This window comes from Panthera pardus, unplaced genomic scaffold (genome assembly GCF_024362965.1).
Source record: "Panthera pardus isolate Hobbes unplaced genomic scaffold, ASM2436296v1 HiC_scaffold_16, whole genome shotgun sequence".
Lineage (NCBI taxonomy): Eukaryota > Metazoa > Chordata > Mammalia > Carnivora > Felidae > Panthera > Panthera pardus.
In genome coordinates, this window is record NW_026526721.1 from 12,488,364 (window position 1) to 12,629,983 (window position 141,620).

Below are 141,620 nucleotides of genomic sequence, written 5' to 3' on the forward strand. Positions count from 1 at the left end.
CGAATCCTGCCGGGCGGGGGGGGGGCGCTGGACGGCGGCCGTCTCGGACCGAGTGGATCGTTGCCCGGCAGCACCTGCTTCCGGGAGCTTCGGCCCCGCCCCCGCGCGCTGCGGCTTCTCCACCCTCGGCTTCTGACTGGCGCTGGCGGCCCCAGTGTTTCCTTGTTGCTCCTGGCAACAGGCACTTCCGGGAGTGAGGGCCTTCCCCCTCCCGGCCCCACGGGCACTCGAGCCCCGAGTTCCGGACTCCAAGCAGCGGTTAGGCGGCGATCGCTCCTCGGCCTCGGGTTACGGCGGGCCGCGCATCCCGGGCCTCCTCGCCGCCTCGGTGGGGTCTCCGGGGCCGCCATGGTTCTGCTGCACGTGAAGCGGGGCGACGAGAGCCAGTTCCTGCTGCAGGCGCCGGGGAGCACGGAGCTGGAGGAGCTCACGGTGCAGGTGACCCGGGTCTACAACGCGCGGCTCAAGGTGCAGCGCGTCTGCTCAGGTGCGGCCCAGCGGCGCGGCGAGTCTGCGGCCGGGACCGTGGAGCCCGCGCCGGGGCGGGGAGAAACGGGCCATCCGGGATGGGGAAGTGGGGCGGCAGCCGCAAGACTTTCTCGGGCCGGCTGGGCGGGGAGGGTCAGGTTTGCGAAGATTTGCAAAGACGTGCGGCCGGCGGGCTCGAGAGGGGACAGTCCGCCGGGGTCCCGCGGAGAGCGGAGTGACTTCGGCACCCCGCGTGCGGGCAAGGCCAAGTGCGCGCCGAAGCGCCGCGGGGCAGGGTGTGAAGTAGCCGGGGAGACGGGCTAACCCGGGGGAGCCCAAACACCCGGTCCGAGAGCAGGTGTAGTGGAAGGAAATCACTCTGTCGAGACGCCTGGAGTGGAGCGCCTCCCGGTGGGGGAGCACCTGACTTTGGGACGCCCCCACCTCCCGAGGGTGGAAAGAGCAACCTTGGCGTCCCTTGCCCTTCTCCAGTAAACACAACCCTGTTTCTCATATTACAACGTTTGGTCACTCCTCTCGAACGCTCTAGAGCAGCGCTGTCTGGCGACTTTCCGCCTCGAGCGAGGTGCTCCCTACTTGTGCTCCCATGGTGATACTCCAGACGTGGTCTAGTGTTTCTGTAATACGTGATTTTTGTGCCATGGAGAACTCCTTAAGGGTTATGGTTTCCAGTCTTTACGGCGCATACATATAGTTTCTTAGAAAATTTACTGATTCCAAAACCAGCTCAGTATTAAATGTTTTCCTTTTTTATTTAAAACATTTGGGGAGAAGAGTGACTCCAACTTCTTTTTCTAGAAAATTATCAATTGAAAATGTGCTGCTAAATATTACGAGCCGTGCTAGTGGCTCACTCATTTATTCTGTAGCTCCCATTGTCCACTGTGATTCAGGCAGGCCCCAGGGCTCTCTGCCTGCCAGAGACCAGGGTGAAGGAGACCAGCCCCTGGCCCCCAGATGCTTAGTGTCTGGTAGGGAGAGAGACAATAAAGACCCCATTAAGTTACACCATTTGTTTTGTAGTGTTGTATTATTACAAGCCACCTGGTGTCTTCCTACAGTGCTATGGAAACTCGGAGGGAGGGAGGGAGGAAGGAAGGAAGGGCAAGCAATTTTGCAAGGTTGAAGTGTGGGTTAGTTTTGGGGTGAATATATACGGGATTGGAAAAATACAAAGCCACGCTTTTGCATAATGAACATGATACCAGAACACCAAAGTCTAGTCCCATCTCTGCCGCTTTGGAAGGGTGTGAATTGCCTGAAATCCTCTCCACTGACCAGATCTACACAAATTATTTAGAAAGTATGTCTCTAAAGTTGCAAGCCTCAGGTGACAGGGCTGTAAATGAGGGAAGACCAGGATGTGGAGCATTCTCTTGCCTGCCTCACAAGGCGAAATGCAATAATCTACGTGAACACGCTCGGAAATTGTAACGCCCTTGGTGGATATGTATTCAGACCGTCAGTGAATTTTAACTTGTGCCCCCTGAGTCCCAGAAGGTACAGCCCAGCAGAAGATTCGCGCACAGAGCCTGCAGCCCCTGCTGCCCGCGACCACGGTGAGCTCCTAAACTCGGTGCCGCTGCTGACCTAGGACAAATGGGCGACCGTGTGTCAAAGGTCAAGGACAGGCCTGGCCCAAACCAAGTGGTATCTAAGCATTTGCTAAATAAAATAGGGAGCCGCTGGGCAAGACCCCTGACCCCCAGGGAGCCTACATTTCACTGAGGTGTAAGGTGTTGTGATGATAATTGTGATGCGTATTGTGTAACTTTCTCTTATTTTTAAGAAATGGAAGAATTGGCAGAACATGGCATATTTCTCCCTCCTAATATGCAAGGACTGACTGATGACCAGATCGAAGAATTGAAATTAAGGGATGAATGGGGTGAAAAGTGTGTACCCAGTGGGGGCTCGGTATTTAAAAAGGATGACATCGGCCGAAGGAATGGGCAAGGTAATCCAGCCTGTGTCTCCTGTGTGCACGCGCGAGCACAGCAGGAAGTATGCAGGTGGCAATTTCACGGGAAAACACGGACCTCAGGGGGCACCTGGGTGGCTCAGTTGGTTAAGCGTCCAACTTCGGCTCAGGTCATGATCTCATGGTTCATGGGTTCGAGCCCCGCGTCGGCTTTGTGCTGACAGCTCAGAGCCTGGAGCCTGCTTCAGAATCTGTGTCTCCCTCTCTCTCTGCCCCGCCCCTGCTCATGCTCTGTCTGTCTCTCTCTAATAAAATAAACATTAAAAAAAAAATTTAAAAAAAAAAAGCAAAAAACACAGACCTCAGTTTTCTGTACAAACATATGAAATACTGCACCGTGTAACCGACTCCCGTGGTACCGTGCAAATCCAGAATGAATCGGGTAGGTCGAGGAAGCATCTGTCTTCTTGCTCTTTCTTTACTAAGGTGCTGCTAGCTTTTACATCAGATGAACCACCTGAAGCTGCCATTTTTGTAGGTAACAAATGGTGAAAATTGAATATGGTTCGACCGAATAGTTTTGGGGGGCAGTCATTGACAATGTATTGAGGGTTCTGTTCTGTTACGGTTTGCAGCTACTAGGGTTTGGCTAGAGATTCTGTGTGAGTAGAGGCAATGAGTGTCGGCACATCGTCTCCCCTTGAATCGAGGGCACGGCCCTCTGTGGTGTAAAACGTCTTGGTCCATATCAGCATTTTGAAATCATTCCCCCTTTAGTGTGTGGTTGATCGTGTGGAATTTCAAGGAAAAAAGACGGGAGTCCATTTTGATGGCTTATCCCTTTTAACCTGATTAAAAGGCCCCGTTTAAAAGACCGTAATCGATCGTTTAACAGACACCTAAGCACCTACGTATCTACTGTGCTAGAACACTGAGGAGCAAAAGAAATACAAAAGTGTCCCTACAAGGACTTGACAGGCTCAAAAAATATTTTTGTAAAAAAAATAGTGAAGATGATAGGAATTTTTAGTGTTATTTCGGGTGGGTTTTAGCCTGGAAAATGGTTGGCTGTCTTCCACAGCTTTTCATAATGTAAACTCATTGTCAATTTGGAGAGATGTTTTTGCTTTTTTTTTTTTTTTTTTTAATGTTTATTTACTTTGAGAGAGAAAGCATTAAGCAGGGGGAGGAGCAGAGAGAAGGAGAGAGAGAGAATCCCGAGCAGGATCCTTGCTGTCAGCACAGAGCCTGATTTGGGGCTCGATCCCACGACCCTGGGATCATGACCTGAGCCGAAATCAAGAGTCAGACGCTTAACCGACTGAGCCACCCATACGTCCCAAGATATTTGTGCTTTTTAGAAGGAATTGCATCACTGAAAAAAAATAATAGTTATGTCCTGAGAACCAGTTAATGGTTCATTATTCACCTTTAAACCAATATTATCTTAAATTAACCATTTCTATTCTAACACAACTTTATGTTTCTAGCGTTTTCAGTGTCTTAATTCATACTTTTATTTATTAAGAAGTTGAAGCTCTGTGGGGCTCCTGGGTGGCTCAATCGGCTAAGCCTCCGACTTCGGCTCAGGTCATGATCTTATGGGTCGTGAGTTCCAGCCCCACGTTAGCCCCTCTGCTAACAGCGCAGAGCCCGCTTCCGATCCTGTCTCCCTCTCTCTCTGCCTCTCCCGTCGCTTGCGCACAATCTTTCTCTCTCTCACTCAAAAATAAAGAAACTTAAAAAAAATAAATAAAGCAACGCTTTGAGAGCCTTCCCAGCTTCTCGCCGCCAGCTTCCCTGTGTCCCTCACCTGAATTCCACGAGTGTCCTCCTCTCAGCTCCTTGCTCCCTGACTTGGCCAGGAGGGATTGGGACATCTAAGGGTTTTTGGGGTTTGTTTGTTTTGGTTTTGTTCGTTAGTTTTTCCCTCTCCCCTCCCCAAGAAGACCTTTAAAGACAGCTGTTTCTCTCCCTCTTCCCGGTTCTATTTCCACAGCTCCAAATGAAAAGATGAAGGAAGTGTTAAAGAAGACTATAGAAGAGGCCAGAGCAATCATATCGAAGGTTAGCTTTTTTTAAATGAAGCCCTAAGGCCTGTCATTTGAAATACACACTCCACTTACTCCAGAGTGGAGTTATCTGCGGCCCCGCCTGTTCTTTTTCTAGCCTTCCCGGGGCAAGGCAAGGACCAGCCTGTTTGGGTATGGGTGGTCGCTTTTCCTTTTCATATTGGTGACAGCTGTCCTGAATCCTCCTGGTCTCCCGGGTCAGGCAGAAAGGGTGCCTGGTCCGCGCGAGTGCAACGTGGACGTGTGGGACACCGTGTAGTGCGTGTGGCACAACCACGAGCTGATGGGGGGAGATGTGGGGAGAACTTGAGAAAGTGAAACGTAAACATCGTGACCCTGTAAGAGCTCCGTGGATACTTGATTGCTGGAGTTCGTGCCGCTATGAATTACTTTTTTGCGATGGTCACCAGTACTTAGGCAGAAGCTGTTTCATAGAAGGAGAAGCAGAGGTCATACCTGACAGTGCAGGTAATGTGACCCTGGAGGAAAAGAATATTAGGATGTTTGAATAATTGTTTCGTCTGTCAGTTGCTTTATTTATGTGTTGGCCCTGGGCGTTGCTACCCCCCGCCCCCCATTCCAGCCTTCTCAGTGGATAACTTTTTTTTTTCTTTTCCTACTGATCACTGGGCAAAATCACTTTTTTTTTTTTTAATTTCTTTTTCAATGTTTATTGATTTTTTAGAGAGAGAGAGAGGGAGACACAGAATCTGCAGTAGGCTCCAGGCTCTGAGCTGTCAGCACAGGGCCTGATGCAGGGCTCAAACTCACGGACTGCGATATCATGACCTGAGCCGGAAGTTAGAAGCTTAACTGACTTTAGGGGCGCCTGGGTGGCTCCTGGTTGAGCGTCTGACTTCGGCTCAGGTCATGATCTCACGGTTCGTGAGTTTGAGCCCCACATCGGGCTCTGTGCTGGAGCCTGCTTCAAATTCTGTGTCTCCCTCTCTGTCTGCCCCTCCCCTGCTCATGCTCTGTCTCTCTCTGTCTCAAAAATAAAGAAAGAAAGAAAAAAAAACGAAAAAAAAGCTTAACCGACTGAGCCACCCAGGCATCCCTGGGCAAAATTACTTCTTTTTACATTTTTTTTTTTTAAGTTTATTCATTTTTCAGAGACAGAGCGTGAGTGGGGAAGGGGCAGAGAGAGAGGGAGACACAGAATGCGAAACAGGCTCCAGGCTCCGAGCTGTCAGCGCAGAGCCCGACACGGGGCTTGAACCCACGGATGGGGAGATCATGACCTGACCTGACCTGATCATGACCGACTGAGCCACCCAGGCGCCCCATGGGCAAAATTACTTCTAAACCAACGTGTCCTTAATTCTTCAAGCTCTTAACTAATCCTTTAAATGCTTCAGGAATGACTGCTCTTCAGTGCCTATTAATTTAGCAAAAGCTCTCTCAAGTCCGACAAGGAAGGCTTTGGTTCAGCCCAGTGTTTGCAAAATGCCTTTGATCCTAGAACCTTTTTTTTTTTTTTTTTTTTTTACAGTATTGATCGTAACTGTTAACACCTGATCAAACTAGCACGTGTCAGGGCGTGTGAGGAAAATCGTGGCCTGGACACTGCTCTGCACCCTTCACTCCCCTCACTGTCTGCTGTGGAAATCCTTTCTGGTCTCTTTGCTTGTGGATCTTCTTACGTGGTTGTCTCCAAATTTACAGAGAGGCTTCTCGGGCTCCAGTCCTTTGCTGCAGTGATTTGCCCAAAGTTGCAGGGCTCCCGAGTGACCGGCCTGACTTCTCGCCCGGGGCCCTTTCCACGCTGCCTCCAGAAATGCAGTGCACATCACCGTCCCCTCTCCAGAGCTGGCCATGGTGGGGACAGTTAGCACTGTGGGGCAAGCAGGAGAAGGTTCGAGTCCTGTGGCCGGAGGTTCACCATGGGGAGAGTGAGAGATGGTGGGCCATCCAGACGCGGTGGCTCCTCGGGAACGAGACCACTGTCTCTGTGGCCCCTTTTCCTGAGCTGTCCCTCTGCTGAGAGCAGGAGACCAGGTCATTGGGGTGTCTGCTGCCCTGAAGCCTCACCGGCTTTCCTCTGTCACCCTGCCGTGTTACCTGGCCAGGGATCACTGCCCTTGGCATTTCGTGGAGCTTGTACAGAAAATGACTCACCCGCGCTGAGTTAATGTTGGTGGCGGTGGGTGACGTTTTCTGAGCAGAAAGGCTTGCCTCACGTGACCCCGTATCTGGGAGCTCTGCACACCCATCCTCTGGCATAAGCCTCTGATGGGAAGACCTGATTTGTTTTCTGGGGATTTGTGACTCCCGAAACAATCTCGTGAGCCACCTGCGAGCAAGCAAGGCAGGAACATCCCCTCTGTTTCACAGATGAGAACAGAGCTTTAGAGAGTTCGGGTCTGGGCCCCCAGGGCACAGTCCACCTTCCTCCCTCAGGCCACACATCCGCCCTGCCCCCCTCAACCCCCTCTGGGACCTGGGCGTCCCTGCCACAGAACTCCTGCGGTCACTCCTCCTCCTGTCTTACTAGTCCGCCACTCGGTCGGATTAGAGCACCGTCACCCAGAATGGCCCCCTTTAGCGCAGGACCTCCTGTCCCGCTTCCCCATCCCTGAGCCCCTGCCCGGCCATGCCGCCCCACTAACGCTGCTTCCCTAACCCATCCTCGCCCAGCTGGGCCCCAGTCGGCTGGCCGTGGGCAGCAGGCCCCGGGCTCTGAGGCTCCGAATGGCCTGCGTCCTGCCCTGCCTGCCTCCTTCCTTCCTGTGTGGCACAGCGGTCAAGGCTGTCTTGGCAGGAGCCCTCAGTTCTCTGTCCCTCCTGCAAGGTCCTCTTCTCATCCCTCCCTGGAGACTCTGATCTGTGTCTAATTCCCCCCCCCCCCCCCCGCCCCGCCCCAGGCTCTCCCATTTCTGCTGCTGCCCCCACTGTTGCTTGCCCGGAAACCCAGGATGGGGGCGATGTTTTCAGTGCCTCCTGTTCTGCGGGCTACATCTACGCTGTTAATGCACTCAGGCCTCTTTCCTTCTCCAGAAATCAGTTCTCTGCGGCTTCGCCCTCACACCGCCCTGTCCCTCCCAGCGAGCTTCCCGGAGCAGACGTACCGCCACATGCGTGGCCCGGAACCTCCTGGGTGTCTCAGGACCCGGCCTCTGTTTCCTTCCCCCACAGAGACGGCCATCTCAGGGCCACCCCTTCGCTTCGCAGGTCGGAGGCTTTTCTGTCTGACACTGTCCTCTGAGTACGTTGAGGACCCTCCTGTCCTCCTGTCCCCTCCCAGCTCCCTGAGTGCCCTTTCTCTTGCCTCTCACCACGTTGCGTGTTTATCAAAGCACTTTCTCCTGGGTCCTCTTCTCTCTCCTTGCCCTTCCCCCCAGTGTTTTACCTCCTCCTCCAAATGCATGGTCTGCCTCCGCAGGGAACTCCAATCTGTCTCCTCCCCCTGATGCCTTCCTTCGCCTGCACCTGGTTCCTAGACGCTTCTTCCCAAAAGCCCTCGAGGAAGCTCAGGTTTCCTACAGCTGAGAGTTCAATTCCTCGCTCCTCCCTGTGCTCTGGACCCAAGAAGAAGCACTTCCTGCAGACTTGCCACTTGGTTTTGGCAGAGCCACAGGTGCCTCGATGACACAGGCTGTTGTCCCCCCCCTCCCCCCGTGAGCCTTACCTCGGGTCCTATACCGTCTGTCCCACGATGGCGACAACCCAGCGCCTTCCGTTGCCACAGCCACCACTTTATTGAAGGCGCCCTGGTAGCCTTTTGGTGCCTTGCAGATACCGACCGGGAGGCCTGGGTTCAGGTTTCACACTACGCAGTGTTGCTGCAGACCCCGCAAGTGAAAGGGCAAGGTCCCTGGCAAGAGCCCACACCTTCAGACGCCAGGCAACCCCCGGCGCTTCTGTCCCGGCTGTAAATCTGGAGGTTCCCACAACCCCCCGCCTGGTTCACCAGTTCACAGAACACCCTGCGAGCGCTGTACTTACGACTTATGGCTTTGTTGTAAAGGACACAACTCAGCACCGAGTGGAAGAGATGTAGGGTGAGGTCTGGGGTGCGGGGTGCACAGCCTGTGGGCGCTTCTGGGATTCCCGGCACCTGCCTTTGAATAGCAGTGTGTTCTCTGCCCCAGAAGCTCCTCCGGGCTCCGATGCCCAGGATTTTTATCAGGGTTTCATTACGTGGGCGTGAGTAATAAAATCCTGGGCCTCGGGACTCCTCTCCAGCTCCCCTCCCTTTTCCCCCCCCCCCCCCCCACGCCAGGATGGTGATAGGGGTTGGGTCTGAAAGTTTCAACCCTCTAATCTCTGCTCCCTCTCCCTGAAATGAGGTCCCACATGGGTCACCTCATTAGCATAAACTCTGGTGTGGTCCAAAGGGGCTCCTTACGAGTAACAGACATTCCTGCCACTCAGGAAATTCCTGGGCATTTCCCTGCTCTCCCCCAGCCGGGAGCCTTCTTCACCCACCACAAGGTTAGGCTCCTGCACCGTCCCTCCTGCCCGGGAGAGACGTCGCCGCCTGTCCTCAGCGCAGATTCCTCAGCCTGGCCTCCCCAGCACGAGCCCCAATGTCCCCAACCCCCTTGGGCACTGGTGCACTGGCTGCACTTATGCTGCTCTTTGCTTCTCCTGGTCCTGTCGCTCACCTGCCTGCTCCACCTTCCCCCCACCGTGGCGTGGCATGGCCCGATCCCCTCGGTCTGCGCTGCTGAGCGTCCTCCGCACTTGACTGCCCTCGTCGGCCCCGCTCGTAGTCTGCTTGGTGGCCTAGGCCGTGGCGGGCGCAGCAGAAGCCCCGCGAGGACGTTGGTGGCTTCGGTAGCAAGCCCCATTGGAGTCCTTTGTGTCCTGTGGCAGTCGTCTCTGCAGGAGGCCGGTACAAGAACCTGATCAGTACTTACTGAATCGGTCAGTCCCAGTGTACAGAACGATTCCTGTCCCTGTCCCTTCAGAAACAAGTGGAAGCCGGAGTGTGTGTTACCATGGAGATGGTGAAAGACGCCTTGGACCAGCTGCGAGGTGCAGTGATGATTGTCTATCCCATGGGGCTGCCGCCATACGATCCCATCCGGATGGAATTCGAAAATAAAGAAGACTTGTCTGGGACTCAGGTATGTGGCTCTCGGGCGTCCTGTGGGGTGGGTCACTGCAGAGTTGGGCCTCCTCTCCTGGACGTCGTGTTTCGCTTCCTACGCAGCCTTCCATCCTGCCGTGCTGTGCTTCCGAGCAGAGCCCTGGGTTTAGGGGAGACCCCGAAGGTAGTGCTCGCGGTTGAGGGCACACAGAGGAGCAGGAGTAACTGAAAACCTGCCCGTTCTCTTTGGCCACTGGGAAGCCAGAAACCTAACTCGTGCCTGTTTCTACCCAAAGGGCATTCATTGGTCCCTTTGCCTGGAATTTTGTGTTCTAGCCTCACCTTTTGCTTCATGTTATTTTTCTGCATTTACGTTCCATTTTCCTTTGTTTTTCTCATTTATCCTTTACCCCATTGGACAGTGCCTGTGGCTCTGAGCCATCTTAAATAGGCGGGCTGTGCAGAAGCAGACAAACAGCCCCATTGTGCCTAGATGTAAAAACCCGGCTGGATTCCAGTGTTCTTTCCTGGCAGTATCCTCAAAATCCATCCGAGAAGGACCTCGTATTGTAGATGAGGGTACACATGAGATAGGGCGCTCCCCACCTCCCAGAGCAGGAGGGTGACGAAGTCAGGGCAAGAGCTGGAGCTACCAGGAAAGGCATGAAAATGAGCAAGGGCTTCGATTCGGTGGGGGTGGTGGTGCCGCCCGTGGGGAGAGGGGACGTGGGGCGGGGCTGAGATGCCAGACCCTGCCCCACACTGGTGGAGGGGGGCCCAGCCAGGCTCCGTGCACCTGGGGGAGGATCACACGCGTGGGCCAGTGTCCGGATGCACCTTAAAGCCGCTTCTGACCACGGCCCCAGGCAGGACTGAATGTTATTGAAGAATCCAAGGCCCAGCTGTGGTGGGCGGCCAAGGAGCTCAGAAGAACAAAGAAGCTTTCAGACTATGTGGGCAAAAATGAGAAAACCAAAATTATCGCCAAGATTCAGCAAGTGAGTACTTTTGCTTTCACACGACAGCACTTCTTGTTAACTGTTTTCCAACCACTAAAAAATTAGAGTAAATCTCACTTAGTCTCTTTGTTACACATACTTTAATCCCGTTAGTGCAGGCTTAACGTAAAACAGCGAAAACTGGAAGACAGTATGGATTGCTTGACGATATCTGCAGTTTGTTTTAATGGGGGAGGGGGGGGTACATAAGCCATGCTAATTTCAACCTTAGAAATAGGGCTGCAAGTAACTAAAAGTGGTTCTCGAAACGGAAACTACAGCCTAGAGCACTGATTTCAAGTTTTCAAAGTACTGATACTCTGTAAACAAGGAGGATGTGCCAGAAGTCGTTACAGATGTAGATCGCGTAGAGACGTATCCGTGCGAGGCTGCTTTGTCCTAAATCATTTCTCCACGATTATCTCCATCCCTTCTCCACTGGACCCGCGGCGGCCGGTGGCATTGCCTGGCCTCTGGTCTCTGTCCGCCATGAGGGCCCAGGGTTGAGGGGCTGCTGGAGACCAAGCCTCTCCTGATGATCAGAACGGATCCCCAGTTTATGTGTAGCAGTCGGCAAAGACGGTTATAAAACATTCACTGTGACTTCCCAGGTGGCCCCTGTAAGAGTGCTGTAATCCACAGTCTGCTCTGCCCTCGTCTTTGCAGAGGGGACAAGGGGCCCCAGCCCGAGAACCGATCATCAGCAGTGCGGAGCAGAAGCAGCTGATGCTGTATTATCACAGAAGACAGGAGGAGCTCAAGGTACAGGGCTGATAGGTTTTCAGCAGAGCTGGCGCCACGGGCATTCACCCCCTTCCTGACCCAAGTGCGCGGGGGGCCGCTGGGGGGCCGTGAGTTCTGCAGGATGTAGGGAGGGGCGTTTCTAGAGCTCCCGCCTCTCCAGGGCCCCCGGGACCCTGCCAGGCATCCCACCTGCATTAGAGTCTGGGAGCATCCTTTTGGGGAGATGGGACTGGGAGTTTGGACGTGGGTTCTTTCTTCAGTCTGTTCATGTTGCAAAACACTTTCCTGAAATGCCTTCCTGTGTAAAACATAATTTATTTCCAGAAATTGGAAGAAAATGACGATGACTCCTGTTTAAATTCCCCATGGGCAGATAACACTGCTTTGAAAAGACATTTCCACGGGGTAAAAGACATCAAGTGGAGGCCAAGATGAAGTTCACCAGTTGGTGATGCCATCATTAATATGGCTCACCTTTCCTGTAGGCAAAATAAAAACACATTTAAATAATAATAGGGCGCCCACAACCCTCTGAAAAATGTTGAATTTCTAGTTGTCCTAGTTTTTCTTTCCGTTTGAATGTATCTGATAAAAATTATTTAAGGTTTTAGAATGTAATAAATATATCCTCAAAAGGATCAGCCTCAGTTATTTGTATTTCAAAACAACTATTTAGTGTCTTTGACTAAATACTAAATGTAATTACATTTTTTGCTTCTGGATCTGTTTTATATTCTCACGACCGCTGCTGTCTTGGAAGAAATGGAAGAAGTGTCTTTTCTCCCTGCGAGTCAGGTGTCCGCTGAGCAGCGTGACCGGCAGTGGCCGCTAGAGGCCGCCCGACACTCACCGCCCCGCTGGGCTCAGCCCTGGATCCTTCCAGGGCCTTCTTTAATCCCGCCCGACACGGTCACTTTCCTGGCATCGCCCAGCTGCCAAGGTAAAGTTTGCCTCCTGGCTGACGCCCGACTGGCCTCGCTGTCTAGGTGTAAAGGCTACACCGTGATGAAAGCCGGGGAGCAAGCTTGTCTGACCTGGAGACCGAACTGGTTCTTCTGTAACTTCTGGGCTGTTCCTGCAAACGAACACAGCCCCTGTAGCAGACGGTTCTCCCAGGTGGGCTCGGCCTCCAGCTCCCCGTGCGCTAGGCTTCCACGGAGGCTGATGACGGGGTCTGGCTCATTGACCACCCACCATCCTGGCCGGTTTTTAAACCCCATCCCATCATGCCCCACGGACCCTGGCACTGGAGCTCAAGTTCATCTCCCAAACTGCCTGAGCAGCCAGAGCGGCCTAGAAATCCTGTCCTGCTTGGCTTTTGGCGTGGAGAGTTCTGTTCCCGTCATTGGAGGAAATGCAGCGTGCTCGCCCTGAGGAAGAGCAGTGACAGGGACGGCCCCTGCCCCTGCCCTGGCCCCGCCGTGCCCACCGCTCCTCTCCCTGCCCCACGGCCACAAAGAAGGAGCTGTGGAGGCAGGGGCGGGGTGGGCATGCCTTCTGCCTGCGGAGGGGCAGGATTTCCTGGGGGGAGGGGGCGGCCCGGCCACTTGCCCTCTGCCCGTGCCCGCGGGTCAGACCAGTATAAATGGGAACATGGCAGCAAGATCCACCAAGACTCTGCCCCCACCTGGAAGGGAGGACTTGGGCCCTCGGCAGAGACTAGCCTCTCAGGAGCAGGAAGGACCTCGAGCACTGCACATGTCCATCTCCCAGAACCTTCTGCCTCCTCTCCTCCCCTCCCCACCATCTCCAGCTTCCTTATAGCGGCTGCCCCCAAGCTGGCTACTGGAGTCCTGCTGTTCCTTAAGCAGCGTTTCCTGAAGTGGGTTGGAGCCAACCACACGTCTCCTTGCAACTGACTCGTGTTGTGGCTGATGGTCAAAGTTTGTAAAGTCAAATCTGCATCTATTTTCTTTTCGACTTGGGTTATAACTTTGTTTCCACGAAAAGTTTTTATACTTGCACATGTGAAGTTTGCAGTAAGATCCTATGATTTTATTTGAGGAGCTTCCCGCCTTCGACAGTGTATAGTTTATGCGCGTTACATCCACGCCAGACTTGTAAAAAGCGTCAGCAAGTCACATGATCACAGTAGCTCTTTTTAAGAACTTTCTACATCATTAGGAATTCTTACTGACTCACTGGGATATAAATGCTTTATGTGGCCATGATAGTTACTCTTTTGCTTCACATAAGCTGAAGTTATTAGCCAAAGGGTCACTCACTTTGGGGTATAGAATCACTAGATCGGGGCACCTGGGTGGCTCAGTTGGTTATGCATCCGACTCTTGCTTTGGGCTCAGGTCATGGTCTGGTGAGATCAAGCCCCGCACTGGGCTTTGCACCGACAGTGTGGAACCTGCTTGGGATTCACTCTCTTCCTCTCTCTCTGTCCCTCCCCCGAATGCAGGCGTGCTCTCTCCCTCTCTCTCGCAAAACAAAAAGAAATTACTAAAGTACTACCTCACAATATGCTTCCATATTGAATACGCTGGTAAAAAGTACGGTCCCCTCCGGCTGCCCTTCTCCCCCGCAAAACCCCCAGGCCCCCTCTGTTGGGACAGAGCGGCCCCTTTGCAGCCATCTGTAAGGAAAGGGGGGGGCTGGCGGTCGCTGGTGCCCGCCATGTGCCCACCGAGCGGACGTGGGTTAATTCACTGCACATCACCCACTGAGGAGGCCGGTGGCGATCTGAAAGGGTGACCTGAGTCATCCCTGGTCACGTGGCTAGTGAAGGTGGGGCCAACCTTGGTCACGTGGCTAGCGAGGGTGGGGCCAAGAGGCCACGCGGCTGACTTGCTGAGGAGCCAGTTTATGGGCAGGTCACCTGACCAGATGGGAGGTTACAGACCAGCCTAAAGGTACGTGATCTTGTGTCTTTTTTTTTTTTTTTTTTTTAACCCATCTTTGGATCAGTATCAGAAGGAAACGAAGTGCCTGTTTTCTGTGCGGCGCTAATCGGGGCCCGTAGATGCGTCCTTTGACACAACTTGTGTTCCCCCGTGGTTATTTCATGGAGACCAGGAATGCTAGTAATAAAATCTGACACCGCCTAAAGCCCTCCGGGCCAGCAAACCGAAAGCCCCGGGCGGTATTTCTGTCACAGGATTACCTCGTTCCTTGGCAACCGCTCTGCAAAGAATGTGCCATCCAGCTTGAAATTAACGGCCACAGGCTCAGAGCACAGTGGCCTTGAGCCTCGTGGAATTGTCTTGCAAAGCCTCAGAAACCGCCCCACCACGCTCTCCCCCTGCCGCCAGATCCCCGCAGTCGTGACCCCCTGTTGCAGAAAAGCCCTTCCGGCCCAAGTTCAAGGAGAGAGACGGTGGGATTCCCTGGAAAAGTTCAGGGTGAGACGTCCTGGCAACGGCAGCCAGCATTTGTACCTTCCTGTCTCCCAGGTGGTTGCATGCAATGCTTTACGCACATTTTCTCCCGGATCCCTCACAACAGCCGAGTTCGGAAGAAACTAGGACTGTTGTCATCTCACAAACAAGGAAACTACAGCCCAGAGGGGTTCATGTGCCCAAGATGAGGCCCCTTAAAAAACCCACCTGCTGGCCCCAGAGTCTGTGTTAACTCTCCTGGTGAGTTTCCACCTACGCCTAATTGTAGACACTGACCCGACGGCTGGCGAGCAGCGGCCGGTGAACGTCCACGGAACACCCGCTTCCACGGTGGGCAGGTGGCAACCTGAGATGATCTTAGGGTCTCAGGCCAACAGCCGTGGGACTTCGGGTCCCGAGACGGCTCTGGCTTACCAGCCTCTGAAGGCGAATGATGCCCAAGCCCACCCTTGACGGGCTTGAAGCAAAACAGAAGCTTGACTCGGCTCTGAAAACCGCTGCCCCAAACGACGAAAGGAAGAGTCTGGGTCGTGTCCCGCCCAGAGGACCCTGGGGCACGCCAGCATGGACTCAGAGATCAGCCGTCGCACGAATTCCCACACGCTAGGTCCTGGGCTACCGTTGGTCTGGATTATACATTCAGACCAGGAGAACCACAGCCACGTCTGTCTTGCTGCTTGGGCCACGAGGCAGGGGCAAAAGCACCAAATCACCCGTATGATCCCTGATCCCGCCGTTGGCTGTTGGGCGGCCGCATACCCACAGCTGTGTCACTGTTTTCACCCTAAACCTCTCCCGGGTGCCCCTGGCACAGCAGCCCATGGTACCCAACACCTTTTATTATTTTTCCGTGGCCCATCGAGAGGTCATCGTACTCTGGGTGGCCCGGCGGCCACCAGCGCGTGGCCGACGAACAGGACAACACGCCGGAGCCCTTCACTCTGCCCCTTCGTCTGCAGCATCATCTTGAAATAAGGTGGAGCCATGTGCGCGTGACGTGGATTTCAGGACCGCGGTGCAGTAAATGTCCACGGGCCTCCCCCCGCCGCCTACTGCCCTTCCCCCTTCCCACCCACCACCCCCCAGCCCTCAAACAAAGTAGGCAGACACAATAGCAGCATTATTCTAGTGGGTTCTCATTTCTTGTTATCCCATTTGCATCGTGCCCGGATGGATCCCATAGGCTCAGCAACTGTGGGTTTTAGCGATAAATTTGCAAAATACAAGATGCACTCAAAATACAAAACTGCACTCCAGTCTTTGGGTCAGAATCCTCTGGTAGGACTAAATCGCTTACGTTGTAAAGTGAAAGAGATGAAGATAAGACAATCAAGGGCATTGATATGCAAAGCGAAACCCCAAAACTGAGAGCTGCTTTGAGTTTAACTAGTAGACCTTCACAAAATGAACTCAGCTCACAGGAACAGATGTCCACCTTCTCTGGCAACAGTTTCCGGGGCCGGAAAACTCTTGGCATTTCTCGAGGTAATTTACATTTAACTGATGAAAGAGTTTTTGAGCCGGATAGCTCTTGATTTTGCCTGGGGATGTAAGTATGATTTACCTTATTGAATATGGGATTTTAATAGCTTTGTGCCATAGGAACCCCCAAATCGGTGAACGCAGGTAGAGGAGTGATGGCACCGTTAGCAAAAATGGTCCGCCTTATGAATGCCTGATTGAAGCTGTGAAACTGTGAATTTCAAAATGTGTCTCATACGTTCAAATGTACGAGAGCCAAAATTCAAATGTGTCTCACACTAGAGTTACAAGAGCAGTATATAAATCGATTTCTTCATTATACACTTAAATATTCATAGTATTTTTCTCAGCTGAGGCATCGCGTACCTAACGCAACTGAGATTTTCGCCTAACTTCCCTCCCCAGCCCCGGGAAGGCTGCGAAGTGGCTTCTGTCTCCACTCCCGGATGGCCCCGCGTTTCAGCACTTTCCCAGCCCCACTGGGGCTGCTGTCTGTTTATATGTCGTCTCCCTGAATGCACTGGGAGCTCTGGAGGCGGGGCACTGTTCTAGATTTTCATTCTTCCCCTCCAGAAGCAAGGACTTCGACATTTTCTGAAGCAGGCGAGGCTGATGTCGATGGGGGGCGGGGGGGCGGGGCGGTGAAGGGACAGGGTCTTCTCTTCATTCAAGGGCTGCTGTGCCTTGGCCCTTCTGGATAAAGGGAGGGGTGGGGCTAGAGTCAGGGGTGGGGGTGCTAATTCTTCACAAGGCCACGCCTCACGGGTCAGTGACAAAGTTCGGGCACCTGCTAGGGTCTGGTTTTGCCTGAGGGAGGCTCCTGTTTCCACAGGCTTTGGCTGCACGCGGGACCTCCTGGGGCCGGGCGGGGTTTGGGGTCACTCTGGGCCTAACGGAGCACAGCGTGCGTGCTTTTGTCACAACCCGATTGGGGGCCTGCAGAATTCCTCAGCGGACGTGAGCCTCGAGGCTTTCTCGACTGGGGAAGCCGTCACCTGATCAGAATTTCATTTTAGGAGCAGAATCGTTAGCGGAATCCAGGACATTTTGTCATCACACAGAACACACCCTGAAAGATCATCTACCGTGTTTTTGAAGCGTATTAATTTATTTTGAGGGAGCGAGAAAGCAGGGGAGGGACAGAGAGAGGGACAGAGAGAATCCCTAGCAGGCTCCACGCTGTCAGCACAGAGCCCGACGCGGGACTCCGTCCACGAACTGTGAGTTCGTGACCTGAGCCAAAATTGAGCGTTGGATGCTTAACCGACTAAGTCACCCAGGCGCGCCCCCCCCCCCCCCGCCCGCGATCATCCAACAGTTTTCAAAGGACAAACAGCCTCAGACTGAATCAGTGCCACACAGCACGGCTCCACGTGGGGGTGCAGGTTTTCCTGCTCTTGGAGGCTTCCGTCCAGTCTTGGGTGTCTCCAAAGGGCCACAGACAGAAGTCCTACCAAATAGAAAAGCGACAAAACCTGTGTCCAAAAATGGCAAGGAGGAAGAGAAGTGTCTCTGGGAAGCTTCTGGTGGAACGTATGGAGCTGGGCATGTAGACGTCCACACTACCCCCATCCCAGGAATGAGAGTCGGGGGTCCCAGAGCCCCCCTTTGACCCCACAGTGTCTGCCTCTCCTCACTCCAGCTGCGTTCCGGTCCTGTCTTCCTCAGGCCATCTCAGCGACCGCACATCTCTGCAGGGCCCCTCCCTGAGGCCACTTCCTCAGTCACCTGTTAGACCCCACAGCCCCCCACTCTGGGGGAGGGGGAGGCCCTACCAGTCAGCACCCAGGGAACCCCGGGCCGGTTTTTGATCAGAACTCAATGAGACATCTTAAAATGCCTAAAGAGAGAGAGGCTTTCAAACTATACAAATACTATGGGTTCAAATTAGAAAATGTAAGCGGGGGGGGGGGGGGAAGAAAAGAAAAATAATTCAAATATCATCTTCCAGAGAGAGGTGTTCACTTTTTTTATCATGAAAATTGAAATTTATGGTGAAAGCACAAAAACAACTCATGGGGATCTCCCAAGTGCCCATCACTCAACTTGCAAAACTCTCAGCGCTTTGCGAATCCGTGCTTCGCAATGTCCTCCCGATGTCCCCTACTGAAGTCTTTAAATGTTTTTGTTTTGTTTTGTTTTTTGTTTCTGAGACAGACAGGGAGAGGGGGACAGAGGATCCGAAGCAGGCTCCACACTGACAGCAGAGAGCCCGATGTGGGGCTCGAACCCACGACCTCGAGATCATGACCTGAGCCAAAGTCGGACGCTCAACTGACTGAGCCACCCAGGTGCCCCTCTACTGAGGTCTTTTAAAGAAATTCCCAGACATTATTTCACTTCATCTGTAAATTTTTTGTTTTTTTTTTTTAAAAGGTTTTACAGATTTGCACATAGAAGAGGCACAAAGAAACAATAAAGAATCCCCAAAGTATAAACAATACAAACAGCATTCTCTGATCATAGAGCAAACAAACTAGAAATTCGCACTAACATCCAACCCACAGAAAGGCCCTTCCTCCTGGAAATCAGACATATGTATCTTTTTTTTAATGTTTATTTATTCATTTTGAGAGGGGGGAGGGGCAGAGAGAGAGGGAGAGAGAGAGAACCCCAAGCAGGCTCTGCACCATCAGCACAGAGCCCGACGCAGGGCTCCATCCCACTAACCATGAGATCATGACCTGAGCTGAAATCAAGAGTCAGATGCTTAACCGACTGAGCCACCCAGGCATCCTTCAAACACATATATTGAGATACACGCTTGCAAGATGGGAGCTATTCCAAAGCTGTACAATTTCTAGAAAGTGATGATATGAACAGAACAGCAAGTATATGATTCTGCTCCAACAATATCTACAAAAATATCTGGTAGTAAATATCAGAAACTATAAATCATTAAACACCTAAATAAAGAACTAGCAAAGGACCAACAAAGTAAACAAAAGAAAGCAGAAGGAAGGAATTAATGGAGGTCAAAGCAGAAATGTAACAAGTTGAAAAAGAGTGTTTCACTAATACGTCAAAACCGGTGGATCGAAAAATCAACCAAATTGGAAAACTACTAGTTGGCGTAATTAAAAAGAGAAAGAAAGAAAGAAAGAAAGAAAGAAAGAAAGAAAGAAAGAACCAGAAATACACAAAGTAAATGACAAGAGAAAAATAATTAGAAGGATTTTTAAAAATAAGATGACCGGTGACTCCCATTGGCTCCGTCTATAGCCTCCGCTCACAGCTCGTTCAATGCTTGGGTGTGGATGCTTGTTCTGTTCGAACTTGATCCCACTAGAAATCTCCTTTTCTCCCTACATCCCCCGCCCCTGGGTCCCAGGCCTCTCCCCTAGTTGCAACGATCGAGGCTCAGCCTTTGAACTGTGTACCGAAGCCTTGTGAGCGGCTGACTCAGAGCTTGAGACCAGGAGTCATCAGGTGTGCGATTCTATGTGGTGTGTGCTTAGGTTTTCTCGAGCGCTGTCACGGAAGAAAAGGAGAAAACTCAAACACAAAACTCACCAAGGGACCCTATGAAAACCTTAAAGACCAGTTGATCACAAAGCTGCCTGAACCATCACAAAGCACAGAAAAAGAACGTAAGCTTCCATGTTACTTCCATGAAGCTAATAGAACATCGCTAGCAGACCTGAGAAAGACAGTCTATCACTAACAAATACCGACGCGAACATTTTTGCATAAAGCCAGAAGCAGAGAGAATCCCCAAACACGTTTAATATGTCACGAGCAAGTGGGATTTTTTTCCAGAAATGCAGGGCGGTTTAATATCAGGAAATCTATCCTCTTCACAGAGCTGGGAGAAGAACCACGTGATCGCGTCCACACACGCCAACAAGGCATTTGACAAAATTCAGCTCCCGGTTGATGCTGGCTATAAACCGCAAACCACAGGGTACGGATGTTCTGCCTCCTGCCACATTTCTCTCGCTCTTAGTCTTCCAAAACACGACTGGGGTGGGGTTCCAAGGTGGGTCTCTGGAGCCCCCCATCCGTGGTAAGGCTGGGTATGGAGGATGAGGTTGAGGGGCTAAGTTCAGACGCGGAAGCCGGGGTCGACGTCAAATGCTTGAGCAGCTGAAGAGGAAGCGGAAGCCCACAGGTCTCCGTAGGGGAAGACCAAGGTGGTTTCCAGCCCGGCCAAGGGTCCCAGGAGGGCAGCTCCCCTCCCACCACCAGCCTCCAGAACTGTGGATCGGGAGGTCCAAGAGCAAGGTGTCGGGAGATGGGTTTCTCCCAAGGCCGCTGTCCTTGGCTTGCACCCGGCCACCTTCCCGCCGTGTCCTCACGTGGCCTTGCCTCAGTGCACCCCTGATGTCTCTTCCCCTTCCTGGAAGGACACCTGTCCCCTGGGGTTAGAGCGCCACCCTCCTGACCACAGTGATAAGGTCTTCTCTTGTTTGCAGTGCTCGTGCCTGGCTCCAGCTTTGATGGTGGAGGCATCTACTCCAAAAACGGCTCTCTCCGCTAAACACACGGCCGGCCACGGGACTGGGTAAAGAGCCGGCTCCCCACCTGCTGGTCTCCTAGTTTCAGCCATCTTGGTTGATTCAGATAACAGACCATTTGGGCCTCTTGCTTTTTTTTTTCTTCTCTTCCCACCCTTCGAATTCCTAGGCCTATATTTTAAGTTCACCAGTAGAGTATGAACCCTCAAAACCCTAGCCCCCACCTTCAACCCCAATAAAAGTAGAATTCCAGGACTGGGCACTCACACACTAACTCTGTCTCTCTCTCTCTCTCTCTCTCTCTCTGGGACCTTGCTGTGTGGCCCCGGGTGTGCTGTGTAACTTCCGGGTCCTGTAAGTAAGAAACCTTTATTTCAAAGTTCCCTGACGGTTGTCACTGAAGGACATCTGCCACCAGAGCGAGAACCAGGGGGGCCCGTCCAACCACAGCACTGGTTACTGCTCGGCTGAGACCAGCGCACAACAATGACCCCATCTGACCTTATCTCCAAACGCCGTCACAATCTAAGGTAATAGAAAGGTGAGGGCTTCTGTGTTTGAGTTTGGGGAGCACACAGTTCAGTCCGCAGCAGGCTCTGTCGCTTAAAAAGCTGCAAGATCTTGGGTAATTTATTCACCTTCTGAGCTGCAGTTTTGTGCTCCGTGCGCTGGAAATAGCAGCATCGCCCCACCTCGTAGGACCGCGCAAGCCATCGAGCCCCCCAGGCTTCCTGCCCTCTCGCCACCATCACCGGCGCGAAGCTGTCTTCTTCGTGTTGCAAGAAGGCTGTCGCGCCGCCTCCGGGTACCGCGCCTGTGCATCCGGCAGAAGGACGGGGGAGGGGCAGAGCGCAAGAGGCCACCGTGGGGCCCACGCCTGCCTGCCCCGCCTCGCCCGTTGCTCCCCGTTAAACCACGCAGAGGCTCTTGCCCACATTTCCCCCTCGCTCCCCCCCTGCCCCCTGACCGGCCCTGGTGCTTCCCCGTGTGGCCCCTCCTCCAGGGAACTGTGAATAACAACCTTTTCAGTGGTAGTTGTCTCCCGACCTGATGGCCTCACTGCCCTGCATAATAATAGAGCCTTCCTTTTAAAACATGAGGATAGAACAAAACCAGTGGTGTTCGGCGGGGGGGGGGGGGGGGGGTGTCCCCGAGATCACGGCCTGCAATTTGTTCTCAGATCTGCTACCTGCCTCTGCTCAGTGCTGAAAGGCACGGCTTCCCCCTCAAGACAGGATGCGTGGGGAGCGCCCGGACAGCTGTCACTCCTCCAGGGCGTGGCCCTTCGTGGCTGCTGTTCCCCCGAGTGGGCTCCTGAGCCCTACCCCGCGGCCCGGCCGCCCTGCCCGCCCACCATCCTGGTCACACCGGTCCAATGGCTGGGTGCAGCAACTAGAGGTTTCCCCTCCCGGAGTGCAGGCTCTGTCTGAACCCATATTTGGGGACCCGGGAGGGGTCAAAGAGCTGCTAAGTTTAGAATCTCAAAGCAACGTTCGCCAGCCTGTGAACGCAGATGCGTGCTGGGCTGTTTTAATGAAAGGAAGTTTATATAAAAAGCTGTGGGAAATGTAGCACTTCCTTGGATACAAACACGGCCCAGTTACACATTTGCTCAAGATTTTGTCACTGTGACAAAGAGTTTCAGGAGCTGGAGGCCAAGTGGGCTGTCAAGAAGAACAGCGGTGGCCTAGTGAAATCGGGGTGGGGGGGGGGCAGAAACCCGTCCTCGGCAGGCCCCTGGGTCCTCAGATTCGGAGAACCACATACTCAGGAAGAGTTAACTGCTTTGCTCTATCATCTCCAGCTTTGCAGGCCGGAGGGAAAGCCGTATATCAACGGGGCAGGATTGAAAAGTATTCCTTATATTTGGGAAACAACCAGTCATGGTTGTTTGGGTGATCAGGAAACATGATGCCAGCCCCTAGTCTGTATCCTCATGATCAGGGCTGCCGTGCACCGCCGTTCAGGTTGTGCACCGTGCAAGTGCTCCTGGCCGAGAGGCACGGCGGGCTGAGATCGAGAACGGAGCCGCGTCTACCCAGAGAGAGTGACGTTTTCTAATTTTTCAAACCAAGCCATGTGTCCAGGAGGTACATCCATCTAGAGGAAGAGTGCCGTCTGTGATTGTCACAGAGGCAAGGTCTGGGGGCCCTGAGGTTGACCCAGCTGAGTCTCCTCCTACGTGGGCGGCTTACCGAGCCTGAGGAAGCCGGGCTGAGCACTTCAGATAACTGGTCTCACCTGATGAGAGGTGGGCCGGGACTCTGATGTTGTCCAGGCTCCTCCGCGGTTGGCAGGATTAGCTGGATTTCAGGGAAACGGGGACCGGGAGGGACTCCGTCGTACCAGGCCCTCATCCCTGACGTGACGAAACACCGTGGATGCCTCTGGAGTTGGCCAGGAGACAGACGCAGTCTGATTTTTTTGTTTTCCTTTAAATAGCCCCCTTCGTGGCTCCAAACCCAGGCTTCTCTGAGGGAGGCAGAAACCACCTCTGGGCGCTTTGCTTGTGTATGTTTCCCCCGCAGAGAGTGTCCAGATGCCAGCACCAGCCACATGCGTGGCTCCTAGTTGCTCCTGGGCCCGTGGCCTTGCCCTTCGTGCTTCCAGGGCAGCAGAAAGACCACGACCAAGGCTGTGACTTGTCTCCAAACAGCGATTCTTTCCTTTCTTTCAGTAAAAGAGCAGTAGTTAATTCCGGAAGCTGGACTCCGTGCTGAGACTAAATCGCCACATTCCCCACCCTTCGTTGTAGTTGGGGGGTAGTAGCCACGTGATCAAGCCCCGGACAAAGAAATGAAAAAGAAAGGATGGGAGTAACATGGGGACACACGTCTTTTAAAGTGGCTTCTTCCCAGACACCTGGGTGGCTCGGCCAGTGAAGCGTCCAACTCCAGCTCAGGTCATGATCTCAAGGTCTGTGAATTTGAGCCCCTCATCGGACTCTCTGCTGACAGTGCAGAGTTCGTTTCTGAGTCACTGTCTCCCTCTCTCTCTGCCCCTCCCCCACTCATTCTCCCCCCCCCCCACCGCCCCTCAAATAAAAAATAAACATAAAAATAAGGTGACTTCTTCCTCTTCTCCTTTCTCCTTTCCGACACCTGGAACACAGACGTAATGGCTGGACTCCAGCAGTCATGTTGGACTATGAGATGACCCTGGGAAAGAAAGCCACATGTGGCAGAGCAACAGGATAGAAGGAGCCTGGGTCTGTGCCATCATGGGCCACCGTCCCACTCGGGACGGTCTGTGTGTGTTCTTCTGTGCTGGGCTCAGTCACTATTTTCAGGACTTGGTCACTTGCAGGTGAACCCAGGCTAACCGGTGTAGCAATACAACCCATCTCACGCTCCTGTCACTGCACTTATGCCCATTTCCCAATGCTTCTCAACGTAACGAAGCGAAACCCAAATTACCAGTGATAAGGTTGCCTCGTGCTGCGGGCGATCAAGACGGACTGAGCCGACACATTGTGCCAGGATGTTGGCGGACTGAAGAGAGCCCTCCTGGCAGAGGAACACGGGGAATGCTCCCAAATGTCTTCCTGAGTTCCACTCTTAGAGGAAGTGAGCCAGATGCTATGGCACTAGACTGTCACATTGACAAATGTGGGAATCACTTACTGTTCCTGAATCAACATCTCTCCATCCAGATAACAACCCAGCTCATACACTGTCCCTCTCTCTCTCAAAAATAAATTAAAAATTTTTTTAATTAAAAAAAAAAAGACAGACAAATTTCCTTTGAACTCCGTGTGCACGAACCACCTGCTGGTGAACAGAAAGAGTGAGCAGAGAAAGGAAAACATTCCATCTTTTCCACCAAAGAAGCCAGACTTTTCAACAAGCAGGGAGGGGGGCGGGCAGGGGTGTACCTGTCGGGGCTGAAACGGCCCTCGGGTAACGCTGGGGCTGGCTACCGTTTGCTGAACACTATGACATCTGGGCCCGTGAGCTCAGATGAGCACCTCTGCCTTCCCAACCTCATTCACTTCTTGCCACGGCCCTTCTGCAGGGCTCCCACGGTGATGGCCACCTTCTGGAAGCCCAGAGGTGACACCCAACGTTCATACAGCTACCAAGCGGCAGAGACGGGATTTGCACCCCGGGGTCACCCGAAGCCAGCGCTCACCCCCGCCCTGCTGAGCGAGAAGAGCCACGAGGGATCAGATGGAACCCCAGTTTGGCTGCCCAGCCTGTGACATCCTCAACAGACCCCGAGCAGCCCCCTGGCTCTAGGACCACCACCTTCTTCTTTTTTCCGGGGTCACATTCCTGGGAGCACTGAATACGTCAAGCTGACATTTGGTGGTTCAGCCATCCAAGAGGAGAAAAGGGCATTATCTGAGACTCAAAAGGTGCATTTTATACTCACACGCTTGACTTTCAAGACCCTGAATGAATTTTGCTGAAATAAATAGTCACCTTTGGGCGTAAGCCAAGTATGTGAAGTTCTAGGCCCCAGAGCCTTTTTCTCTTTCTTTCTTTTAAAAAGAATATTAAAAGTGACTGAAAAGAGGGATTTAGAAATGAATGGCTGTTTTTCAACATGTCTTATAAAATGAAAAGGAGCAAATGCTATAATATGTCTCGGGGACGTGGATTTAGGGAGAGCGAGATCTAGAGCCCGGTGGGTGTTTAGTGCAACGTGGGATTTCCACCCTCGCCGGCCTCGGTGTTCAATGCTGCACAGTCAGAAGAGGTGGAAACGCAGGTGACCCCCCCCATCCCGGTTGCCAGCCTGCACCCCGATTCTAGCACCGAGGGTCCTGCCCGGCGGAAAACCCCTCGGTCCTTAGCAAGGAAGTGGGGTGGTAGGTCTCCCTCACATCTGCAGTAAAGAGATAGGAGAGGTGCTCCTACAACCCGGCCCAGGTGACCCGATGTCCCTGTCAATTTGATGTCACAGTGCATAGGCATCCAGGACGGTACGTAACACCGGTCGCAGGGATTTTAGAAGGCTCCGGAAATAACGCCTTATGTCCCGGTCTGGTTCTAGCTAACTGAGAATCACCTGTCACCTTCAGGACTGATGGAGCAGAGAGTGGGGACCGGGACAGAGCTGCGTGACAACAAAGGTTTAGATCAGCCCCAGAGCTAGACACAGGTGGCCGTGGACAGCCACAGGCCTCTCACTAGACTGTAGACTGCTGGAAGGCAGGGACTCTGCCTTCGTCATGTCAATATGCCTAGTGCTGGCCTGCTTCCTGATACAACGAGCCCCTAACTGGGGACAACTGTCATGGGGACAGTTGTACTGGGGACAACTGTCATGGTGGAGGTGCAAAGAGACGTGTGCGTGTGCACGCGTGGGGGGAGAAAGAGAGAGAGATGTCAGGAGGCGAGGCCCGGGCTCGACACAATCAGCCTTCACTGTACTCCCCGCCCCCCCAACCCCTCCCCCCCAACCCCAGTCTGCAATGACAACAAACGCCTTCGTGGAATCCTTCCCCAGGGGACAGCTACCTTGGAGACCGCCCAGCCCCCACCTTCCCCCGCCCCCCTGTGCCAGCTCCAGGGACCCGTGGATCATTGGGGCCCCGAGAGCTCACAGACACAAGCTGATGTGGCTGGGTAGCTACCAGAACATTCTTCACTGACTCTGCTGCCCTGGTCTAGTTGAGAGCTGAATTCCGAGGTCCCTCTGTGGACCTCACTTCCTCCGGGCGGCTCCGCAGCCATCGGAGGTGGAGGTCCTCCCGGGAAATCTTCCCAAGAGTCCACTGGAGCCAGATCACCACGTGACAAGCCCCACGAGGTGGTGGCTGCGTTCATGGAGCCTGTCTCCTCCGCTGCCGGACTCCCTCCAGACAGCTCCGTGCCAGCTTAAACATTCAGGGATTTTGTAAACCGGTTGTTAAACACGGCCGCTGCGAAACATCAAATCATAGGAGCTAACTATTAGATAGATTATCTTAGACACAAAGGTAGTGACTTCTCAAAACTTATCACTTCCTGATTATCTCACTTCCTGTTACTATTACCCATGAAGTCATTTACACCTGCTGAGCCTGGGAGGCCGGGCACCATAACGGGGTGTTATGGGGTGTCTCTTCCCAGCTCCGAGGCACTGATATCACGCTGGCCGCTTGCGTTGGCCATAGAAGGAGTATTCACACCACAGAAATCGACAAATACTATGTTTATTTTTGAGAGAGAGACAAGAGCGTGAGCAGGGGAGGGGCAGAGAGAGAGGGAGACACAGAATCCGAAGCAGGCTCCAGGCTCCGAGCTCTCAGCACCGACCCCGACGCGGGGCTCGAACTCACAAACCGCGAGATCATGACCTGAGCCGAAGTCGGATGCTTCACCGACGGAGCCACCCAGGCGCCCCCACGAATACTATAAACCAGGACTTTTTCTCCCCCGATTACTGGTAGTTCATATTTACCAACACCACCGTCCCCCCCCCGCCACACCCCCACCACCAGCCCAGCGTGGTGGCTGACACAGAACAGGGCTCAACTGTTCACCCGTGGTGAGTAAACTGCCTGGAATGATCCCACGTGGCACGTGCCACCTGCTTCCTGCCGGGACTCTTGGGACTGGTCGATGCCTCGGCTGCTTCGGTTCCCGGGAGCTGCTGTGCGATCGATCTGTATCAGCCTCCTGCGCTGCTATAACAAATGAACACAACCTGGATGGCTTAACACAGCATAAATTCATTCTGCCACTGTCCTAGGGGCCAGAAGTCCGAAATCAGGTGCTGGCAGGGCCATGCTCCCTCCGAAGTCTGACGGGGTGGATCCTTCCTTGCCTCTTGGCTGTTTCCTGGCTCGTAACTGCAGCGTTCAATGTCTGCCTCTGTCTTCATGTGGCCTTTGTCCCTCTGAGTGCTTCTGTGTGCCTTCTCCTCTTCTTATACGGACGCCAATCCCTGGAGTTAGAGCCCACCCTCATCCAGTACGACCGCACCTCAACTGATTGTATCCGCAAGGCCCCCATCTCCAAATGAGGTCACGTCCTGAGGTTCCGGGTGGCCTTTTCTCCCACCCCCACCCAGGCACACTCTCTCTTCCAGTAAGCATTCTCTGAGCACACTCACACCTTCTAGGGATGGCCTGTTCCGTGTGGCCTCCCAGGAGCTAGAGTTCAGCCTTGTCCCAACAGCTACAGCCACCGCCCAGTGCTCACTTACGTGCCGGACCAGCCTCAGGGCTCGCTCTAAGAGGCGTTCCACAAACACCGTGGACACGGAAAGACACACGTTAACTTCTCCCAACCTGCTGCGATCACAACATCTCATCGCTGTGGCGCGCTTAGCACGTGTCACGGCCGTTGTCTGTGCCAAAAGATGCCATTTCTATGCTCTCCTTCGGTCCTTATTTCAAGCTGACGAGAAAGTCAGAAAGATGCACACTCTCATATCCACTAACTTTTGCTTGGAGTTTCAGTGGTTTGTGGACTTCTAGAAGAGCATCACTCGTCTCCTAAGAGTTCATAAACCCCAGGATAAGAAGTTCAGGAAAGGAACACATCCCATTAAGCTGGTGGCACCAACACGCAGCCACAGATGGCTGGAGACACGGATGCTCGGGACGGGGCCTCGAGAGATCCGGGCATCACATAGATGAGCCTGTCAGTCTGCAGGAACTGGGGGGAGGGCCCCGGGCAGGCAGGACAGGGAGGGAAAACAAGGCTAAGCCAGGGTAAGACCCAGGGTGCAGAATTTAAGGAGCTGTTCACTCCCTCTGAGGGTAACCCCCCTCCTGGCCTTGAAGGAGGATCCCAGCAAAACCCTAGTAGTGCAAAGTGGGCACCGGGCAGGGATGAGTCCCCAAGCACTGTGACAGTGGGGCCCCCACAGGAAGCTGATGGCATAGTCGCTTTGGGACACTTCAGAAGGGCTTATTTACAAAGGAGTGAATAGCAGAGAGGGGACCTCGGGGCACAGCGCACTGCCTGGGCTTCACCAACGGGAGCCGGTACCGGGCCTGACAGATGAACATGACTGACGGGCCCAGAAGGAAAGTGAGGCTCAGAGGCGGCTGCCTTGACAGGGGCAGGGACCCGTGGTTGGGGGCCACGGTCAGTCAAGGTGACCTGGTGGGGAGAATTAACACCTGACCTCCCTCTCCTTCCCCTCCCCCATCTCCTGTTGGGGGCCCCCATTCCCTGAGCCCAACAGGAAGTCAGAGGGCAGGGGAGACGGCTGATGATGGCCTGGGTACACGGCAGGGAGAGGAGCCTGGAGGAGAACAGAGAACAATGGGTTGGGGCAAAACCAAGGGATCCCGTACAGAGCAAACCCAAACCAGATGTGGGAGTTGGGTTCTGAGAGATGAGCAGGTAGTTGATGGGGGCCAGGAAGCCCAGGCCGAGCGAGCCCCAGGCCCTCAGCCACCTGCCAGAGGAAGCTCTTGTAAAGAATGCAGATTCCTCGGGGTGCCTGGGTGGCTCAGTCGGTTAAGCGTCCGACTTTAGCTCAGGTGGTGATCTCACCGTTCATGAGTTCGAGCCCCGCGTCGGGCTCTGTGCTGATGGCTCGGAGCCTGGAGCCTGTTTCGGATTCTGTCTCCCTCTCTCTGTCCCACCCCTGCTCGCGCTTTCTCTCTTTCTCTCTCAAAAGTAAATAAACATTAAAAAAAAAATTTTTTTTTTTAAAGAATGTGAATTCCTGGGCCCTGAACCCTGATTCGGATTCAGTGACTCATGGAGTGAATGATGGAATCTGTCCTGCTAGACCCCTTGAGCCGGCATCGTTGAGCCTTGAGCAGGGGCTACAGATGGCCTCTGCCGAGGGCCAGGCCTGGTCCCTGGGCTCTGGGGGTCCTTGGCCTGGGAAAGGCAGGGGGTGGGAAGCCAAAGAGATACTGGTGGCTCAGCCTCACACCTCCGGAGACCCCAGACCCTCCCCCAAGCCTTTATCTCCTTCCCCTCTTCTCTGTCACCCTCGAGGGGTTGTGCCTGCAAGGTGACCTACAGTGGGTGGCCTCGGGGCCTGCACACCGGACTGGGGAGAAGCTGTGGTGGGGTATGGGTGGAGGGTGCCGCGGATGGGGAGGGGCAAACTGGGGAGCCACTTCCGAGTGGCTGTGCACAGGAGTATTTGGGGGACACAAGGACCCTGCCTGTCTCCATTCCCGGGCTGGCATCTGGTCCACTGCCCAGGGCTGGCCCGCCTGGCCCACGACAGCCTTCCACAGTCCTATCCCCTGGCTCTGCTATGACCTTCGCAGCCCGTGGGGGACCCGAGGCCACTCCTTCCCTTCTGAGTGTGTCTCTGCAGGACAGCTTATGGGGAGTGAGCCCCCAGATAGGCCAACGGGGTCTGGGACCAGCTGACCCTGGGCCAGCTCTCTTCTGGAAGAAGGGCATGGCTTTGAGGTCTCAGCCACTCCTGGCTTGAACCCGCAACAGAGCCCAACTCAGGGCTGGCCACGGAAGTGCCAGGCTGCCCTCGAATGCACCAGGGGCAGACGGCCAACCCGCAACCCTTCCTAAGTTGACCTGACGCAAAACAAAAGCCAAGTGCTGCGAGTGAGGGGACCACCTTCCCGGATGACATCCCGAGGCCCCAGTGTGAAAAGACCCTGGGCCACTCGGCTTGCTGGGCTGCTGGCAGATTCGGGGTCCCACCTCCACTCCCCAGGCCGCCTCCCCTGGCTGCGGGCGAATCTCCAGCTCTAATCCCACTGTACTGCCGGCCCCGTCCCCGTCCTGCCAGGATCGGGAGTAATTAGTGCTGTCGTGCTGGGCTTGTAGAAGGGCGGGCTGTCCCCAGGGGCACCTGCAGCAAGAGTGGGGACTCCGTGACACGACAGCCACCTTCTTCGGGAGGAAATCCACCCCCCGGACCAGAACCTCAGGACTCTGACCTCTGTACGAGCCGGGCCTTCCCTCCTGCGGAAGGGTGGAGGGTCAGAGCGGGTGGTGGGCCAGGCTCCCTTAACCAATGCCCAGGGCTTTCCACAGTGCCCCGCACAAAGTGCCACTCCCTGGAGATTTGTAGAATGAATTGACAGAAGGCTGGACGGACACAGCCTCAAAGGAAGAAGGAAAGAAAGAGGCCACCCCTGTCCCGGGTCTGGGAGAGCAGAGGGAACAAACAACACCTGCTGTGGAGCGGGGAGGTGGTCACGGAATCTGGGAAGGCAGGTGCTTCCTGATCCAAGGTTGGTCATGACGAAACCTCTTGTTGGCATAAACTGACGCGAAGCGCCCTTTGATCCCAAGGCCGAGAGGTGAGAGGTGGTCATGGAGGGGATACAGAGGTAGGGTGCAGGGGGATGATTTATCCACACCAGTCAGGGGCACACCACTTCTTTACCACCGAGACCCTTCCTATTACTTTCCCCTCATGTCCGCCGACCCCCATGTCTTGAAGGTGTTGGTTTGTCAAACAGGGTTAGGAATGATCTATTTATTTGCAATTTTCTTTTTTTATTCATTGAAGACATCTGTAACTCTTTGATCGCCTTTCTTACCAATATGAGATAATGAAGATACTTCTTGCCCAAAGCCAAGTCACATGATATCTTCATTAACCGTTGTGGCCGGATGGTGGGTCCATGTATGGTTTCCATGACACTATCTGGAAATGGTTCCAGATCATCCACGGACAACTCCCTTCCGAGCAAGCAGCCGTATTCTTGGTCTTTTCCGTCTCTCTCTTTGCTAGGCTCCTCAGGACTCACTATGTGAGAAACACTGTAAATGCTTCGTCATCTTACTGTTGGCAAGAACTCCCCGTTTAAAAACTTCCCATTCACCTTCTATCCCTTTTGTCTTTGACCATGGCCTTTGCTTCTTTGAAGACCCACTTTCCTTCCCTGACTTCTGCTGAATTTCACCAGCTCCCCACTGACAGCTACTTCCCGATCACCCTAAGAGGCACGCGTATGCAATGTCTCCACTTTACAGATGGGGAAACTGAGGGCCAGTGAGGTCAATAAATTGCCCAAGGTCCATAGCTGCTGAGTGGCGGTGGTGGAATTTGAACTCCGGGTTCTGCTTCCCGACCGGCAGACTTTGAGGAGCTTCGGCGGTGATACAACCGACCTCTGCCCTGGATTTTCCTTCTGGTTCGATTTACTCCCCCTCTTTGGGGAAAGAATAAGCCAAGTGTGAGACAATTTAGGATTATTACAAGTTGGTTTGATTGTGTAAAAGGAAGACGATGAACCACCTTTCCTGGACACAACACCGCTTCCAAGGCCGGCACGGCTATCTCACAAGGTCTGTCCTTGAGGCTGGTGCGTGCATCCCTGGTCCCATGCCACGTCAAGGAGGTGGTGGCTGTTTGGGGGGATCGTCGGGATGGAGCACGGATACATGAACTGTGTCGTCCACTGTAAGTATGTGAGGCCCCTCACAGAGAAGGACAGAGGCGGGGTCTGAAGAGAAAGGTGGGCCAGGGGCTGTGCCCTCCCCCCACGTCACCCCACACCATGCAGCCACATGTCTGCACCCACAGAAAAAGTTTTATTTTGAGTCTTTTTCTTTCACCTGAATGGAATCACGACGACGTATTATTTTACGATTCGCACTTCTCCCTTAATAACAGGACTTCCAGAATTTTTCAGGTCAGTACATGGAGATCTATCGACTTCACTTGAAAACACGATACAAAGCGTCTCTATTATTATTATTATTTTTCCAGAACAGCTGGAATTCTTCCCAAGACATCTTCGATAAGAACAGAAGTTTTCCTCGTGCGCGAACGGAGGGGTGTAGGCAAGACGGATGTCACCGGAGCCTCCGTGGAGACAAGCCTGGCCTGTTCCTGAGACGCCCCCCTCCACTGACAGCACATGCCTTGCTCTCCCAGGGTCCGGAGGCTTTCCAGCCAGAGGTCAGGTTCTAAGGAAGGAAGTTCGGGAGCTCAGAGCTGGGAGGCAGCTCACTGGGTCTGCACATTCTTCACAGATTAGTAACACATTCCCCTCCAGTTCATTGTTAGCCAATTGGGAGCGCTTTCCTTTTGCTCCCTTAGTGAGGTAATGTCACGATTTTACACTTGCCTTTAATTGCAGCTCCCTCCCTTCCTCAGAAACTAATCGAGCATTTTCCAGGTCAGATTGCTGTTTAGTCATCTGGACACGAGGCCCTTTCCTCTTGCCTTAATCTTTCCCAGGCTGGAGTCTGTCTTTGAAACAATAGGAAATGACAAGGTCTATTTTTCTTTTCTTGAAAGGACTCAATCCATGGAGTCATGAGTTGGAACGGAGAAAGTAGGGGGAATGAATATGTACCCCCCAATCGGAAGTGACCAGCTTTCCTCTCTTTGTTCTGCCTGGTGCCGCGGGCTCAGCTCACGATATCCCAGAGAGTTTGCTTAAAAGCAGGAAGGCGGCATTTTCACCTCAAGATAAATTCCCAGTTGGATTTTCTGTTGGCCCAGTCTGAAATGCAATCAGGCTGTGAGCAAATCTCGAAGCAAAGGCTGGGAACCTTTCAAAGACAGGCTTTGCCAGAATAACTTGTTGGGCCCTTGATGAGATCGATTACAGCTTAAAGCACCCACGTGAGTCAGTCACTAGACTAGCTTCCTAAGCGTGATGATTTTAATTTCTCCAACAGAATTAAGCTGTAATCTGGTACTTTCCAAGATACTAAGTAATTGGATAGTGAGCGGTAAAATCGGGAGCGATTACTATTCCAAGAGTCGGAAGGCCACGGTTTGAGGCCAGGCCCTGCTGGCCGAGGGTAGAAGAGGTGAGTCCCTTACCTGCTCTGGGGGGTGGAAGGATGTTGCCCAGAGAGGGTGATTCCATCCTTCTGCCAGGTGTCAGGCAAGTCCCATGGCCCGGAGCACTGACCCGCCTCCTGGTGTCCTGCACCATTGTCCTGTTTTCCCATGGTGCACCCCACCCCGCCTCTGGCTCTTCCCCATCCCTAAACATGCCCTTCCCACTCCCACCTCCTGGTGTATCACTGCTACTCGTTTCTGCACGTCAGGTTTCCACACCTTGACTCACCTTTTAAAATTCTGCTCATTCTGGGGCGCCTGGGTGGCTCAGTCGGTTGAGTGTCTGACTTCAGCTCGGGTCATGATCTCAGCGTTCATGAGTTCGAGTCCCACGTGGGGCTGGCTGCTGTCAGCACAAAGCCTGCTTCGGATCCTCTGTCTCCCTCTCTGCGGGCCCCTGCCCTGCTCTCTCTCTCTCTCTAAAATAAACATTAAAAAAAAAAAAATACTGTCAGGGGCGCCTGGGTGGCTCAGTCGGTTGAGCATCGACTTCAGCTCAGGTCATGATCTCGAGCTTTGGGGTTTGGGCCCCGCATCGGGCTCTGTGCTGACAGCTGGGAGCCTGGAGCCTGCTTCGCGTTCTGTGTCTCCTTCTCTCTCTGTCTCTCTCTCTCTTCCCCTGCTCTCTCTCTCTCTCTCTCTCAAAAATAAACATTGAAAACCAAACTTTAAAAATTAAAATAAAATTTTATTAAATAAATAAATAAATAAATACAGTTCTGCTCATTCCTTGAGGACCAGGCTGAGCGCCTCCCCCATTCTTTCTGTGCTCCGGGCCACCTGGTTTGACCATATACTGTCATTCTCACAGCCTGCCTTGTGAAACCAGAACATCCGAAGGATAAAAGGGAAGGGCCGGCTCTGCACCCGGGTTCAGGGGCCATGTGAGATACTGCAGGAGAAGAGGGGGGAGGAGGGAGGGAAGGGGGCTCGGTCGTGGTGACCCAGCAGAGCGGCCTGGGGACGGGGGACAGGCTCCTGGGGTGCGAAAGGCCTGGCCCGAGGTTCTCTGGACTGTTCCCGGGGGTGTCGACTGTCTCTGGATCAGGAGGAAGGACAGGAGGTGGCCAGGGCAGGGCAGGTGGATAGGGCTCCCATGGCTCTGCAGCGGGTCGGAGCCCACGAAAGTTGGGCTGCAGCTGTGGCTGTGGGCCCTTGCACTCACCGAGGCGCACCAGGGCGACAGAGGCCTCGGGACTGGAGAGCAGGGACACTTGGGGGCATCCCCTTGAGCCGAGGTGGGGTACGTGGTACCTGGGTCCCACATTTCTGTGCCTGGGATTTCACCTGATCACACCCCTGGTTGGCGAGGCCCCGGGGGGGATACCCGCTCCATTCACTGCAGTGAGTTGGGCTCACGCCTGTGCGTCTAAAATTTTTTTAATTTAGTGTTTATTTTGAGAGAGAGACAGACCACGAGCAGGGGAGGAGCCGAGAGAGAGGGAGACGCAGAATCCGAAGCAGGCTCCAGGCCCTGAGCGGTCAGTACCTCATGAGCCGTGAGACCATGACCTGAGCCGAAGTCGGACACTCGACCGACGGAGCCACGCAGGTGCCCCTACGTGTCTGATTTAACCCGCTAGCCCAGCGTCGCTCAGCAGAACCGTCCACACTAGGACAGTAGCCACCGGCCACGTGGCTGGTGAACCCTTGGCATGTGACCGGTGTGACCGAAATCTGACGTTGAAATCGCGTCAACTGATTTAAATTTAGTTTTAGATAACCACGTGTGGCACCGGACAGCACAGCCTTGGGTTGTCCACGTCGGCGATGAGACGTCGTCTCATTCATTCCCCGGGGAGCCCGCACAGCGCCCCACAGAGGGGGTGCCCGTGGATTTGAAATTCCTAAAAAGGAGGTAGTGACCTCGGGTTATTAGCCAGCTTCCTGAGTTCTCCCTTATGTGGTTGGTGTTATCATGGCCCTTTCTTGCCTTATTTCCAACTATAGGCCAGCATGGCTCCCAGTTGACAAGGCATTTGGAATGAGTATTTGTTTAGGATTTAATCTCCTGGGCTCCCGTCCAGTCTTGGGATGGACTTTGGCCAGTTCTGGTCAGGCTTACAATGGGCTTCTTAAAAAAAAAAAAAAAAAAAGACCACAGTTCTGGGTTCGTAACTACCCCCCCCCCCCCAGAACTGGGCATAGCCTTTTAAGTCCTTGCGGGGGAGACTCCACAATGGACTCGGCTGAAGAATCCAAGGAAAGTCTGACCTTGACACTTTCCCCGGAGCCCTGCAGACAGTTGCCCGTCCTCTACGAAGTCTTCTGGGCAGCAGGGCAGAAACGGGGCTGCCTCGTCCCCTCCCTCAGCTTGTTCTTGCTTTGCCCTTGAATTCTGTCAGATCTCCTGTAGAAGGGACACGGCCTTGGCCATGCTGGATGCTGCCCCTCAGGGGGGAGGAATAACCGATGATAAAAACTTGCCTTCCCTGTTGTTCGTACTGGGTGCGAAGCACCACGACCCTCAACACCGCCAGGAAGGACGTATTGTTATTATGCCCATTTTACAGATGGGGAAACGGAGACGCAGGGAGATCAACCCGAGATCAAACTGGGACCGAGTCAGAGTAGAAGCTGGGAGGCAACAGGGCAGTGAAGGGAGCCTGAGTCGGGGACAGAGCCACGTTCACTGTGGCTGGCCTCCGTGTTTCAGCGTCTGGGGTGGGGGCAGGGAGCAGGGTGAAAGGAGGGCTCCCTTCCAAGACTTACCAGACACGAGGCTGACTCTTTCCTGGCACCACTCGGTGGGAGGGGTACCTGATGATCCTTTGGGTCTGGCCTCCACTGAGGTTTCGAGCGACGTTGTGCCAGCAGTGTGGGCCGACAGGGACCGGCACACGACCCCCCAGGTCCACAGCCCCTCACCCTGGGGGGCAGGTCAGTTTCCTGAGATGGGGACCCTTGCATGAGTGATTTCCTGAAGGAGCGCTCTCAGGAGGAATTCGTGTAAGAAAATGGCTCCGTTCAGAATGATCGTGTACCCCCCCGAAGATTCACGTGCGGAAATCCTAACCCTCAGATACCCTGGTATTAGGAGGTGAGGCATCTGGGTGGTGATCGGGCCATGAGGACAGAGCTCCCGTGAGTGGGACTAGCGCCCTTATGAAAGAGGCTGCATAGAGCCCTGCCCCGTCCCTTCTACCACATGAGAAGGTGCGGGCAGGGAACCGGGACGGGGGCCCTCCCCCGACCGTGCTGACTCCCAGAGCCTGGGCCGCAGCCTCTAGAACTTCGAGAAATAGGTTCGTGTGGTTTACAAGCTGCCCAGTCTGGGGCCCGTTGTGGTAGCAGTCTGGGAGGACCAAGACAAAGAGGATGGGAGCCGGTTCTCTGCAGAAAAGGGCAGCCGGGGGCCGTCGGGGGGCACCCCCTCCCCTCCCCCGGTCCGGGGATCCGGGCATCACCCGCTCCACATCTGTGGAAGCTTCTGGGTCCCCGGGGGTGTGCCGCTCCTCCCCGAGGCGGCCCCGGACGCTCGGCGTCTACGAGGCCCCAGCGGCCCCCGCCAACGTCCAGCCCCGGGACTGCAGACGGGCGACTTTTCCAGCGGGCAGCTCGCGTCTGGCGAGGCGGTGTTTGCAGCAGGGGCCTGAGGTGCTGACCGGGGCAAACCTCCCACCGAGGGCTGGCTTCTTCTCGCAGGACTTCCGGGACCCCACCGCTCGGAAACAGAGGGGTGTCTGTTGCCCAGAGACGCACAAAGCGGAGGAGCAGCCGCGTGGGCCCCGCGCTCCCCCGGGAGACTTCCACCCGGGAGCTTCCTCCAGCCGCCGCGCTCCAGCGGCAGCCCTTCATCCGAATCTGGTTCGGTCCTCTCCCTCCTGGGCTTCGTGCCCGTGCAAACACATTCTCAGCAGGACCCCTCGGGCTCTGGGCATGAGAAGAACGTGGCATTCTTCTTTGAGGCTCAGAAAATGCAAATAAACAGCTCACTACGTTCGCGGGGGCCAAACAAGGGCCCTCGCCGGTGGCGGGCCTGTCCTCCGTGTGGCCTCCTCGGGGGTCCTGGGAGGGGTGTGCAAGTGCGTGGGGCTTGGGGGTTGGGGACGGCTCAGAGAAGGGAAGACCCGTTGGGACACTCCACAAAAGCTTTACGACGGAGGTCCATGTGGGCCAGACTCTTTCTCCAACTGGTAAAGGGAAGACCTCCAGCTGCCATGTTCCCTTCAGCCCCAGGAAGACAACAGAGGGACAGTATTTATGCTCATGGATGTGCCGCTTGGGAGCTAGATATGGAGACAATGGGGACAGGCGGCTCCAGGAGCCGGGACAATACCCAAGTGCTCCTTGCTGGGCTCCCAGAAATGAAAGGACAAGCCTTCTCTTTGATTAGAACGGAATCCTCAGGAAAAAGTTAGACAATGGAGCCGTGTGTTCATGTCACTGTCTGCCATGTCCCAGAAGAAATTTATCTCTCATGACAGGTTTAAAACATGGCATCTCCAGCCCCGCCAACCTCTCCCCGGACCCTGCATTACGGAGGACTCAGTTACCTGGAGGTCCTGAGGCATTTCAGCCTCTGCCCAAACCACCCCAACCAAGCTTGTCCGTATAGACACCTCTCTCGACCAATCCCTACCCTCCCACCTTCTCAGGGGTCAGAGTAAGGGAAGTTCATTCTGAAATTGGCAGGAGGATGGGGTGAAAGAGGAGATGTCACTCTGACTCATCTTCAGCCCCCCCCCCCCCGCCACCTTCCCTCTGTTGAGTGGAAAACATAGAATTTCTCAACAAACCTGCAGTCGCCATTTTGGGCGACGGCACTGTTGTGACAACACCACACACGAATGTTTACAGCAGCATAACTCACAGTAGCCAAAGGTGGAAACAACCCGGGTGTCCACCAACAGAGGAATGAGTGAGCAGAATGTGTTCTACCCATGCAATGGGATAGTATTCTTCCACAAAAAGGAACGAAGTCCTAACACGTGTTACGACACGGTGGAACCAGAAGACGTTACGCTAAGCGAAAGAAGCCAGGCACGAGAAGACTACCCACGGTGTGATTCCATTTATAGGAACTGTCCAGATGGCACCTTGATCTTGGACTCCAACCCTCCCAAGCTGTGAGAAATAAACTTCGACCGTTCCTAAGCCACTGAGTCTGTGGCATTTTTGTTGTAGCAGCTCAAATGAACTAAGACAAATTGAATGACACAAAAACAAACAAACAGGACTGCAGACCCCTTCTCAAGGCAGGATGCTGGGCCGGTTGATGAGAGACTCCACACCCACCCTTTCCTGCATGCCTCAGATGGGCCCTTCACTCTTAGGTCCTGGGTGGGGGGGGGGGGGGGGGACTGAGAGAAAAATGCCTTCTCCAGCATTGTTTGAGTCCCTGAGGGAACAGCTAGTTATTCCCGATCACCTCACAACTAAGTCCCCTCCATCCCGTTCTGCCATGTGAATTGGGCCCCCATACTTAACCTGTCAGCCTTCCGCTTCCTCAGCTACGTATGCCTGCTTGCCGGGTTGGTGGCAGAAAGCTTGTCCATCCACAGCAGACATACGAGACGGATATAACACCATCATTTTTGTACTCTAAGTACCACTGGAACAAAAAAGAAAAAAAAATGGGGGGCGCCCGGGTGGTTCAGTCAGTGGAGCATCCTCTTCTTGATTTTGGCTCGGGTCATGACCCTAGGGGAGGTGGGATCGAACCCTGCCTCGGGCTCCATGCTGGGTGTGGAGCCTGCTTGGGATCCTTGCTCTCTCTCCTTCTGCTCCTCTCCCCCGTTCACACACACACACACTCTCTCTCTCAAATAAGTAATAAATAAATAAATAAATAAATAATAAAATCTTATTCTACTCCATAGCTATAAGCCTCCTGTCCAGCAGGGGGAGCTGTCTAAAGGAACCTCTCACCAGTTCTCCCATTAGGAATCGGTTTCCTTACCTTTTTTTTTTTTTTCTTCTGCTCCCCTGCAATGATTTGAAAGGTAACTCCCCGCCTTGATCCTTGCCCAAAGGACTGTTGGGTAATCTGGATGATCCCTTTGACCACTAGAAGCTGTGCAGTCTTACATTCTGAATCAGGAGTGGGCAAACTTTTTCTCTAAAGGGCAAGAGAGCAGGGGCGCCTGGGTGTCTCCGTCGGTTAAGCGTCAGACTTTGGCTCAGGTCATGATCTGGAGGTCCATGGGTTCTGAGCCCCGCGTGGGGACTCTGTGCTGACAGCTCAGAGCCTGGAGCCTGCCTGGGATTCTGTTGTTTTCCTCTCTCTCTGTGTCCCTCCACCGTTCATTCTCTCTCTCTCTCTCTCTCTTTCTCCCCGCGTCTCTCAAAAATAAATAAACATCAAAACAAAATAAAGGGCAAGAGAGTAAATATTTTAGGTCTTGTGGCCCACACATTATTTACAAAATCAGGTAAATGCTACCTGTTTTTGTACACCTGTGAGCTAAGAAAGGTTTTTACATTTTAAAGTGATTAAAAAAAAAAAGAATAATATGTGACATGTGAAAATGAAATCAAATTCAAAGTTTCAGCATCTGTAAATAAAGTTTTATTGGGACACAGCTACATTCACTCATTATGTACTAGCTATGTATAGCTACCTGTGAGCTACAATGGCAGAGTTGAGCAGTCAGGGCATGACCCACATGCCTAAAATGTTATCTTGCCCTTTAAGAAAAATTTTGCTGAGGGGCACCTGGGTGGCTCAGTCGGTTGAGTGTCTGACTTCCGCTCAGGTCACGATCTCGCGGTCCATGGGTTCGAGCCCCATGCCGGGTTCTGGGCTGACAGCTCGGAGCCTGGAACCTGCTTCGGATTCTGTGTCTCCCCCTCTCTCTGCCCCTCCCCTGCTTGCACTCTCAGAAATAAGTAAACATTTAAAATTTAAAGAAAAGAAAAGAAAAAAAATGTTGCTGATCTCTGTTCTAAACAAATAATTTTAGTGATTAAAATCCACCACATAGTGGATGGATTCAAGCTTGCTGTCCTGTATATCAGTACAATTTTTTTTTTTTTTGATACAAGGAATCTCCTGTTTACTCATTTGTAAAAGGGATGATAGCACTACCTCGTGAGGTTGTTGTGGGGAATTAATGACTTAACATATGAAAAGCAGCTACAACAGAGCCTGGAATTATAAGCACGCAATAAATGTGCATTCTATGTTAATGTATAAAAATGAATTTAAGGGGCACTTGGGTGGCTCAGTCAGTTAGCGTCCCACTTCAGCTCAGGTCATGATCTCACGGTTCGTGAGTTCGAGCCCCGCCTCGGGCTCTGTGCTGACAGCTCAGAGCCTGGAGCCTCCTTTGGATCCTGTGTCTCCCGCCCTCTCTGCCCCTCCCCTGCTCATGCTCTCTCCCTGTGTCTCAAAAATAAATAAACATTAAAAAAAATTTTTTTTTTAAAGAATTTAAATAAATAAAGAAAACAAAGACTTCCCTCCTGATTTATTTTGAATGTGCTGTAAACAGTTTGAAAGGTCCCTTTAACAGCTTCTCGCTTCACCGGTATTGGATGACATAACAAATACTCCTTCATGGAAGGTACGAGTGAAATAGAACCAGAGGGGCATTTTGGATCCTTCCCTCTTCAGAAAGTGTGATCGCATAAGATGTGTCTCTTTTTCAGTAGAACTGGCTCATATTTCTCGGGAGTGAGGTGTCCAAACCACTGTTCATCCATATTTCCTGGATGATTTGCTCCCTGCGCTCAATCCTTTCGGCCAGCTCTGCAGCTTCTATGGAACTGTAGACAGGATACGCAGTCCTACAAAACCCAGACGGTTCCCCTGGGAAATCAGAGTCTGAAGAGTCCTCCTCCCCCTCTTCATCCTCACTGTCTTCCTCAGCCTTGTCACTTCCTGGCACGAGGTGCTCCTTCACCAGCTGCAGCTCCCTGAAGTCCTTGGTGCAGGACACCCTGATGACCAGGGCGCACAATGTGAGTGCAAGACCGATGCAGACACTGGACACGAACAGCAGGGCTGCTCTCTCTGGGTGGGCTGTGGGGGGGGGAAAGGACAAGTCAGGAGCTGCCCGGGACTGTCAGCCTTCACCAATCCACAGAAACAGACGTCTGCCCAAACCGACAGCTCATGCAGGACGCCAATGCTGAACAGCATCTTTTCCTTTAAATATTTTTTTTAATGTTTATTTATGTTTGAGAGGGGGAGAAACAGAGCACGAGTGGGGTAAGGGCAGAGAGAGAGAGGCAGGCACAGAATCCGAAGCAGGCTCCAGGCTCCGAGCTGTCATCAAAGAGCCCGACGTGGGGCTCGAACTCCCGAACCACGAGGTCACGACCTGAGCCGAAGTCAGAGGCTTAAGCGACTGAGCCACCCAGGTGCCCCTTGAACAGCATCTTTGAAACCAGCCTCACCTAACTGGTCGTACACTCCCGTTGGTTTAAAACAAGAAAAGGTTTTGAGCCTGCGTGGTCAATCCATATAGGTACATGAGAGGACACATAGCAGAGCGACTCAAGCTGGACCCCCCCCACCCCGAGTGCAAACTACGATCTGCCACTTATTAGCTGCGTGACTGTTGGCTGGTTACATAACCCTTCTGTGCCTCAGTTTCCTCATATGTAAGATGGGGCTAATAGCACCTTCCTGCCAAAGAGTGCATTTCTGTAACACTCTCGGAACATTCACTGACACGTAGTAAGCGCTCGATAAACTGTTCACTAGTATTAGTGGTAATTATGAAAAATTAATTTATATATAAAGTATACGTACATGAATGTACCACGAATACAGTAGATGCTAGCAAAGCTTGATGTCTTTTAGATTAAAAAATAAATGTACGCAGAAGTTTCTAGTAGTTCTTCCCACATCCAAATGATTGTGTAAGAATAACAGAAACAATGCTAATTTGCACCACGTATTCTGGCCTAAGTCCCGACATAAGGTGAATCCTTACCTTACCCCTGCGCGGAAAGGGCCATTATTGTCCCCATTTTGTAGTTATGTATCCCTTGAGGTGCTAGCACTCCCGCTTTGGGAAATAACGATGCAGCAAACTCCCTCAAAACAGAAATCAGGCGCTGGCAGACTTTCTCCTTCAAGGGCAGATAGTGAGGATCTCAGCCCTTGTGGGCCGTGAGTCTGTGCTGCCTTTGTGCACAAAGGCAGCCCCAGACCTACAGGGGTGGCTACTAAAACTGGATTTACAAAACCGGCCCGAGGGCCACAGTTTGCTGACCCCTGAAACAAAGGCCCAAGCTGAGCCAGCAAAGGGAAGCCACCGCCTGTGGACGACTGGCCTCTGTAGGCTTAGCCAGACCTGGATTCGGGATCTCGGGCTGTGAGCTCCTTGTGGGGTGGGCACTTGGAACCCCTGGCATTTGCTCAGTGCATCTCAGTGATCCTTCTCTAGGCACAGCACCCCCCCCCCCCCGCCGCCGCCCCCCATTTACCACGCGGAAGTATGAATAATGACTATTGTCTTTGCTGCCTCTGTCCCTCCCCAGAGGTCCAGGCTGGTGTCAAAACTCCAGGGTTGTTAAGTTTCCTATATCATCAAGGGATCTAGCCCACTGTGGTCTGATGGGAAGAGATCTAACTAAGTAGGACGCATCCCCTGGAAACTCGAAACCTCTCCGTTCGGCTTCCTTCACTTGCAGCTCAAGTTGTGGATGCAGCTCCTGGACCCAGATATGTTGTTCTTTGTTGCCATCACCCCTACTAGTAAAATCTGATCACTCTCTTTATGACACGGAAGTCAACGCCAATCGATCCAGCTCAGGGAAGGACAGCTGGGTGTGTTCTTAAGTGCTAGTAATAGTAATATATTTTTCCTGAGGGTCAAGGCATTGTGAAGATTTGGTCAAACACAGCCATGCATCCTTTGAGAGAAAAGAAAAGGCTATTTTCATTTCTGGGAGCGGAGGTAGAATGGGGATTGGGCTGCCATTTGGGACAAAGTCATTAAACAACAACACACAGAATGACGGAAAGACCAGAGACTCTAAGGCAACAGGGTGGATGTTTCTTTCTCCCTCCCGCACATCGCAGCCTCTGCTGGGAGCCGACTCCTCACCCCTGACTCCTCTCCCCTCCTGTCCCTTTGAATGTCCCTTTCCTCTCCCTGCTGCCCCCACCCCACCCCACCCGCCCCAAACCTCCCAGCCAATGTCCCCTCCAACCCCCCCCCCCCCATTCTCGGGGCACCCCGATGTGGGCTTTGGATGCAGCCACTACCCATCTCCTCCTTCCCTCAGCATAAACCGTGAGTCCCGCTGGCGGCCACGCCTGCCGCCATCACCTCTGTGGCACCTGTAAGGACTGTGGGTGGGGCAACGGAGTCCCGCCTGTTCCTTTTCCAGCCACCCACAGGTCAGGACAGGGCCACTTCCAGGGAGAAAGAGTCCCGTGATGGTCGAGCTTCCAGGAAACCACGATCACCGGTTTCTCTCCTCTCCTCTGAGAGGTCAGTCATTCCCAGCAGTGGTGTGGTGGGCGAACCTGGGCCTCACCCTCCCTGGACAGAGTTTGAGATCTGGCTCTGCCCCAGGCAGGCAGGTTAACTCTGGGCTAGTTACCATACCTTCTTCTCCCCCCTCCCTCCCTTCTTCCCCTCCTTCCTTTTTAAGGAGCCCAGGTGGACAGAATTAAATTAGGAATTAAATTAGGCTAGGACACATCCTCTTTGCTGGTCAGGGCACGGCCCTCCTTGATGTTTATTCATTTCATTACTTTTATTTTTTTAAGTTTATTTATTTGAGAGAGACAGAAAGAGAGAGCATGAGCAAGGGAGGAGCAGAGAGAGAGAGAGAGAGAGAGAGAGAGAGAGGGAGAATCCCAGGCAGGCTCCACACTGTCAGCACAGATACCCATGTGGGGCTCAAACTCACGAACCGCGAGATCATGACCTGAGCAGAAATCAAGAGTCAAACGCTTATAACCGACTGAGCCACCCTGGGAGTTTTTAACTGAATATTTCGCTGCCTCCTACTACTCCGTTATCTTGACTACACGGTGGCTTATTCACGCTCTCTCCTGCTGGTCACTGTCTCCGTCAGGCTCTTGCCACGTGGGCGCCGTAGCCTCAAACAGTCCTGTAAATGTCCCTGATGTCCACGTGCAAGTGTTCCTCTTGGGGACGGACCTACGAGGGAGCTGATACATGTATGCAGTTTCCATATATTCTTGGTAATAACCATTTGACAGTGTATGTTGTGACTATCTCTTGGTGAGTGGCTGGGACTTCCACTTTCATTAAGGCGTCTTTTGATCTAGTGAATTTATCTGAAAACCAGGAACACCACCGCCCTTCTCCGTCTTCCTCTCTCCTCTCTCGCCCTGTCACCCACCTTCCCACTGTGGCCACTGCAAGCTTTTTAAAATTGCACACGGGATCACATCACTGCCCTACTTAGCACCGTTAAACAGTTTCCCTCTTCTCACTAAGTTGGAAATCAAATCCTGACTGTAGCCTGCGAAGCCTTGGCCTTGCTAGGCCTTGGCCCCAGCGACCCCCACCCAAGTTCAGCTCCAAGGACTCATTCATGCCTCAGTTTCTGTTTTCCTGCCGCATTGGCCTCCTTCCATTCCCCACGGGGCTGGGGCGAGGGGCAGATGGCTTCATACCTTGGTGCTTTTGCACGGAATGTTCTTTCTTCCTCCTTCATCTAGACCTTTCTGCCCCCCCCCCCCCCCGTCATTAGGTTCCATAGCATCTTGAATGTCACTAAATCACTGAAGGTGTTTTATCCTGTCTCACCCCAGAGAACGCAAGCTCCATGAAGGCAGGGGCCGAACTCTCTTGTTCTTCACGAGTCCCCAGTGCCCAGGGCAGAGCAGGGATTACGCAAACACCTGCTGAGTCTGTGAGAAGAGGGGTGTCCTGTGGGTGGGGCTCCATTACGTAGCTGCCTCTCTTCCTCTCTCCCTCTGCTTCTGGGAGGTGATGGTCAACTGCAAGGAGAGCTTCTCACTTATCAGGCCCTACGTGCCTCCTGCCCAGTGGTCGCTCTTTAGGCTGTGTCTACACCAAGTCTGCTGAGATCCCGTGATCGAAGTTGGTGAACACGGCAAAGCCTCATGGGAGCCAGGCTTCCTCATCTACGCTGACTGGTTTGAGGTCACAGAATCACCAGGTGTTAGTTAGAGGGTACCTGGAGGTGGGCCAGCCCAAGTCCTCCTGAGGCCACTGCGTGGCTGGGACCCCGAGCTCCGGGGGGGCTCTCTCTCCACAGCCACTGCCCCCTGGGCTTTACACTGAGGGCACATCATCAGTTTTCAACTGGACCACTCGCAGCTTTTACGACCCCTTTCCTATTATGTGTTCCAGAAAGATAAAGGCATTAGTCTCCCTGCAGTTAAAGAGAATCTTCACATCGTGTTATTGTTCTCAGTTCAGCCTCAGTTCGTCACAGGCTTAAGGACTTTTAATGTCATCGGCTGTGGTAAGCCTGCAGGAATCTCACAAGGGTGGCCTGTGGCCTTTAAGGCCCCCTGACCCTTAGATCTCTGGTCTGGAGCCAACACGAGCTCCAGTTCCAACCTATTGTGTCCCAGTAAGACGCCGAGAAGCCGGGGCCAGGGTCCCGCCTCCTGGGCCCTGCTACTGATGGGTGAAAGCACAGAGCTTCCTGAGCTCTTGGTCTGACAGCACTTACGGACGCGATAATAACCTTGTCACAGAACCGAAGATTAGAGACCGTGGGAACACATCGGAAGCCACACCTCAGTGGCAAGGTGGCGCTGATCCCCAATCGTCCTCCCTCTCATGTAACTCTGACTTTGGAATGTGTTATCATACTTCTATTTCAATGCGGGGCCGTCTGGTAGCCTAGAATTCCTTTCATATAAAACACGATGCCTCCGCATCTCAGGACAAGCTCTGCTTTCTGACCGTGACCCCCAGCTACCCTAGTTACCCCAGGGACCCCGGGCGGCCGGACCGTCCACAGCATGCTCTGCCAGAGGGCTGGAGGCCCAAGCAGAGGCAAGTGACAGAAATATTAGGACACGAGAGGCATGCCTGCGGGTATATGTGGGGGAAACACACCAAGCTGCTGTCACGAAACTTACATAGGTGGAGCGGGTGGTGCGTCTGGGTGGCTCAGTTGGTTAAACGTCCGGCTTTGACTCAGGTCACGATCTCACAGGTCACGAGTTCAAGCCCCACATCAGGCTCTCTGCTGTCATGCAGATCCTCTGTCTCCCTCTCTCTCTGCCCCCCCCCCCACCGACGTACATGCACGCGCACGCACCCTCTCTCTCTTTCTCTCTCTCAAAAATAAAATAAACATTAACAAAAAATAAGTGGAGGGGGAGAGTCAGGTTCTGAGCAAGACTGTCCAAATAAGGCTCCTTGGGTACAATCTGCTGGGGTCTGATGGCTGAGCCAGCAAATAAACCGCTTTCCAAAAACCACACACACACACACACACCTCTCCATTCCTCTGATTTCAGAATTTTTCCACAGGCTTCTTCAAACTGATGATCTGGTTCTAGAATGAATTAGGTGTGCACAGTTAATGGTACGTTTGAACGTACTAAATGTACTAAACGTACTAAAATGATGCCTCACTGTTGGGGAAAGCTTCACAGGTCACTTAAATGGCCCAAAGAGAAACTGTTCATCGGGGACCCCTGGACATTCTCACGTCCGTTCTGCCGACCCCTGTGTCCCAGTATCCCAGGACATGCCCCTCAGTTTTGGCTTCCAGTCGACTTGTCCCCTGTGTGTATGTGACTGCACCCATGTGGTCAAAACCACGTGCAGCCTGACCTGGGGAAACGTCCTTTGGGATCCACCCAATCTCCGGAGCATGCGAAGCTGATTTTTCCAGAAGCTGACCCGGCTCACTCTCGTGAGCACCCGGCTGGTGCTTCCCCCACCCTCTCAGACAGGCCTCCTCCCCACGGCTTTCAGGGACGGAGGCGCCCAAGCAACCCTCAATAAAACCAAGTCACCGGGCATGAAGTCCTTACATTTCTTCAAAACGGACTACCTATAAATAGCAAGTACATGGTGACAAGAAGGTGCAGGACAGCTCATGACGCCAGATGAAGATTCATCATCTGCTCATTGGTTAACCACTTACCGAGCATCTGTCCCATGCCAGCCTGTCCTGGTCCCTGGGCCGTGACAACAACTAAGACAGCAAGCACTGGGCCTCAAGTCAGGCAATGTGTAGCAGTGAAATGGGTGCTAATGAGAAAATCTCTCATTTGATTTCTGGGAGGCACGTGTGTGTAAAAGGACAGACACGGAGGGAGGGAGTAATTCGGGTACATCCACCCCTCAAACTTCTGAAGGGCACCCTTGTTGCTCAGAGGAAACCAGAGCACAGGTTTTCTATCTACTGAGTCTGAATCGTGGCCCTGGTGATGTCCCTGCTGTGGCCTCAGGCAAATGGCTCAACTCCTCTGACCCTGAGCTTCCTTATGTGCAGAATGGGGGATCAGAATCCTCTCTCTCGGGGTCTTTGCTATGGACTAAATTGTGCCCCTCCCCAAATTCATGCGTTGAAGGGTCAATCCCCAATGCGGCTGTATTTGAAGACAGGACCTATAAGGAGGTAATTAAGGTTAAATGAAGTCATTAAGGGTGGGCCCCAAATCCAAGAGGATCAGGGTCCTTATAAGAAGAGATGCCAGAGAGCATTCTCTCTCTCTCTTTCTCTCTCTCTCTGCCTTCCTCCTTCTCTCTCTCTTCCTTCCTCCTCCTCCTCTCTCTCTTTCTCTCTCCCCATCTCCTGTGAGAGCGCAGTGAGAAGGCATCCATCTACAAGCCAGGAAGGGAACTCTCACTCGAAACGGACTCTGTGGGCGCCTTGATCTTGGACTTCCAGCTTCCAGAACGTGAATTTCTGCCGTGGAAACCGCCAGCCTACAGTGTCTTGTCACGGTGGCCCAAGCCGACCAACACAGTTGTCGAGAGGCACTGACAAGGCTCAGCACGGCCACAGCTCCGTGAGCAGAGTCATCGCTGCTCCTGGTTACTCGTTATTCCCTGAGAGATTTTTCATGACGCCTTTCCTCCAGGGGGCTCTCCACGGACTCTGAAAACGTGGGGATATTTCTGACAAAAATCCTTGTGGCGCTTAACTTTGACAAGGGTGACACAGGGCTCTGGGGCCTCCCCTGCTGGGGGATCGGGATATTCATGGGAGCCCTGTTAGAAAGAACAGCAGGGCTGGGAGATGCAAAGCCTGGCAGAGACCTGGCCGTGGGGGGTGGGGGGGGGTGTGGGGGGGGGGTGGGGGGGGGTGGGAACCAGAAGAACACAGAACGTTAACACTAGTTCTCTCCAAGCTTTGAGAGTAGGGGCAAGTTCTAGTTCTTGGTGGGCTCCCGTGTTTGCCACATCAAACATCCTCTACTTTTATGCAGAAGGGGAGCAAAGGCCTCATAAATGTTATCAGAAACAGCAAGAAATGGAAGTCGGAGGGTCGTCTGAAGAGAGAAGATTCTCAGAAGAAACCAACAACCGCACAGCACACACTCAGGAGGAATACGGACGCCGGAAGACGATGGAACAGTAGAAGATCCCAAGACCATCCTTTGCACCTCCCGTGTGGAGCTGTTTCCTTAACACTTTTCTTTTCCTCTGAGGAAGGCTTCCCCTCAAAGAGCCTCAGCCCCGGCCGGCCTTGAGCGGCAATGCCACAACGCTCTGCGGTCACACGAACTGTACAGAAGGCCTCAGAGGCTTTGGCCTCCCTGAACAGAGTCAGGCAGACATCGCCGAAACCTGCCGAGCTCACATGACAAAATACGGTCTACCCTGAGGTGAGCGGACACGGTGGTGACGAACGAAGGCAAGGCACGCACCGTCCCCTCACTGATGCCGACGAGCGGCTTTGGCTCCGCCGGGTAGGGAGGGCTGAGTCTGATGGATCCTTGAGGGGAAGATCATCAAGGGGACCCTTGGCAACCGTGACAGGTGACACTGGTGAGTCAGGAAGAGACTCAGCCTTCCCAGGGCGTGGCCTGTTCTGTTCACTAAGGGGACCTTTTAGCCCCATTGCCTCCCAGCCAAGGGTGGGATTTAAGAACCCCGTGCCCTTCCCAAATTTGAGACCTGGGAAATGTACTGCTCGGGTTCCTACTTCTCTGAGAGGAAACTACTCATGGAACCCAACTCCTAAGCAGTGTGACTTGATCTGTTTGCCTCCTCCCCATGTGGCTCTCTGGTGGGTGTTAACCCAGCTGGAGTGGCCCCTGAATTTAGGCCCCTGTGTTTCCAGATCTTAGGAGACAGCACGTGCTGAGTCATACTTCCAGTCGTTTTTCGTTAGCCGAGTGTTGTAATTAAACATCGCAGCTGGCAGTAAGGGTGCGGTAAAGCATTCTGGGAAGCTTCGATTCAGTGACCTACCTCTGATGTAGGCAAAGGCAGCCAGAGAGTTGCTAACAATAACTCCGTCTTTTTTTCTCGGAACGCTCGTTTCGCTTGGGTCAAAGTTTATACCTGTTTCATAAAAAAGAAATGCAAGGGCGATTAATCACGGCCGTTCACGGGATGCCTTCTGTTCCCAACCCAGGACTGCCATAATAAATAAAAAGTCACAGAAATCCAATAAATGGGCCTCTGACCGAATTACAGAAGACCACAAGCCAGCAAGAGCACTGAGTAAATAGTCTCTGAAAATATTAAGCCACAAGAGGGATTTAGAAACCCTAAAATGGGTGGGTTCCAACTTTAGATGCCACTCACCCACCCCACTGCGGCAGGGAACGAGGGATTTTCCCGTCCTACAGGAATGGCATTCATCATGCCTCTGGGAGGCTTAGTCATGGCATACGTACCTAACCACAGAGCTGCTGTCTGCACAGAGAAGAAGGGAGGGAGATTATGGAGGGAGATTGTGCGGGGCCACTTTTTTGGAAATGATAGCAAAATGCAGGGCAGGTCTGATTGCAAACGCCTGGTTACACTTCTGTGATAGAGCTCAGTGAGCTCGCGATGGGCAGCCTGAGAGATCTGGGGCCCCTGGGGATGACAGACAGGGCAGAAGCCTCCGGGGGAGGGGGGGGGGGGATCGGGATATTCATGGGCTCAGGGTAGGAACCGTGTCAGAAGCAGCAGTGGGGCTGGGAGATGCAAAGCCCGGCGGAGAGCTGGCGCGGGGGTGGAACTCGAACACGGAACGTTAACATTAGTTCTCTCTAAGCTCTGAGAGTAGGGGCGAGTTCTAGTCCTTGGTGCTTTCCCGTTTTCCGCGTCAAGCATACTTCACTTTTCGATTTAGGGACAGAAGACCTCATAAATGTAATAAGAGTAATATAAAACTTTCAACACACAACGTGCAACATCTTCGATGCTCTACAGAAACTTTGTGGTTCCTATCAGGAGTCCCAAAGGGCTGAATTCCATTCTCGATGGGATAAGAAAACTAAAATGTTCACCCCCACCCTCCTATTTACAAGAGCCCAGTGAAAACCGGAGGGAGGAGGGGGGGCTTCTGGAAGTCCTCAGGCCCAGCCTCGGTCTGGCCCACCTGCATTCCCGATGGGTCCTCTTTCCAGGAGGCCCATCATCCAGGGACCCCAAATTTGTTTCCGAGCAGATCTCTTTTGCCAGGTGGTACTTTGTTTGGGAAATAAGCAGGGAAGGGAAAGAGGTTTTATCCCCCTTATAATTTGAAAAACAAAACAAAACGCCGGCCACCGTTTGCAACCGATGGCCACAGCACTGCCATCACCAGAGCTGGTAACTCCAATGACCTCCTGACATCCCCTGTCCAACCAATGTCACCCGACTGCAGTCACATGGGGCTGTTTACCTTCACTTAAAGAAAAATGCTGGTAGTAAGCCAGAAAAATTACCATATTCACCGTCTTTCTGCTTCAAAGAAGGTTTCAGATTAGCAACGGCTGGATCAATCGCGGTGAGTATGTTCTTGGGAACTAAAAACCAAAAAGAAATATCTTAATTCGGGGATGCTTGGGTCGTCAGTTGGTTAAGCATCCGACTTCAGCTCGGGTCATGATCTCACAGTTTATGAGTTCCAGCCCCGCGTCGGGCTCTGTGCTAACAGCTCAGAGCCTGGAGCCTGCTTCCGATTCTGTGTCTCCCTCTCTCTCTGCCTCTCCCCTGCTCGTGCTCTCTCTCTCTCTCAAAAATAAACGAAACATTTTTTTAAAAAGTTAAAAAAAACTGCAGTTTGGTGCTGGTTGTGCATTTCTGTAAATTTCCTAGAACGCACTGAACTGTTTTTACTTAAAACAGGTGAATCTTAAGGTATGTAAATGACACCTCAATAACGCTGTTAACTCTGAACGCGAACTTCTCGGAGATTCAGTGAAACAAGATGACTGTAATCAGCCCGGAATCCACCACAGAGCTCTCCCAGCTCCTCCTCTGCTTTTCATCCACAGCTCTCAGTCCTCACTTCCTTAATAAGCCTGAAAGAGAATTCTAAGACCGCATGCTAGAATGATCCTCTAAGTACTATAAGGACAATAGACAAATGAGAGGGGGCAGCAAAACAGACTGTTTTGGAAGTGGATTAAAGATTCTGCAGAACTGACCCAAAGAATAAACCATCTGATCTCAAGATGCCCTGGGGCAAAGCAGACAGGACTGTAGCGTGAGCGAAAGCAGAGGGCAGAGCAAGACTTCTGAAGGCGAAGTGCACCACAGCCAGCTAGGAGAAGGGAGAGGAAACCAAATATTTTTCCTGCAGAAAATTGCTTATTTTTGTTTGTTCGTTAGCCCAGCTGGTATCTGGGAGAAGTGGCAACAGGAAACAAGAGTGAGCCAACGTAAACCGTCCAAGTTCAACTGCACTGATTTTTAAAAAAGAGCTGGGAAGACATCTTCAGCAGCAAGAAAAGCTCATTTCCTTTCTCAAAGTGCTTAACTAAATTCTTTTAGGGATGTCCCAGGACCAACAACCAGAGAACATTCCTAAACTGTGGATTTTCCGTGCGCAGGAGACCCTGGCGCCTTCGCGCCCATCGACAGTGACGGTCACATCTAGGTGACGATGACAGGAGGCGGCGGAAGCTGTCCAGGGCCCCCCAGGAATGCCCTTCGGCTGGCCACGGCCATACCGCTGACCCAGGGACCAGGGCAGCGCCCCAGAGGACTGAACCGTGTTGCCACAAAATGCTTTCTGACAAAATAGCCTCTGCAGCCTGAGAAGGACGCCCCTGATTCCCTGGCAGGATTAAGTCCTCCCTGCCAAGAATGACACTTCTTTCACATCTCTCAACTTGTTCTCAAGATACGGCCTGAGCAGGGCTGGGCTCACTGCAAATGCCAGAGTCTTTACAGTTGGAGACAGATGAAGAGCTCAGGGAGGAAGGACAGTCCAGATGAGCTTTGCAGAATAACCCAGCCCTCCAGACATTAAACTGCTGTGCGTGATACAGGCTCATGTCAGGAAACTTGCCCACTTACTACATGACGATGGCCCCGCGAGTGGGTTAGGAACCTGAAAATAACAACAGGAGCTGGGATGCGATTTACTACCACCCCGCAAGCCTGACTCTCTCCATTTTAGATACATTTGTAAAACCACGAGCAAACTATTATTCGTGGAGCTGGACCCCGGGCTCAGTGATCCAACGGTGCATCTCGGGCAGTCTTCACGGAGTGAAGACGTGTCTCATCCCCTTTCCCGCAGATGGGACAACTAAGGCTCAGAGATGCACCGTTCGCCTGGGGAGAGGTAGGGCCTCTGCTCCTGGTCTTGGGCACACATGCCCTCGATCCTTCCGTGATGCTGTGCTGTCCGTGGCATGCTCAGCCTTTGGCAACTGGATAAAGGATTATAAAGACAGCAAGGTGATTCCCATAGTCCCTGTGAGTCTGTCTAGGTGAAACCAGAGAAGACGATTCGCTAAATTTGGGCAGGGCAACCACCTTGAGTTCTTTTTCCCCCTGAATAAATCTTCTGTGTCAAGCTTCGGTCCGTGCAGACCTTAAGAAAGAAGCCTCTCCCCCCCGCCCCCCCAAAAAAAGAAGAAAAGAAGTCTCTCCAGGTTGAACTTAGGGTGCGAAAGGATTCTTCATGTTGGAGAAAAAAATGGTATCTCTGCTTAACTTCTCCTTCTAGGTAGGAGCCCAGACTACATGAGCACCTACAAATCCTTGCACTGAATCCTTCCTGTTCCCCAATCCTGGTAACCCCCCTTCCTGCTGCCCTTAAATCCTAACACTCATTCCTCTTGCCCCCAAATTCTGGTACCAGTATCCCTCTTGTCCCCAAATCCTGGCCCCTGTTTCCCTTGCCCCCAAATCCTGGTACCACCAATCCCTCCTGTCCCCAAATCCGAGCACCCTCAGCTCCCACACCTGCTCACCGCAATTTCCCTACCCAACCCCCAACCATGAAGTGCAATCGTGGTCGCTGTGGGTGAGGCACCTCGTCCCCTGCCTGAGTCACCGCAGTGATGAGTGGCATGTGTTTCTATAGAAATGAGGGCCCTCAGCTTGACATTCAGTACTTGTCCCTAAAGCACCCCCCCACAGGGTGGGGTGCCCTGTCCCCTGTGTGGGCACAGCAAGACTGCTGGGTAGAATCCCAAATCTGGATCAGACGCTGCAGTTAGAAGCAGGGTATCGGTGGGTCTTCTCTGATCCTCTTATGTAAGAGCATCTTTTTTTTTTTTAATGTTTATTTTTGAGAGAGCAAGAGTGGGGGAGGGGCAGAGAGAGAAGGAGACACAGAATCCGAAGCAGGCTCCAGCCACAGAGCCTGATGCAGGGCTCGAACTCATGAACTGTGAGATCATGACCCAAGCTGAAGTCAGACGCTCAACCGACTGAGCCACCCAGGCGCCCCAGGAGCATCTTGACTTGGGTAGAGTTTGGCTGGGCCCCCTCTCTCCAGGCAGCCATGTTTATAATCACATCACATGGCCTCTGGTCAGGGCTGATCAAAGGAGGGAGGCTACCTGACCCCAGCCCAGCCAATTACATATCTTTCTGTTAGAAATTTGGGGGGCACCTGGGTGGCTCAGTCGGTTAAGTGCCCAACTCTTGGTTTCAGCTCAGGTCACGATCTCATGGTTCGTGAGTCTGAGCCCCGCATCCGGCTCTGTGCTGATGGGGTGGAGCCTCCTTGAGATTCTATCTCTCCCTCTTTCTCTGCCCCGCCTGTGTGTCTCTCTCTCCCTCAAAATAAATAAATAAACTTAAAAAAAAAAATTTGGAATTACTCCATATTGCTAGAAATGGGACATGAAAACGATTCAGGCGGTGGCGGTGGCCATATACGATCCAGCTCAGCTCACAGGCAGGCTGTGTGTGTGCGAGAGAGAGAGAGAGAGAGAGAGAGAGAGAGAGAACAAGGAAGCAGAAGTGCCGTGAGAAGCAGAGAAGAGAGATGCCAGAGATGTTTGCCATGACCTTGGAGCTTCAGCCCCTCCTGAGGCCTTGCTTCCCAGCCCTGTCTTCTGAAGATGGGCTTCTAGGCACATGATGCCCACCTGCCTCAACCCTCTTCTTGGCTTAAACCCGCTCACGTTCGTTCCTTCACTCACACCCGAAGGGTCCTAACGAAGACAGATTCAATTAGAAATCAATGATTGACAATCCTCGGTCTTTGTATCCACGTCCACATCAATTGGGAGAAATTTTTTAAAAATGGAAACCCTTTCATTCCCATTCGGTGACCTCTAAAATATTCAGACATTGCAAATCATTTTTTAATGATTCTGGTTGCACAGAGAAGAGCCATCTGGCCGAGGGTGGAGAGGGGGATATTTTTTATTTTTTTTATTTTTATTTTTTTTTATTTTTTTTTTTAATTTATTTTTGGCACAGAGAGAGACAGAGCATGAATGGGGGAGGGGCAGAGAGAGAGGGAGACACAGAATCGGAAACAGGCTCCAGGCTCTGAGCCATCAGCCCAGAGCCTGACGCGGGGCTCGAACTCACGGACCGCGAGATCGTGACCTGGCTGAAGTCGGACGCCTAGCCGACTGCGCCACCCAGGCGCCCCGGGGGGGGGGGGATATTTTTTAAATGCCAGCCACTTAGAAGGTGATGAGGAGGTGTCTTAGGAAGGGTCTGCTTGGTGGGGGATGGGCATTAGCTTGCCTCCCAGCGAGGCACCCCTTCCCTTTGGAATACGTCCTGGGACCGCACTGGCGGACAAGGGGGCATGTCCTAGGGAGACGGGAAGGACACGGTCCACATCCCATTACCTCCACTGCCCCAGATCGAACACCAAGCTGCAAACCCCGTCTCTGACCTCAGCCTCCGTCCCTCAAGTGGCTCCCTCTGTAGCTCTCAACCTCGTCCAGACCCCTCCACTGACCCTACCTTCCCTTCTTCCTGAAGCCCCCTCCTGTCTGCAGCTGGGATCCCACTACCCACCGCTGTGATCACTCACTTGGGATCACCCCAACTCTCTCCTTCCTTTGTCTTTGACCAGTGAGCCTGGTCTCACGTCTGGTCTCAAGCAACTGGTCCCACTGGAAGGAACCACGCCCCGGGGCAGACCAGTGTCCTCCCCCAAGAAGTCTGACACGAGCCTCACTTTATACCTTCCCCCATCTTTTCAAACCGTCTTCCCTCCCCTGTCCTCACAGCCGATGACCTTATCTCATACTCAGAGAAGACGGAGGCCGTGCGACAGAACAGCAAGCCCCCCCTCTGCTCCCTGAGACCTCCTGTCCCGTTGTGACATTGACGCCCGTGTAAGGCCACACCCCATCCCTCTGCCTTCTCCAGGCGCCAATCCTTCCACCAGGCAGGCGTCCTCAGCGTCTCTCTCGCCTTCGCACTTTCCAAACCCTTCTCAAATCCACCTGATTTTTTATTTTTGCCATGGCGACCAGGCCTGCTCAGCCCGAGTGGCTCCTGTTCTAGCTGGTCGCCCGCCCTCAGCCCGTTCCCTGGAGCTGCCTGATGCCACCTTGACCTCTGTAGCTCCTTGCCTCCCTCCTACTTGGTGCTTCGCATGAGCCTGGCAGATTCACCTGCTTGTTTGCTTAGTTAAGTGCCCATCTCTCTCCCTCAACCGATAATCCCCAGCACAAGGACCGTGCCTTTTTTTTTTTTTTTAAACTACGGAATCCTGGCACCAAAACCACCTTGACCCAGGGAACGTGCCCACGATGCGCTGAATGAACGAACGAGGGACAAGAAGCTCGAGCTGAAGCATGATGTCCAGGCCCTGAAAGCCCACCTTCTCTCAGCTAAGAGCCCCAGCCCGAGGAACTGCGCTCACCTCCTTCTCGAAGGCACACCGGGAGATCCCCCACATCCGCAGGCTAACGTCCCGCAACACTCGGCTGCAGAGGTCTGACGTTGCTAGAACCTCAGAGTGATCTGTGTGGCTTCTTGGGGAACCCCAGCCAGAGGGGGTTCGACGCTACAGCATGGGAGCAGGAGTAAAGCTTGAGGGGGGAAGTAAAACCACGCTTTCCGCAGCGCAAGCGTGGGTGCTGTTATTTTGGGAATGCGCTGATGCAGTCACTTCGTTGGACCCATGACGGCTTTGGCGCGGCAGAGGCCAACGTTTTGAGCTCAGGATACAAGAGGCAGGGGATGCATGAGAATAGCACGAGGCCACAAAAAGGAAGGGTGTACTTTCACGTGCTACCACACGGATGAACCTTGGCGACGCGCTACGCAAAGGAGCCGACACAAAGGAAGAACCGCACGTTGCGTGATTCCATTTATACGGGCCGTCGAAGAGGCAAGTCCATAAAGACAGAAAGTAGATGGGTGGTTGTCTGGGGCGGGGCGGTGGGGGCGTATCGGAGGTCGCGGCTAAAGGTGCAGGGTTTCCTTCGGGGACGACGAGAAGGTTCTTAATTGTGCTAAGGGTTGCGCAATTCCGTGCCTAGACCAAAACCAACTGCTTCGTGTGCCTTAACAGGTGACCTGGGTGATCTGTGAGTCACCCCTGAATATGCTACAAAGAGAAAAAGGGAGGACTGGCTAGCAGGAGAAGGGGTGGCCACGAGCCCAGGGACTGGGCTCCTCAGATGCAGGACTCTGTGCTCTCCCTTTGCTCCTATGAATCATTTCGGGATGAACAGTCCACACGTCAGGATTACAAACCAGAAACCCGCCGCTCCCGCAGAGAGTTAATTAGTGCCGGTAGCTTTATAAAGTTGGAATCTAATGAACCAAGCATTTCATTTTCTTGCTCGAAGACACTGGGAAAACCGAGACATGCTGCCTTGTAACATTTTTAATGGCTTTAGGGTGAGGATTTGCTCTGTTGACTCACCGCTGTGGGTTTGCAGATAGAATGGCAGCAGAGAGAGTTAGAGCCGAACACCGAGACAGGGAGGTTAACCAGGACCCAAACAATACTTCTGGGAGCCCGCATGACGTATCCATACATTTTAGAGCCTCCTAAGCACTCAGATTAAAATCACTATTCTCAACGACATCAGTTTTACCCCATTCATTTGTTCTTTTCCTATTCTCCCCGTTTGCGGCCAATCTGATTGCTGAAAAGGCTTTTAAAATTGTTTTTTTTAATGTTTATTTCTTTGAGAGAGAGAGAGAGAGAGAGAGAGAGAGAGTTAACGGGGGAGGGGCAGGGAGCGAGAAGGAGACACAGGATCCGAAGCAGGCTCCAGGCTCCGAGCTGTCAGCACAGAGCCCGATGCGGGGCTCGAACTCACGAACCGCGAGATCGTGACCTGAGCCGAAGCCCGACGCTTAACCAACTGAACCACCCAGGCTCACCCTGAAAGTACTCTTAAGACAAATTCTGACCCAAGAACTTGGACGGCTCTTCTAACATGAACAGCATATACAAGAATAAAGGATAGAAAAAGAGACTCTTGAATATTGGGGAAGATAACACACTTCCAGGCGTAGCCTCAGTTTGGCGTGCTGCTGGAAAATGCCTTTCGTTCCCATGATCACCTCCTCCCAAAGAGGCAGGGTCTTCCGTGGAGAAGTTTGTTGAGGGTGCGTTCTTACCACAGGCATAGGTGACGGAGAGGTATTTTTGCACTCCTGGCAGACACGGGCTCCCGAAATGGTGATTGTTGGCGATGATTTTGCATCTCTGCTTCCCGTAGCACCTCCTGGATAACACTTGCAAAGCTGAGTAAGACAGACAGTCTGAAAGGCAGGGAACAACGGGAACGTTATGGTACATTCCGTATCTGGCCACCACGTGGCTCTTGTTATTTTCTGTAAGGAAATACACGGAGCTGACTTTCAAATCTCACGGAGATGGTCTCTCTGATTATTTTCCGTGTCATCAAAGCACCCAAGGTGCTTTACCCTATAATCGTACGGGCTAAGTACCTTATAGGCAGAGCTGGCCTCCTGACATGTGCTAGAAGGGTCCGGTGCTTACTGTAACGCCCTGCAGTCACCACCTTGAAATTCTTACGTGGTTTTTGAACAAGGGGTCACATATCCTCCTTTTTGCGTCAAGCCCCGCAAATTATGTAACGGGCCCTGCATACAGAACAGGCAAAATATGTAGAAAGTTGAACGAAGGTCCTTATTTCTCTTATGCCCTTTGCCACTCCTTAAAACATTTTATTTGCCTATGAGAAACTTAACAGAAGACCATGGGGGAAGGGAAGGGGGAAAAATAGTTGCAACCAGAGAGGGGGGCAAACCCGTGAGAGACTCTTAAATACAGAGACCAAACCGAGGATTGATGGGGGGGTTGGGGGATGGGGAAAATGGGGGATGGGCACGGAGGAGGGCACTTGTTGGGATGAGCACCGGGTGTTGTATGTAAGCGACGAACCACGGGAATCTACCCCCGAAACCAAGAGCACACTGTATACGTTGCATGTTAGTCAACTTGACGATAAATTATATTTAAAAAAAATTAAAATGAAATGTGTAACCCCAAAATATATATTTTATTTGTCTAGTTTGAGAATCCATCTCCCCTACGTGAACATAAGCTCCACGAGGACAGGGACTCTTCCTGTCTTGCTCGTCCTTGAACTCCAACACGCGGATGAATGAACGAAACGTACTAATAAACGTGAGGCCATGTTTCTCAGCACCTGGCACAACACCATCGCAATCAGTAAATATTAATTTAACACGCACACAGGATGAGGTGCAGCGACGCCATGTGCCATCAGGAAGACAAGTCGGGAGACATCTACTTTTCACTCACAGGATGGGCTGCAGCTGGAGAGACAACCCCCCGCCCCCTGCCCGCCACCCCATGAGACCTGATGTCTTAACAATGGAAAACAGAGAGTGAGCGTCAGCAGTGAGTGACCAGGACAAGAGGTGCTGGGGTCAGAGATGGGAGAGATCAGTGTGAACCAGAGTGTGGTCATGACAGGCTGTGTGGAGTAGAGGGGCTTGGTCACGGGAGAAAGAGCATGAATTAGGCAGAGGCAAGTAAGAAAGAAAGGCATAAATGCCCAGGCAAATGGGCTAGCATCACTCTGGGAGGCTAGGGGGCTCCCTGGGAGCTGGAACAGTGGACGTGGGCAGGGAGGCCATACAGAATGATCAGGAAAAGGAAACTGGCCAGAGACAGACGTTACTCTCTAAGCAACATGGAGCCTGAAGAAGTGGACGGCCTGATGTTATTGTCCTTTAGCGACAGTGCACGGGAGCCCCCGGGAGAGAAAGAGAACCAAGCTCGGGGAGACCAGTTCGGAAGCGATTTTAATAACACACACTGGGAGGAATTAAGAGCTTGAAGAGGAGAGAACAGAGGCGAGAATTTTAGAGACCTTACAAAGTTCGGTCCACTTATAACAACAGCTAACATTACGACAAACTCTAAAAATCGCGAAGACTGACAATCCCAAAGGTTGAACAAGACACGGATCCGTGGAAACTCCTGAGCATGGCCTGTGGGGGTGTAGACCGTTCCTGGACCATACACCGCCATCTTTTACATTGGCACATTTCACATCCTCAGACTCTATGGATTTACTCTCAAGAGGTCCCATCCGCTGTCCCCAAACCCTGCAGGATTTGCAGTCAAGACGTCTGAGAATGGGATGTACGGTCTCTGCTTTGGGAAGAAGTCGCTAGCTGTCTGAATTACGAAATGCCTAGAAGTCTGATGTAACTGTTGTTGTTTTTTTCTGTCACAAAGGAAATGCCTGTTTGTAGTCGAAAACTAGAAGAGCCCAGAGAAGCCCAAACTAGGAAACCAGAAATTCCCAGCAAATCCAACCATCGAGGAAAAGAACTAGTAACCTTTAAGGAACCTCCTTCTGGTCTCTTCTATGTGTGACTGTCCTTCCCCCTCAATGGTGGCATATACCTGTTACTCTTGCATGTTCCTTCTTCCTCATTTGTTAATGTGTCTGTGAAAATTTTAACATGAACATCACCGCGAAGAATTGCATGGTTTTTCATCTTACGGACGCGCCAGCTCTATGTTCAATACTCAATACAATCATCATTCCGATGGTTTCTGGCGTGGAACCTTAGAAGCAGTTGCGTGTGGGGCGCCTGGGTGGCTCAGTCGGCTGAGCGTCTGACTCTTGATTTCTGCTCAGGTCGTGACCTCGTGGTGTGGGACGGAGCTCTGAGTTGGGCTCCGCACTGACAGCGTGGAGCCTGCTTGGGGTTCTCTCTCTCCCTCTCTCTGCCCCTCCTCCTCCTCCCTCAAAATACATAAATAAACTTAAAAAAAAAAAAAAAAGCAGCAGTCCTGTGTGGGACATCCGTTGAACTAAATATTTGCACACGAGCACGACGCTTGCCGTGGGAATTCTTGGAAGTAGATTGTTTTGTCAAAGGCTATTCAAAATATTAAGGCTTTTGATATTTACCGCCGAACTGTCATCCAGAAAAGTTCTACCCATCCGTGCTCCCGCCAGAATGGAACGAGGACCCTAGAAACCTTATATTTTCTTAGGACTTGTGACAAGCGTGATTTACAGAGGCAGGCGTCTGCACCCTTAAATTACCCTGGGAATAAAAGAATTTATCTTGGTCAGAGTGAAACCCACAGTGTGTTTTCAGGAAGCGGCCCAAGGTAATTCAGGTCTGACTCAGGTCTCACCATATCCTTGTTGACACTGAGCTCTGAACTGTTTGCGGGATTTTTTTTTCCAGCGATTATCTCCCTCTCAGGCTGATTTTGTTTGCGCCCTCTCTTCCTGGCAGACTATCCTCCACCCCCAATGCATCTGATAACACGATGTTCAACCATTTAATTCAATTTTTTTCTCGCGATTGTTTAGCTCTGAAACTGAAGGCAATTAATCCTCACAACGTGTGTTTATTTTGATAATTAGGCCGCTCTCAAGTGACTCTGTCTTGGCGGTGGGGGCCCCTGGCACCTTCATCTTTGGCTGGGAAGTTCGAGGCCCACCCACACTTGGCCTTGGGATGGCCTTAGCCCAGCCTCTGAGGCCCACTGGGTGGTTTTTCTCGTTCTCTTATTAAGGAAACAGCAGGATCCCTGGAGCCCACCCAGAAAATGTAACTGCAGCAGGAAATGACATGTCACAGTGGACGCCCAGCCAAGGGAACTTTCTGAAGTTCATGCCCAGGTCTGTGGGAAGGCTCACTCCCTTCTGTGATGAGATGCAGTTTCACTGGTGTTCACTTGGGGCCGGCGGTGGTCAAACACTTCCACACCTTCCCTTCCCTTCTCCTCAGTAAGACCTACAGGTCCTGATGGATCGGACTTGCCCGAAGACCTTTCAGAAGTGACTTCCAAGGGTCAACACCCTCAAGATAAGACACCGGATTAGCTTTGGTTGAACCAGTACGCAGCGGGATCTTACTTTTGGAAGACGGTCTCACAGCTGGCTTAGTCACCAGCCTTCTGTGTCTTCCCTTTTGTTTCACAGTTTACTTTCATTTCAAAGTATTACTTTGTTAGGGCTGCTATAACAAGTACCACAGCTGGGACCTTGCACAACAGAAATCTATCTCCTCTCAGTTCTGGAGGCTGGGAGTCCAAGATGGCGGCTGGGAGTCCAAGATAGAGAGTCGATTCCTTCCAAGGCCTCTCTCGTTGGCTTGCAGATGGCCGTCTTCTTTTGTCCACACACACGGTCTTCCTCGGTGTGTGTCTGTGTCCTAACTCCCTCATCTTATAAGGACACAAGTTATATTGGGTTAGCACCCACATGACCTTAATTTAACTTCAACATTTCTTTAAAAACCCTCTCTTCGGGGTGACTCGGTCGGTTAAGCTTCTGATTCTTGATTTTGGATCCGGTCATGGTCTCATGGTTCCTGGGAGCCCCTTGTCAGGTTCTGCACCGACAATGCGGAGCCTGTTTGGGGATTGTGTCTCTCCCTCTCTTTGCCTCCCTCTGTCTCTCTCTCTCAAAAATAAATAAAGTTAAAAAAAAAAAAAAAAAAGACCCTCTCTTCAAATCTGGTTGCATTCTGAGGTACTGAGGGTTAGGACTCCAGCATACGAATTTTAGGGGCACACAGTTCAGCCCACGACAGCCTTCACGATGGCCTCTAGTCATCTTCACCTCCTGGAACTCAGACCCCTTTGTGTTCTCTCCTCTCGCAATGAATCAGAGGTGGTTTGTGGGGCCCATGTGGTACGGCAGAGGTGACAGTGTGTGGCTTCCATTTGTTTCTCTGTATCACTTGCTCTGGGAGAAGCCACCTGACACATCACAGGACACTCAAGAGACCCACGGGAAGAGAATGAAGGCCTACCCACCTACAACCGCACCAACCCACCCGCCATACAAGCGATCCACGTTGGAAGCCCAGCCTTCAGGTGACCGCAGCCCCAGCCGGCCACCCATCTGCCACCTCACCAGAACCCAGGAGACCCTAAGCAACAGCCACCCAACCAAACTACCCCAGAATTCCTGCCCCACAGAAACTGTGAGGCAATAAGTGTTTGTTTTTATTTCAAGCCATTAAATTTGGGGGGTATTCTGCTACACTGAAACAGAAAACTACCACATGTTTTGATACTTAAAAGGGGGTTGCTGGGGTAATAAGAAATTCCTAAAAACGTGGGAATGGCTTTGGAACTGGACTTTGGGCATAAATTGGGAAGACATCGAGGAAAGTGTTGATGAAGGTCTAAGGCCTTGAAGAGCCTTCCAGCATCTGTAACCTCTGCACCCTGAGGCCAAGTGCATCTCAGAGTAGAATTTCCCAACTTCAGAAGTGAATGGGCACAGGTGTGCTGGATATTTCCCTTGGGACCCCGGGCTGCCCCCCAGCCATTGATTTTGGTATTGGGTACTGCCTCCCTTCACCCTACTGTGCCATACAAATAGAATTTTCTATGTCACTGTAGAGAAAAGGCTGGGGAGCCCTGTTCAAGGCCAGGGTGTAGTGTGTGACCAAGGACTCTCCATGGCCTCGCCTGCCTGATACATTCCAGATGGGACCAGCTTAGGACACTGAACACAGAACAGAGGCTTTGTTTGACTTCCCCCAGGCATGGGCTCAGAGGCTTTGCTGAGCCCAGGCGTGAGCATCTTTATGTCCTTGGGAACGTCCAGTACGAGCTCCGGTCCCACTAGAGCATCCCCTGAGGATGCTCACGGGAGCGTGATGGCGTCACGACATGGGGTCGGAGGTCATGTGCAGACGCCCTGACTTCCACCAGGGGTATCCTCCTCCCTGCCACCATGAAGCCCCTTCCTTCTGAACCTATCTGACGGGTAACGTTCACAGAATCGAAAAAGCAACCAGTTGCGCATAACAAACCCAAACTCAAGTCCAGAAAAAAATATACCGTGGGGTGGGACAGCAGAAAAGCATGTAAAGGATCCACATCTCTACTCTGTTACGTAAAAGTTTACGAAAAAAAATGAAGGGTCCCACCACCAAAAAGAAAAAAAGAAAGAAGAAAAGAATAAAGGCGAGAGTGACAGTGGGCAAAGTGCAAATACAAGAATCACAAAAACATGGGAAACTTTCAAGGTCATTAATATTCAGAGAAAGGCAGACCCAAAGGACCATTTTATAGCCATTAAATTGGAACCACGAAGAACTATCACACACATCTCTGCCAGAGTCCTAAGGAAACCCGGAGTTACACATTGCTGTTTAGGCATTTAAATTGATACAAAAAGGTTTTGGAAAAGACTTCTGGTGATACATATAAAGCACTGTCAACATACCCACGCCCTCTTTTAGTATAAAACTTCTGGGAATTCATCCCAAGGAAACAATCCAGAGGAAAGAGAAAGCTACAAGCCCAAGGTTGTTATACATCACTCACAATATTTGAAAATCAGAAGTGGTAAAATAAGCCAGCCCCTAGGGAATGGCTAATCAATGATCTGTATCCCTTTTAGAAGATATGAGGAAGGGACTGGCATTGTTAGGATTTTGGTGGCCGCATGGAAGAACACCCATGATGTGAAGTGAAATTTCAGAGCAGAATCAAATGCGTCTGTTCTAGAATCGCCAATACGTAAAAACTGTTCTGCGCTCCCACACCAGGACTTGGAAGAGACCCTGCAAAGGAAAAAGCTGCTCATTTGATGGGTAACATCTGTGGCTGAACTGTTTTCTTATTTCTCTCTCCCTCTCTCTCCCTCTCTCTCTCTCTAAGAGACGGGAGTCCCCTCCCCCAGACCTGGTCAAGAGCAGCTAGATGCCAGCTCTGCCCCTTCAAAAGACCCTCTGCCGTCCTCAACAGAAGGGCCTTCCTTCCCAGAACACCGGACTGGGGGGCTCTGGTGGCCCGTGTCCCTCCTGAACGGCTTCTTTGCTCTCTCTTCTCTCTCTAAGAGAGAGAGGGAGAGAGAGGGAGTGTGTGAGCTGGGGAAAGGGACCAAGGGACAGAGAGAATCTTAAGCAGGTTCCACCCACCTAGTGTGGAGCCCCACGTAGGGCTCGATCTCACAGCTGTGAGCTCAAGACCTGAGCTGAAATCAACAGTCGGGCGCTCAACCCACTGAGCCACCCGGGTGCCCCCGAACCATTTTCTTATTTCTGTGAAATGTAACTTATGGCATTGGTGCAAGACAGTAACAATGATCGTAGCAATCATCTTCCAGAAGGACCTGGAAATGCCCTCCCTCGGTATTTAAGTGCCACATCAGCTGCGTTTCCTGACGTCACTGAGGTCCGGCTGGCCTCCACCACGCATGCTCCCGGGGAGGCCCCGAGGCGAGAGCTTACGGGGTTCCACAAGAGGAAAGGTGCGACATCACCTTCCAGAGGCCGCAGGGAGGCCTGACCACCCGGGCCTAGACCTGTCATCCTGCAGAGCTCACGCCAGGTCCCAGGGTTGAGAAGAAACGGCCCTTTCCCCTTCTTCAAAGCCATGTTGCTGAGCTCCGAGTACTAACTGGGAACTTAGAGCACAGATCCCGCTGGCAGCCTGTGGACCGGATGTGGCCTGTAGGCATGTTTTCTTTGGCTCAATCACTGTTTGAAAAGTTGGAACATTTCACATTACAAAAAAAAAAGGCCGTATTTCCAGCAACTCATGAGGGTTTGGAAGCCGTGACGACACTAGACCCGCCTTCTGGGCCGGCAACCATGAACCTGCGGGAGCTCCGGGTGGGCTCCTCGCTTAGGACAGGCTCGGATTCATTCATGCATGTCAAGAGTCACCTGGGCACCTGCTCCGTGCCAGGCACTGCTCTAGCTGCTGGGAATCCTGCAGGAAGCAGACAGACACCGTCTCTACGGTGCTTCCCTTCCCCAGGGAAACAGGCCATAGACCTGTAAGTGATGGTTCCCACATTACGAAGACAAACAGGGACCGCGCAGACAAGCGGCCATGCTGGTGGGGAGCCCCAGGAGACCTGTCTGAGAAGGACATTTGACTTGATCCCTGAAGGATGAGACGGGGCCAGCTACACAAAGATGTGGGGTGAGAACGTTCCAGGCCAAAGGAAGAGCTTGTGCACAGGCCCCAGCCTATGAATGAGTGTGCCGAATGGCCCACAGTTCATTCGTTCATTCATCCATTCTCCCCACAGCTGGGAGAATGGATTTATTCTAATTACAGTGGACAAAGCGCTGGGCTTTAAGGGGTGGGAGGGTATGGTGATCTGATTTATTTTAATGATATCTCTCCGGCTGCTAAGTGAAGAAAGGGCCAAGGGAGGGGAGGGAATCAGGGAGGAGAGGGGGCCGGGACACCAGTCAGGAGGTGGTCCGGATGGTCCAGGCGAGAGATGCCCAGAAGCAGGGAGCAAAGTGGCCGGATGAGAGACCCTCAGCGCAGGAGAGCCGAGGACGTGCGGACGGAGTCAGTGGGAGGCAGGGTGTCAAAAGGTGTGCTTTCGAAAGTGGGTGATATCGGGCGGGCCTGGGCGGCTCGGTTGGTTAAGCGTCTGACTTTGGCTCAGGTCATGATCTCACGGTTCGTGAGTTTGAGCCCCGAGTCGGGCTCTGTGCTGACGGTGCGGAGCTTGCTTGGGATTTTCTCTCTCCGCCCCTCCTCCACTTGGGCGCGCTCTCCCTCCTCCCTCTCAAAGTAAATAAATAAACTTAAAAAAAAAATAAATAAAATAAAGTGGGTGATATCAAGGCATTTACACAAGAGGGATAAATGGATGGTCTGGTGGAGGGGGGATCATGCCAAGTGCAGTTTATAATCCTCCCGTGTGGCTTTCCTGGGCCAAGAAGTGAACAGCTTCTCAGCATTCAGCTAAAGGGAGAAAACACATCAGCACTGGCAGCCAGGGTCTGCCCTTTAGCGCTGACCTGACGGGAGGGAATAGTCCAGGTTTCCATGTGAGCCCTCATAGGGTCTTTCGTGTCCCCTGGGAGCCTCTTCCCACCGCAGAGCACAGGCCCAGACGGTCTCCGGGGCTTGGCAGTGGTTCACGAATGCGGCGAACAGTTTGATCTTCAACCTCACGTGTAGTCAACGGGCAAGGGACAGAAGCCCTTGCCCGTGAGGGGTGGGAGGGCACAGGGGAAGGATGAGCCCGTGGCTTTGGCACGTGTGACTTTGCCAGGGCTCAAACCTTCTCAAACTGAACCGCTAAGCGAGGGGCCCGGTCTTGCATTCACGGACCTTTCCTGTATCAACAAGGGTTATTCATGGCATTAGGACAGCTGGTTGACCTGAGGATTCCTCGACGTCTCTATGGAAACCTGTCTTTTAGCCATGATGTCTGCTAACATTTTCTTTGGCTGATTACTTGATGAAGAAGGATGAGGGTCCCTTTGGGGCAGAAGTAGGTCAGATCACCAAGGCTCCCGTATCCAGCCAAGGAGACCGGATCATTTCAGGATGTTCAGAAGAACAGCCATCAGACTGGCCTTTTGGAAGGATGCCTCTGGCCATCTGGGCAGAAAAGCAGGCTGGGAGTAGGGAGATGGCACAATGACCAGCGCCCAGACCTGACACAGTAGCGGGGGCCAGGGCAGAGGGGCTGGAGACGTTCTGAACACATGCGGGTGTTATACGAGAGGGATGCTGGAGTGTCAGGAACTCACAGGTCGCTCACTGGGGTGTGGGGTGGGCCGAGGGGCGTGCAGTGACATACGAGGGGAAGCCACCCTCACAAAGACCTCTCTGCCCCACTTGACAGCCAAGCCTGTTAAACGGGAGTCCCCTCCCCCAGACCTGGTCAAGAGCAGCTAGATGCCAGCTCTGCCCCTTCAAAAGACCCTCTGCCGTCCTCAACAGAAGGGCCTTCCTTCCCAGAACACCGGACTGGGGGGCTCTGGTGGCCCGTGTCCCTCCTGAACGGCTTCTTTGCTCTCTCTTCTCGTCTTGCCCGAGAACTTGCCTGCGCACTGGAGTCACGTCACGCTCTCTCTTTTCAGATCCAAGATAATTGGTTTGGTATGAATTTCTTTTTAAAATTAACGTTTCGGGGCGCCTGGGTGGCTCAGTCGGTTGAGCGGCCGACTTCGGCTCAGGTCACGATCTCACAGTCTGTGAGTTCGAGCCCCGCATCGGGCTCCGTGCTGACAGCTCAGAGCCTGGAGCCTGTTTCAGATTCTGTGTCTCCCTCTCTCTCTGACCCTCCCCTGTTCATGCTCTGTCTCTCTCTGTCTCAAAAATAAATAAACGTTAAAAAAAAAAATTAACGTTTCATTTCACATGTGATCCATGAAGAAATCGTAGCGATTTAATACATTTCAGAGCTCATTTTACTTTTGATGAATAAAGTGCAACTCTCTGCACCGGTCCCCAGTGGGGCCCGTTCTCTCTGGTAACACGGCGGGTAAAGATCAGGCCACTTCCCCACCACAGGCTGGCATGCGTGAGGGTTAATTCTGTGTCTCAACTTGACTAGGCCATGGTGCCCTGCTGTTTGGTCAAACACCGGGGTAGACTGCTGTGAAGATAGTTTTAAGATAGGGCTAACATTGAACTTAGTGGATTTTGTGTAAAGCAGACTACCCTTCCTCATGTGGGTGGGCCTCAACCAATCAGTTGAAGGCCTGCTTTTCCTCCGGGCTGCAGCATAGAAAATCTGCCCATTTCCAGCCTGCTGTCCTGCAAAATTCAGACTCAAGATTGAACACCAACTCTTATCTGTCCCGTTAGTTCTGGAGAGCACGGACTAATCATAACCTCAGGTGACTTTGACGGCTCCCCAGGTTCACTCCCTCTCCTCCTTCAAGTCTCTGCTCAGCACGACCCTGTGAGACCACGCCTCTCTGTGGTACACCCCAGCCTTCCCTGTCCACCCCCAACCCCGCCCGCCGAATGTGCCCTTCCCCTCAGCACTCGTATGCGCCTGAAATACAACACACATCATTCGTTCTCTCATTACCTCTTGGTCCACTGCTGGAAGGTCAGTGCCACGTGAACCCTGTGTTGGTCACCGATGACTCCCCCACACCTAGAACGGGGCCCTGCATACAGTCGGCGCTCAGTACCTACTCGGTGTGAAGCAACCACACAACGGACAGATTTGGGAATGTGGGTCAGAAGGAGGTGGGACCATGTGGGCGGTTCCTCCCTGCCCTCGACTTTCCCTCTAATCCAGGGACCAGCCCCTGCCAGGCTTCCTTCCTTGGGGAGTCAGGGCCCTAATCCACTCAGCACCCTAATGACAGCCACATAGTAACACATACCAGGGGCGCCTGGGTGGCTCATCGGTTAAGCGTCAGACTCTTGGTTTGGGCTCAGGTCATGATCTCACGGTTCATGGGTTTGAGCCCTCCACTGGGCTCTGTGCTGGCAGCTGTGAGCCTGCTTGGGACTCTCTCTCTCTCTCTCTCTCTCTGTGCCCCTCCCCACCTCAAAATAAATAAACTTCAAAAAACCACACACACGTACCAAAAGGGGGGAGCCGCTCTGCTTCTGAGAAGCAGATGTCTGGCTCCTGGGTCCTCCTGCCGTAGCTCGCAGAGTAGATGTTGAGAAACTTCGATGGGTGACAGTGCAGCTTCAGCTCTTGGTTTTCACACACGGTTTTGTTTTTTAGTTCATCTGAAGCAGAAACGAAGATCAGCGACACCATCAGCTTCCCCCAGAAGGACTCAGGGAGCCCTACGCGAGCCCTCAGGGGCTGTACCCTGAGAAGGACAGTGGGAACAGCCCCGCCAGCCCATGGCATCTATGACCCTGAGAAACAGCGCCCTCTGCAGGAAGAGAGTGGGAATGACAGTCAGGTGCGCAAGGAGGACATTGGGGGGGCGGGGGTAGTGTCGGCAGGCAGGGAAGGCAGGACTTCCTGGCTTGGGTTTGCGGAAGGGGGTCTGGCCAGGAAGGATGTTTCTCCCCCTCTCTCTCCACCTGAGGTCACATATTCCTTAATTGAAGGGAGCCTTTCCTGAAATGCGGTCTTGGAGCTGCACAGGTAAAGACCAGGGATCGCCTGATTGAGGATTAAACCTCTGGAGAGGGCCCGCTGACACATCACCGCCGGACCTCCTAATGTTCTAGCACACACCCCCATTTATATATTTAAAAAGAAAAATGATACAAAAGCGAGTTATTTCCTTGGGTAGGATACGGGGAAAAACAGGGCATGTGAAGAGTCCCTCTTCAGGGCAGTATGAAGATCTCGGTCCAGGAGCACCTGCGGCTCGGGCCGCGGTTGCGTGCTACCTTCCGATTCCCTGCACCAGGTCACAAATTCCCAAAGAATTTAGGGAAAGGTCTGTGTGTTTGTTTAATCCGCATGCCACTGTAAAATTTCCCTCTGCAATGTCACACAGTGTTGACACTGTAAATGCATTGCTGATGAAAATATAGTTTATTGTTTTTTCTTAAAGAATGTACTGGAGGGGTGCCTGGGTGGCTCAGTCGGTTGAGCGTCCGACTTCAGCACAGGTCGTGATCTCGTGGTCCGTGGGTTCGAGCCCCTCATCCGGGTCTGTGCTGACAGCTCAGAGCCTGGAGCCTGCTTTAGATTCTGTGTCTCCCTCTCTCTCTGCCCCTCCCCTGCTCATGCTCTGTCTACCTCTGTCTCTCAAAAATGAATAAACATTAAAAAAAAAAAAAAGAAGGTACTGGAAAAGCATTCAATTAATAAAAAAAAAAGAGTTTCATAATGATTTGATTTTTATTAAAAAAAATTTTTTTTAATGTTTATTTATTTTTGAGACAGAGAGAGACAGAGCATGAATGGGGGAGGGGCAGAGAGAGAGGGAGACACAGAATCGGAAGCAGGCTCCAGGCTCTGAGCTGTCAGCACAGAGCCCGACGCGGGGCTCGAACTCACGGACCGTGAGAGCATGACCTGAGCCGAAGTCAGACGCTCAACCGACTGAGCCACCCAGGCGCCCCTGATTTGATTTTTAAAACCAGTAACAGTTAACCCGCCAGACACAAAGAACCACATAGTGTATGATTCTATTTTTTTGAGATATCCAGAAAAGGCAAAGCGAAGAGACAGAATGTGGGTTAGCGGTTCCCTGAGGCTGAGGGTTGGGGACAAAAGGAAATGACAATACACGGACACAGGACATTTTTTGAGATGATGCAAATGTTCTAGAGCTGGGTTATGGTGACGGTTACATGACTCAGTACAGTTACTGAAAATCACTGAATTGCACTTAAAACGGGTGACCTTTATGCTACGCAAATTATATTTCAATAAAGATATTTCAAAAATAATAATAGCCAAATTTATTGAGCACTTCCTTGAATTAAGCCCTGTTCTAAGATCTTTAAATGTATCGGTGAATTTTTTTTTTAAGTAGGCTTCATGCCCAGTGCACAGCCCCATGTGGGCTTGAACTCAATGATCCTGAGATCAAGACTTAAGCTGAGATCAGTCATGAGATCAAGACCTAAGCTGAGATCAAGAGTTAGATGCTTAACTGACTGAGCCACCCAGATGTCCCTAAATGGATCAATCAAGTTCATACTCAAAATAGCCCTTCTGGGAACCACCTCTTCATATCCTTGGCATGTTGTGTTTTGGATTTTTAGACACTGTAGCAGTGATTCATATAGTCTGGATGCTAACCTTCCTCTTTTACGTGTTATAAATATCTTTTCCTAGCCTGCCACTTATCTTAAACTTTGCAAAAGCAAAGCAAAGCAAAACATAAAGGGGACTATGGCCATTTATTTGCACACGTGGTTCTCTTCTCCCTACCTCCCCAATGTTTCCTAAAGAAAAAAACCATTCTATTACCCTCGTTCTAGATTTGTTTTTACTTTGAAATGTCAACTGGAGCGCAAACAGGTACATTTTTCAGCCAAACAAGCCAAGAGGAGCTAAATTACAGGAGCTAATGAAGGCTGTTTGGGGGGGGGGGGGGGGAGGAAGAACATACCGAGAAGAAGGAAAACTAGCCCCCCACGATGACCCCCCATGACCACCCCTCCTATGACCATCTCCCAAGACCATCTATGGCCATCCGCCCATGACCACTACCACTGTGACCATTCCCCATAACCATTCCCCATGATTGCCCCCCCATGACCATCCTCCCTGGCCATTCCCCATGACCACCTTCCACAACCACCCCCATGATCACCCCCCATGACCATCCCCCCCAGCTCCCACTTTCACTTCTCTGACTCAGTCATGTTTTTGGATTGGAGGTGCAGGCCATGCCCAGATCCCTCATAGATCTCAAGTTAAAGTTTTCCAAACTGTGACTTAAGGCCTATTCTATTCATGAAATCAATTTAGCAAATCGTGACCAGCAATTTAAAAAAAAACAAAGAGTTTAGAAAACATCAAAGCACCTCACTGCAAAAAAGGATAAACACTGTTTTATAATTTTTAAAAATCCTTTCAGTTGTGTGTATGTTATGCCGGGCCAAAATGTAAAATGTTTTCCTTACCCTGCACTGAAATCAAACCAATCTGAAAGCCCCCACTGAAGCCTTACGGGAAGGCGTTAAGTGGTAAACACAAGGGCAATGGTGGCCCCTGGGACCTTTGAATCCTGGAGTCCCCGATGCTTAAGCTCCAAACTTACAACATGAAAGAAAATAATTTCCAAATATAAATTCCACCTTTCCATAACTTATAAATTCCCATGCCTTTCTACACCAGAGAAGCAGCCGTGAGGAAAGCTTCAGGATCTCAAGATACCATCAGCTCTGGTGCTGTTCAAACCTGACACTGGTCTTTTTTTTTTTTTTTTTTAATGTTTATTTATTTTTGAGAGAGAGACAGACAAACAGAGCATGAGCCGGGGAGGGGCAGAGAGGGAGACAGAATCGGAAGCACGTTCCAGGCTCTGAGCTGTCAGCACAGAGCCCGATGTGGGGCTCAAACCCACAAACCATGAGATCATGACCTGAGCTGAAGGTGGACATTGATCGACCGAGCCACCCAGGCGCCCCGGCCTTACGCTGTTCTTTAATCCGTGCTGAGGGGAACACTCAGGATGAATGAAAGGTGTGAAGCAGAAGCCAGGTTACAGATGCTCACCAAATCCCCGTACGGCCTAGTAACACACAAGGAACTATCAGAGGAGGGAAGGTTCTGGGGTGACCAAGCAGTATGTAGAATGCCCTTCACCCACTCATTGGAATCTTAATACAACAAGTTTGAACCTAAAGCCAAGAAGCTTTGTTTTCTTTTTCTGAACAAAAAGAACACTGAGTCTGACCCTGACATCGAGGGTTTGATTTTGGTGAGTCACATCCGCACTGGTATGAGTTTTTCAGTGCTTTTTATGAGTAAACGCTAAATCCCACCAACACCGAAATATTGCCTGACTTCAAAGGCCCGGAATGAACGATGGCCTTTGATGCAGAACAGGGGGCATATGGGTAGACGCACCAAAAAGAGCTCAAGCAAGCACCCTTCCAACGGGGAGAAGGCTGAAAAATGTCAAGAATGCCTTCCAGTGGCAGAGCTCGCCAGAAAGGGTGAAAACCAAGCCTGATCTCAGCAAACTGGAAGCTTTTCTTTTTAAAAGGACTGGCTCCTTTCTTTCTTTTTTTCTTTCTTTCTTTCTTTCTTTCTTTCTTTCTTTCTTTCTTTCTTTCTCTATCTTTCTTTCCTTTTCTTTTTTCTTTCTCTTTTTTTTCTTTCTTCCTTCTTTTTCTTTCTTTCTCTTTCTCCTTTCTTTCTCTTTTTCTTTCTTTCTCTCTTTTTCTCCTTTCTTTATCAGAATTTTTAAAAATTAGAAAAGACTTGGGGCGCCTGGGTGGCGCAGTCGGTTAAGCGTCCGACTTCAGCCAGGTCACGATCTCGCGGTCCGTGAGTTCGAGCCCCGCGTCAGGCTCTGGGCTGATGGCTCGGAGCCTGGAGCCTGTTTCCGATTCTGTGTCTCCCTCTCTCTGCCCCTCCCCCGTTCATGCTCTGTCTCTCTCTGTCCCAAAAATAAATTAAAAAAAAAAAAAAAAAAAAAAAAACGTTGAAAAAAAAAAAAATTAGAAAAGACTTTTTAAGGCCTGTCAAGAAGTGCATTTATTAGCCACCATCTCTCTGATGTATTAAGGCCCATTCATTAAAGGAGGCCTCGATGCTGGCCAAACTCACGCAGAGTAAAACAACACCTCCATGTAAGGCCTCCAGTGATCCTGTCCTCAGATTATGGGCAAATCATCTCTCGGAACGGAGAGGCCTGTGAGTGTCACCTTACATACGTGGGGTTACTGCTGTGTGATGATGTGTCACTTGGTTCCTTAAGAATGTACTAATTCGCTGTCGCCTAAGAGTGACATTTCTGGGCCCTAAACGCAGTGGGGCCACTAACAAAATCGCTCCTTTTCTTAGAGAGAGAGAATTTGTTTTAGAGCTGGGTGAGACTGCTCAGTGGTCTCAGATTAGAAAAGGCATACACAGCCTTCCCAGTGGGTTTGGACAGGGAGGGTGACAGGAGCCCGGGGAAGTGGGAAAACCAGGACAACAGTAACAAAGTCCCCTTCCTGATTCTGCAAACTAGGGGGCTCTGTGTGCCCTCAATGTTTATTTATTTTTGAGAGAGAGAGAGAGAGAGAAAGAGAGAGAGAGAGAGAGACTGCAAGCAGGGGAAGGGCACAGAGAGAGGGAGACACAGAATCCAAAGCAGGCTCCAGGCTCTGAGCTGTCAGCACAGAGCCCGATGCAGGGCTTGAACTCACAAACCGCGAGATCATGACCTGAGCTAAAGTCGGACGCTTAACTGACTGAGCCACCCAGGTGCCCCTCTGTGGGTCCTCTTTAATAACACAGATACACATGTGCATATCAGCAGTGGCCTTCCACAGAAGGGCAGAGAGGGTGATCTGCCAGGATGAGAATGTATTACTACTGATGTTAGTTACAACGGCCACGCGGGGCGATATTGACATGCAGACAGATATTTACTTACTTTTACTGTGTTTTTAAAATTCTCTACGGTATACCCTGCTCATGCCTGCACCCAGGGCAGACTCCCCTCAGCCCCCCAACATCTGGGTATCACTGCCTTTCGGTCAGTCACATCTTCAGCAAGAATGACCTTTATCTGCCTCCTGGAATAACAGCTACCAATTACTGAGCACAAGTGCACAACACCGTACTTTTACACACTCTGCCACAGTGTGGAAGGCGCACTGTCTTCACTCTACTGCCGACCCTGGGAGTTTCCCTATGCTATCCAAGGTCACGCAGCAGCCACACAGCAAACAGGGTTATGAACCCAGAACTGCCAAAATCCAAAGCCTCACGGAAACCAAGATTCTCTGCAAGGATGAGATTTAAGGAGGTGAAGCGGGGTGCCTGCTTGAGAAAAGAAGGCTCTTTCTAGTGAGGTTTACTGGTAAAATAGCTCTCCCACCATCCACAGGCAAGCCCTGATTTATAGCGTTTGCCCATCTCCCTGGTGTAAATACTCCCGTTGTGGCAGATTTCACTGCACTCAGGCAGAGCTGGGAAGAAATGCCCACAGTCGACTCTCACGATGAGGGCTGGCTCCCCGGGCCCCTGGCTGCAGCAGTGGGGGTGCCTTCTGAGGATCAGTGTCAGTGTCATGCTTGGGCTGGCATCAGAAACAGAGAAGAGCCGCCGGGGTGAGAGGGCTGCAGAAACAGAGGCTGGAGGGGGTAGGAACGACCTCTCTTCTGCCTTCCTCTCCCAGTGGTGACAGGGACCGCCTCCCAGCCTGCAGGGCCTCAGGTCGCCAATGTCTACATTACCCAAGGCGCTCTGGTCTGAAGGATCATGTTCCTGTTAAATTCGAGTTGAAATTCTGATGCCCAACTTGATGGTACTAGGGGGGTGGGTCTTTGGGAGGGGCTTAGATCATGAGGATGGAGTCCCCATGCATGGGATTAGGGCCCTGAAGGAAAGATACCCTAGAGAGATTCCTCGCCCCTTCTGCCAAGTGTGGTTATAGCAAAAAGACAGCCATTTGTGAGGCAGCTGGCCCTCGGCAGGTGCCAAAGCTGCCAGCCCCTTGATCTCGGTCTTCCCAGCCTCCAGAACTACAAGAAATAAACTCCTGTTGACTATAAGCCACCCAGTTGATGGCATTTTGTTAGAGCAGCTCAAACAGCCTAAGATACAGGGCTGTGCCCCGCATCTGTTATACATGGGGCAACCAGAGGGGACGTGAAAACCCCAGCCACGCGTCCTCCCTGCTTAATGCCCCTCACAGAAAGAGTCCACCCCCTTCCTTGCCCATCAGGTCCCGGGGATCCTGCTCCAACTCCCCATCCGGTGCTCCTGCTGGCTCCCCAGAGCCCCCTGCTCCCTCCGGCCACAGCCTTCCATATGAAGTGCTCCTTCTGTGCCTGACCCCTAGTCTGCAGTCCCCAGCCCCATCACTAGCCAGGAAAGCCTTCCTTGCACCCCTGCCGGGCTCAATTCCCCCTGAGCTCCTGGCACAGTACCAAGAGAGTAGGGTTCTCCTGAGATGTTTTCTGGACAGATACGATCTTTCTGGAGAAAGCTGATATTTGCTAGAACCTAAAAGGCAAGAAGGAAGCAGCAATGCGAGGTGAATGCTCGCTAGATGAAAGAACGTGGAAGCTCTCCAAGCTGGAGCCGCCATCCAAGAAAGTTCTGCAAAACAGGAGTTGTCTTCATACGCCAACACCTGGCCCCACACCTGTGCACGGTAGGTGCTTCAGCAGTGTTTTGCTGAAATGACATGAGCAATCAGACCTCATCACTGGCCACAGTAATAAGGCTGTGGCCTGGCACTGACACAGTCGAGGTTCGGCCACTTCCACAGGGGCCTTTTTACGTCTTTTACGGGTTGGTCATTTGCAACTTCGCGTTATGAAAAATTTCCAAGAATATCACAAGAGACAGGCATATTCTCACTGCGCAGATCCTTCCACCGTTAACATTTTGAACACGCTTTAAAACGGGTTGTCTTTGGAGCGCCTGGGTGGCTCTGTCAGTTGAGTGTCTGACTCTTGATTTCGGCTCAGGTCACGATCCCAGGGTCGTGAGATCGAGCCCTACGTCAGGCTTTATGCTGGCAGCTCAGAGCCTGCTTGGGATTCTCTGTTTCCCTCTCTCTCCGCCCCTCCCCTACTCATGCTCTCTCTCTCTCTCAAAATATATAAACTTAAAAAAAAAAAAAAGGGTTGTCTTTTCCACCATGGAAGGAGGACAGCGTTTTTTAAGATTTAGCCATGGGAAGGACGCTACTGAGAACACAGAGATGTAGACGGGATCTTCCCGAGTGAGACAGGAGGTGACGAGGATTCCTGGGGAGGGTTTGGCTGGTCTGCAAAGTTCGGGCCTGTGTGTGGGTGTTTGCGATCATGTGCACGTGTGAGTATGTGTGTGACAGTGCATGTGTGTGTGATAGCACGTACGGGGGGGGGGGGATTGTATGCATGTATGAGTGACTATGTGCAATGTGAGCGTGCAATCATGGGTATGCGTGCAAATGAGTGTGTGCATGTGAGTGTGAATGTGTGTTTGAACACACAGCGTGGGGGAAGAGCCATAGGGGCCGTTCTGAGGCATCTGGGCCCCAGCAAGGAAAGGGTTTAAGACAGAAGGCTGGGTATTTGCTGGAAGGTTCCAGTGCTTTCTCTGCAAATGTGCACTTGAAACTACTACACACGTATGAGCTAAAGCTTCACCCGCCTCCGGCACCTAGTCTGCCACTGTCTTGGGGGGGGATGCTGGGAACCAGAGGCAGAAACCAAGAGAGAACAAAATGCAGAAAATAAAACCAACGCGTTGGGGTGGCAGTGCAGAATTTTTAAAGTGATCATGCCTTCCTATAATCGTTTGGTTAAATATTGTTGCTATAACTTTGCTTTCTTTTCAGCAGGTTATTCCGGGGTTGCCAGGAGCCTCTAATGCTGCAGTTACCCATGGCTTCTCTCAGGCAGGCTCTCCACACCTGCACGTGTGACCTCCTCGCTGAAAGGCAGTTACCTGTGTGTTTTAACGGGTTAATCACAAAACTGATGTGCGTTACATGTGGCACAAGTCAACTGAGAAAAGTGCGAGAATCTGAATAAGAAAGGCTGCTCCGGCCAGAATCTCCTCCTCTTTCTTTCCCCTTAGGAAAAGACACTGTGTGCGGAGCCCCCGCTATAGGTGAAAGCGGAAGAAGCAAGTTCAGAAAGATCTAGAACCGGGGGCTCCAGTGGCAAATGTGCCCCCCCGGCCCTCTCGAGAGAACAACAGGCCAGCGGCTGATGGTGAGCTTCCTTTGAGTAAGGAAAACCCTGTTCCCCATTTTGGGGAAAGGCAACTTCAGCCTCTTGCCACCCCTGATACCTTTAGCATGGGTACAACTGGGTTTTACATATTACGAAGGATTTAAAAAAATTTTTTTAATGTTTATTTATTTTTGAGAGAGAGACACACAGAGCACAAGCAGGGGAGGGGCAGAGAGAGAGGGAGACACAGAATCGGAAGCAGGCTCCAGGCTCTGAGCTGTCAGCACAGAGCCCCACATGGGGCTCAAACCCATGGACCACGAGATCATGACCTGAGCTGAAGTCGGACGCTTAACCGACTGAGCCCCCCAGGCGCCCCTACGAAGGATGTTTTGAATTCAAGGATTTGAAGAATGCACATGGATATATGGCTGCACACACACGTGCACACACACACCACAAAAGAATAGGTAGGACTTCTCTATTAACAAGTTTCCAAGTTGGACAAACACCCACTGGCAGAGAATTTCCATCAGGGGTGTGAATAAAACAGGAAATCCACACCCCAAACACACTGTCCCCCCCCCCCCGCCCCCGCCCCAGAAGTTACTTACTAGGCTGGCATTTAAAGGAGACCAGGAGGTATTTACTGCTTCCTGGACAAAGGTCAGGTCCAAAAACACGGCTATTGACCAGGAGATGGCAGGCACGCTGGTTCTGGCATTCATCCAGCACCTTCTAAAATGAGGGGGGTAGAAAAGGGATAGGCTTGAAAACCACACACGGTGTCTGTGAGACCCCACACCCGGGCTGCTCTGGGCTCTGACAAGGAAAGGACACCTGTCTGCTTGGCCTGGGGGCCACACAAAGAACCTTCGAGCTGCTATGAGCTGTGTCTGAGACCGCACACCTGTGCATTGACCAGGTCGGCTGCCTGTCTCCCTGTCTGTCCCAGAGCAAGAAACCCGACCCTACGGCGCCAGGCCCCCACCAGAAGCCCAGCTTCCAGTCTTCCTCGAGTGGAAGTGTTGCTGATGGTTTTAACCGAAGTGCTGCATCATGGAGGCTTCGGGAAACACGAGCGAGACCCGAGGACCTCAGAGCGTGGGCCAGACAGGACGCGGAGGTCCCTTCCGGGAGGCGTCCCCCTGGCTGCAGAGCTGAGAGAGCCCTGTGAGGACCAGGAATCACGGCCGTCGCTCTACATCCTTAGAAACGGCCGAGCACAGACCACAGAGAACTCAGCATTTGGGGGAGGCCTTGGGAGACCCAACCCAAATCAGGCCAACCAGTAAACATTAGAAAGCTGATTCTTCCCACCCTTGCCAACCTGGAGGGCACAGGGCCTACTTGTTCCCCAGGGGGCAATTTTCCTCGTTGGAAAACTCAGGCCTTCTGTTGCGCATTTGGCTCCAAAGTTCTCCTTCAAATCTCTCTTTCCCTCATTTTTTTCCCAGGCAGTGCACACTCCCTTGTAAATGAATCTGTTCTGTACAAAAGCCCATGAATCGCCCTGTGGAGGGTCACAAAGGGGCCTCACTGCCGTGCTTCCTGTCTCCAAACACAAGAGGCGCTGCCCGTAACACACAGGTCTTACACGTAGTGTCCTCTAACAGGATACCCAGCACACTCTACGCTTCCCAAGAATCCACTCACTACTGTTGGACTCCATTTACCTCAGCTTGACGAGCCCGTCCGAATCGCCACGCTCTCATAGTAGATTACGGAATATCTCCATGAAGGCTGCTGGCCTTACCAGGCATCCCCTGTCACCTCAGGGGCCCGGCAGAGGTGGTATGAAATCTGGAAAAATGCCCAGGGACCCCCCCCCCCCCCCAGAGGACGGGACACATCCTCATGGCTGAGGGTCACCGGGCAATGACTCAGCCCTTGTGTGGCTCCACATGTTACATCCACAGAGTGGGACCCGAGGCCGGGCTGTTTCCAAAGGGGGTTAACAGCTGAGAGATGCGTGGGGCGGGGGGACTTCCCGTCGGCATTCAGTCACGGGCCAGACCAGCTGAGGTGCCCCCGGGGTGGACATCAACGCCTGTTCTCTGCAGCCTTAGGCGACCTCACTCTGCGGAGGAGGAAGCACTTTGCCTCAGTTCCCAAACGCTGCTCAAAAGACACAAAATAAAGGATCTCTTGCCCTCTGGATGAAAGAGCAGTGCACGGGGGATGTTTCTGGCAAACAAACCTTCTGAACAACAATCAGAGTCGTGTTCACAAATGCTAACTTGTCTGCCTGGCTCTGGAAACGCCCGCTTCCCTCAGGCCTGCCTGGCAGAGCCAGGCACCATATTGGAGAGCGAGGGTGGTGCCCATTCTTTCCAGCTCCAGGGTGCCAGGGGTTCATATTTCCACAAAGCAGGGCACCCGTCCTATGGCACCGGCCGGTGTTCTTTTTATGCACCTAGGATAGCGGCAGCCGGCCGGGGGGGCGGTGGGGAAGGGTGGGCAGGGCAGTTGGGGTAAGGACTGGGGGCAGGCCAACTGGGATACAGCTCCTGGAGTGGCACCCCAGGGACAGGACTGGGGGCTGGGTGGGGCACCCACAGGAAGTAGCTGCTGGTCTCCAGAAGCAACAGGTGGCCTCTCCTCGGGGGTGTGGAAGCCACGTCCAGGGATTTTACTCAAACACATCCTTTTGGCTACTCAGCTGGCATCTCTACCTATCACATGGCCATTCTAGATACTAAGACGCTTGGAACGGAAGCAGTAAGTGGTGTAAGACATAGAAAAATCCTTATATTATCACACGAGTTTGGCTTCTCCTCTTTGGACCTCAGAGAGAGCCACACGGCATGAACACCAATCCCATCAATCCTTAGTCTTCCTAGCAAATTTATCTTTCCCCCCATTTCCCGCGGCTGAAAAATAGTCGAAGAGCCATGAATAGTCTAAAATTACCACTGAAATACTAGTCTTGACCTCTTCCTATATCAAATCTTTTGCTAATCCCAACCCTCCCCCCCCCAAAAGAAAGTCTTAGCCGCCCCCCTCCCCAAATTCCTGGTACTATCTGACAGAAATGCAAATCAGCAGAGGCCGCCCAAAGAAGCTCGAAACAAGAGTAATGTCATTGTCTACAACTGGAGAAGAAAACCTTTTTTTTTTTTTTTTTTTAAAAAGACCATGATTGCTATTTCCCTTCCGCGAGAGCATTCTCTGAGAAGTTGGTCAGGATCTCGACTGTCTGCCTCACACAGCCCCCCATGGTTTCCACTAAAGGAGTCACGTTCCCTCTCTACTGGGGTATCGACGGGACAGGTGGTCCTGGAGGGTGAAGGCCAGCACGACTGTACTTTGCTTTACGGCAGTGAGGGGTACGTCTCTGAATAAATTCGTAAGGCAAGCGTATTAAGGGAGCTCCCCAGCAGGCAGGAATCCCATTTAGTCTTGTTTGGTGAAGAACCTTTTCCAGAAGCAAATAATAGCTCACTTGTGAAACCGTTGATTTGTATAAGTTGGGGTTTTCGTGGATCAGGTTTGCTTTGAGCAAACTATATAATCACAAGCATATATACAGAGAGAGAGAGAGAGAGAGAGAGAAGGAGAGAGAGAGAGAGAGGACCATTTTATCATCCTAAAACATCTACAAAAGATAATACCTGCAGTGTTGTGGGTGCGACGCAGGTTAAGCTGTCTTCCCTCTGGGAGGCAGGCTGCTGGGTGCTACACATTTGGTAATCTTGCCCATAGAAGGCCGACTGGACACTTATCGTAGAATGCCGAGGGCACTGTAGATTCAAATGGTCCCCATCGCAGGCATAGGCGGTGTGGTTCTGCAGGAGTTTGGTTAGGTAACCTGGAAAATATTCAGCTGGGTTACAAGAGGCCCAGGAACTCACCACTCCTTCACAGATCTCCAAGCAAGAGGACCTCAGCTCCCCAGGGGAAGGGCTGGTCAGTCCGGAAGACGCCGGGTGGAGCTTCCCTAGTGGCTGCCATGGAGAAGACCCCAAACGAGGCTGGTAGCTGAGACTAATGGAGCCAGGTGCCAGTTTTCCCATCTGGGTTGTAAACTTTGGTCTGGAGTGGCCCATGGGAAGGCTGGGAGGGCTCTTTCCCTTTGGGATTGGCCAAGGGCCAAGAAATCCTGAAGCATCTCCATAAAACGGGAAAAAATTCCAAGTGGGGGTCCCTTGGGCATGTAGTTGCCTGTCCCTGGAGAGATTTGGGCTCTGTGATCTCCCACTTGCTAGGCCAGGCCTTCCTGGAGCGAGAGGATGCCATTTTACTTCGGGGTAACCACTCCTGGGCCCTGGACAGGAAAGCAGGGGAGCCTATGTAGGGTAAGGGCCTGCTCTGGGGCCAAGGGAAAGGGAGGGATGGTGGGGCTCTGTTGCAGGTTGAACAATGTCCCACCTCAAATTCATGTTCACCAGGAACCTCAGATGTCACTTATTTGGAGACAGACTCCTCGAAGATGTCATTAGTTAAGATAAGGCCATACTGGAGGAGGCTGGCCCTTGACTTATAAGAAGAGACAGATGTCCTTATAAGAAGAGACAGAGGGAAGACAGCCTTGTAGAAACTGGAGTGATACATCCACAAATCAAGGAACCTCCAAGGATTGCCTGCAACCACCACAAGCCAGAAGAGGCAAGGAAAAGATTCTGCCTTAGAACCTTCAGAGGCACCAATGGCCCTATGACACCTTGACCTCCACCTTCCAGCCTCCAGAGGGAATGAATCTCTGCCATTTTCAGCCACCTCAGCCTCCGGTCATTTGTTACAGCAGCCCCAACAAACTCATACAGGCTCCGGGTCCCAGCCTCCCCGGCTCCTTCTCCAAGCAGTCTGGACGAGCCACGGGGCCCCGGGCTCTGAGGAGCTGTGTGCGTGACCTGGCAGGCGCGGGCGGCCTGGACCACTTCTCAGAAAGGAGGAAGGAAGCTTCATCTGAAATGTAGATTCCTTTCCTCCTTCTCACACCTCATGAGGTCAGTCGCAAGGCAGCTGGGAGGGAAGCCAGGGACTTTCTGGTGAGGTGTGTGGGAGACGGCTTTGGCAGGCCTCAGCCTCGGAGGGGGCGGAGGGGGTGTGGAGGAAGGCAGTTTCAGAACTCCCCAATTCCCACGCAGATGGCCCGTGCTTAAGTTATTCCTGTTTAAGTTTCATAATCCTCTCAGGCCACAGTTCTCTGCAAAGGGCACCCACTCCAGCTCCCCGGCCTTCCCTGAAAGTCACAGTGAAAGGGACCCTGACGTCTGCCACAGGATGGTCACACTCACCAACCGGAAGGTGAAGAGGGAGACCGTTCGACATGTAACCCAGACCTGAGGCCTCTCACCGCCATCCCCTTTTTCCTTCCCACCCTTGAAAGCGGCCATAAGAAGGCCAAGAAGGCCACTTGGAGAAGCAGACCCTAGCTTGAGGTGCAAAACTGACATCAGGCACGGGGAGGAGGTGAAGGGGGGGGTGGAGTCAGGGTCCTGCTGGTTAGAACAATGTCATCACTCTCGCTGTGCTCCCCTCCAGGCACGGAGAGAGGAGAGGCAGAGACCCCCTCGGTGGTCCCACGGCCACAAGTTGGCATCTTCCTGCGGGACACAGGCGGGCTGTGGTAAAGCCATGACTTGGGAAAGTTCCAGCCCCTTTGTGGGATCTCAGCTCCCCATGATGAGCCACACCAGGGAACTCAGAGTCGCCCTCATGCTGCCCCAGGCTAGCACCCACCCCGAAGCTCCCCAGGCTGCTACGCCCTCCCTTGTGTCTCTTGAAACTCATCGTTAAAACTTTCTTGCCCATCACCACGCCATTCCCCAGGACCACACTGGGTGACCAGCTGACTAAAATGTGACATCAATCCTGGGAGCAAGACTTCGGCTTAATGGTTTGTCCCAACAGGCCATGCGTGACTCTAGCTAGATGAAGGAAACGACAGGGCCGGGGGGTGTTGGAGGCACAGGCCAGAAGGGGCCTGGGTCCCAGATTCACGGAGAAGATTCATGGAGGCTTCTCCACAAACTGTTACACGAGTGGGAAAGAAACTTCCGCTGTTTGGACCATTCTTCTATTTGTCATGCGGTCTGTCCCCAGTAAACAGAACTTGATCTCCGTGGGACCATTTACATCAAAACATGACGTGAGTGGGGTGTGGTGGCCAGAGCCCCCGCGCATGTGATATTTGTATTCTGACGGTGCTCTGGAGGCAGAAGCTCAAGGCAGAGGATGGCCTCTCAAGGCCTTCCGGGCCCTTCTGCACTTTGAGCGGGGAGAGGAATGTGTCAGTCGTAACAGCATGAGATACAAAGAAGACACTTCAGGAGTAACATCTGCTCTATGCTCAGTCCAGTTCGTTTCTTCAAAAACCTATGCCTGTGTCCGCCCATGATGCAGCACTAAAATGAAGTGAGCGAGGAAACTGAGAACAGACACGGAGGGAACTTATTTTTTTTTTTATTTATTTTTTTTTAATTTTTTTTTTTCAACGTTTTTAATTTATTTTTGGGACAGAGAGAGACAGAGCATGAACGGGGGAGGGGCAGAGAGAGAGGGAGACACAGAATCGGAAACAGGCTCCAGGCTCCGAGCCATCAGCCCAGAGCCTGACGTGGGGCTCGAACTCACGGACCGCGAGATCGTGACCTGGCTGAAGTCGGACGCTTAACCGACTGCGCCACCCAGGCGCCCCTAGACACGGAGGGAACTTAAATGCAGCTGCGTAGCGAGAGAAGCCAGGCTGAGGGGGCTACAGGCTGTATGATGCCAACGACATGACGTTCTGGAAAAGGTACGACTACAGAGATGGTAAAAAGATCGGTGGTTATCAGAGGTTTGGGCGAGGGAGGGCTGAACGGGGGGGAGCGCAGAGGATCTCAGGGAGATACAGCTACCCTGCAGGACACGAGCGTGATGGACAATTGTCAAAACCTCCAGAACACTTGTCATTACACACAGTCAAAACCTACAGCACACAACACCCAGAGTGAACCCAGAGGTAAACTATGGACTGTGGTCCATACTGTGATGTGTCAATGTGGGTTCGTCAATTGTCACACATGTGCCACCCTGATGGGGAACATGGACAGTGCGGGGGGGGGGGGTGGCGCGCAGGGCGTTGTCTGTGTGGGCACAAGAGGTATCTGGGAACTCTCTGTAGCTTCCACTCAACTTTGTCCTGAACCCGAAACTGTTCTACAAATAAATGTCTATTTAGGGGCGCCTGGGTAGCTCAGGAGAGTAAGCACCCAACTCTAGGTATCAGCTCAGGTCGTGATCTCACAGGATGGTGAGTTGGAGCCCCGCCTCAGGCTCTGTGCTAACAGTTCAGCGTCTGCTTAGAATCTCTCTCTCCCTCCCTCTCTCTGCTCCTCTGGGCTTGTGCTCCTGTCTGTCTGTCTCTCTCTTTCTCTCTCTCAAAAATAAATAAGTAAACATTAAAAAAAAGAAGAAGAAAGTCTACTTAAAAGAAAATAATTAAAACCACTTGGGCTTCCCCAGAGTAGTGTTACCTTTGGGAGACGAGGGGTTGGCAACAGGCAAGGGTCATGAGGGTGAGCTGGCCAAGCTCTTTTCTGGGTCTGAAAGGTGGATACATGTTTTACTTTGTGAAAGGTCATCCAGCTATGCACTAGGGATAGGTGCATTTTTTGTAGGTAGGTAAATAAAACTGCTTAAAAAAACCTTTCTCTGACCAATGCTTTTAAGTAAATGAAGGACTTCTAGACACCATGGAGCCCCCGGAGGATCGACAGGACAAGGGCAGTGGAGAGATACCATGTTCTACAGCCGACCACAACCACACCAGATGCTACTCGAGAGTGACGGCAGGAGATGCCCCCGAGGACAGACCACTGGCCCTCAAACCTCGGGGTCAGGATCCCTCCATATCTGCATCCCACACCTCCGTCTGACTGGCCCACTGTGTCAGAAGAGGTCAGGAAGAAGGACAAGTTACAAGTATCTAGTGTTTTCAGCAACAGAGAGGATATCACGGACCTTCTTGAGAGGCATTTGGGATGGTGAGTGGGGAGAGAAGCCACTGAGTGGAAAGTTGAGGAAAGTTGAGGAAATCCAAGATGGCTCACGTGGTAGGAAGCATAGTGGCCTCCCAATGATGTTCACAGGTCCCCTCCTGGGAGCCTGTGAACATGTTACCTTACAATGGAAAAGGGACTTTGAGGTTGTGATTAACTTAGAAATGTGGAGATAGGGAGGTGATCCTGCAGGACCTGAGAGGCCCAAGAGAATCGCCAAGGTCCTCATAAGACGGCCAAAGTGGATAAAGGATGTGGCAATGGAACCAGATTTTGAAGCGATGGAGTCATGAGCCGAAGAATATAGGTGGTTTCTAGAAACTGGAAAAGGCAAGAAAACAGACCGTGCCCTGAAGCCTCCAGAAGAATGCAGCACTGTTCACACCTTGATTTTAGACCTCTGATTTCCAGAACTGTAAGAAAATACATCTGTGCTGTTTTCAGCCACCAAGCGTGTGACGATTTGTTATAGCAGCCATAGGGAACAACGCAGTTTATACGGATGACTCTTGCAACAACTTGGTAAAGGGGAGGAGAGACACGGGGCTAAAGTTATAAGAACTGATGTCCGGGGACAGATTTTTAAACAACTGTGATTGAGTTGAAGCTGGGAGAGACCTATGCACGCGTGTGTGTGTGTGTGTGTGTGTGTGTGTGTGTAAATACATATGTAGACGAGCCCTAGGTCATGTGCACATTATATTTCTCGCTGTGGGTTGAGGTGGAACACATTTGAAAGTGGGTACTAGGGCGCTTGAAATGTTGGAGTGTGGGCTCCAAGCTAAATGTAGGGCAGGAAATGAGCACAGGAGAGGCCCGAGGGAATAGAGGTCTGCTCAGATCCAGCAAGCTCAAGGTGGGTGCAACCACACCAGCAGGCTGCAGAGGCAGGAGGTTGTGCCCCATGTGATTTCGAGGCGGCGCACTTGGAGACCATGGCGATGTCCAAGAGGTGGCCATGGAAGAGGGTGTGAGAAGCGGGTGGAGGGGAAGGTTGCTAGAAACGAGGATGCCCCCTGGACCAGGCATCTCCCAGGATACAAGTAGGAACTGTGATGGAGCAGGAGCCTGCTGCCAAGGTTGCTCTTAAACAAAGGGCAGATGACAGATGACCCACTCCCGGTCCAATGCCCCTTCCAGTGTGCTGTCCAGCTTCCCCAGTGAGCATGTGCACTCTTTCCATTGCGTTGGGCAGAGTCAACACATTGCTTAGTGTTTCGGTCCATTCAGGCTGCTATGACAAAACACCACAGATGGGGTGGCTTATAAACACCAGAAATTCATTTCTCCCAGGTCTGGAGGCTGGAAAGCCCCAAATCAAGGCACCAGCATGATTGCATTTTAGTTAGGCCCCTCTTCCTGGTTCAGAGCGAGCCCCATCTTGCTGTGCTTTCACATGGTGGAAGGGGCCATGGAACTCTGTGGCATCTCTTTTATAAGACATTAATGGGATTAGGGAATCTCATTCATAAAGACTCTACCCTAATGACCTAATCACCTTCCAAAGGCCCTACCTCCTAATACCATCACCTCCGGGGGTTAGGATTTCAACATATGAGTTTTGGAGGGACACAAACATTCAGACCATAGCACTTAGCTTCTCTATACCTTGGTTTCTTGGCTGGTTCAAATGAGATCCCTTTTAAAGAATGACTTACTGGGGCACCTGGGTGGCTCAGTCAGTTAAGCGTCCTACTTCGGCTCAGGTCATGATCTCACAGTTCCTGAGTTCGAGCCCTGCTTCGGGCTCTGTGCTGACAGCTCAGAGCCTGGAGCCTGCTTCAGATTCTGTGTCTCCCTCTCTCTCTCTGCCTCCCCCCTGCTCGCACTCTGTCTCTCTCTCCAAAATAATAAATAAACATTAAAAAATTAAAAAAAAAAAAGAATACTAACGCAACTTTTTGTTGGCAGTTCTCTCTGGATTGAATGCCCCATCATTCCGGATCAATCAAAAATGCTTTATTTCTTAATATGCTCACCCAGAGCTCTTGGTCTAGCTCTATGTGTGTGGGCAAATATTTACTATCCTGAAAGAAAGCAGAAGAGCAAACTGTTAGGAAATCAGTCTTTGGAGCCTGGCCTGGCCTGGAAATACTCTGTTGTTCCTTGTTCATTTCACATAGTTCAGGGGCCAAGGTACTGCTTCTGTTTAACTCCAAGATCCTCTCCCGATGAATCTTTCCACTGTGTCACCAGCAGAAGCTTCCACAGCCATGGCCACGGCTAGAACTTTCCTTAAGGGATCATCTTGCAAGGCCTGGCTGGGTTGGGCAAATCTTAGAGTAGTTTAGATAAAGGCTTTTATGTGTTCCTTATTTTAAAGGCAGATGGATAATTCACGGGGAAGGAACCCCCTAAGAGTGCCAGGAGCTCTCCTCTGTCTTCAGAAAGACAAGGGGAAGTCACTCCTGAAGATTCTCATTCCTGTCACTTTTACGAGGAAAAGCCATCTCTACAGAAAAACTCCAGTGACCAGAGAATGACCAGACTGCAAATGACCAATTTTCAAGGAATCGTGGCTGTGTCCCAAAGTGTCCCGTGAGAGGAACAAACATTACGCGGGGGAGAAAGGAGGTTACGTTATAGCAAAATGAGGCTGGGATGTACGGGTTAAAACAAGGCAAACACAGGTCTTTCCCTGAAGCATTTCCCAGGGCCACAGACAGGCCCCATGTGCACTGCAACTGGCAAGCATCGGAAAGATGAGATAGAATCCCTCGCACGCAATTGACCAGCCCTCCATTTTTTTTTTTTTTTTTTTATATTAAGCATCTGAAGGTTATTGTTAAACGCATCACTCTTAAGGAAACGGTTAGAGTTCCGTAAAACACAGTGCAAACGGCTACATCTAACTTGGATGATTTCAGAAGGTAGTTCAGAATCCCATAGGGCTGCGGAAACCTCCATGCGGCATCTGTGGGTGGGGAGGAGGAGCGGGAGCCGAGGATTAAAAGCCTGAGAGCAGGGTTCAAAGCGGAATTCAGCTGCGTGACTGTGGCCATCACCTCTCGGCCTCGGTGTCCTCGTGTTTTGCGGTGAGGATCAGATGATGTGAAGGGCATAGCATCTTTATCGGCCATAGTCCACGGCACCTGTCTGGGGTATCACTATTGGATTGTCAACCTTGAAGAACACGAATTTACACAGAGCTCTTTGGCGGCTTGCAAATCAAACCGCACTTCCGTAAGGCCCGTCTGCTCTGAGCACTGATGGTAGGACGGTCAACTCACAGACAAGCGCATAGCCCAGTAGCCACCCTCATGGTCCAGAAATGTCACTGCTGTGCTTGAAGGGAAAGGGAAATTTGCCTTCTTTCCTGCCTGCCTTCCTTTCCATCTTTCCTTCATCCCTCCCTCCCTTTCTTCTGTTCTTCTTTCTCTCTCCTTCTCTCTCTCTCTTTCCTTTTTTTTTTTTTTAATAATTAAGGTTTACAGCATTACAATATTTAAAACAGGCCAAACGAGCTGCAAATCCTTCCTCCTTTCTTTTCTGAAGTCAGAGCCCTCCGCAAGAGTCCAGGTTTCCCAAGGGCTAATGGCTGCCTGAGTCACTCTAAGCACAGGATATAAGTACGTTAGTTGCTGGCCCCACATCCGTGTGCTAAAGTCCCCCAATCACCAGGGGCCAATTTCCCAATCTTCCTTCTGGGAAGAGAGTAGAATTCAATTATATTGCCCTTGCTACCCGCCCCCCCTTCCCCACTTATTTAATAAAGCAGCACCTTCCAATCCATTAATGCCTTAGATAAGCGACTACACCCTTTTATTCACAAATACTCAAAGGTGTTTCTACATGTTTGAAGTTCTTTTCCAGAAAAGGGTTTTTTTTTTTCTTTTGTGTTTGTGAGTGTGTTTGGAGAATTGGCAAAAGCAGGAGCAGGGGGCAGTCCACGTGGCTTTAGGGCAATGAGTCAGTGTTTCTAAGAGTGCAGGAAAGGCCCCACAACGGATAAAGGGCTCATGACTGGGCACCACACACCCCAGAGCATTATGATCAAAAAGTAAAGTCAGTTTCAGTGATTTCTCTAGGCCTGGGTCTGGCACGAGAAAGTTGAACCTGGAGGTTTATGATGAAGAGAACGACAGCCTTCAGTATGTATCTTCGATGTTTGAGGAGGAATCACAAAGGTGAGGGACCACCACGGGTGGCCCTCTGATCTAACGGTGAGCTCAGATCCTGGTCCCAAAACAGACCAGGGGAGGACAGAAGGGGAACTGAGGGTCTACATGGGGTAGCGACCATACATTTTCTTCTGAGCACATGAGAGGAGCACATTTCCCAGTCCTGCTGTGTGGGCCAGTGGAAAGCTCTGGCCAATGGAAACAGGGCAGAAGGGATGTCGGCCACTTGCAGATATGGCCCTTGAGACTCCACGTGACCCTCCACTCCCTCTCTCTCCCCATCTGCTGTCACATGTGGAAGACAGAAGGGACAGGGACAGCTCGGAGGACCCAGAAGATGGGGGAGGCACAAGACGGAAGGAATCTGGGTCCCTGAATGACCGCATGAACACAACCTCCCCCCTTTTCTAATTACACTGCATCACAGCATGACCAAGAACTAATCCTTTATTCTGTTATTCCCCTGGGGTTTGGGAGTTGTGCGTTTCAGCAGCTAGCCCTACCCTGTCTAGTACTCCAGCATTCTGTCAACTGGTACCTGTGTTAAGTAGAAAGCCGGCAGGACTTCGAGCAGTACCGAAAACTTGCGCCAAACACACCCCCCGTTGGTTTGTGACGGTGGTGCTGACACCATTTCACATGACCTCCAATTTCACCAGAGGAGTCGTTTCTTTGAGTCAAGACCTTGCAACCGAAAATCTACAGTTGAAGTGAGTTAAATTACTAAGGAGTTCAAAGGGATCAGCAGCCTCATTAATCAGTCACCGCTCTTCCTAATAACATTGACTTTTATTTTTTATTTTTTATTTTTTTTTAATTTTTTTTTTCAACGTTTTTAATTTATTTTTGGGACAGAGAGAGACAGAGCATGAACGGGGGAGGGGCAGAGAGAGAGGGAAACACAGAATCGGAAACAGGCTCCAGGCTCCGAGCCATCAGCCCAGAGCCTGACGCGGGGCTCGAACTCACGGACCGCAAGATCGTGACCTGGCTGAAGTCGGACGCTTAACCGACTGCGCCACCCAGGCGCCCCTAACATTGACTTTTAAAAAGTGCATTAGCAAAAGTGGAAAGCAGAGGCCAGTGGGCTTCGATGGAATGCTCCCGAGATAGGCGATACGGCCATGTACTTGTTTCTACACACTGATGGATGTGAGACAGGGCGTGGGGCCATGACCACGCTGGGCGATGCCCTTGCATCCGAAGTGCCACAGCACAGAGGTGGCGGCCATGGGCTCCGAATATGGGGAATTCACGCTCTGAGCCCTCTCAGATCAGATGTGTCTTTGGACATACTGAGAACAACCTCTTTAGACCTCTGTTTCATCATCCGTAAAACCGAAGACTTCTGCCTGCTTTATACTGCTGATGTGCAAGGGATAAGAAATAGTAGGGCACCGTATAGGGTGGCTGGCACGTCATTTTTTCTTCCCTGAGGAGAGCATGAGTGTACCAGAAGGAAACTGGATTGGCAGTCCAATCTCTGGAAGAGGGAGCCCCAAAGAAGGCAAGGGTGAAGAACATGCCATCTTCCCAGCTTAATCTTGGTTTGGTCGTGGGACAAAGACTTCTGTAAAAACGTAGATGATGTTTGCTTTCATATTTTATGAACTTGTCCCCAAACAGGTGCTCATCTCCATGATGGGGGGATTATGCCATTAATCATTTACCCTCAGGTTTCAGGGGCTGTAGAAGCATTTTTCATAGAAAGAGCACAATGTTCCCTAAAAAGAACCAGCTAAGTGCTAATTTGGGTAAGTTTCCTGGCCTCTGATAAGCCACTTTTCAGCCTACAAATTCCCGAAGTCCAGTTTCTGACCACTTTTTCTCAAGAGTCACCTATTCTCTTTGAGAACAAAACTGCTTGGTTTTCTCAAAGCCAAATAAAAATACTACTTCCAAAGGCATAAACCCTACAAACTTTCCATGTTTGCTTGTGCTTCCAAGAGCATTTAAAGGAATCCCAAAGTGGATTGGTTAAAATACTCTCCAATTTCTAATCAGACATGGAGTAAATAACCCTGGAAGTTGACTGCTGACCTTTCTTGAGGAAAGTGACAAGCCAATCCCTGCCCCACCACCACAGGCTCTCTCTGTGACTTTTCTGCCTTGAGAAATAAACATCCTGGGGCGCCTGGGTGGCTCAGCCGGTTAAACATCCGACTTCAGCTCAGGTCATGATCTCACTGTTTGTGAGTTCCAGCCCTGCATCAGGCTCTGTGCTGACAGCTCAGAGCCTGGAGCCTGCTTTGGATTCCGAGTCTCCCTCTCTCTCTTCCCCTTCCCCACTCATGCTCTGTCTCTCTCTCTCTCTCTCTCTCTCTCTCTCTCAAAAATAAAATAAAAACATCAAAAAAAAATGAAATGAACATCCTGTATCTTTCAAGAGTGCCACACGGCACCCCATCACCCTTTTCCAGGCACACAGAGACTTTCCCATTGCCCCTGGACTTTGAATCCTCGTAGCCAACACTAGGTTCTGAGAGTCACTTACCCAGTTCTCTTTTACCTTGTTACTTTTTCTCCCAACACCTCCCTGTTTTCTCTTCCTACACACCCACCTTCTGATTCATCAAGCCCCACACTTTCCCCTTTAGAATAGAATTATGTATGTTCTTAAGTGGATTTTTCTGTGTGGCTGCCCACGTGTAAATTCACGTGTATGGATTTCAGATCCCCGGGCCTGGCTAAGCACTTGTCTACACATGTCAATCCACTGTATGACTTTCCAACTCACCCAAACAAAAAAATCTAAAGTCCTTATGTGACTGGGCGCCCTTCTACCATTGTGACCTCATCTCCTACCGTTCTCCCGTAGGCTCTGGCCGCAGTGGTCTTGTTTCTTAAAAACGCCACCCAAGCTCCCACCTCAGGATTTTGCTTTGGCTGCTCTTTTTGCCTGAAACCGTCTTCCCTCCAAATATATGCTCCCCCCGCCCCCCCGCCCATCCCGCCCTTTGTTCAGACGTAACTTTGGGAGATCGGCCTTCCCCGGCTGCTGTGCAAAACAGCACACCCCCTGCCCTGTCACCCCTGATTCTGCTTATTTCACGGCACAGACACCTGTCGTGGTGTCTCCCCTTTCAACCCGTAAGTCGGGATTTTGTTTCATTTATTGCTCTGTCTCTAGCACCCGGAAGGAATCTGACATATAGCAGGAGAGCGAGGAATCGTGTTTTTAAACGAGTGAGAGAGTGAGGGAGACCAGCAGAGCAAGAGGAGGCCAGAAGAGCATGAAAGAGTAGCAGATTCTGATGAACCCTTATAGCAACCGGCATGGCCCAGTACTTACACGTCTCCCTGTGCAGCTTCAAAGTCGTCGATCACTAAAACTTCTATCTTTCTGATGCCTCGACATCCCACAAACCGTGCGCAGTGACCAGGGTCATAAGGCTGGCCCCTGTTACCAGTTCCCCTGCCTGACCAGGAGCTAGTCACACTCAATAAAACCCCTCATGCCTTTGCTTGTATACTCCATCTAACCTCCCCAAAGGCGTATTTGCCTATCCGTCTGCTCTCTCTCTGCTCGCCACCTGGTTCAGCTGCTCCCTGGGCACTCCTCCCATGTGGCCCCCTGCATGGCCTCCGTGCCTCTGTCCTCTAGGACCTGTGTGTTTCATAACGTCTTTAATTTCATGTGCCTCCACAGGTGTAGTTTCCATGGCCATGATGGAGTGATCCTTAAAGACTCTACAAGAACTTACTCCCCAATTTGCAACACAGTAAAATACTATATTACATATATATATGTATGTATTTCTAATAATATGCTACTTATAGTAACATACTATACCACATATATTTACACATATAACATGTATACAATTATATTTATATACGAATATACAGAGAAGGAAGGGTACCAATCAACTGATTAAAATTACTCCAAGCATGCTCTGTTGGCCTTGAATTACAATCTTATGATTACACGCACTATTTTATTTTGAACAAATCTGGTAGGAGCTCCTTCATGCTTTTCAACCAAAGATTTCCAATCCCATCGAAATGAACACGGGGCGCCTGGGAGGCTCAGTCGGTTGAGCATCCGGCTTCAGCTCAGGTCACGATCTCACGGTTTGTGAGTTCGAGCCCCGTGTCGGGCTCTGTGCTGACAGCTCAGAGCCTGGAGCCTGTTTCAGATTCTGTGTCTCCCTCTCTCTCTGCTCTTCCCCTGCTCATGCTCTCTCTCTCTCAAAAATAAATAAACATTAAAAAAATTAAAAAAAAGAAATGAATACCTTGTTCAGTAACCAGGTACTAAACCCAGAAAGTTATTCAGTGAACACCATCTGGACTAGATTAGCGTAAAAGTAACTGGGTCAATCCCCATTTGCCTCAAGCACCTAAACGGAACACTTTTCCTTTTCTTTGGAACGCCAAGTAACCCCCAAACTACAGGGCCACTTGGCGATGAAGGCGGGGGACTGCAGTGCATTTGATAATGCAACTTTTTACCAGCACTTGAAACTCACATATGAAATCTACACTTGATCTTTTTCTGTTCGGAATTGGCCAAATTAGCAGCTCTATCCCCATGGACAACAAAAGGCTCTCAGAAATACTCAGGGAAGCTGACCAACCAGAAGGCCCAACGCAGCCCAGCGCACGGACGTGGGGGCAGACAGGTGCCGCCTTCCCCGCCCGCCCTGTAAACAGCCTTTCAACTTCAGATTGCTTATTTCACGTCTGCCTGCTGCCGAAATGTGTAGGATGATCAAGGTACATGGGATATGTTCAAGGTCCAAATGAAGACTTCAGGGCACACATTCAGTTAATTGGGAAATTATATAGTGATTTCACTGCTCATTATAATGAAACTTTTTTTTTTTTTTTTTTTTTTTTTACTTTAGAAATGATGCTGTTTGGTGAGTAGCACTAAAACCTCATAAGGCTATTTGGAAGGTTACAACGACTAGATTTAGGGGCAGGACAGGTTTGCTGTACTTTCAATGGAACATGTTTCATTCCTCCAAGCGGTGAACAAAATCAGAGCAGGGGAAGTTTCTAAAAGTTGAAACCAACCTAAACAGCCTATCCAAACGGCTGCGTTTGGGAACAGGCTGGGTGACCCCTTGTGTCTGTTACAGCCACCTCACTGGGTCAGTGGAGGATTTCGGACAGGCCCTTTGGCTTCCCCCTTCTTTGGTTTCGCCTTAGACTTAGGGGAAGTAACAGTATTTCTCCCTTTGTATTTCACAGACACAGGGGCAACCGGACAAATGTAAAGAAATACGGGCGCCCACACAGTAATTGGGCTGGCCCCGCCTCGCCCTTTATATTCATCCTTAATTGAGTCCCTGGCACGCTCCCCCCAGGGCTGGGTTTAAAACTTCCCGAGCAGGTCCCAGGGGCCCCTACTTCCTTAATTCTCCTAGAAGCTGCTCAGTTACTCTTCTGTATTCTTCCTTTGTGGACAGTGGTTTTTTCTGACTGTCCTCACTCTTCATGATCGATCACCTTATTTTACATTCAACGGCTTAGGTCCAGCTGAGTGATTACACCTCTCACTTTTGAGCCCTGTTTGGTCTACTTTATTCTCCACCACCCCGGAGTTTTCCAGTTACTGGCTCCCGGCCATCTTCTGGATGGCTAAGTTGGGGAAAAGTCGGACCCTGGTCATTGGTATACACAGCCCACCCTCATTATTCACAGATTCCGTATTTGCAAATTCGCCTACTCGCGAACGTTGATTCGTAACTCCCGGGTCAAGAGTTGCAGGGCTTGCTTAGCTCAAAAAATTCTCGTCGGCAACGTGCACGGCCCCAGCGGAGGTGGAGCAGGGCGACAGATGCTCTGCCTTCTTGATCCAGCTCTCCTACTGAAAACAAGTGTCCTTTCCACGGTCTATTTAATGCCAGTGTTTTTCACGCTCTTGTGAAGTGTTGGTGACTTCGCGGTATAACATGGGTCCAAGCGCAGTGCTGAAGGACCATCAGGTATTCCTAAGTGCAAGAAGGCTGGGTGAGGCCTTAGGAGGAATATGCGTGTGCCAGACAAGTTTCCTCCAGGCATCAGTTATGGTGCTGTTGACCATGAGTTCAATATTAACGACAAGGTGTCATGAAACAGAAACACGCATAAAACGAGGTCACGTATTCCCCTACGGATGACTGTTCAGTATTTGCTAATTCAGTGTCGTAAAGCAATGGTCTTATAGGCTATAAGTACCTCAAATAACAAAAATCAATTGTATTTATATATGAGATAGAGTAGGATTTATGTAGCCACGTGATCGCTAGCCTTCCGATTGGACACCTTTCTTATATAACTCAAACGTCAGAACTGCTATCTGGGATTGCCTTCAGAACAAGGTTCAATGTGGCAGAACTTTGCCTTTGGTTTTAAAAAAAAATACAATTATTCATTCCTACCGTTTTTATAAAATCTTCAACCTTTAAAAAAAATCCTTGCCAGGGCGCCTGAGTGTTTCAGTCAGTTCGGTGTCCGACTTCGGCTCAGGTCATGATCTCACGGTTAGTGAGTTCGAGCCCCACATCGGGCTCTCCACTGTCAGCACAGAGCTGGCTTCAGATCCTCTGTCGCCCAATCTCTCTGTCCCTCCCCCACTCGTTCTCTCTTTCTCTCTCTCAAATAAATAAATAAATACTTTAAAAAATCCTTGCCATCTCCCTGCTCATTATGAAGCTCACAACAGCTAACAGTGTTGTGATGCCAAGGAAGTCTTTCACTCTGGGCTGCACGGAAGGTGGCACAGCCAGCTCGTGACAGGGACAGGACAAGGCCCCGCTCCGGCTTCTGGCCTGGAGTCTCTTCTCCAGGTTCAAGGGGCTCCTCATGAACCTTGAATCCAGGGCTCCGAATGGAGGAGGACCTGCTCACCACTTCTCCTTCTACACTTTGTTACAAGGTTATTGCTATATATACATTATATATATAATATCGGGGTGGCCTTAAATACTATGGTAGAGGAAGCACAGGGAGTGTTCAAAACACGGTGGAGGGGGGGAGGGAAGGGCCAATAAAACAAGCATGTGACACACCCAAGAGGCCAGGAGGGCTTCCAAGTGGGAGGTAACTCCTGAAGAAAGAGCAGGAGACAACCAAATGAAAACAAGCCTCGGGCATCAGGGACAGAAGTGCCAAGGCTCAGCGGGTGTGTGGAGACAGTCAGCCTGGCCAGCATGTAGGGTAGGAGGTCAGGTGCAAAGGCTGAAGTAAGCTGTACCTTGCTAAGGAGTCTGGATTTCCTCCTAAAGGCAGATGGGAGCTACTGCAGGTTTGTTGGGGGCAGGCGATACTGGTCAGATTTACATTTCAGAGAAATCCTTCTACTGGTCTGCGTTGGATGGACTGGAGAAACCCGTAATGAAATGAGGGTGGTTGCAATCTTGCCAGGGAGCCTGGCTGCAGGGGATGGGGTAGGAGGGGCTGAGACCAGAGTCAACAGCACGAGTGTATGACCTGAGCATTGCACACAGCCCCACACTCAGAAGGGCCCCCGCGCTTGGTTTAATGCTCTGCTCTCACCATCTTGAAGGTCTTCATAATTTAAACCCTGAACTCCTGTTTTGTAAGTGAAGCCCGCCAGGACGATGGGGCATGTGCGTGGGCACAGGAGGCACCCGTAGTATGAGTCACTGCTGTTCCTTGTCACCCCATTCTCATGATGCATTCCAGATGCCCCGAGCATAGAATTCTGGCCGACCCACAAGGGCAACGCGTCCTGGAAAACTCAAAGGGAGCACGAGAAAGGCGGGTTCTGTCCAGGACCGAGGAAACAGAGATGCTGACAGTGAGCCCCGGGCAGCCACAGCTTCCGTTAGAATCAGAATTGGTTTGGGGAGGAGCGAGGCCATAGCAGTGTGAGAAAGAGGGACGATCAAGGAGCCCCATCACATCCTTCCTTACCAGTGTCTCTTCGGGATGAGCTGCCACTTGTCCGAAAACGAAGACACAGCAGGAAGAGGAAAGAAGGGGGAGCTTTCGGTCCCTCCTCACACGTCAGGAAGCCAAAGGCAGAGAGCGGTGACAGAGTGTGTGGTGCACGCGGGAAATAGGCGTTGTGCCACTTCTGTAATTCCTTATACGTGTTAGATGCCCTCATATTCGCACTGAAAACTGGCATCGCCCAACGTGAAGAGGAACAGTGAAATCCATGCTAGTAACACACAATGCTCATTTGCTCATCGTCTTTGCTCAGAATGACACAGAGAGCAAATACAAGCACCATACCAGGTTGGGAGAGAGGCCACAGAAGCAAAGGGAAATCTTTGTATTTTACAGCACTTTGCCCCGGATTTCTGAACAAGGGGCTCCCATTTTCACCTGGCACCAGGCCCTGCAAATTATGCAGCTGGTCCAGACTCAAATTACAGAGATTTGTCCCCAGGATCAGTGGGGACAGGGGATAGGGACGGGGGGTGGGGGGGGGGGGGAGAAGAACGTGGCAGGAGGGACAAGGGAAGACACAGTCATGACTCCAGGTTTTGAACCGGTGGCACGTCCATTTGGGAAGTCCGGCATCCCACTGAGTGCCCCGGGTCAGAAGCTCCAAGAGAGGCCCTGGAGGAGGACCAGCAAGTGGTGGCTGAGGTCGGGAGGTGGCTGGGGGCAGGACTGTGGGCAGGTCTGCAGAGATGTAGACGGTCCAGAGACGGGGCAACAAAGAAGGTCCCAGAAGGGAGCCTAGAGGGAGGGCCACAGGAGCAAGGGAAGGGCGTGGGGTGGCTGTGGGGGAGAGGCGGGAAATAAGATGGCAGGCAGAGGCGGATGTGAGAGAGTTGACCAAAGTGAGATGTGGTTAGCTCGAGCGGCCTTGAGCCAAGTGCCCAGTCTCCCCGTGCCTCAGACGGTCATCTATCTGTAAGATGAGGGTACTGATAACACCGTTTGCCGCAAGGAGTTGCTGTGGCCTTCCACAGTTCTCAAGGCCAGAAGGCACAGACCAAGGTGCCCACAGGACCACGCTCCCTCCGACGTCTCTAGGAAGGCTCTGTTCCAGGCCTCTCTCCCAGCTTCCGGCAGCTCCTTGGCTTGGGGCAATGTCACCGTGACCTTCACATGGCAATCTCCCCGTGCGTGCCTCTGCGCCCAAATTTCCTCTTTTCGGAGACACCAGTCATCCTGGGCCGGGGGCCACCCAGATAACCTCGTCTTAACTTGATTACTGCCATAAAGACGCTCTCTACGAGGGAGGTCCCATTCTGAGGTAGCAGGGGTTAGGACTCCAACCTGTGGTTCTGGCATCGGGGGCAGCGGGACGCGATTCAACCCATAACTGCTCCGCCCGGAGTCGAGCCTCTATATAAACATTCTTCTTCACCTTGACTCCCTCCGTTTATTCTTGTTTTCTTCAAAGGTATGAGGAAGAGGCCAGCAAGAGCTTGAGTCTGGGGAACCCAAACGTGTTGTGGTCACAATCTCCATGGCAACGTGACGCTTCTCCAGCCGCGCTCAGCTGCCCAGGTAAATACGTGGAGGAAGGAGAGGGAACAAAGAAAAGGGAATGGCACGTTCTGATAAGAAGCCAAAGCCAACCACGGGCAGAAATACCGACAGCGAGGCAGAGAGGGAAGGCGGCTCGCTGCCCCGTCTCCCCGCAGCTGCCCCAGAGCCCACGGGGGAACTGGGATACAGGCGGACAGAAATCGACGGCAACCCCTTCTCGACCTCAGCCAACACACTGTTCCCTACACGCGCGCAGAAGGAAAAGCAAGTTTGGATGATCTGTGAAGACGACAGATTTCACCTGCGGAGCAGAAAGGCCTTCTGAGCCCTTGGCAAAGTGGAGGCCTTCGACGAACTGAACTTCTGATGTTCTTTGAAGTGGTGAGAATCGCACCTGATCCGGAGATAAGCAACAGGTGGGAAACTGGGTGAGTTACCGGAAGGGTCAAGCCGGGCACCGCCTTAACTGAAAGTATTTCTGGGGCTAATTTGGAAGGCATCAACCCCCAAGGAAAAAAAAAACAGACGGAGCTGGGAGGTGGGTCAGAGCCTAGACAGCGAGAGGCACTCCGATGGGGTCTTATCCGCACCTCTCTCCTTAATCCACAGCCCCTCCCGCGCTCATGCTCTCCTCTCTTCATCCCAACACCAGGACTAACACTGATGGTGCCTTCTCTGGAGCAGTTCCCCTTGCCAAAGCTCCAGGTCCCAGAACCTTTCCCTCTCCACTCTCTCCCGCTCTAAGGCCTCCTTATCCTGAGTAGAAGACCCTCCCAGCTTTGCTAGACACATTACCAACTAAAAGGCTCAATGCATCTATGTGAGCATGGTGGGCAAGGGCACCTGCAATCTAAGAGGCCCCACCCACCTTCACCGAACATCAAAGCTCACTTCGGAACCGCGAGTGACGGAACACCACATTCCTCCCCATGTGACGCACAGAAAACGCAAGGTCGCTGCTGTGACGGTCCTGCCCAAATGCATGGGGATATAATCACGACACACGAGACGGATCCAAACTCAGGGACATCCTCTAACATAACCGTCCTGTAATCTTCACAAACGCCAGTGTCATGAAAGATAAAGGCTGGGGGACTGTCCCAGGCCACAAGGACACTAAAGAGACGTGAAACCTGAATAATCCCAGTGAGTAGGGATTTTCTTTTGCTCTAAAGTAGATTATGGGGACAACTAGTGAAATCTGAATGAGGGCTGTAGATTAGAAAACAGTACCACGGCAGGTTAATTCTGATCATTGTTCTTGGTTCTGTGAGTCCCCGTTCTTGAGAACACGCAGAAGCATTTAGGAGTAAAGACATCTTGCCTGTGACTTGCCAAAGAATGAAGCAAATGTGATACAATGGTAACACTTGGGGAATCTGAGCAAAAGGTATAAAGGAAGTCTCTGTATTACTCTTGCAAATTTTCTGAGTCTGGAAAAATAATAGTAATTTTTTAACATTTAATAAACATACAGATGAATGGCACAAAAACAGACACTCGGATCAATGGAACAGAATAGAGAACCCAGAAATGGACCCACAAACGTATGGCCAACTAATCTTTGACAAAGCAGGAAAGAATATCCAATGGAATAAAGACAGTCTCTCTTCAGCAAATGGTGCTGGGAAAACTGGACAGCGACATGCAGAAGAATGAACCTGGACCACTTTCCTACCCCATACACAAAAATAAACACAAAATGGATGAAAGACCTAAATGTAAGACAGGAAGCCATCAAAATCCTCAAGGAGAAAGCAGGCAAGAGCCTCTTGGACCTTGGCCTCAGCAACTTCTTACTCAACATGTCTCCAGAGGCAAGGAAAGCAAAAGCAAAAAAGGAACAATTGGGACCTCATCAAAATAAAAAGCTTCTGGGGGCACCTGGGTGGCTCAGTTGGTTAAGCGACCGACTTCGGCTCAGGTCATGATCTCGCAGTTTGGAAGTTTGAGCCCCGCGTCAGGCTCTGTGCTGACAGCTCAGAGCCTGGAGCCTGCTTCAGATTCTGTATCTCCCTCTCTCTCTGCCCCTCCCCTGCTCACACTCTGTGTCTCTCTGTCTCTCAATAATAAATAAATGTTAAAAATTTTTTTTAATAAAATTAAAAAAAATAAAAAGCTTCTGCACAGCAAAGGAAACAATCAGCAAAACTAAAAGGCAACCGATGGAATGAGAGAAGATATTTGCAAACAACATGTCAGATAAAGGGTTAGTATCCAAAATCTATAAAAAGCTTACCAAACTCAACACCCAAAAAACAAATAATCCAGTGAAGAAATGGGCAAAAGACATGAATAGACACTTCTCCAAAGAAGACATCCAGATGGCTAACCGACACATGAAAAAATGCTCAACGTCACTCATCATCAGGGAAATACAAATCAAAACCACACTGAGATATCACCTCACGCCTGTCAGAATGGCTCACATGAACAACTCAGGCAACAACAGATGTTGGTGAGGATGAGGAGAAAGAGGATCTCTTTTGCATTGTTGGTGGCAAGGCAAGCTGGTGCAGCCACTCTGGAAAACAGTATGGAGGTTCCTCAAAAAACTAAAAATAGAACTACCCTACGACCCAGCAATTGCACCACTAGGCATTTATCCGTGGGATACAGGTGTGCTGTTTCAAAGGGACACATGCACCCCCATGTTTATAGCAGCACTATCGACAATAGCCAAAGTATGGAAAGAGCCCAAATGTCCATGGATGGATGAATGGATAAAAAAGATGTGATATATATATATATGTATGTATACATATATATACATATACACACACACACACACACACACACACACACACACAATGGAGTATTACTCGGCAATCCAAAAGGATGAAATCTTGCCATTTGCAACTACGTGGATGGAACTGGAGGGGATTATGCTAAGTGAGATTAGTCAGTCAGAGAAAGACAAATATCATATGACTTCACTCATATGAGGACTTTTAAGAGACCAAACAGATGAACGTAAGGGAAGGGAAGCAAAAATAATATAAAAGCAAGGAGGGGAACAAAACAGAAGAGACTCTTAAATGCAGAGAACAAACTGAGGGTTGTTGGGGGCGGGGGGTTGTATGTGGGGGAGGGATGGGATAAATGGGCAAGGAGCATTAAGGAAGACACGTGCTGGGATGAGCACTGGGTGTTATAACCTAGGGATGAATCACGGGAATCTACTCCTGAAATCATTATTGCACTGTATGCTAAGTAATTTGGATGTAAATAAATAAATAAATAAATAAACAAACAAATAAATAAATAAATGAAATGAAATGAAATGAAATGAAAAACTCATTTCCTCATGGTATACTGGTTTTTTTTAAACCTTTTGGGGGCCACGGACACCTATCTGGCAGTGTGTTGATGTTTACGAACCCTTCTCACAACGACGTTTTTAATGCACAAATAAAATACACGAGGCTAAAAGAAAAAGAAAAAGAAAAAATAAACATACAGATGGATTACAAGCGTGCAGTGCTTTCCAGTAGGGTCCCAACTTTGGCTGCACCACAGAGTCACCTCAGGGGATTTAAAAACGTCAATGCCCAGGCCCCAGCCCAGAGATACAGATTCACTCAGCCTGGGGTGAAGCTTCAGACATCACTACATTGGAAAAGCAGCCCCCCACCCCCACCCCGAGGTGATTCTAGCATAAAACCCAGAGGAATGACAAACAGCCTGGGGTATTGTGAAGCGAGGGGGGAGCTCTGAGCTGGGGATCTTTCTGAGCCCCTCAGCTCCGCTTCCTGTGAGAGCTGATCCTGGGAGCAACACAGCGACTCAAGCCAGGTGCCGAGTCCCGGGTCCCGTCTTGGTCCCGCCACCATTAAGCTGGGAAACGTCCTGGTCGGTCCCTTCCCCGTGCCCAGCCTGGGTTCTCTCCCCCGTGGATGAGACCAAACGAGGGCAGCCTCAAGGCACAATGATTCACCAGCACTTGCTTCTGGGGGCCCCAGGGCTCCAGGGTGGGTTGACACAGGATGACAGCCTCAAAGCCGTGTGACATCCAGGTGGCAGAAAAAGAACCAGGTGAGTCGGGCTGGCCGACTTCTGGTATTGCTGGCAGGTCCTGTCACAGTCTGGGTGACTCCCTAGAGGCCCCTCCCTTCCCAAGGACTGAAGTCTGGGGAAGTTCTTGGAAAAGGTGCTGGAGGAGGAAGGGGACACGAGTCCTTCTCCAAGCGACAGAAAGGCAAGCTGGGGAGGCCAAGCTCCCGAGGGGCAGCTGGGCACCTGCCACTGGCCCTTTCACGAGGCAGGCCTGACAGAGGCTCTGTGGGAAGAAGGTGCTAAGGAAGGTGCTCCGTCCTGATCCCAGAACTCCACTTCTGCCCCGCTCTAGACTCCCCTTCTAGAACAGCACTGCTCAGGGGGCGCCTGGGTGGCTCAGCTGGTTGAGTGTCCGACTTCGGCTCAGGTCATGATCTTGTCATTCCTGAGCTCAAGCCCTGTGTTGGGCTCTGTGCTGACAGCTCAGAGCCTGGAGCCTGTTTCAGATTCTGTCTCTCTCTCTCTCTCTCTACCCCTCCCCCGCTCTCACATTTTCTCTCTCTCTCTCTCTCAAAAATAAATTAACATGAAAAAACAAAATTAAAACTGCACTGTCTCAGGTTGGTGGCCCCGGCCATGCATGGCTATCGGGCCCTTGAGACGCGGCCGGTCAGACCTGAGATGTGATGTGGTAAATATACACCAGATTCCCAAGTCTTGGTGAGCCGAAAAGAAACGTAAACATCTCATTAGTAATTTTTAACGTATTCATCTCGAAATGAGGACACGTTGGGTGAAAAAAAATTTGACTATGGAAATTCATTTCACCTCTTGCTTTCACTTTTGCCAACCGGGCTACGAGACTAGCTGACATTACATCACATTTGTCCTGCACGGCTCTGTTCTAACGTGTGCGTAATGTCCTGTGCACCACACTGCCCTGGCAGAATTGTATTACAGTCCAATGGAGAAAGGGTTTCGTACGCAAGGGCATCAGTCCTGGACCCCTAAAAGCCCGTCAGTGAGAAGTGCTTACCACTTCCCCCTGTGGTTCGCAGACTTCTGTGATCCCGGCAAATCCACTCCTCCCCACAGCCCACGGAAGGGCCGATACTGTCAGGGAATGTCCATTCCTCGCAGCTTTCTTGAATAACAAAACGATAATTACGTTAATTTACAACCTAGCCCTCAGCACCGTGATTTTAACCCCATCTGTGCCGCTGAACCACACACATCTGACCTCCGTAAAGTAAAGCTTTCAATGAATATACCGGACCTTGTATACGCCACCTAATGCTTTACCTTCCCACAGAAAGAGAAGATGTGGGTAATGAAAATAAACGGTGCAGAGTAGACTCAAGTCTACATTCCAGAAGGTTCCACAGGATTCCCCGGAAATCTTTGGTTTGGGTTTGGTTTGCATGTGACTGTCTGACTGCCTTCTAAGGATAAGAGTCCCTTTGCTTTTGTGCGTGTGTGTGTTTTAGCTACATAGACAGGAGTAATTAATTAAGACGTGCCCTCTGGTCAGGCCTTCTTCACATTAACTGATCTCGACCACGGAGAGCTGAGGCGGGTTTATGTGTGTTCTGTTTCCAGGCACTGATCTTCTCCATGGTCTGATTTTATCTTGGACCCAACCTGGTATAATCCATGCTGTGTGTAGAGTCTCCACGTTAAGTTTCCCATTATGGAAACAAACAAACAAACAAACAAACAAACAAACTTAAATTCAGGGGCTGTCTAGGTCTTTAAGGGACTTTTCCAGAAACCAGCAAGAAAGAAACAGAGGCTGTTCTGCTGAGGTCTGGTGATTCCGGATGTAGGACCCCAAGTGACTGGTTTGGGTACAAAGCTACTTCCATAACACAGATCAGTGCTTGGCAACGACCTACTACAACTTATTCATAGTTCAGTTGAACCCAGGGGTTGAATATGATGCTTCGATTCTTTCTTTTCTTTCTTTCTTTCTTTCTTTCTTTCTTTCTTTCTTTCTTTCTTTCTTTCTTTCTTTTTCTTTTCTTTCTTCCTTCTTTCCTCTTTCTTTCTTTCTTTCTTCCTTCCTCTTTCTTTCTTTCTTTCTTTCTTTCTTTCTTTCTTTCTTTCTTTCTTTCATGTAGTACCTGATCTCTATGCCCAAGAGAAGGCAGAGACACAGAGGACAAAATGGGCATACATTAAAATAAACATATATGTGATAAAGAAAAACCACTGTTCACTGTTTAATGTTCTGGGAAGGAAACAACTAGGAAAGAGAATTTTCATAATAAATTTTTCCTGCTTATTTTTATAGCATCAATACTCAGAAGTAAATACCGAATGCATGAGGCATTTGGGAAAATCAATAACGTCTTTAGGCCTGCATTTTCAAAATTGCATTGAAACAAAGAAAAGTAAGATCTTGCAAGAGGATCCTCTGAAAAAAATACATATATGCACAAAATACATATATACACAAAATCTTTTGCATATATAGGTATGTACATATATACGTGTATGTATATATAAACACAAATAGGTTTTTACTTTCATTGCAGGAAATCATTTCATTTTACTTTATTTTTTGTTTACATTTTTTAGAGAGTGAGCGTGAGTAAGGGAGGGGAAGCCACAGAGGGAGACAGAGGATCTGAAGCAGGCTCCAGGCTCCGTGCTGTCAGGACAGAGCCCGACCTGGGGCTCGAACTCACAAACCCTGAGATCATGACCTGAGCTGAAGTTGGACGTTCAACCTACTGAGCCACCCAGGTGCCCCTGGAAGCCATGTTCATTTCCAAAACATACTAGTCTTTGCTTAAGAACATGATGCCTTTTTGTAAAACGGGCATCAAGGGAAGGTGCTTTGATCTCTCATATGAACTGATTCTTGAAAACCCAGGTTCTAGCACACCAAATAGGCAGGGACGAGAAAAAGAGCAAAGCCCTCCTGTTGGATGGCATTCTTACATCACCCACTTTAAAATCAAATCTGAAACAGAGTTCTGACAGGCCTGCTATTTTCTTCAGTGCCAACAGCCACACAATAGACCTTTTTTTTTTTTTTTTTTTGGACAAAGCTCTTAAAATGCTTGGAGATTCAGATGTACTGAGTCACCAGGGTTCACAAACACTGCGCACCCGTTCTTGCGGGTGCCCCGTCCCCTCCTTTGGAAACGATACTATATTTTCTCTGTGTTTGGCCGAAGGAAAGAAATATTTTCATTAGACTCGCAAGCTGTTTGAAAGAGGGTGACTGGGGAGGGGCAGGTCTGAAAGTGGGTGGCTGTCCTTTGATCTGGTGGCCTCCAAGCAGGGGTGGCAAAGTTACCATTTTAGAGGGACCTGTTGGTTTTCCTTCCACGCGGCGTGCGCGCTGCAACGGTGCTCAACCCCACGGCCACATCGGCTTCAAGCGCGCCCTGGTAAGTGCGTAACATTCAGCACCGGGCGTGGTGAACAGTGTCGCTCTGGAAGAACACTCTTCCTGCAATTAGCCCTCTTAGAAACATTTCGAACTTGTCTCTCTGCAGAGTGTGTAACACGCAGCACCGAGAGATGGACGCAACGCTTCACAGACACAACCGTGGGTATGATGTGCCAGGAGCCGTGTGAATGCGGGTGTGCAGGGGTGGGTGGGGGTGGGGGTCGTAGAGAGCAGGTGCAAGAGGGACCAGGAGGAAAGGAGGAGGAGGCGGGGAGAGACGCTGCCGAGGGAAAGCAGATCTAGGCACAGTTTTTGTGACTTACACTCTCTCTCTTTAAAATGCAAACCAAATTGCACCCCCCCTCCCCGGACTGCTTCGCCGAGTTGTGAAATAATTGAGAGGTGTTGCAAATGCATCCACGCGCCGCGAGTGAGCAACCGACTTCAAGTCTGAACACGTCTCCCGACGGATATTTTAGCTTGACGATAATGATGGCGAGTGTGCGCGCTTGAAATCAGGAGGGCAAAAGGGCCCGAGGCAGAGCCAAGTTCCGTGGAGGGAAGGGGTGGGACTGGGAGCCACGGGGGGCGAGCGGGTGTAGACGCGGGAGGTACTGGCTGCATCTCTGTTTCCTGGGCTTTAAAGACACTGCTCTTGGCGGCTGCAGAAGGCAAGCCGGCCTTGAAGGAGGGCGCCAAGGAGCCGTGTCTAGGCCTTCCAGACCCCCCCCTTTGGTTATTACAAATTTTCCCCACCCTCCTCTGATGCTGAAAGTGTAGCAAATAAAACAGGGACACACCAACTGGTCTAGCCCAGTGTTCCTCAAGCCCAGGGATGGGGGTCATTCCTTGTGGCGGGGGCGGGGGGGGAGGGGGCTGTCTGTGCGTTGTGGGTGGCTTAGCAGCATCCCGGGCTTCCGCTCACTAAGTGCCAGGAGCGTGGCTAGTTGTGACAAATAAAATTGCCTCCAGACATTGCCAAATATCCCCGGGGGCGAGGGGATGGTATCTCCCTGGATTGGGAACCACGGGTTCAGTCTAACCCTTAGGCCAAACGAAGTTTTCATCAGGTAAAGATAAGTCATCTAGTAGACGAACCATATGGCATTTTTGGTGAAAGTTGACAACCCCAAATAACATGCCTGAACCAACCAGAGATGAGGACAGAAGTCTGAGACAAAGGGCTTCAAAGCACTGGCTTATGGCTTTAGGGAGCCATAACACTATTTCAAAAGAATTCTGGAGAAAAAAAAAAATCCTGGGGCATCTAACTTAAAAAAAAAAAAAAGGTAAATTAGAAGAGTGGAACCTTTACACTTGAACTCCAGGGCTTAGAGAGGCAGAACAGACAAGACCTCAAGACCTGCTCAGTGGAATTCTCCACAGCCTGCTGTGACCACTCCCACAGAGTGGGTCCCACAGCTCCGGGTCTTCGAGATCCCTTTTCATCCTGAGGCTGTGGACGGGACCATCTTTGCATTCTGTCTAACCTGTGCAAAAAGCATTTGGCATTATTAACTTTGGAAGGCACGTTTAGTGGTTCAGGCCTCAGAGAATGGAGGAAGGTGTTTAAAAATGCTATCCCTTGGGGCACCTGGCTGGCTCAGTCAGTTAAGTGTCCGACTTCAGCTCAGGTCATGAACTTGAGGTTCATGAGTTCGAGCCCCACATCAGGCTCTGTGCTGATAGCTCAGAGCCCGGAGCTTGCTTCGGATTCTGTGTCTCCCTCTCTCTCTGCCCCTCTTCTGCTCGTGCTCTCTCTCTCAAAAACAAATAAACATTAAAAAAAAGAAGGCTATCCATGGGGCACCTGGGTGGCTTAGTCAGTTCAGCATCAGACTTCAGCTCAGGTCATGATCTCATGGCTTGTGAGTTCGAGTCCCATGTCGAGCTCTGTGCTGACAGCTCTGAGCCTGGAGCCTGCTTCAGATTCTGTGTGTGTGTGTGTGTGTGTGTGTGTGTGTGTGTGTGCCCCTCCCCTGCTCTCTGTCTCTCAAAAATAATAAACATTAAAAAAAATGCCCATCCCTTAATTTTACAACCAAATTGACAAAAAAAAAAATCAGACAGGTGTGTAAGTCTGATTTGGGGTTCAAGTACATTTTTTTCCAGCAGAAAAGGGGCTATAAAATTGTATGCATTCCTTGAAGTGTATCCCTCAAAAGCTGTACAAATTGGGCCTTTTCTGGATAAGGTCAAGTATTCTCATTTCCGCCTGTCTCCCATCGAATGGGCAGAGAGAGACAGGGCTTGGTGACCCAGGTCTCTCTTGTTCCAGAGTACAGTACGATGATTTATGATTTCTGAGCCTGAGAACTTCAGAAGCTGCTGAACATAAAAAGAGTGAAAAAATCTCCTAAGTCAAGAGGAAGAAAGGAAGAACGTGGTAGCACAGTGCTCTTCTCAGACCCTGAAACACTACTCTGAAAGCTGTCACGAGTACGCATCACACTGGCCCTTGCAGACAAAAAGGATTATTTTATCCAGATTATTCCCCCACATTGCAGGGGAAAAGGGACTCATTTGTAATCATCAAAAGAATGCTGACAGACTTGAAATGGGATTACATTCTATTATACTCATCCGAATTAAAGATTTGTTTTGGAGATCATTCTTAGGTTTCCTCCTCCCTGTTCCTCCAACCCCAAATGAGGCGATTTGTATTCACGAGACATCTGAGGCAGACATGAAATCAGACAGTTTGCAAACATACATTTCAGATTCGGTGGCCTGAGTTTCGAATTTTAATGTTGCCTGGTTCTCTGTGTGTGGAAAACTTGGCTCTCGGGTCAAAACAAACCCCAAGCATCACTTCATTCCCTAGCTTATTAATGCAAGAGAAATTTCATTTCAGGGGCCTGAGTGAGCAAGTGACACAGGTGTCCAGAATGCAGGTATGAAAATGTAAAATCTCTGCACGGGCAGAGTTGTCTGGGAGGTCTGTGAGCACACTACTAAACCCTCAATTCCACGCTCTGTGGTACCATTCGGAGAATGCGACCTGCCAAATCGAGTACTGACCCTTCGAGTCTCTTTGTGTCTGTGTGTCCATGAATCGACTGAGAAGGAAGTTTCCCCAGGACAGGACTGGCTCTTTAGGGCAGCCCTGTATAATACCACACACAGCATCTGGTACCTGAAAGAACCGAACATTTCCCGTTCTTTCATACTGAACACCCATTGTGTAGTCACCGTAGAACTGCTGGCCACCTGGGGAGCAGGCGTGGGTACCTCAGGCTGGAAGTCATAAGGCAGTAGAAGAGCTCAATTCGGTCAAAAATCTGTGTCTTGACTTCAGCTGCCAAAAGGACAAGATAGCTTCAAGAAACCTCCTGCAGGCAGGGAGACGGTAGTCTCTAAGAAGGAGGACAGAGCAGGAAATGTAGGCAAAGTGCCATTCTTTGTACCATTACTTTGCTCACCATTTCTTTTCTTTATAACTCAGTCCTTCCTTCTAGACTCAGTGTCCTTCTCCATGAAGGACATCCTTTAGTAGTCCTTTCAGTCAGCATTTATCGGTGGTGAGCATGTCTTCATTTCACACGCTGTCTAGAAGATAGTTTAGCTGGGTATACAGTTCTGCTCTGACAGGTTGTTCTGTTTTGTTCCATCTTTCCAGAACCTGGAAAAATATTTCACTGCCTTCTGGCTTTCACTGTTGTGCTGGCAAAGACTTTATAGATGACATTTTTTCCTCTCTTTTTTTAAAGACTGTCACTTTGGTTTTAGTATTTTATGCTTTAAATACAATAGGTATAAATTTATTTTTGTTTATCTTCCTTGGGATACATGAATCTGAATTTTTCATTAATTCTTGAAAATGGATTCCAAGATAGTATCACTTCAAGCATTACCACTCCCTCATTTTCCATATTCTCTCTTTTTGGAATACAGATCCGATGTATGTTAAACCTTCATTCCATCTTCCATATCTTACAAACTTTGTTCCATATTTTCCATGCCTTTACCTTTTTTGCTGCATTCTAGATAATTTCTCCAGCTTTATGTTCCAGTTCACTGATTCTCTTCAGTTGTATATGATTGATCTATTAAGCTTTAGTTTCAATGAATATATTTTTCATTAGTATAGTAGTATTAGTACAGTTAGCAGATATATTTTGCTCGTTTTCAAATCTTTATCGCCTTTCATTCCTTAGTCACATTTTAGCTTTGCTCTTTTATTTGCTTTTCTGTTTTTAGTTTTCCTCTGTTACTAAGAACTCTGTTGTTTTTATCACTGGCTGTTGCTCATATAATGTAGTTTGGACTGTGTGTTCATAACCAGGATTTCATCAGTAGGGGTCTTATAGAGTCTGTGATGATGTCTCTATGTAGGGAGCATTGTGTGTGTGTGTGTGTGTGTGTGTGTGTGTGTGTGTGGCCAACTATCTTGGGGCACAATCAGTTTTGGACAATTTTGCTAGGGTCTCTTTCTCTGCTCCTCCCCCCGCTCTCTCTCATGCTCTCTCTTCCTCAAAATATATAAATAAACTAAAAAAAAAAAAAAGAATGTATCTGACCAATTTTAAAAAATCAACATACAGTTTTTAGAAGAGTGTCTGTCTGGGGCGCCTCATTAAAATAGTGACTGAGTATCATAAAACTTCAGAGAGCCCTCACCTCTACCTTCTCGGTTCATTACTTAGCTTGAATGACAAGAGTATGGACTTTTGAAACCAGACAGTTATTGGGTTCAAATCCTGTCTCTACACTTAACCAGCAGGTGTAAAGCCAAGGTAGACGGTGAGATTGGGGGCAGAGGCAGGTAACTGGGGAGTAGGTGTTCATTCTGCATGCATCACCCCCAAAGTGGCGCCTTTGCAAGAATTTTAAAGATGTTGACCGGGTGGCTGAGACCGGTGACCTCCAAATCTTTAAAATCACGAACGTCAGGGGCGCCTGGGTGGCTCCGTCGGTTAAGCGTCTGACTCTTGGTTTCGGCTTGGGTCACGTGGTTGGTGAGTTCGAGCCCCACGCTGGGCTCCACACTGACAGCACAGAGCCTGCTCAGGATTCACTCTCTCCCTCTCTCTCTCTCTCTCTGCCCCTCCCCTGCTCTCTCGCTCGCTCGCTCTCAAAATAAATAAACCTTTTAAGGTTGAAACCTTTCTTTTTAAGGTTCTTTTTAAGGTTGAAACCTTAAAGAAACCGATATGAAAAGACAGAGGTTCTAACGTTTTCCTCCTACATCTGTTGGATCGCCTCGTGTGCGCACCCAGTTTGAATGGCCGGGGTCAGAAAGATGCTGAAGGAAGGAACGGAGAAAGGGCGGTGTATTCAGCAGGCAACTGGCATAGCGGTGGTGGCTCCGTGAGCTGGTTAGGCCGATGGTGGCCCCGTTTCTTCTCTAGCCTTGCCTCCCCCCCACCCCCCCCCCAGCACCCACACGGGCCAAGTGCCCCAGCCGCGCCCACCCCCGCCCTGCGCAGGTCAGAGCCTGAGTCCGCTCTGCCTCATAGCTGGGTGGTCTTGGACAAGTGAGTTAACCTCTCTGAGCCTGGACGAGTACTTACTTCACAGGGTTGTCAGGAAGAGGAAATGAGATAACACAGCGCTCTATGAACTCTTTCTCCCTGCCTTTCTGTCCCTTCCCCGAAACCGCTGCTAGGCTGCCCTTTCCAATAAAGTGCCTGGGAGAGCAAAGCCATTAATAATGGAGTCACTCGCTGGCCCCGACTCCTCTTCTCTGCCGCAGAAAGAGCCAGCAGAACACTTTTCAAATGTAGTTACTTTCCATGGAAACAGACTAGCAGTCTCAGAGCTTCTCTTCATCTCTCCTCTTCTGTGACAGCTGCACAATCCTTCAGACGTTTGGTTTGTTTTTCTTTGGTTATGAGCTGGCTTTTCATCCCATAAAATTTCTGAAAGGGAAGACAACCCCCGAATAGAAGGGCGGTGTGACTAGGGAGTCAGAAAATGCAGAACTCCGGGGCGCCCGGGTGGCTCAGTCGGTGAGGCGTCCGACTCTTGATCTCAGCTCAGGTCACGAGCTCACCGTTCGTGAGTTCGAGCCCCGGGTCGGGCTCCGCGCTGACAGCGTGGAGCCCGCTTGGGATTCTCTCTCTCTCTCTGCCCCTCACGTCCTCGCGTGCTCTCCCGCTCACAAAATAAATGGATAAACGTTAGGAAACGAGGGAATAGAAAATGTAGAACTTTGTGTGCGTGTGCTGGCATGCAGGGACAAACTGGTAGCTGGGAAAATCCAGTCCTGGTCTCCCTGGTGGGGAGCCCTGACCCTGACCGGGGGTGGGGGGCGGGGTGAAGGGGCAGCCAGTCGTGCCCGTGTGCCCCCGAACGAGCTGATGCACACAGGAGGTAGTCCAGCCCTCTGATCACCCCGAGCAGTGGTTCTCAACTCTGGCTGTACTAGAATTGCCTGGGGGGCTTTCAAAAATGAGACCCAGGCCTGGCTCTCCCCACACCAGTTACACGAGAAGTCGGGGAGTGCTGCTGGAGCACCCACACATTGTTCACTGTCCAGCGATTCTAATGCACAGGCAGGGTTGAGACCCACTGCTTGCCTGAGCAGAACGGGAAGGTTCGGCCTCCCCTAAATGGACACCTGTGTTCCCTCCATCAGGACCCGAGACTTCAAGATCGATCGAATGACCATTTTTCAATATTCTGAGATTCCTGGCCAGTGAAACCAGGAGCTAGGGTTGGGTTTATTTGCTGAGCTGCAAATGATGTGGTTAACGCGCATCACTTCCTGTTTGCTTGGGCAGGGAGCAGGACATCTGCCCAGAGAAGCCCTTCCATCTTTGAGGCCTGGGGACAATTTGGTGCCAGGAAGGCCTTTAAAGGCTGCCCCCACTCCCCTTGGGTTTCATCTTCCTCCCCTTCTGCTTCCCACATTCATCACTATATGCCCTGGGGTAAAACCAAATGTGCGAACACAGGCTCACGACCTTTTTCTAGGACTCCAAGTGGGAACTAGAACAATTTTCCACCCCTTCCCTCCCTGCCCCCCCTTCCTCCACCTCCCTCTCAATAAGCCCATCAATCACTTTGAATGGAGAGAAAAATCACCAAAAAAATGAACAGGACCCGAGGGCAAAATAAGTTTGAGAGACACTCTGGAACTCTTTAAAGCAGGACAATATACAGAGGATCCTTTGCTTTTGATGGCTGGAACCCAAAATGGCACCCCCCCCCCAGCCTTCACCCCTACCTTGTTCTCTGAACAAAGATGTTGGCATTATGCTTCTATTTGAGAAAAAAAAAAAAAATCAATGATCAGTTTGGACCTCTCAGGCTAAACCCCCAATTTGGGAATGCAGTCAAAACAACAACAACAACAACAACAACAACAAAGAAAAAAACAAACAAACCAACAAAATAAATAAATAAATAAATAAATAAATAAATACAGAACTCCATCCCAAGGAGGAAAAAGGAAAACTGAGTGCATCTAGGCGTGGGATTAAGGATCACAGGCACTAATTTTGCATGAACTGCTCTTGTCTTCCTGGGATATGTTTTTAATGCAGTGATGATAGCCTTCCAGTGGCCACTGGCAGCATCTCAACATCTTCGGGGATGAGCGCGAAGGGGGTGTGTGGGGAGGCTGTTTCCCAGCAGGCTTGGAGGTGATTAGCACGAGTCACGAGCAAGCAGGGGGAGGAGGCGGCCAGGACACAGCCCCTGGCTTATTAAGAGTGAGATCCGATGCTGGAATCCTCAGGGCAAAAAAAAAACCAATGACCCAGGAAAACTACACCAGCTGACAGCCTCAGGAAAAGGCTGAAGGAAGAGTTGCAAAGAAGAGAAAGGCTTAAGTAACTTTCCAAAACTCTGCACTGTTAATCTCCTGGGAGGCCCTATACTGTACACACAATGGCTGGGACCCCTGATATTCGGGTACTTTCTTTCATGTGGAAACACCATCCTTTCTCCATCCCTTTCTTCCCAGGGCGGAGGGCTCCCAAGTTCCCTCCACCCTCCCTCAGCTTCAGTTTTTGATGTGTCCCTCGTTTAGAAAAACAAGCAAGTGTCTGCATTGTGGATTGCTGCTCTCTAGGGCTGGGCTATTGTTGTCAGGCTCCGTGGGGGACGGGGCAGGGGTGGGGACTGTCTCCTTACAGGCCTCTGGTTTCTAAACACCCCTCAAAGTGCACAAAAAAGAACAAGACCACCTGTCCCCAGGAAAGCAGGTATCCGGTTTGCCCCCGCTCCCCCCCCGCACCCAGGGGTTTTGGAATTAAGTGATCAGTCTCCACGGCTTTGACCAAAGCCTTCAACTGAACCCTCAGACCCATCTTTAGAGCTGGGGAATTGTCCTCAACGCTGTGTATCACACAGTTAGGGGGTCCCTAAAAGTTTCAAGTCAAATTGATCAACTTTGAAAGACCCCTGAGCCTTCTCTAACGTTTCCCCAGTGCCACACGTACAGCGTTTAGATTTAAACCTGAATGTGTCTGTGCTTTGAGAAGACGGCGTTTTTTCTTTTCTTCTCCCAAAAAGGTTCCCTTGACCCTTTAAAAAAAATTTTTAATGTGTACTTACTTTTAAGAGAAAGTGGGGGGAAGGGCAGAGAGAGAGAGGGAGACACAGAATCCGAAGCAGGCTCCAAGCTCTGAGCCGTCAGCACAGAGCCCGATGTGGGGCTCGAACTCACGGACCATAAGATCATGAGTGACCTGAGCTGACGTTGGATGCTTAACTGACTGAGCCAGCCAGGCGCCCCCCCCCCCCCGACACTGTCTCCCTAGTCCTCAGGTCTCTGGTGAGCAAAGGTGATTAGAGGAAAGAATGGGGGCTACTTGTGGATGGACCTGGCATTATCACCACCTACTGCGGACTCAACGAGTTTTCAACCCTGGAATTCAAGTTCACACCGAAAGCAGAAGGAAATATTTTCCATCATTTGTATCATTTAGAAGAACATGTATCAAAATATCCATTTCCCTATCCCTCTGTGACAGCCAAAGCACTATAATGTACAATGTAATATACAGAATACAGACAATTCCTAATGTGAGTGATAACCTGCAGGCTGCCGGGAGTATTGCAACTGCTTCACTAAAGACAAACAGAGTGTCTATAATCTGTGAAAACAATATAATGGTCACACCGCGATTTACCTAAAGCGCTGTTTTTTCAGTTGCAATAATGTCACACACGCAAAAAGGGCTTGTCAGCTTTCAATTCTTTCCTTACTAGTCAGAGCTACAGGGTGGCTGAATCAGAATTGCTCTCCATAGCTGAGATCAGCAAATATAAAACTTTTCTAGCAGCCAAGAAAGTTCTATTACCACAAAAAAAAAAAAAAAAAAAAGTCAATATCACTTGAAAAGCATTTCCCTCGCACATTTACCACAGCATTCTGACCCTGTGCTGCTCGATTTTAAGGACCACGGTTTGCTTGCCAAATAGGCATATCTTGGCTTCCTTCACTAGGTAGAAACACTGCCTTGATATTAAATATTCAAAGCAAAGAACCTCTGACCCAAGGGCTCTCAGCTAACAATGACATTCTCTGTAAGTAAACTAGAAACCCAACTCAGCTTCTGGTTTGCCAGTGTTCTCTGCCATGTATTAGTCTATTGCAGGACAGGGTGAGCAGTGACTCCGTTTACCATGATTGGATTGCAAAAGTCCCTCCAGGCAAAAGCCTAAACTTGGCAGAAGATCCCTGGAGAAGGGGGTGGGGGGCAGGGAGTGGGGTTCAGAGCTGCCTCCTGGGGTGGGCAGGGGCTGGGAAAGGGTGAAGGCATCCAGCCTCACCAGAGGGAGACCCAGGTCTGTTACAACTGTAAGGACTTTGTTACTCCAAGCAAGTGCAGCGGTAACATAAGAATGTGGCTCCTACAACCATCATCAACACAGAAACTTCTCTCACTTTGTGGTGCCACACCTACAGCCCCAGAACTGAGATAAGCTGTGGGAGCTTTGGTCTGAGTCTCCCAGAAGAAAAGCCTCACCGTTTACTGGGAGGAGAAAAGCATTTTTGTTAAGAAGCCTGGGACTGGAGGGTGGAGGGCAGGTACCATCTGGCAGTAAAGACCCTGAGTCTCGGTTCTGTACATTTCTCCTCATCCGGCACACAGACCTCCCGCCCGGCTGGCTTCCCATCCCTGCCTGCCGGCGCAGACTTCAGGTCAGATGTCCCCAGGACTAGTGTCCTTACATGGGCACCCTGGAGGCTGGCTGGGGCGCACCCGGGCTACCCGGGTTTGCGAGTGGCAAACCAAGTGAAACTCCTCGGATCACAACACGTGTATTTTACAGCGCTGGGTGCGGCACAGGGCACAGCTTAAGGGGCCTCCAGGGGACACACATCCTTCAGAGGCGGGAACCTGATGCTGGGACCCGATGCAGGGAATTTGACGAGATAAACACCGGGGCGAGAAACTCCAAATGTTACCCATCCTTCCTTGGAGAGGGGAGGGACTCCTCTGCCACTGCTCCACACGGAGCCACCTCTGCCAAGGGCTCACACCAGGCAACAAAACTGGCTATGAGCGTGCCTCAACTTTAATCCAACCCGTCTGTGCTCCCTCGGGAGGCTGCCCCCAGCCGAGGTATCACCTGAGCGCACCGCAGCGCGGCGCCGGGGGCGCAGGACGAGGGAGGGCGCTTCTTACCAGAGAAGTCCGTGAGCGCTGAGATCTCTTTGGAACAGACCAGGACAGTGCAGTAGAAGAGGCGCAGGAGCTGCCCAGGAGGCTCTACCTGCCTGCGGAGTCCAGGATGCTGCGCGGGCTGCGGCGCGGGCGGCGGGCGCGCATGGCCCGGCAGAAGCATGGTGCCCGGCGCGATCCAGCGCGGGCGCGGGCCGGGGGCTCGATGGGGGTCCCTGGGCGGAGGGCAGCGTCACATGGCGAAGCGAGTCAGTGGCCAGCGGCTCCGTGGCCCCCCGCCACCTCCCGCTCAGGCTGCCAGAGCCTCTTCCCGGCGCAGGCCGGTACCGGCTCCCCAGCAAAGGGGAGGGGGCGGAGAAGTGGGGCGGGGCGAGGAGCCCCGGGAAGGATCCGCGTAGTTTCCCCGAGAGGAAATCTCCGCTGCCGCCCCGCGGGAGGAAACCGGTGATGGGGGGGGGTGGGGGGGGGTGGTGTTGGCGAAGGGAAAGTGCAGCCTTAGCGCGCCCGGCGGGCTGCGGAGGCCGGTCCCTGGCGAGCTGCCCGCCGCGGAGGGCGCCCCCAACAGCGCGCCGAGGGCCGCGCAACTTGAGCGCCTTCCACGCCTGGGTCCCCGCCCCGGAGACGGCCCGGCACCCCTGGCCCGGCCCGCGCTGGCCCGGTGCCAGCCTCGCCCTGGCTGCCGGAGGAGCGCGGCCGGTGCCCGTGACGCACTTCGGAGCCAGCGCCGCCGGTTGAGCCCAGGAGCCCCCGGGGCGGGGCCGAGGCAGGGGCCGCGAGAAGGTGGGGTCTTGGAGGTGTGTGACTACAGCACCGACGTCCCTGCGACCTGCTGCGCGCCTCGCAGTAGAATCACCAAGCACGCACAGTTCTCCCCATTTCTTGGAAGAGGAGACTGAGACTCCGCGCTTTGCCGGAGCTAACGCAGCCAGGACGCGAACGAGTGGGCGAGCGCGGGGTTGGGGGAGGGGGGTTCAAAATGGGTCAGAAGACTCCAGAGCCGGTTTCTTTCTTCTGGTTGGGACTGTGCGCTTCCTCTGGGTACTGGTTGTCCGCAGCGCTCAGAGGATCTGACACTGGCCGGGCATAAATAGCCACCGAGCGCTAATAATTGGGCTTTGTTTTAAAATGGGCCACCGCATCTTTCTGAACCTCTCGATTACGCGCAGTGTGACCCAGGCCCAGCCCGTGGGCGAGGAACGGGTTGTGTGGCCGGGACTCGGGTACATAGAGGACAAGTGCGTGGGAAGGCAGGTGGACTCGTGGCTTCGCGCGGGGTACGGGTACCTGGGGCTCCAGCGACCCAAACCCCCTCGGACAGGCCAGTAGACGCGGGAGGCAGGGAGGAGGGCTGGGCGGGCGGGCGCTCGGCACAAAGTGTTCCCGAACACCGCGGGGAGGCCCTGCCAAGTTCTCGGCGGGCCTGACGCGGAAACGTAGATAATGAGGCCCAAGGGCGGGACCAGGCGCACTGCCCCAGCGGGCTCCCAGATGCGCTGTGAGGGCCGCACAGTACGGCGGCGGGGAGGCCTGGAGAGAGAAAACCAAGACGCGCTGATCTACCCGTGGGACCCTCGTAGAGATACGCGAAAGGATCCGGGGGCGGGGCTGGGTGACTGGAGTCCCACAGTGCTCCAGCAGGAGCAAGGTCAGAGGGCTTGGTATTTCCCTCCCCTTCCTGCCTGCCAGGAGGTGGGGTGGCATATGCTAAACCTCCATATACGTTCAGGGGGACCCACTCTACTAGGCACGATGAGTTTCAAATTCTATATTAAAATACTCAGCCTTCTTGGGGTGCCTGCCTGGCTCAGTCGGTAGAGCATGTAACTCCTGGTCTCCGGGTTGTGAGTTTGAGCCCCACGTTGGGTGTGGCGACTCCTTAATTTTTTTTTTTTTTTTTTAACATTTCAAAAAAGGACTCGACCTTCTCAATAACTTTTGGACGTAACTATTAGTATGCACGTTCTAGGTTGGGGAAACTGAGGTGGGAAGGTAGGTAGGGATGCATAGCACTTAGCAGCCACCCTGTAAGTAACGTTTGCTCAATACCCAGGTCCCTCATGTAGTTTCCATCCCATGTGTTCACCCATCTGGTTGGGTGTGAGCTGCTGTGTGCTGGGGAAGCTGGCACAGGAAGAGAACCTGGCTCCCACAGAGCTGGGGGGCTGACCCCACTGTCTTGTAGGCATAAACTGGCTTTCCAGATGCCAGTGTGGGCTCTCTTACTAACTGTGCACCCCCAGGTTTCCTTCTCTGTAAAGTCTCAGACTTGTGATGCTTTAATTAGTTGGTACAGGTGACATGGGTAAGACAGGGCCTGGAACGAGTAAATGCTCTGTCCATATTAGTCATTATTGCAGACAGGAAGACAGTGATTGGACAATCAGGAACTAAAAGAGGGCCAGGGAACAAAAGAGGCGGAGCCGAGTGGGAGGGAGAGAGGTGTTAGGGGCTTTTTAAATTAAAAAAAAAAAAAATGTTTTATTGAAGTATAGTTGACATAACATGTTTTGTTAGTTTCAGGTGCACAACATAGTGATTTGACAATACTGTGTGTTACAAAAGGCTCACCGCGGTAACTATAGTTGCCCTCTGTCCCCCTGTGTTGCTACAATGTTATCGACTATATTCCCCGGTGCTGTACTTTTCATCTCCATGACTGATTTATGTTATAACTGGGAGTTTGTACCCTTTAATGAGCTTTACCTACTTCACTCATACCCCCAGCCCTCTCCCTTCCGGCAACCACTGATCTGTTCCCTGTATTTATGAGTCTGTTTCTTGTGTTTTGTTTGTTCCTTTGTTTTGTTTTTAAGGTAAGGTGAGTAACATGAGAAGAGTTGGCCAAGCCACAGCTAGCCAAAGCTGGGTGTCTGGGAGGGCGAACATTTTAGAAAAAAAGGGGCCAGCATGTGTGAAATCCAAAAGGAGCATGGCTCCGTAGAAGAATGGAGAAAAGTTTAGAGGGAACCGGGCAGAGATGAGAGGGCGGACATGGTGAGGCGGACAGGTTGTTGGCAGCCAGAGCTCAGGGACCCAGAGACTTTGGTGAGCACTTCCATTTTTACCCCAAGCCCTTGTGAGCATTGCCATCGGTACCGTAAGCCACCAAAAGGTTGTTAGCCGGTGAGGGAGGTGACCAGGTGTGCGTTGGGAAAACATTGGGCCGGCTGCTGAGTGCCCCTGGACTGCAGGAGTCAAAAGTGGGTCTGTGGATTTTTATACACCGAAGAAGTGAAAACAGGGACTCAAACAGGTACTTGTAAGCCACCATTCACTGCAGCATTATTCACAATAGCCCAGAGGCAGAGGCAACCCTAGTGTCCATCATCACATGAATGGATAAATAAAATGTGGAATAGTATTCAGCCATTAAGTGGAATGACCTCTGGCACCTGCTACAACATGGATGAACCTTGAAAACATTATGCCAGGTGAACTAAGCCAGACGCAAGATGATAAACATTGTATGATTCCACTTACATGAAATATCTAGAAAAGGCAAATTCACAGAGACAAAGTAGAGGTTCCTAGGAACTGGGAGAAGGCAGAATGGAGAGTTATTGCTTCATGGGTACAGAGCTGTTGTTTGTCGTGATGAAACAGTTCTGGAAATACATAGTGGTGATGGTTGCACAACGTTGTGAATGTAATTAACACCACTGAATGGTACGCTTCAAATAGCAAATTCTATAGGTTTTTCCAACTTCAAAAAATTAACAACGTATTCCAAAAACCATCAAAACTGTGTGCTTTAAATGGGTGAGTTGTATGGTGTGTGAATTATATCTCCATAAGGCTGTTGTTGTTGTTGTTGTTGTTGTTTTCAAATCTAACAAGAACATCAGAGTTGGTCCGAGAGGGATGACCAGGGGGAAGTGACACCAGGAGGCTATGGCTGTGCTTTGGGCTGGGGCTTTGCGGGTGCAGAGAGAAGGGGCAAGTGGCCAAATTGGAAAGGCATTGGGAGGGGGTGGATAGTGCTGGATGACCAGGCGGCTGTGGGACACGGGACGAGGGACCCTGAAGAGAAACTCCAGCTGCCCTCGGCTTTGCCCTTAAGCTGCTTGCTGTTAAGCCAGACTGTAGTCCTAATCTGATCTCTTTAAGGATTTTGGAAGCTTGGATGCCTAGGTGGCTCAGTCGGCTAAGTATCCAACTCTTTATTTTAGCTCAGGTCATGACCTCACAGTTTGTGGGTTCGAGCCCTCCATCGGGCTCTGTGCTGACACCGTGGAGCCTGCTTGGGATGCTGTCTCTCCCTCTCTCTCTCTCTTTCCCTCCCCCTTCTCAAAATAGATAAATAAACTTTAAAAAGAAGAATTTTGGAATCTCGCAAGAAAATCAAAGAATTCCATTTATCTTCCTCTCTGGACCCCACACTTCCAAGTCCCTTTACGCCCCGAACCAAATGGAAACCAGTTACTGCCTATGCCCATTCCCTCTCTGTAAATATCGTACAAACACCTCAACCCTGGGGCACCGTATAAACTCTAAGGACAGGAAGATGGGAAGAAAGCACGCACTTCAAAGACAAGGAAACTCGTAAAAATCAATCTGGGGCATGAAGAGCAACCTTTCCACTAAGACAATTTTCCCCTGAACTCTTTCTCCTATGATGGAATTTTAAAAATCACAAGTAATCACAGCCACTTGGGTAATTCAGCACTACTGCGGGAGCCGGAATCAAAGCAAATGTAGTCCGAGGAGAATGAGCCAAACAACAGTGCTCCTTAAATGTCAATACTCACAGCAGCCCTTTGAGATATGTACTGACCAGGACCAACTAACTGCGTCATTTACTGGTCTAATGCAAAATGAAAGCGAGGGCTTCGTATTCAAAAATAATTAAGAGTTTCAAGATCGTGATAGCAGAGCATTAAGACAAACATGGGTGGGGGGCACCTGGGTGACTCAGTCTGTTAAGCGTCTGACTCTTGGTTTTGGCTCAGGTCGTGATCTCACGGTCTGTGGGTTCAAGCCCTGCATCAGGCTCTGCGCTGACAGTGCGGTCAGTGCGGAGCCCGCTTGGGAGTCTCTCTCTCTTTCAAAATAAATAAATAAACATTAAAAGAAACCTACAAAGACACAGGAAGCAGGTGGATGCTGGTATGGAGTAACAGTGTTCCTTTCTATGCCATGGCACCATTGGAGAGTCTTGACCCTCCCTGCACGCATGTGAGAACTGCCTCTGCACCTGCCACGTTTATTCTGGGTGAAAGGCACCTGTGCAGGACATTGTAAGTTCCGTGCCTTTTTTCTTCTTCTTCTTTTGAAGCAATCCTGCCCCTTCTTTCCAGCTCTAAGGAACATTCCTATTTTCCTTCCTTTGGAGACCCTGGCTACTTCCCTCTCCACGGAGGCAAGCCTATTTTGGAGGCTGTTTTTGTGCCGTGTGCTCAGACTCCAGTCCTGAGCCTGAGCTCTCTCCTCCACCATCAAGGTAAGGCTTTGGGCTTTCAACAAAGACAGGCTGTAGCCGTCCTCAGAAGACATAAGCCACCATTTGTCAGCCTCAAAGAAACCAACCTTTCAGCTCAGCAGAGTGAGGCCGAATGTTGTCCAGAGCTAAAAAGGCTTATTTTTAGAAAGCAACAAATGGTGGTTTGTTTATAGAGCTGGCACCAAAGAGCCACATCAATAGCAAAGAGCCTGCTCACTAAAACTGAAAGCTGGGGGGTGCACTAGGAAGGTTGTGTGGGGAATGTTTGGGCCCAGAAGCCTGTGGAAGGAGGCCTTTAAGAATATGTGCGCAGAACTGATGTCTGTATGACAGTCCATTCAAAGTCAAAGGCATCAAGGGCAATAATGTCTACATTGCCATGCCTGGAGGCATTTAACCTCCCTGCCTTCATTGTTCGAGATCTGCAAAATGAAAAGCTTGGACCATAAAGTCCATTGTGGCTCTAAAAGCCCATAGCCTATTTAAATTAGATGTGGAATTTCAGAAAATTGGGCTAAGTCTATACTGATTCCTTGACATTCCTTGATGTTTTCTCAAATACATATTTTCATTCATTTTTTTTTTTGTATATGCTGTTTGTTTCTATGTGAATCATATTTTTTCTCTTTCTTAAAGAAAAAAAGCAGCACAAGCAAACTTCTGGGGGTTCTTGGAGCATTGTGGATGATTGATTGGAATCTGATCCGTGGGAGTTTTCAGGGTGAAAATTCCCAAACATGCAAAGCAGTAAACTCAGTTCCTGAAGGGGAGCAGACCCTTCCCCCGCAAGATGTGAAGGTGCTGGGTTCCCATGGAAGCTCTAAGGCTTTCCTGCTGCCTTCTAGCAAGCGCTACAGGAAGCCAGATCTGCCTGAGAGAGACCCTAGTCTGCTCCAGGGACCCCTAACCGCCTCTCCACCCTCTTGTCTCCTCCTCCCTTCCCTGTTGGGGACCAGGCACCCTCCCTCCCTAGCTCTCTGCCATCAGAAAGGAAAGTGTGGTGATAGAAGGAAACTGTAGTATGCTGGAAAGAAGCACATAAACTAAGCTTGCCCTGCAGGCTGGCACAACCTAAAGCAATGGTGAATTGTATGGGTTTTGTGCTCGGAGTTTGCGCACACAGGTTCGGATCCTAGCTCTGCCAGTATGGACTCTAGCGGAAGGTGGTGCCGTTTAGAGCTAATGTAGCTGAAAGACTAATCAGAGTAGAGGTCTCATAGGTGGTAGCCATGGTAATAAGTGTAACCATTTAATGGACTTAGTGTATTATTATTTATTGAGCAGAAGACAGTGTTTGATTCCCATTTGAACCCCTGGGAATGTCTTCGTGATCAAATACACTTTTCCTTCTTAGACTATAATTAAAATGTTTTCCAACTTGTTCCTTTCAATAACAGTGCCCCTGGTCCCCTGGTGGGACCCTGGAATGGGTTTAATTAGCAGAATTTAGTTTTCCTTTTCCTGTGAACTGACTAGGACACTCTCCCCAATTCTGGTTTTTGACTATTCCCCTCTTCCCCCCACCTCTGATCCACTCTGTCAGTCTCCTCAGGCTTGGCTCACCTCCTCACCCTCTTCCTCTGCCTGGAAGTGTCCCTGTTCCCAACCCTCTGTGATGATACACCCGAGTTCTTGGGACCGGGCTTTCCTTCAAAATGGCAGCCAAATCTGACACCAGCTCTTCAAAGCTTCAAAGGTCTGGCACCGTAGATATAGATATAAATATACTTAGATAGATATTACTTTTGTGGTGATAAAACGCACATGACATAAAATTTAACGTCTTAACCATTTTGTAAGTGCAAAGTTCAGTGACATCAAGTACGTTCACATAGTTGTGAAACCGTCTCTCCCTCCATCTCCAGAACTCTCCATCTTGAAACCCTGAAACTCCATTCCCATTAAATACTAACTCCCCCCCCCCCCCCCCCCCCCCACGGCCTGACAACCACTATTCTACTTTCTGTCTTTAGGAGTTTGACTAATTCAGATGCTCATATAAGCAGAATCATACAGCATTTGTCCCTTTTGTGACTGGTCCATTTCACGTAGCAGTATGTCCTCAAGATTCATCCGTGCCTTAGCATGTGTCAGCATTTCCTTCTTTCTCATGGCTGAGGAACATTCCATCGTATGTATGTACCCCATTACCACCTCTAGTGACATCGTCTCTCCCCTAAAGAAGAAAAGGGGATGGTCGGTTTCCCCCTTGGTCAACAGCAGTAAAAACCCTTCAGCAAAAGTCTCAGGGAGGTGAGGGATTGGCCGGGGGGGGCCCAGGACTGTTGCACAGGCTCCGGGAAAGGAGAAAGCTGGAGCTTCAGGAGGTTCAATTACTGCTTGCCAGACAAAGAAATGCCGCCAGGAACTGTCAATGGCGCCCTCTGTAGGCTAGAATCTTAATTTTTTTCTTAGTAATGGTGACAGGAGCCCATGAACTCCAAAAATAAATTTTTTTATTGTGGCAAAGTACACATCACACAACATTTACATTTTAGCCGTTTTTAAAGGTATAGTTTAGTGGTATTAAGCACTATCACTTCTATCCACCTCCAGAACTTTTTCATTCTCCAAAACCGTGAGATACTATGCACGTTAAACACGAACTCCCCATTTTCCCTCTCCTCAGTCCTTGGCAATTCCCATTTTACTTTCTGTGCCTAATGCTTTGACGACTCTAGGTAGCCCATATGAGTGGAATCATACAATATTTGCCCTTTTGTGACTCGCTTATTTCACTTAGTATAGTGTCTTCAACGTTCATCCATGTTATAGCAAATGTCGGAATTTCTCTTCTTTTTGATGTGGGCTAATATTCCATTGTATGGACATACCACATTTTGTTTATCCAGTCATCTATCCATGGAACTTAGGTGGCTTACACCACATTGGTTACTGTGAATAATGAACATGGGTATTAAAAAAAATGGTTTTAATTTAAATTATCGTTGCCAAGAAAAAGGGTAAAGCTACCAAAAGGAAAACAAACACAAGTCCATTGACAGGAATTCAGAATCAACAGAAGTGATTTCCAATTAAGGGTATAGAGCAGAGATTCCAGAACTTTTTCAGTTCATGGTGTCCTGAGTGTCTCAGTGATTTTGCGTAGAGCCTCTAGGTCAAAACAAACAAAAATCTGAACTGCTCTGTTTGTTAAGTAGCTAGATCCAAACTTAATAAGTATTTATGTTCCAACAATTAAGTAGTTGTTTGAAAAAAACACACATTTATTGAAAGAAAATGTTTTGTTTTTGTTTTCGAGAGAGAGTGAGCAGGGGAGAGGGGCAGAGGGAGAGAGGGAGAATTTTAAGCAGGCTCCACGCTCAGTACAGAGTTCAACGTGGGGCTTGATCCCACGATTGTGAGATCATGACCTGAGCTGAAATCAAGAGTCTTCTGCTTAACCGACTGAGCCACCCAGGTGCCCCCCCCCCAAAGAATCCATTTTTATTTTGTTCTTATCTAACCACCATTATTTACTAGTGAGGTATGTGCACCTGTTGGGCATGTCACTAACTCTCCAACCTTGAAATCAGATTGGACACTGCCATCTTTATTTTCTGCCCTATGTTGTTTTTTCTCGGTACTTGCTTTTTATCAAAATTGGGCGCTTCACTGACTGAGCCACGCAGGTACCCCTAGCACCAAATTTAAATGGCTAAGTGGGACAAACAGTTCTGAGACTGTTCTCCCGTCACTGATTAATTTAGGGGTGGTACGTATTCAGGTTTGTATTCATTTAGCCTTCTGAATGTTCTGGGCAGACTTGGTGACCTTGCCAGTTCCGGCAGCCTTCTTGGCCACTGCTTTGATGGCACCCACATCACCGTCTCTCTCATGTCAGGAACAGCAAAATAACGCAAAGGAGGGTAGTCAGAGAAGCTCTCAACACACATGCATTTGTCAGCAATCATATCAACAATGGCTGCATCAACTGATTTCAAGACTTTGGAGCCATCTTCCAGCTTTTTCCCTGAACAGCCATCAATCACCTTCAGCTCAGCACATTCACAAAGCAGTGGGAGCTACGCGACCATCCAGCACAGGTGTGTAGCCAACACTGATTTGGCCTCGATGGTTCAGGATAGTCACCTGGGTCACACCACCAGCTGCTTAGATTGGTGGGTCATTTTTGCTGTCATCAGCGAGGTTGCCATGATGAACATTTTTGACAGACACGTCCTTGGCACTGAAGTCCCTGTTGTCCCCGGGAAGAGCTCCTGGCAAAGCTTCATGGTGCATTTCAACACACTTGACTTCAGCTGTAATATTGACTGAAGCAAAGGTGACCGACCACCATCTCAGGTTCGAGAACACCAGACTCCACTAGGTCCACGGGGACAGTACCAGCACCTCCAATTTTGTGGACATCCTGGAGGGGCAGACAAAAGAGCTTGCCAGTTGGATGAGTTGTGGCAGACGCAATACAGAATTTCCGGCAGCGTGGTTCCACGGGCATTGCCATCTTTGGGGGTGACTTTCCACCCCTCGAACCAAGGCATGTTAGCACTTGCCTCCGGCACATTGTCACCATTCCAACCAGAAATTGGCACCGAGGCTACCGTGTCAGGGTTATAGCCAACTTTTTAAATGTAGGTGCTGACTTCCTTAGCGATTTCCACATGCCTCTTCTGGCTGAAGAAATTCACCTTGTTAACACGGACAATTAGTTGCATCACGCCCAGTGTGTAAGCCTGAGGGCACGCTCTCAGATCTGCCCGTTCTTGGAGATACTGCTTCAAATTCACCGACACAGCAACAATCCCACAGTCAGCTCGAGATGTGCCACGATCACGTTTTTGATAAAGTCTCTGTGTCCTGGGACATCAACGCTGGTCACGTAATACTTGTCTCCAGTTTCTGTGGAGAGCTATCAGTGGTGATACCAACTCAGGTTCAGCTTTCAGTTTATCCAAGACCCAGGCACCTTGAAGGGCCTCTTTCCCATCTCAGCAACCTCCTTTTCAATTCTTCAACGATTCTTTGGTTGATCCCACCACATGTGTAGATCAGACGGCCAGTAGTGGTGGACTTGCCTGAATCTACACGTCCGATGATGACCCTGCTGATAGGAATCTTTCCCTTCCCACTTGGCTGAGATTCAGCGGTGGTTTTCACCACACCTCTGTTCTGGTGGCCAACCCGTGACAAAAAAGGGGTGTCATCGTCACCATGCACCAAGTTGCTATATATGCATAGGCATAGGTCTTTGTTTTGGATAAACTTTCTATGTTGGAATATTCTCGATTTACAGAAAAGTTGAAAAGAGAAGGATTCTGTATACTCTCACCCAGTTCCCTCTAATATCTGTATTTTTCACACTTCTACGATACGTTCGATAAAACTAAGAACCCACATGCGTACACTGGTATTAACTAAACTCCCGACTTTATTTGTAGTTCACCAGCTTTTCTCTCAGGGTCTTTTCTCTGTTCCAGATCCAGCCCAGGGTATCACAGTGCCTTTCGTTATCGTATCTCCTGAATCTCATCCGATCTGTGACAATTTCCAAATCTTTCCTTGTTTTGCATGGCTTTGACAGTTTGAAAGAGCACAGGTGATGTATTTTTTAGACTGTCCTTCAATTTAGATTTATTTGACATCTTTCATGTGACAGGGCTGCGTTATGGGTTTGGGGAAAGAGACTGCGAAGGTGATGTCCTTCTCATCATATCACAGCAAGGGGACAAGATAGCAACAGAACTTATCACTGGTGATGTTAGCCTTGATCACGCAGTTAAGGTAGTGTTTACCGTGTTTCTCCACAATAAAGCACCAATTTCCCTCTTTCCTAATCTAATCTTTGGAAGTTACTCAGTACGTCTACACTGGTGGAGGTGGAGGGAGAGTGTGAATTAAGCTCCATTTCTTGGAACAGGGAGTATCTACGTATATTATTTGGATTACTTGTATAAGAAAGATTTGTAAGGAAACTTGGTTTGTAAGGAAGATTTTCTCCCCAATTAATTTATTTTTGCAATCATTTTTATATCATTTTATATTATATCATTTTATATCATTTTATATTATATAGACTTATGTATACTTATTTTATACCTTAGGTGATAATCGAATACTATATTCATTATTTAGTCACTCATATTATTTTATTGGGAATTATTTCCGATTGGTTCCTGTGTCCCTCTGACATATTCCCTCTCCCTTGCTATTTTTTTTTTCTCCAGCATTTTGTACTTTATGGTACTACAAGATGCTCTAGGCTTATTTTATGTGCGTTCTGTCCCAACCTTAGAATCAGCCACTTCTCCAAGGAGTCATGGTTCCTTTTATTTGATAATGGTATTAAACCCCAAGTTCCGGGCACTGGGTATGCTAATTACTACCGGCCCCTTCAGTGAACAGAACTAAAAAATATATGCGTATGTACCAACCCAGGTAGAATGCACCCATATACTTATTTCAGTATCTATCCATCTCTGTTTACATTAAGCTAAACATGAGATCATACTGATGTCTCTAACTCTAATCCAGTCCTACAGGGTTCATTCTAGCCCAACCTTCTCGATTATAGGTAACTTTCCTTTCCAGTAGTGGGAAGTGTGGCCCACATCTTCTCCCATCCATTTACTGATTTCCTCAACCCCAGGATACATGAAAAGCAGTTTCAGAGTTGTTAACCCATATCGCCGTAACATGGGTCTGTTTTTGAGTCTATATTCTGTTCCACTGGGCTATTTGTCTAGTCTTTTACCATTCCCCGTAGAATTTGATTATTAAAACTTTGACATATGTCTTCATACATCATAAGGAAGATCTCCTTTTTCTTTTTGGCTTAGCCATTCACAGACCTTTATCTTCCCGTACAAAGTAATCATGATTTTTTGAGTTTCCTAATTTTGATTGAAATGGCAATGGCTTTATAGTTTGATTTAGGAAGAGTTAACAAATTTGCAACATGAAGACTTTCTTCTACAAACACAGCATGTCTCTTTATTTAGTCAAATCTTTTACAATGTTCTCCTTAAACATGCTGTGCACTCTTTTTTAGTTTAATTCTGAGATAATTTACTGGTTTCCCCCACTCCCCTTCGTGAATGGTGTCTTGTTTTCTATTACATTTTTAAATTAGCTACTGCTAAAGTAGAGGTGACGATACTGAATTGGTAATTTAACCTCGTATCTGACAACCTTGTGAAACTCTAGTTACTATTTCTGTTGAATATTCTAACTAGATGACAGTTTTATCTCTTTTCATTCTTTCATCTTTTTTGTCTTACGTCATCTCATCACCCAAGATCTTTAGTAATAGACAGTAGCATAAACAGTGGGTATCCCTATCTTTCCTATTGTCCCCCGTCACAATTCAAGTGCGTCTACAGTTTTTCCATTACGCCTGATGATTGCTGCAGGCTTTGGGACATAGAGCCTTTATCAAGTTTTTTCTATTCCTAGTCTTATGTGAATTTAATAAATCATAGATTTTTTCAAAAAATAGATTTCAAAAAACCTTTTTTTTTTCAAAACAATATGCCTTTTCCCATCTATTGAGATAATAACTTGTTTTTCTGCTTTAATCCATTGATGTGGTTAATGACAGACATGATATTAAACCATCCTTGTATTTCTTTTTTTTTTTCAATTAAAAAAAAATGTTTATTCATTTTTGAGAGACAGAGAGACAGTGTGAACAGGGGAGGGGCAGAGAGAGAGAGGGAGACACAGAATCTGAAGCAGACTCCAGGCTCTGAGCTGTCAGCACGGAGCCTGAAGCAGGGCTCGAACCCACAAACCGTGAGATCATGACCTGAGCAGAAGGCAGATGCTTAACTGACTGAGCCACCCAGGTGTCCCTTGTTTTTTTAAGTACAGTGTTGGTTCAGGTTGGCTAATATGTTATTTACACATATGTATGTCCACAAGTGAGATTAGCCCATCATTTTCTCACTTTGTGTTACCCTTAGCTAGTTTTGTATTTAAGTTCTATTAGCCTCAAAAAAGACACTGGGATACTTTCCTTCTCTCTTGTTTTATGGAGCAAACTGAATAAGATAAAGATTATCTGTTTCCTAAAAGATTGGCAGAATTTACCTAAAAATTATCTGTACCTTGAGAAAGGCTTGATTATCATGTCATTTTATTTAATGATTGTTGGTCTATTCAAATTTTCTGGTCCCTTTTGTGCCAGTTTTGGTACGTTTGCTTTTTCTAGAAATGTATCCGTTTCTTTCAGTTTTGAAAGTTTTGGGGATAGGTGTTTCTAATATTCTTTATTATTTAAAATCCTGCCAGTTTTGCTTACTTAATCTAAAAAACAAAAACAAATAGCTTTTGGTTTCTGGATATTCTTTAGTTTAGTGTTTGTTTTTTTTAAAATTCTCTTTGTAATTGATTTCTCTCCTCATCTTTGCTTCTTTTCCCTTCTTCTATCTTTGGGTTGTTTCTGTTGTACTTTTTCCAATTCTTCATTTGAACATGTATTATTAGCTCATTTGTTTTCAATTTTTCTTGACTTCTGACAAAAATATTTTAAGCTATAAATTTTCCTCTAAGAACTGTGTCCCGCAGATTTTGCTGTATAAAGTGTTCCTTTTGTTGCATTCCAAATCTTTCATGATTTTCCAGATGGTTTCCAAGGATTACTTAGATTTTTTTCTCCCTCCCAGCCTTATGGGATTTAAAAAAAAAAAACAACACTATCTTCTTATTATCAAGGTTAAATTATTGCTTGGTGGCTAGAGAACATGGTCTGTAAATGTTGATTTTTTAAAAAATTTGTGGGGGCCTCTTTTGTGGCCTAGAACATGGTCAATTTTATGTCTTTCAATGTTATTTCAAAAGAACATATATTCTCTATTCATGGGTATAAAGTTCTATTACTAACTATCAACATGAATATATTGTTGTTACTCAAATTTTCTATATTTTCTAAAATTTCTGTGTAATGAGAAGACGGTAGGTAGACCAGTCTCCATAATACCCCTGAAATTATCATTTGATATTTTATTGTCTAAGTTGGGTGTGGATTTTGCTACATTTTGCTGTTCAAAGAATAGGGCCGTCAATTCAATAACCTTGTATTTTGAGTGGTCTAGTCTAAGATTCTGGTCATTGACATAACACATGTTTATTGAGAACATGGCTCTTGTACCAGGATCAGTGCAGACTTCCTGAGTGGATTTGGAAGTATATTTTTAAAAATTGAGGGGCACCTGAATGTCTCAGTTGGTTAAGTGTCTGACTCTTGATCTTGACTCAGGTCATGATCTCACCGGTCATGAGATCGACTCCTGCACTGGGCTCTGTGCTGACAGTGCAGAGCTTGCTTGAGATTATCTCTCTCCGTTCTCTCTGCCCCTCCTCCCATTGGCGCCCACTCTCTCTCCAAATAAATAAATAAATAAATAAACTTTTAAAAAAAGGCAATAAAGGAAAATAGAGGAGGGTGAGAAGAAGGGGAGTGAAAGATGGATAGGAAGAGCCCACATGAAAGGAAAGTATGAGTCATGTGAGGTCTGGGCAGAGTTTCAGAAGAAACAGCAAGTGCAATAGCCCCATAAAGGATACCAGCTTAGAATGTCATGGGGGCAGTGGTGTTTATCTTTAACAGAGCAGAGTGTTCTTCGGGACAAATAAAGCCCTTTCTCTCCATGAAGTCCTTTAATATAGAAAGCCATGTCCCTACTTGGAAGTTTACTACTTGAAAGTTTGGTAAGCCTGATACATGAACGAGTGGGGTTAGGGATCTGGCATCAGTGACTCATGGCACTAGGCTGACTGAGTCTGAAGCACCCATCCACACATTTCTCAGCCACTTTAAGTTTTTACTTACTCATTTAAACCTCCACTTTACTGCAAAGCATTTAATTCGGCTCTCAAGTCATTGACATCTTACAAGAACGCAGAACTTTTTGTCCCCCGTCAAAGCAGTTTTTCATACACAATGTATCACTTTCTCAGCTCAGGACAGCCCCAAAGATTAGGTAGGGCTGGCTCTGCTGGCTCCATTTCAAGGACGGGAACTTGGATGTGGAAGCCGCTGCACTGTTCACGAAGGGTTTTCACAGAAGTTACGTCTCTCCTCGCACCTGCTTGGCCAGAAGGGCTCACGTCCTCCCATTAGTTTGGGGAAGCCTGGGATGGAAGCCAGTATGGGGCGACATCCCACCAGACAAGTCTGGTTCGGGCTGTGAGACAAGGTGCGGTCAGAGTTAAGGGCACCTGCACGACCCTCGGCCCAGGTGCCAGAGGAAGACCTCCCGCTCAAGCCCGCCTGGCATTTAGCCAGGGGCGTCCACCCTCCCGGCCAACCCGAAGGCCGTTAAATAGGGAAAGCATCGAAGCCCGTTGTTTGACAAGAGAGTTCTTCTACCGGCAGGGTCAGGGCGCCCCAGGTCGAGAACTGATCGGACTGTGCGGCCGCTTAGCACCGGAGCTCGTGCCCCCAGGGAATGGAGAACCCGGGGGCTCCACCCGCCAAGACCCTCGAGAGAGCCGCTGGGGGCAGGAGGGCTCCTCCTCATTGTGGCAGGGCGGTGTCGGTTCGTCCTAAGTAGCGAGCGAGCCAGCGTGAACAACAGAAACAGGAGAAACCTCGGGGTTCGGCGCCTGCAGCACCTCCCCGAACGGGGTCCAGCTTCCCGGCCGCCAGCCCTGGTTCAGGCCCCGCCCCGCCACAGGCCACGCCCCTTCCGTCGGCCCCGTCGCGCAGGCCCGCCCCGACCTCCCACTGAGGCCCCGCCCCTTCCGCCGGTCCCGCCCCTTCCTGCGCACGTGTGGGCACCTGGCACGCCGAGGTTGTACTCCGCTGTCCGCGCGTCCTCTTGCCGGTTTTCCTGCTGTGTAGATCCCGGCGCGCCCCTCCCCTCTCGGCCATGGGGGTCCCCAAGAGGAAGGTCGCGGGCGGCCAGGACAGCACGGCTCTCCGCGCGGGCGCAGCCAAGCGGGCCCGCTCCGAAGAGCTCACGGGCGTGCGCTTCAAGGCTGAGCTGCGGGGTCCGCAGGGCGCGGAGCCGGGTGAGTGCGGAGCTGGCCGGGGCGGGGAGCACGTGCGGGCGAGGCGGGTCGCGGCCGCGTGCCAGGCTCAGCCCTCCTCTGTGCACTGTTCGGTCCCGGAGTCTCAGAACCGGGCCTTCCGGTTTGCAGACGGGAAACCGTGGCCCCGGTGCTCCGGCGTCCAGGGTCCCGGGCGGCCGGGGCCGCTGTAGGGCCGCGCGCTGCACTGTCTTGCCCTGGGCTGTCAGCTGGTGGAATCCGCCTTGCTCGGTCGTGACAGTTCTACGCGACTGCACGCCTCCTTTGGCCGGGCGGCATTCCTTAGCAACCTCTAAAACCTCTATTGCAATTGTCAGAGAAGCATATATGTATACTTGCCGAGTCCCAACTGTGAGTCAGCTCGGGGCCATTCATTGAGACAGTTTGCTGGTTCTGTGGCCGTCAGCGCTATTTTCAAGAGCTTTGAGCCCCCAACACTCACGCTGATCCGATGACATGTAATAAACTACCGCATGAAGCGTCCCAGGGACTGGTCAGTTGACCAATATGGAACTGGTCTAGTCACTGGACTAGTGACCAATACGGGACAGATTCTGTAATTTCACTTTCTGAAAAGTGTGATCACGCTTCACAACTTCTTGTAATCCATTGGAAAAGTATGTAGGTTAAGAGGAAAAAAATGCAATTGAATTTTTTAAAGAAATTTAAGGTGTTTATTTATTTTTGAGGGACAGAGAAACAGTGTGAGCAGGGGAGAGGCAGAAGGAGAGGAAGGCACAGAATCTGAAACAGGCTCCAGGCTCCGAGCTGTCAGCACAGAGCCCATCTTGGAGCTCAAACCCACTAACTGTGAGATCATGACCTGAGCCGGAGTCGGCTGCTTAAGTGACTGAGCCACTCCTGAGCCACCCAGGAGCCCCAACAATTGAATATGCTAGTATGTGAGAGCACTGGTAGTGTGTCAAAATAGAAGTGACAGCATTTCTCCCTGGTTAAAGAGATTATTAAGTTGATGGCCAGGATAGCCCCACTTAACAATTTGTCCTCCCATAAATTGTGTTTTTAAACATTTGATGCCTGCAACTGCCAGCCAGTGCTTTGAAGATGATACCTGCTTTAGCTCAGAGTGCTACATTTCAGTCATTCGTTCATTTCTGCGTTATTTACTAGGGGCTGTGATGTGCTAGAGATACAATGGTGAGTAAAAAATCAGACCTGGGCCTTGCCATTCTGGAGCACATGAATAGTGAGGTGGAGAAGGCAGGTGTCAATCAATATAATTACATATGAAGAGTTCCAAGTACCGGTCCTCCAAAGGAGGGGTACATAGGGCCTTCAGTCCTCAGACCTAATCTGGGGGCTCAAAGAGGTCTCCCCAGAGGGAGTGGCTTTTCAGCGGAGTTGTAGGTTGGGGTAGGAACAGGGACAGGAACCATTCTGGCAGAAGAAAGAGCATGCTTAGTTATTTGAAAGATTGTATTCATGTACGTGTTCACGGTTTTGCTCAGGCAGCTCCATGGCATTCAGGTGCTGCAGTTGAACAGGTCTCAGAAGGAAACTCGGGTTAGGGGCGCCTGGGTGGCTCAGGTGGTTAAGTGGCTGACTTCAGCTCAGGTCACGATCTCGCGGTCCGTGAGTTCGAGCCCCGCGTCGAGCTCTGGGCTGATGGCTCAGAGCCTGGAGCCTGCTTCCGATTCTGTGTCTCCCTCTCTCTCTGCCCCTCCCCTGTTCATGCTCTGTCTCTGTCTCAAAAATAAATAAAACGTTAAAAAAAAAAATTTAAAAGAAAAGAAACTCGGGTTGACGGGCAGTGGGTACAGATGAGGTAGTTGGAAGATGCGGCGAAGCTGAAGTCAGTGGGTGAAAGTGTGAATCCGTTGTATGAGATTGTGTTGAATTTGTGTTTGAATCTGGTCTCTCTCTTGGATTCTGTCTCCCTTTTGATGTGTTCTCATAGCTTCCTGTGACACGATCTCCTGACAGATCAGAGAAGTAGAATTGATAGATGTTGGGGGTTTTGATTTCATCCAGGCATTAGGAAAGTTTTTTTTGTTGTTATTTTTGGGTTGTCTTTTTACGTAGCTTTATTGACACACGATTGACATAACTGATGTAAGTTTAAGATGTACGATGACAGGTGCCTGGGTGGCTCAGTCAGTTAAACATCCCACTCGTGGTTTTGGCTCAAGTCATGACCTCACGGTTCGTGAAATTGAGCCCTGTGTCGGGCTCTGCGCTGACAGCGTGGAGCCTGCTTGGGATTCTCTCTCCCCCTCTTTATCTGCTCCTCCATCGCACATGCTCTCTCCTCTCTCAAAATAGAAAAACTTAAAAAGATGTACAGTGAGATGATGACACACATATACTGTGAAATGATTACCACAGTAAGCTTCAAGTATATACTACAGTACTGTTAATTACAGTCACCATGCTGTACATTAGATCCCCAGAACTTACTCATCTTACTCATTATTTTTTTTCTTTTAAGTAAACTCTGGCCGCAATGTGGGGCTCAGACTCTCCACCCCCAGATCAAGGGTTGCATGCTCTACCTCCTGAGCCAGCCGGGTGCCCCAGAATGTACTCATCTTTATAGCTGAAAGTTTGTACCCTTTGACTGACATCTCCCCATTTCTCCAACCCCCCCCCCCAATCCCTGCCCACCATTCTGCTCTCTGTTTGTATGAGTTTGGCTCTTTTAGGTTCCACCTATAAGTAGAACATACAGCGTTTGTCTTTCTCTGACTCACTTCACTCTGTGCCCTCAAAGGTCCATACGTGTTGCAAAAGGCAGAGTTCCTTCTCTCTTCTGGCTGAATAATAGTTCCTTGTATATACACTTAGCTACAGATCAGCTGCGCCACATTTTCTTTATCCGTTCTCTGATTTTACCCCCTTCATGGAGGTGAGTGTACAGCTTCAGGGTTAGATTGGTCTAGACCCAGAGGGTGCCCAGGAGTGGATCGATGTCAGCGGTGGGGAGGATCCCTGCCCCTAGAAGGCTTGGCTCTAAAGCTCTTCCTTTGAAAGTTGTTCCCCTTTACCTCGGTGGAGATAGAGAAAAGGCCATGTCAGAACTCTGGATGGCCCCGTCTCCGCATTGCTGCCGTGTTCTCCCTCCGGGTGAGCGGCACCTCCAGCCGCCTGGATGCTTATGCTGGAAATCTGCCTCTGTCGCAGCGGCGGCTGTGATTGTTGCTAAGGAGACCGTCCCTGTTAACGTTTGAACATTACTCTTATTTCAGCCTTGGAAGCATTTGTCGCTGCTGCCAAGAAGCTACCGAGGGAAGACGTGTATGATGTTGTGGAAGGGTACATAAAGATTTCGGTTGAATGTGCAGAGATTTTCCAGCTCCTGAGCGGGGAGAAGCGGCCGGAAAGTGAAGTATGTCATTCCTCACCTGGCTTGCTGAAGAGAAGACAAAGTTCACGCCACTATGGTGTTGAGCTTGATGGAGAGAAATGTGGTAGAAATTTCCAGAACATTATCACCTTTCTATAGAAGACTATGTTTTGTTCCTGTGTCATAGGAATACATCCAATTTTGCATCATGACTTTTTAAAGCATGTTAATGGAAAGTGCTAACTTCATGTTAGTGAGTGATACCAGAGGGAAGGACCATAGACCCTTAATCGCAATGCACTTGGTTTTGCCATGGTTTGTTTTTAAGCAATCTCTGCACCCAACCTGGGGCTCAGACTTGTAACCCCAAGATCAAGAGTCGCGTGCTCCACCAACTGAGCCAGCCAGGCGCCCCCTTGACATGGTTGGTTTGTTTTGACAAAAGGGAAATAGGTAGAAGCCGCATGTCATAATTGCACACACATATTGAGTCGAGACTTCTGGTTCCAGAGAGGTTCAGAATTCGGGATATTTATGAACCTGTTGAAATCTCAGGGTTATTGCTGTAAGACTGTCGACCTGAATATCCCCAGAGCAGGGAGGTCCAGTCATGAGTAGAGATCGCTCTTTTCATTTCATTTTGTGTAATTATAAGCCGGGAAGAGTTCTCCACTTAGCTGGACCGTGGGAGCAGGACTAATTCCAGAGCTGAGGGTCTGCCGAGCAGCCTGTGAAGCTGTCACCTTCCTGCCTTTGGCTCAGGACCCTGAGCAGGCCCGTCCTGCACGTTGAAGGTTTTAAATGACTGGCTAGGACAGGAGGAGCGTATGTATAGAGGAAAACCAGAAATGAGCTGATTCATAAGCATTTTAATTCTGTCTTTGCAGATGCTATTAATATTTCAAGTTTTTGAGGCCATACTATTGCGGACAGCGAGCGACCTTTCCCATTTTCATGTTGTGGGAACCAATATCGTGAAAAAGCTGCTGAACAGCCACATGAAGCTCATCTGTGAGTCCCTGTATGCCTCAGGCTACAGGTAAGTTGCCCGCTGTTATGTGACAAGACCAGCCGTGGGCTCGGTCTGCGTTCAGCTCTCTGGGAGTGCTCTTGACCTTTCCTTCCCTCGGAAAGCTCTGGCTCTGCCTCTCCTTCCCCTGGGGCCAGCCCCTCACGCCGTAGACTCCTACCACTCATCCTTGTCACGCCGGTGCTGCTGTTCTTTTTGCTGTTATGGGAACACTCTGGACATTCTTTATGTTTCCTGCCCTTCTGCCCTAGCGGCTCTTTGTGGTCACCGCAGTCTCCCTCCCTCTCTCCTTCAGGACCCTGTGGTCCAGAAGTGTCATCTCAGGGAGGCCTTGCTCCACTGTCCTCCATTTACTGTCACTTTCTGTCCTTTTAGCTGGCAGGCAGAAGTATCCATTTGCAGGTCTATTCGTGCAGCCAGACATTTGACGTAACGTTCTAGGTCCGTCTGTTGACTGTCCACTTCCCTTTGCTGGAATGCAAGGTGCGTGCAGGCGGGGGCCTTGAGTGTCGTATGAGATGCTGTCTTCCAGCACCTCGAACGGGGCCTGGGGTGTGGTAGGCACGCAGTCAACCACGGGTTTTGGGGGGCAGTGGAACCGAAAGGCAGCTGAGAGCTTGCTTTTGGAGACACCCTCTCCGAAGACGTCTTCTGTGCCCTCGGTGGCGGGGACGAGCCGCGGGTCTCCCAGTTATGTGATGAGTTAGTGGGGAGAGACCTTGCCATCTTCTTTGTGTCTCACATTTTGTATTCTTGCATCCTCTTCAGACTCTGTTTTTAAGCTTTATTTGGAGATTGTGAAGTTTTGGTTTTGGGTTTTTTTGTTTTTGTTTTTGTTTTTTTAAGCATGCCTACTCATCTGTTTCCTTCCTTTTTCTGATTTGGGGACAGCAGACCGCACAGCCCGGAGTGCACTTGGCTTTGCAGTGACGTGGCTTTGTGCTTCTGCTCTTCCTCACGTGCCTGATGTTCCCACAGGATGGCTCGAGCCTGTCTCAACCTGATGGCCGCCATGGTGACCCAGGGTCCTGAGGCCGCCAGGGACGTCTGCAGCCATTTTGATTTGAATAAAAAGACCTTGTACACCCTGGCGACCAAGAGGGATTCAAAGGTGAGGAGCTCCCAGCGTCTTGTACCTCCCGTGTGTGTCCTTGCTCTCTGGAGGGCCATAGCAGTTTGTTTCTTGTCCTTTCTTCGACCTTGGTCTTCATGTGGGCGGAGTAGAAGGCCTGTATGTGCGGCAGAGCCTGGATGACAGGGACATCTGAGGACGGCTTCTCTGGGGGCTCAGCATCGCCGTGCCCTCCTGGCTCGTGAGGATGACATAGCTCGTGAGCGTCTTCACAGAGTAGACGGAATAACCTCCCACGTACCTCGTGGGGTGTCCCGGTCCTGATCCTATTCTGTCCATTTTGGAGAAAACCCTTGGAAGTTTCAACTAGGAAGTGGCATCATCAAGGAAGATACTTACGGCTTTTTAATGTTTCTTGTGCCTCCTGTTTGTACGTCTTATAAGGAGTAGGTGCTGGACTGTGCCAAAGAGAATGGAAGGGTGAATGGTTTTCAGGAGAGTTTTTTTTTTTTGTTTTTTTTTTTTAAATGTTTATTTAGTTTTGAGAGAGAGGGAGACAGAGGAACTGAAGCGGGCTCTGTGCTGACAGCAGTGGGCCCAACGTGGGGCTCGAACTCACAATCCATGAGGTCATGGCCTGAGCCGAAGTCGGACATGCCCCTCAGGAGAGCTGTGTTTTTAAAAAAAAAAAAAAAAAAAAAGTTCCCAGGCACCTGGGTGGCTCAGTTGGTTAACCGTCTGACTTCAGCTCAGGTTGCGATCTCACAGTTTGTGAGTTCGAGTCCCACGTCGGGCTCTGTGCTGACAGCTCAGAGCCTGGTACCTGCCTCGGATTCTGTGTCTCCCTCTCTCTCTGCCCCTCCCCTGCTCACATTCTGTCTGTCTGTCTCTCTCATAAACATGAAAAAAAAATAAGAATTCCCTGGTGGCCCTAGAAGTTTCACTTGGGTTGAGAGAGGTTCTTGAGGAGAAAGCACAAGTTTGAGGACTCAGAAGCTGGAAAGAGTTGTGTGAGCCCTCCCTGCTGGCACGGCTGTGCCATCGACAGCTGGGGCTCCGTTCTCCACACCCCCATCCCGAGCACAGACGGCAGACGGACGGTCAGCAACCTGTCTGCCCAGGTGGAGGGCCACGTGAGCGTGATTTACTTCCGCACCTCGTTCTCTAACTCTTCAGGGATTCGGAGTTTCCGCACCTCCAGGTAATAGACTGAAGGTTAATCATAGTAACACCAAGTAACTTGTATGGCTTGGTGAGGTTGGGCCCCGTGTTGAGGGTTTTCCTGGAATTACAAACAAGGTGTTCCCTGAGGGAAAAAAAAAAAAATCCCAGGTCTAGTGTCTCGCGGATTCTCTTTTTTTAGTACCGTGAATTATTCACATACTCTGTGTCAACAAATTCCGTTCATTGAGTGATGGCTCCTGACATTTAAATGCATCTCTAAAAAGAATCTGCGTGCCGTTTGCACATTAGGGCAGATGTCATGCTTCTTTGGTCTTACCTGGCAGTCAGCCTGTCAGTAATTACCCATCAGATTCCCTCCCTGCTTCCACTCCCTCTCTCTTGACCTCAACCAGCTCAGCCTCCTAAGTAAAATATGTCAGTGCCCAGACCACCCACCAAGACACGACTGGGGCGTCCCTGCCTGAACCCCGGCTGTAGGCCGCGCCCACTTCACCTCGGGGTCTCGGCAACTTATTTTACGTTTCCTCGGTCTGTAAAATGAGAATTATCGTTAAGATGGGAGTGTTTTTACTTTGTGGCATACCTTAAATGTTTTGTTTTAGGAAATGGTTTTAGACATTAATTTTTTTTTCCCCCATATAGGGATGTCACGGACATTAAAAAAGAGAGCAGCACAGAGAATCCCCACCCACCTGTCCTCCAGCTGCAGGCGCTGCCCCCTCTCCCACATGTTTGGTTGTTTCGGGACGGTCTAGTGCCGCAAATCCCACCCGGGAACCGCATTTCCCTGTAAAAATTTCAGCGTGTACCTTTAACAAAAAATGAGCTTTTAAAAAAAAAAACCACACTACCATCACCACACCTAATACTGCTCACAATTCTTGGTATCAGTGAATGCCCAGTTCGGTCTCCGTTTTTCCCACTGTCTCAGAAATGTCTTTACGCTTTGTGATTCAGATCAGGATCCAGACAAGGGCCACCCATTGTGTTTGGTGGGTATGTTTCTTAAATTTCTTCTCTGGCTTTGAGTTTTCTCAAAGCCCCGCCCCCCAACCTTTTTCTCATGCCCTTCGGTTATTGAAGAAGCTGATAGATCTACAGATCTATTTTTTCTTAATGGGTGTGTTTTAGCATCTTGGAGGGAATTCTTAAAGCTTTGTGAAAAG

General features: G+C 50.5%; 3 protein-coding genes and 1 non-coding gene across 12 annotated transcripts in view; 3 read left to right on the plus strand and 1 right to left on the minus strand.

Annotated features, from left to right (window-relative positions):
* Nucleotides 1-194: 194 nt before the first annotated feature.
* CFAP298 (cilia and flagella associated protein 298) lies at nt 195-11,895 on the plus strand. 2 transcript variants are annotated; one of them, XM_019420201.2, is made up of 7 exons: nt 195-487; nt 2,279-2,446; nt 4,410-4,477; nt 9,396-9,554; nt 10,384-10,515; nt 11,182-11,277; nt 11,584-11,895. In XM_019420201.2, the coding sequence occupies exons 1-7, from the start codon at nt 349-351 to the stop codon at nt 11,692-11,694; spliced, it is 873 nt and encodes a 290-aa protein (XP_019275746.2). In that variant the 5' UTR covers nt 195-348; the 3' UTR covers nt 11,695-11,895. The 2 variants fall into 2 exon arrangements, with proteins under 2 accessions (XP_019275746.2, XP_053759106.1); XM_053903131.1 differs by lacking the exons at nt 195-487; nt 4,410-4,477 and having other exon boundaries at nt 2,369-2,446.
* A 27,996-nt stretch (nt 11,896-39,891) lies between these two features.
* TRNAG-UCC (transfer RNA glycine (anticodon UCC)) lies at nt 39,892-39,976 on the plus strand. The gene has a single exon. It is a non-coding gene; the product is annotated as a tRNA-Gly (tRNA).
* A 656-nt stretch (nt 39,977-40,632) lies between these two features.
* EVA1C (eva-1 homolog C) lies at nt 40,633-117,802 on the minus strand. 5 transcript variants are annotated; one of them, XM_053903132.1, is made up of 9 exons: nt 117,435-117,791; nt 104,482-104,589; nt 81,547-81,743; nt 78,547-78,670; nt 69,251-69,403; nt 58,063-58,206; nt 50,985-51,065; nt 49,534-49,626; nt 40,633-41,201 (listed from the first exon to the last, which is right to left on the minus strand). In XM_053903132.1, the coding sequence occupies exons 1-9, from the start codon at nt 117,592-117,594 to the stop codon at nt 40,825-40,827; spliced, it is 1,437 nt and encodes a 478-aa protein (XP_053759107.1). In that variant the 5' UTR covers nt 117,595-117,791; the 3' UTR covers nt 40,633-40,824. The 5 variants fall into 5 exon arrangements, with proteins under 5 accessions (XP_053759107.1, XP_053759108.1, XP_053759109.1 ...); XM_053903133.1 differs by lacking the exon at nt 50,985-51,065 and having other exon boundaries at nt 117,435-117,802; XM_053903134.1 differs by lacking the exon at nt 104,482-104,589 and having other exon boundaries at nt 117,435-117,781.
* Nucleotides 117,803-133,619: 15,817 nt separating this feature from the next.
* The window catches only part of URB1 (URB1 ribosome biogenesis homolog), an 83,141-nt gene continuing 75,140 nt past the window's right edge, over nt 133,620-141,620 (plus strand). For all 4 annotated transcript variants that reach the window (XR_002072713.2, XR_008422423.1, XM_053903137.1 and 1 more), the window contains exons 1-4: nt 133,620-133,845; nt 137,070-137,209; nt 138,055-138,206; nt 139,176-139,308. Coding sequence is in view for 2 of the 4 variants with exons in the window: in XM_053903137.1 (XP_053759112.1) it covers nt 133,704-133,845; nt 137,070-137,209; nt 138,055-138,206; nt 139,176-139,308 (567 nt within the window). In the remaining 2 variants the exon portion in view is untranslated. The remainder of the gene's footprint in view (nt 133,846-137,069; nt 137,210-138,054; nt 138,207-139,175; nt 139,309-141,620) is intronic.

Coding starts and splice junctions, on each gene's coding strand:
- CFAP298 (XM_019420201.2), top strand. CDS start 349: ATGGTTCTGCTGCACGTGAAGCGGGGCGACGAGAGCCAGTTCCTGCTG. Junction 4,478..9,395: donor CCAGAGCAATCATATCGAAG/GTTAGCTTTTTT, acceptor CTGTCCCTTCAG/AAACAAGTGGAAGCCGGAGT. Junction 10,516..11,181: donor TTATCGCCAAGATTCAGCAA/GTGAGTACTTTT, acceptor TCGTCTTTGCAG/AGGGGACAAGGGGCCCCAGC.
- EVA1C (XM_053903132.1), bottom strand. CDS start 117,594: ATGCTTCTGCCGGGCCATGCGCGCCCGCCGCCCGCGCCGCAGCCCGCG. Junction 58,207..69,250: donor AGAGCGGCTCCCCCCTTTTG/GTACGTGTGTGT, acceptor CCTGCCTTTCAG/ACTGTCTGTCTTACTCAGCT. Junction 41,202..49,533: donor TGCCTTTGCCTACATCAGAG/GTAGGTCACTGA, acceptor CCCCCCCCACAG/CCCACCCAGAGAGAGCAGCC.